The sequence below is a fragment of the Molossus molossus genome, unplaced genomic scaffold, assembly GCF_014108415.1.
Source record: "Molossus molossus isolate mMolMol1 unplaced genomic scaffold, mMolMol1.p scaffold_m16_p_24, whole genome shotgun sequence".
NCBI classification, from domain to species: Eukaryota; Metazoa; Chordata; class Mammalia; order Chiroptera; family Molossidae; genus Molossus; species Molossus molossus.
This window is the reverse complement of record NW_023425360.1, coordinates 3,150,885-3,258,751: the sequence shown is the minus strand read 5'-3', so window position 1 is coordinate 3,258,751 and position 107,867 is coordinate 3,150,885. Positions and strand designations below refer to the sequence as shown.

Here is a 107,867-nt window from a genome sequence, read left to right as displayed (position 1 = left end):
CCTCTGTCCGTCTGCTCAGGCCCATCCAAGATAAAGTTATTAAATCCGGATCTTTTTTAAACCATTTTCTCCTGCCCAGCCGGTGGGGCTTAGTGGGTTGAGCGTCCTCCCAAGGACTGAGAGGTCCCGGTTTGATTTCCGGTCAGGGTACATGCCCAGGTTGCAGACTGGATCCCCAGTAGGGAGGCAGCCGAGGTTTCTCTCCCACATTGATGTTTCTCTCTCACACCCTTCCTCTCTCTCTCTCCAAAAAGCCAATTTAAAAAACCATAGTAAAAAAATAAAAATAAATAAACCATCTCCTGATTTGCATGAACTTGAGACAGCATCCCCAACCTGGTGCAACCTCTTTCTTACTCAGCCTAGACTCCTTTTTCAGGTTCATTCAAAGTCTCCCTGGGCCTCTGCAAACTCCAGCTCCATCTAGGTGTCATCCTCACCTTTTAGAACCAGACTGTCAACCTCAACAGTTCTTTTGCATTTCAGAAGCCACTCAGTATAAATGTTGACGTGCATAAAGATGTCCTGCACGGTTCTGAGTGTGTCTGTGTTTTTAAATCAGGAAATATCAGAGACGTGCAGACAAGTACAGAAAATAATATTAACAACCTAGGCCCTTCACTGTCAAGATGAAACATAGCAAAACATTTTGCTTCACTTACTTGGTATTTAATAAAGAAACTCAAAATTAGAAATAACTAAAGCCCCACCCTTACTCTTTCTCCTTCCAACCTCAAGATAGTCACAGTGTTCAAGTTAGTGCATTTTGTTCAATTCCTCTTCATGTTGTTATACTTTTATTCATTCTGATGTGTGGACCTACCCACTGCATATGGAATGCCAAATTTTGTTTTTAAATCTTACAAAAATGACATGCTGAATAATCTTTTGCAGCTTTTTTCATTTACCATTGATTTTGAGTTTCATTTGTGTTGATTCATTTAACTACTGTGTAGCACTTAATTATGTTTTTCATTTGTCTCATATATAGCATCTAGCTGGATTTAATATGACAATACATCTCTATTAGCTAGAGTTTAGCTTGTTTTATTAATTATAATTGATTTCTTATGTTTCATTTTGTGCTATTTACCATGCTTCTTTTATATGTTATTTTCTGATTGTCTGGGTTCATTTTCAGAGAACAGAATTCATTCTACATAGTTTAAGTACAAAACAGATTACAGGGTATAAAATGGCTTAAGGGTTTGTTTGGGGGGAGTGGCCAGAGAAGCAGACTCGGAGTTGAACATTCAGGAATGACTTTGAGATCCATGCTGCAGAATCAGACCACCAAAAAAGAGCCACTGCCTCTTCTATAATCTGGAAGCCATCTATTGAATTGGAAAGCTGTCACTACACTTGCCATACAGCTGTTGTCATAAGAAAACCACTGCAGAAAATTCAGACAACTCCACAATAGTCCTCATCAACAGAATCAGCACACACAGCACAGGCTGTGCTTCACTTACACCTTAAAAATCAAATCAGAGAGAAAATTTGATTGAGGAGCCAAAATTGCATCCAGAATCCTGCCTACAATCACATCTAGGCAATGTAATTGTAGCCTTTCAGCTTCTGAAACATGGTAAGGCACAGTAGGACACTGGAATGGGCTAAAATTACCCTATTCATCTACCAATTCACCATTGCAGGCATCTATCATATCTACACTGTATTGCATTGAATGACTTTAATTTCCACAGTTCCCCTATTGATTTAGAAGATACTCGTTCCATGTATATTCTTATTATAACTGACCTAATCATTTAATTTTTAAGTCAACTGAATACATGTGAATTATTTTAAAAGTTTCACAAGGCCTATGATAAAAAAAATTCCAAATTTCCACTGTAAAAAAGTTTATTCTGCTCTTTTGTACTTTTTTTTTAAAGTTTTGATATTAACTATTCATTCTCTATTATGTTAAAGTATGTTTTGGCTATTTTGTGTCCCTGTTAAAAATATGATTTTCCCTGCTCCCATTCTTTCAATGTAGTTACATGGTAAGTTTTGGTATATTAAGTGTTTACACAGTGTACTCTAGTTCCATTTTTGCACCATTTTTGTGGAGTTAAAAATTGCCTTCATTTTCTATTTATTTAGATTATTCTCAACCCATTACAAATCCTTTCCCTAACTCTCTGATTGATATTTGTATTTTCAGCCCTGTTTCTCCCCTCTTTTGGTGCCTTCTTTCTGAAATTCTCTGGAAGAACTCAGAAAGACAGCAGAATCTGAATGATGGGTTTGGGGGAAACTTCTCTCCTAGAGCTCTTTTCTTGCTCCCTCCTGGACTGGCTGGCCTGCCCCCCTTGTCATCATCCTGAGGGCACCTTCATCTTCTGTCCCTCCACCCCTGCTTCCTGCATTTTACCTTGTCTTATTGCTTCATGTTCTCCTTCATTTTAGTACATTCTCCAGTAGTTTCCTGGGGGTGGAGGGGGTGAGTACATAAAAATAAAATCCGGGACTGTGTGTGCACATGCTTTTATTTTATCCTCAGACTTTGATTGATAGTTGGGCTGAGAATAGTCGTCATAGGAAATCCTTTTCACTTAGATCTTTGGCTGCATCGCTTCTCCTTTCTCTCACTTCAGGGCTTCTGTTGGAAGGCTGCTCACATTCTGTTTCCCTCTCCTTTGGAGGTGACCTGGTATTTTGAGATATTTATTTTTAATTTTTTTCCCATTCTCTGAAGGCTTCGTGGCCTGATATGTTGTCATGATGTGCCTTGATGTGGGGCTTTTGCTATTCATTGTGCTGAGCAATGTGTATGTGCAGAAACTGGACACTCGTATCCTTTGGTTCTGGAAAATTATCTTTTTCATAATTTTCATTTTTTGCTTTCTTTCCAGAAATTGTTAGTTGATGGGTCTTCTAGATTGCTCTTCTAATTTCGTTATCTTTTCTCTCCTATTTTCTATTGCTTTCTGGGCACAAGATGATCTAGGTTCATCTCATATTTTTCTGCCCAGCCCCAGAATCAGCCAGTTCTCCAAGCATTCTTGTATGTGTGTCTTTTTTTGTTTTTTTAAGTGGAAAGGGGTGTTTGAGCACAGGTTCTTTTTTTATTTATTTTATTTACTGATTTTGAGAGAAACATCAACCTGTTGTTCCACTGATTTATTGATGCATTCATTGGTTGATTCTTGTACATGCCCTGACTGGGGATGGAACCCGCAACCTTGGCGTTATCAGGATGATGCTCTGACCAATTGAGCTACCTTTATTTTTGGAAGCTAGTTCTTTTAGAGTTGGCTTTTTATGAGAGGGGTTATCCTTTCTCATCTCATCATCTTTTCTGTTTCTTTTCAACACCTACCTCCAGGGATTAGGAATGTGTTTCCACAGAGACAAAGGCTAGTAGCTGTAAGTACAATTAAGTTTATCAAGTGTACTCGCCTACATATGCATATCAAAATTATTTCCGACAACTAGAGGCAAAACAGAATAAATATCTGTGGTTTTTCATTTGTTTGTTTTTTCACTTTTGTTTCCTAAATAATATTTATTAGTTATTAAAAGCTTGAAGTCAGGTTCTAGTCTAGCCTCTTTGTCCAGCATTTCAGAGCGTGTTCCATGGAACCTGAGTTTCACAGAAGCTAACAGGAGTTTCCTGAAAAGTAAGAGGGCTGGGATTGCAGGCAAACACATTTGAGGAGAGCTAGGTAACACGAGTTCAGCAGATTTCTCAACTGACAAATAAAGGAATGATACCCCATTTTGCAAAGCCTAATGAAACAGAAAATCTAGGTGGTCATCAGTGGCTGCTGAGTTCCTATCATATATGATGCAAACCTCTTTCATATGAGGATGTGTGTCATGACTTGCAAGAATGATGTAATACAGTACTTCCCAAACTTCCTTGTTCACAGAATCCTTCCAAAGAGCACTTGCTGGACCAGTGACCGTGTTCCACTGTTCCCCCAACACCCAGTAAATCAACTCTACTTCCTAGTAAATATTTCTAGCATTCGCTCCCCCTTTCCATCCTAACAACCACTATCTGATTCAGGCCACCAAACTCACTAATTGAGACCTTAATTGGTCCCCTTGTGAAAGAGTCCCAGCAGGAAACAGATGGCACACTCAAAATGCTAATTTGAGGAAAAGTTAATAATGAGACAGGGCAGGGTATGGGGGATAATGCAGTACCCCTGGGGTTAGATACAGCAGGAATCATTAGCACGCAGGGTCTGGGGGATAGCTTATTGCCACAGAGGAGGGTGGTTGTTTGGAGAGAGCTGCCTGACAGGAGCTCTGGCCTTTGGGAGGAAGAGACAGCCAATTCAGTGACCTGAGGGAGGGAGTAAAGCCTACCTCACCTCCTCCCAGAGCATCATCTCCTTGTCATGCCTGCCACTGACTAAATCCAACCAGAAGCTACTGGGTCACAGTGATGCAGTTCATGTGGCCAGCTTCCTAGGGCACAGAGAAAACTGGAGAGTGGAGTGGACCTGGAGGGACGAATGGAAGCTATCTAGCACAACCTGTCACGAGCATTGCCTCCTCATCCCCGTTCAACCCCTACATTTCTAAAGCCTAAATCTGACCATTTTTCACTCATCTTTTTAAAATCCAACCATTGCTCCCTATTATTCTTGGGGTAACATCAGTAATTCTGTAATAGCTCATGAGAGCTGGTTGTTAGCATTCTTCCCAACTCTCCATTTAGTGACAAGTGACATCAAGCTTGAAATCAGCAATTTACACCATAGAATTGACCAATGCTACTAATCAGGGCATATTTTTTTTCCTCATAGTTACATATATGAAGATAAAGACATTTTATTTAAAGACGTGTTTTCTTATGAACTCAGGAAATGTTCTCTTAAAAAACAAAGTATTTCCATTGACAAAGCTTAGAAACAATAACCAGCCTAGTACCGATGAGCACCCTGGTACCACTGGCACTCAGATCATATTCTCTAAACTCCCTTTTCCACTGAAAGGAACCAGGGCTCCTTGGAGAAATGGTTGATTCCAGGTCTCAGTGAGAAATGTAACAAGATGAGGTTGAAACACCATATACCAGACCGCAAGGAAGCTACCAAATACCACTAGGGCCATGTCCAACGACTCAACAGCCTCTGTGAAGGAGCTTCTACTGCCCCCAAAGAGGACAATTCGAGCATTAAAAAAATCTGTAATAGACTGAAAGACATCAAATATATTAAACATCCAGGAGTCATGTGATTAAAAACAGCAACAAACTCATTGGTCACTTTCCAATATGTTAGGGAACCACCTCATTCTGAAAACTGGAAATTAAGGGAGAGAAGCATGCGTCTTTTCCTGTATGAATACTCTTTAAGGTAGCCAAATAGTTGATGACAGGAAATTCTTTTTAGAAGAATCTAACTGACAGTCCTGGCCAGGCAGTTCAGTTGGTTAGAGCATCGTCTCGATACAAGGTTGCAGGTTCACTGCCTAGTCAGGACACATATAAGAAACAAGCAATGGCCCTGGCCAGTTTGGCTGTGGTTGGAGCATTAGCCCGCGGAGAGAGTCTGGGGTTTGGTTCTCGCTAAGGGCACGTACCTCGGTTGCAGTTTGTCCCCAGCCCCGGTTGGGGTTGTGTGGGTGGCAACCACTTGATGTGTCTCTCTCACATTGATGTTTCTCTCTCTCTCTCTCTCTTTTCTCCCCTCTCTCCCTTCCACTCTATCTGAAGATAAATACAAAAAATATCCTTAGGTGAGGATAAAAAAAAAAGAAACAAGTAATGAATGCATAAATAAGTGGAACAATAAATCAATGTCTTCCTCCAAAATTAATACATTAAGAAAAAAAAAAAAGAATCTGATAAAGGAATGATACCCCCATTTTGCAAACCCTAATAAAACAAGATACCTAGATGGGCATCAGTGGCTGCTGAATTCCTGTCATACGATGAAAAGCTAATGGGAAACTTTATACCAAATGGATCAAGCTGACATTTGAAACCAATGACCCGTCTATTTTACATCATAAAAATACCCTGATGTGATACAACAGGAATTTTGAAATATTCTTGCCAATAGATTGAAACTGAGTCTGATCCCCAAAGATGTAGTAAGAAATCTAGAATGTAGCCCTGGCCGGTTTGGCTCAGCGGTTAGAGCGTCGGCCTGCGGTCCGGAGAGACCCGGGTTCGGTTCCCGCTAAGGGCACGTACCTTGGTTGCAGTTTGTCCACGGCCCTGGTTGGGTCGTGTGGGTGGCAACCACTCGATGTGTCACTTTCACGTCGATGTTTCTCTCTCTCTCTCTCCCACTCACTCTATTTGAACAAAATATCGAAAAATGTCCTCGGGTGAGGATAAAAAAAAAAAAGAAAAGGAAAGAAATCTGGAATGTAGAAATTCTACAGGATCAGTATCAAATAATTTTTTAAAACGTCCTCATCTGAAAGAGTGAGCTTTCTCACCTGGAACTACTGAATTTTAACTGGATAATTCTTTGCTGTGCACTATAAGATGTTCAGCAGCATCCCTGGCCTCTCTACCTCTTAGATGGGACAAAAATAATCTCCAAATATTACCAAGTGTCTCTTGGAGGCACAATTTGCTCCCTATTGAGAAATATGCTTAAGTATTAATGGTTGATTAATACTTATCTGAGATTTGTCAAAATAACCCAAGGTGGGGTGTGTGTGTGGAGGCAGAGACGAAGTTTACCATGTGTTGATACCTGTTGAGACTGGGTGGTGAACACACAGGAGTTCATTATACTATTTCTTGTTTATGTGTTAGAAGTGTTTCATAACAAAATAAAAAGTTTAGCCCTGGCTGGTTTGGCTCAGCAGTTAGAGCGGTGGCCTGTAGACCAAAGAGTTGCGGGTTTGATTCTGGTCAAAGGCATGTACCTCGGTTGCGGTCTGGTTGGAGTCGTGTAGGAGGCAACCGATCGATGTGTCTCTCTCACGTCGATGTTTCTCTCTCTCTCTCTAGCTCCCTCCTTCCCACTCTTATCTGACGATAAATAGAAAACTATCCTCAGGTGAGGATTAAAAAAAAAGAGGTTATTTTTATCTTGAAATTCACAATATGTTGGTAAGTACACACTTTACAATTTAAACATTTAAAAAAAAGTAGATGCCAAAGTTGAAACGGTAGAGGCAGTTTTCCCAAATTCTTTTTGGGCTTACACGGGCACAGATGTGAGCAGCACTGCTGTGGCTGCCCCACCAGGATCAAGGTTTTCCTGGCCATTCACGGTCTTCTCATCACTCCAGGCTCCGTCCTACTTACCGCCTATTTTTCCTTTGTTCTGGTTTCTACACTTAACACTGTGATGCCTCGATAAGCACCTTTCTAACTCTACTGACGTCTTTGCAGGACGATGTAGAGCACAGGTTGTTAAAATACAGGTGATTGCAGGTTTCAGTAATACACCTACCAGATAGCAACACTCCCGTTTCCAAAGGAGAAAACTGAGGCTCAGAGGAGTAACTTCCACAAGGGCCCACTGCCAGGAAAAGCCATGTTCTCACCACCTCGCTCTTCCTCAGAGGAGTGTGGGGTCATTGCCAGCCATTCACACAGACCATCGCCTCCAAGTTTTCACTTACATTTAATTTAGAATTATTCCGTTTCCCATTATTTAATACTGTCACTTAACATTAAATACTGCTGCAATTTTAAACTTTCAGCACTCAGTAATGTTATGTTTGTTCTCCCCACCCACTATTTCTTTTTATGTTGAGGCTACTTTAAGTATATTGTTTTAAAGAGCTACTCACATGTTAAAAATTGCTTTGAGATCATTCAGTGATTTGGTAGCTGACTTGTGTTTGCTCCTTCAAAAGACTATAAAGGGTTGGTTTCAATTATTAAGTCTCACTCTAATCAACACTCTGTTTAGCAGGAACGGCTAACAATGAAACTGAGAAAAATAAACACAAACATGAACAAACAATCTTTTATTTCATACAAAGAGATACAAAGGCAATTGTGTACTGCAAATATCTGTCGGGCAGTCCAAATTCTTGGGAGGAAGTGAATTCATGGTAAATGTCATGATGGCTGGTAGAAGGTCAAAGAGAGACGAAACAAAGAATGCTAGGGCTAATAAATAAAATAAGAGGTGCACGATTTCAATGCCACTTCAGTGTGTCTAGGCCTTTTCAATGCTACTAAAACAATCATTCTATATATAGTTATCATCAAAATTCTCGAGGTGCATTTTGTGCTATTCTGCATTAAAAGTTGTGTCAACGGAACTATACACTTTACGAATAATTGCAAAGCCATGTAATATGACAGGAGTCGTAAACCTGGCTCAGTGTCTGTCACGGATGTGGTCTTTGGGGCCCAACAAGCATTTGGGATGGGAATCCTCTTTGAATGTAAACGGGTTGACACTTTGGTTGGTCCCAGTTTTTGAGGTGATGCTACTTGTAATAGCATCTTCTTTTAATCTAAGGAAAATATTTACTAAAAAATTATCTTGCAAAATACAACAAAAACAAGGTCGGGGTGGTGGAGACTCCTTCCATGGCACTTCCCACCTTACCTCCTCACCTGCCTGAAGGCTGCCTGGAGTGTGCAGACTCATGTGACGTACATTTGCACCAATGACCTGACCAAGTAAACAGGCTATTATGAAAAACATGTCTCCAATACTCACATCTGTAATAGGGATGTATCACATAATTTGTTATTAACAAAACATTTATTGGCTTTAAATATACATTGGTAAATTTTTAAATGCTAGTTTACTTTGTTATGTTTTATGTCATGATAAAAGAATACTGAACCAAAACACAGAGAAAATGGAGGCTCAGTAGCATGATTTAATACATTTTCCTGGATCGATTTTTTTAAAAAAGTATATGACTTTTTATCTAAGAATAAAAACTTCCTAAAAATTCAATGTTCAGAACTGAATTGTTTTTTACTAAACCCAGAAAACAGGAGTTCATGAAAAAAAAGCACAGTGTGGGCAGCAAGAGAAAACAGAGAAAAATGGAAAAAAAGATATTTGAGTATCAAGTGTCTGGTTTTTTAAAATTTTTGTTTCAGTCTATTTAAAACAGGATTATTTCTCTGCAACCCTGCAGATAAATCCTAGTTTTAGCAATAAGAAAGTTTTAAGATTTCAGATATACAGATAAGCCAATTTAAGAAAAACCACCTTTTCTTATAGTATTCTAAAGGCTTTAAAGCATTATATAAATCTTTAACATTCCTATCACCCACATTTTAAGAAATAAATCTACATTTTAATAAGGTACTCTTAACATATAAAACAGTTTTGAAAAAATTACATCCTATGCTATAGGGACGGAGGGAACTGTTGTCCTGAATCTAGTTAATCTCTGCACCAACACAGACAAGCAAGTGTCTCAAACATGAGGGATGCCTCAGACCATTCCAAATTTACCTAAACAGCTGAATTTTATCGATGGGACTCTCCTATCCCCTGACAAGAGAGTTCACTAACAGAATTGTCAAAATTTAATGGTAAAATTTAAAAGCATTATCTCCCTTTTCTAGAAATGCTTCCTTTGAACACAGAACTGTGACTTCTGTTAGCTCCTGCCCATAAAGAGAAACAGAATGGAGGAAGACCAATAACCTCCCATATCCTTCAATTTTACTGATGGGACGAAAATATAAATGAACTTCACTTTTAAGTGACAAACTAATAGGGACAGATAATCTGACCTTTTCATTGTGTATCTTATATATATATGAATGTTATTGGTGCTAATAGCTTCCCCTTTAAATCACAAGAATTCAAATCCCACCATCACTATTGTTGATTAAAACAAACACCAAAGCTTACAATCTAGTAATGCAACCTCTAAGACCACAACAACACAAAGAGATTTTAGTAACATCCCCAGTCTTTCGTAAGTGGCAGAAGAAAACGAAGGAACAAGAAGGATCAGACTAAGCCCAAAATATAACTTCTCTATGAAAAAAGGGTCTAAAATGTCCAGAGTGGGAGTTAAAAAGGTAGCACTGGGAGTACATCAGATTGAGGCACCCCTGTGGGCTGGGTCTTTGCTTCCAATGGGTAAAAAAGGGCCCTAGGAAGGTAGCCGTGAAGGGCTTCTTTCCTTCATCCTTCTGGGTTGGTTGGCAGCAAAGAATCAGTTACTTCCCGTAGAACTTTTTGTTGAGAAGGAAGATCAGAAGGTTGACATTTACTTTAGCTCTGTCAAATAATTTCATGACTGCAACTCCTTCATATTGTAGCTGCAGCAGGTCCTGTTTGGAAAAACATTTTGACAATTAATCAAGTCAGTGGGACAGGAAAAAAAAGGACACAATGTGGAAAGGGATCCAGAAGGAAAGAAGCGATCCTCATGTGCCAGGTGTGAAATGAACTGAGAAAGAGGTTCCCATGGAACATCCCACAGCACAGCCACCTGAGAGCTCGGGCAAAGCACACATTGGTCAACCAAATTTTCTGGTATGTTTAGAGTTAAGAACTCATGTGGCTCAGATCAAAATATACAAAACATGCAAAGAAAAAGCAGCATGTTCGGTTATACAGATATCCACGCTTTTTGTTTCACAATTATGTGTCTCTGGCTTGTCTAAATGATGGGTCAACCTGGAGAAAGTGAAGACATTTCAATCCCTGATGAAATATACTAATCACTGAAAACAGACAAAGCCAGTAATGTTGTCTCTGCAATATCTACTAGAGTCTTAATTTGTTTCACAAGAAAAAGCTTGTTATGTTCTGAAGGCAAGAGAAAAAGAGAGGACTAAATGCTTATCAGGTATCTACCACATGCTCAATATCGTGGAAGCACATCACATACTGTCTCTTTAAGTCTGACAAAATCCTAGGAGGGGTGATTGTCCCAAGTTCAACAGTGAGACTCGGAGATGGCAATGACTTGACCAGCAGCGTGGAGCTGGAGATACTAGAGCTGGGTCTGACCGCAGAGCCCTTGCTTTCCCACCACCCCCACTGTCCAGAACAAACAGGAATCTGAGTGTCTCTCCCTTCCACTTTTGAAGAATGGTGATGAGAAAGCAAGAGTCAGAGGGCTTGAAAGGACCCCAAAAGTTCAACCATTTCATCTTTTAGAAAATTCCTAGCAGCTCCATGAAGACCAGAACCCTGGTGCATCACCTGTGCCTAACATAAAACCTGGCACCTGGCAGCCATTCCATCTTTCATGAATTTGTATCTGAAGGAACGCATGACCTGAGGCAGACTGGTCGGGCTAGAATAATTGAGGGAAACTAAGGGAATAACAGGATCTTTTTGTGTAAGTACTTGAGTTAGCTATGTGCATCACAAAACCGCTCCACATTTGTTTAGCCAACATATTTTGAGGGTCTATGAGTCATTAAGAAGAAAAATCAATATTAGAGTTTCTAAGGTTCTCAGTTTGGAGGGTAAGAGGCAAATAAGGCAATACCTACAGCACCAGAGGCTCCTCTAAAGGCTGTGGAGCAGATGGGAAACCAAATGTGACCTGGCTGACCCAAGGCTGTAGGGGTGGTACCACCATAATCAATGGAAGGAAAAGGAGGGGAGAAGGGATGGCTCCCAATGAAGAAAGAGCAGCCTGTGTAAGAGCCCAGATGCACATTCAGATGCACGTAGCAGTGGGAAGCAGCACAAGGAATGAGATGAACCGACTCGGAAGCATTACATACACAGCGCTGCACATTCCCCAGGAGTCCTCCCAACGCCCTGGCATTTTCTTAATGCATACAATTTAGAGATATTACAGAATAAAAATTAGGAATAATTATGTTATAGAATGATTCACTACATCATTCTTTTTGAATTAAAATGGGATTCAATTTACAAAGACACAATGTATGCACATCTTGTCAGAAATACTCCCTCCTTTAAGCACTTATACCAAATCAAAATTTTAAAAGAAGGATGTCAAGCTACTAAGTAGGCTTATAATATTGTACTGTTAAGACTTATACTTAAGCATTTTGTTCGAGTCCAAGGTATCAGCTCCAGTAAGTGGTAATACTAAGTGGGAGCTTCAGCTAATTGCTTTCTGAAGATTTCCACATCTCAGAGTATTCAGACCAAATCAGACAGAAGCCAGAAACAGCTCCTTTCTCCACAATGTGGGGCCCAGCTCACCACTACACATGGAGAGCTTTCTCCAAATGGGTGTCTATTCTATCTATTTGCCGACCTATACAAGAAAATGAATACCTCAGACACAGAGCTTTCAGTTCTACCTGGTGCAGACTCACCTGATAATGTAACATAAAAGTCTCCATCTGAACTCCCATGAATTTGGCTTTCACTTCAAAGTCTCCAACTTCTTCTGTTGGACTGATTTCAAAGATAACATTTTTAAACCTGTTGAAACATAATAAGGGTGTGATTTTTATGTTCTCGTATAAAAATATCCTGTGAAATGCAAAATGCAGATGAACATGTCTTCAAGAGTGACGAGAGGTACAAGGTCAAGGACAGGGACTTCTGCAGGTGAAGCAGCATGGGAGGACTGCTCTGAGAACCACCTGCTTTGGAGTTTGAGAGAAGGATGGCATTCTCTCTCTGAAGCTCTCACTTTCTACCAACAGAGGAGCCACTGAGGAATGCCACCAATGGCTTCTGAAGGGATGATGTCACTGTAACAATCTTGGCCTTCCATGTGGCCACTCTGAAACCTGGATAAAAGAAGAATCAAGAGCAAATTGGGCTGGAAGGAGAAGATGGTGAGAGTGTGTGTTAGAATGCATGTGCATTTGAAGATTGGAAGAAGTGAGTAAATAAAGAAAAGGAGGTCAGAACAAAAATAACCCAGAGACAGGGTTTTTTGGGAAGTGTGGGTACTACAGTTATAACTGTACTGAGTACCACCAGAGATAAATTGCTATTACTGAACATATTTAAGATAGCATTCATTCTCAACATGTTACATGCCCATAAATTTTTTTTTTTTTTTTATCCTCACCCGAGGATATTTTTTCATTTTTTGTTCAGATAGAGTGGGAGGGAGAGAGAAGGAGAGAGAGAGAGAGAGAGAGAGTGAGAGAGAGAGAGTGAAACATCGACATGAAAGGAACACATCGAGTGGCTGCCACCCGCAAGACCAACCAGGGCCGGGGACAAACTGCAACCGAGGTACATGCCCTTAGCGGGAACCGAACCCGGGTCTCTCCGGACCGCAGGCGGGCGCTCTAACCGCTGAGCCAAACCGGCCAGGGCGTGCCCATAAATTTTATGGCACCAGAAGGTGGGAATACACTGTTCTCCCAGTGATCAAAGTATGTCACCCCAGATTCCCAGAACTCAACCATGGAGCAACTTTACCTATTTTGAACAGAGTTGAGAACATGAAAGATACAAAAAAGGCACTGAGAGGCCACAAAATCCATGCACTAAAATGCATGCATTTCACTCAACAGCAGACTCTCACAGGTTATTCCTTAAAGATATTTATTTCATGTGACAAATCATTTTATTTAATTTATTATTTTTTTTGTTGATCCTTATCTGGGGATATTTTTCCATTCATTTTGAGAGAGAGTGGGAGGGAGGGAGGGAGGGAGGAAGAGAGAGAGACACATTAATTGGTTGCCTCCTGCACCACCCCAACCGGGGCTGGGCATCGAACCTGCAACCCAGGTACTTGCCCTTGACTAGGAATCAAATCCACAACCCTTTGGTCTAAAGGTGACACTCTAACCTCTGAGCCAAACTGACCAGGGCAACAAATAATTTTATTTTAACTGACTTGGTTTGTTATCTGGTTTCTAAACCCATAGTAGCAAATTAAAAAGAAGAGAGGTGCCCTGGCCGGTTTGGCTCAGCGGTTAGAGCGTCGGCCTGCGGTCCTGAGAGACCTGGGTTCGGTTCCCGCTAAGGGCATGTACCTCGGTTGCAGTTTGTCCCCGGCCCTGGTCGGTTGTGCGGGTGGCAGCCACTCGATCTGTTCCTTTCACATCGATGTTTCTCTCTCTCTCTGTTCCTCTCTCTCCTTCCCACTCTACCTGAACAAAAAGAAGAGAGGCAAATACTGGTAAGCACTTGAACAGGCACTTTATTATTATTTTTTATCCTCACCCAAGGACATTTTTCCATTTTTTTGATCAGATAGAGTGAGAGAGAGAGAGAGAGAAAGAAACATTGACGTGAAAGGGACACATCGAGTGGCTGCCACCCACACAACCCAACCAAGACCGGGGACAAACTGCAACTGAATCACATGCCCTTTAGCAGGAACGGAACCCAGGTCTCTCTGGACCACAGGCTGACGCTCTAACCGCTGAGCCAAACCGGCCAGGCTTGAACAGGCACTTTAAACACACACAAACACATCAACCAGAATTTAAACTAATGCAAAATTTTAAAATGAGATACTTTTTTTTAAAACTAATGAACTCAAAAATATAAAAAATTATTTTATTATTCAGTGGTGGAAAGGAAGTACTGAGATAAGTAAGCATTTTCATACAAATTTCAGACACTACTAAAAAAATATTTTGGCAATATACATAGAAGTTTAAAAATTTTTCAACGAATAGGAAAACAGTATGGTAGTTTCTAAAAACATATAACTATAGCCCTGGCCAGTTTGGCTCAGCGGTTAGAGCGTTGGCCTGCGGTCCAGAGAGACCCGGGTTTGGTTCCCGCTAAGGGCGCGTACCTCGGTTGCAGTTTGTCCCCAGCCTTGGATGGGTTGTGCGGGTGGCAACCACTCGATGTGTCCCTTTCACATTGATGTTTCTCTCTCTCTCTCTTCCTCTCCCTCCCTCCCACTCTATCTGTACAAAAAATAGAAAAATGTCCTCGGGTGAGAAAAAAAAATAAAATAAAATAAAAATATATAACTATAGAACTATCTACTGATCCAGCAATCTCACTTCTGGGTATATATTCAAAAGAATTGAAAGCAGGATCTCAAAGAGTTATTTACACTTCCATGTTCATTGTAGCATTATTCACAATAGCAAAGAGGTGTAAGCAACCCAAATGTCCATTGATGGATGAATGAATAAACAAATGTAGTTTATATATACAATGGAGCATTATTCAGCCTTAAAAAGGAAGGAAAATGCCCTGGCCGGTTTGGCTCAGCGTCAGCCTGTGGACCAAAGGGTTGTGGGTTTGATGCCCAGTCAAGGGTACATACCTGGGTTACAGGTTCAATTCCTGGCCCCGGTTGGGGTTGTTTGGGAAGCAACCAATGGGTGTGTCTCTCTCACATGTTTGTTTCTCTCTCTTTCCCTTCCCTCCCTTCCCCACTATCTAGAAATCAATGGAAAAATATCCTCAGGCCCTGGCCAGTTTGGCTCAGCGGTTAGAGTGTCAGCCTGCGAACCAGAGAGGCCCGGGTTTGGTTCCCACTAAGGGCACGTACCTCGGTTGCAGTTTGTCCCCGGCCCTGGTTGGGGTCATGTGGGTGGCAACCAGGCGATGTATCTCTCTCACATCAATGTTCTCTTTCTCTCTTCTTCCCTCTCTCCCTTCCACTCTGTCTGAAGATAGATGCAAAAATGTCCTCGGGTAAGGAAAAAAAAATTTTTTTTTTAAAGAAAAGAAAAATATCCTCAAGTGAGGATTAACAACAACAACAACAAAAGGAATGAAATGTCACATGTTACAACATGGATGACCTGTGAGGACATCAAGCTAAGTAAAATAAACCAATCACAAAAAGACAAATATGACAGAAAAACAGAATGGTGGCTACCAGGGACTGGGAAATGGGAATGAGTTGTTGTTTAATGGGTTCAGAGTTTCATTTTTATAAGACATCTTTGTTTAGAAACAGAAGAGATGGTTTTCTGCTTTAAAGAGGAAAAACTAGCCCTGGCCGGTTTGGCTCAGCGGTTAGAGCGTCGGCCTACGGTCCGGAGAGACCCGGGTTCGGTTCCCGCTAAGGGCACGTACTTCGGTTGCAGTTTGTCCCCGGCCCTGGTTAGTCGTGCGGTGGCAGCCACTCGATGTGTCCCTTTCACATCGATGTTTCTCTCTCTCTATCTCTTCTTCTCTCTCCCTTCCACTCTATTTGTACAAAAAATGGAAAAATGTCCTCGGGTGAGGATAAAAAAATAAATAAATAAATAAAGAGGAAAAACTATAATGGGATCTACATAGCAGGTATGAAAATGTCCTGAAACAAATGTTCCACAAAAAAGGAAAAGAAATACTTCCTGTTGATAAGAGATCATTAACTCTGAGTATTAGGTTTAATTCTGCCCATAAATAATAAATAGAAAAATATGAAAATGATCATTCAGCTTATAGCACTAAAGGCAGTAAAGATAGAGATGTGGTAAATGCAGGAAAAAAAAATCAATGTATAAAACAGTAAAAAAGTAAATACTCACTGATTCACTTGTAGGTCCTCAATTTCCAAAAGAACCCCTTTTTCATGTAGTCTTGCTGCCGTATATTTCAGAGAAATCTTTTTGCTCTTCTTTCCTTTCATTTCCCTAGGCTTCTTGGAGACCCTGTAAAAATATCATGTCACTCTCTATAACTATCCACTTTGATTCTGTTGGTAATTAGAGGATATGAGGTCAGAAAACAAAATTCCCATACACAAGGGTAAGTAACATCAATTCTAAAATGGTAAATAAATGTTAGGATTAGCCTAAGCGATATTGTTGTGAAACAGGCAAGATTACTAAATTGATTCTGTCTTTAATTTAAATTACACTTGAGAACACAACATGAATTTGACAGTGTCTTAATCTACGTCCCTCACAGAACCCAAGCACCTACCAGTAAACGTGAGGACTCCTAATGCCTGCTTGGGGGAACTGCAATGAATCTGAGGGGAGACACTCTACGCTCCTCAGCTATGCAGAAAAAATATATAAACTTCTCAAAATAAGTACTTTTTAAAAGACTTTAAGCCAGCATGACGATTACAGAAGAATGAGAGCAAGGAAAAAGAAACAGATGTTAGGAGCTATTGGGATCATTGCAATAAGAAGTGATAAGGGGGGAAAAAGCAAAGGGAAAATAGAAATAAATGAAAACCAGGCATTTGGGACTCCCAAGGGGGGGAGGGTATCTCAAGAAATGGGGCAAAAAAATGCTGGTAGCAGTATAAAAGGGAATAATTCCTTTGGAAGGCAACTGAAGTATCTATCAAAATGATAACTGTACAAAACTTTGAACCAGCAATTTCACTTCTAGGAATTTATCTTTTAAAATATGCCCACATTGCCCAGCCAGTGTGGCTCAGTGGATTAAGCATCATCCCATGGACTGAGATGTCCTGGTTCAATTCCTGGTGAGGTCACATGCCCAGGTTGTGGGCCGATCCCCAGCAGGGGGCATGCAGGAGGCAGTCGTTTGATGTTCTCTCTCATCGATGTTTCTATCTGTCTCTCCCTCTACCTTCCTCTTTCTCTAAAGTCAATAAAGAAAAATTTTTATTAAATAAATAAAATAAAAATATGCCCAAATTTGCAAAATGTATGTACAAGAGGCAATTTGTTGCAGAATTTTAAAAAATAAATAACTGGAAAGAATGTAAATGCCCATCTATGGAGAATTTATTGAACCAGTTGTTACATCTATCTACACAATGGAATACTATGTAGTCATTCAAAACAAAATGAGAACCTAGCTTTGTCTTAGTGGGCCTAGACACAATGATGACTCCATGGCAATGGAACCAGAAACATCTTGTGTTGTAAGGTCAGGGAGTTCTCAAGAACGATGGGGACGTGTCAAAAAAACACAGGAGCCAGCCCTGCAAACTGAGCGAAATGAACCAGATTTTTGAGAGAAAGAGAGAGAGAAAGTTGATATGGAAAAAGGTGTGTTTATTGTTCTATTCATTCAACTTTTCTGAAGTTTGAAAATTCTTAAAATGAAAAGTTGGGAGCAGAAAATAAACTAACCTACAAGTAGAACCTACACCGATCAGCTCACCTCTCTGGGTTTTGTGGTTTCCTGCCTATAGAACAGGCAGGCTGATAGTTTTCAGCAGGTGCCAGAAAGGCTGCACCAGACTTTCCACAGCAGCCAGGAAAGTCAGGGACTGGCACCCCATCCCCGGGAGCTATATATAGAGTGAGGCTGGGGAACCAAAATGTTTAATATTCCTTAAGTAATTTTGAGGCACAGATGGGTTGTGGGAACACTAAATCATCTCCATCATGATTTAATTTCTAGGACCAGGAAGATATTTTGGAACAAGGAATGCTTAGAAATAAGTATCTGTGAAATCCCCATGCAGTGCTCATTTGCATCACACAATGACAAGTGGGACCAGGAATTTACACAAATGATTAGAAGATTAAAAGCAAAATAAAGAACTAATGCAATAAAGAGGTCCAGTGTGTTTTAAGTAAAAATTCCCCATGTCACTTCAGTTGCTCCTACTTCTTTCCCCCCTGACATGGATTCTTTAAAAGAAACACTCACTTGCCCTTGCTGGCCAGGTTATCCAAGCAGGTTTTAATATAGCTTTTATAGTAATCCACCTGCTCCTCATAGAAAGTGGCCTTTGAGTTCAGAGCAGCATACGTTTGCTGCAGTTTCACCAGTTCAGCCTTCCTCCTCTGTCGGTATCTCCGCTGATTCCGAATATCCTGGGACACAATTATTAAAATGAGGAAAATAGTGACAGATATCATATGCTTCTTGAATCATTAACACTAGAACCCAGTAGTGCTTAACTGTGTCTTGCATGACCACCCATTCTTAATAGGCATTAATTCATGTTCAATAATTAACAAAGAAATTCATATCTCATCTATAACCCCCTATCTGTATTTTCTAGAGGTAGGGAAATGTGTTACTTTTGACTTCCACATTCTTAGAATTTACTTGCAAAGCTGGTTTAAACCTCTTAAATACGTTGTCAGGAGAGGGAGAAAAAGATAAGCACTTGATCCCAGCCAGTGTGGCTCAGTGGACTGAGCGTCATCCCATGGACTGAGAAGTCCCGGTTTGATTCCTGGTCAGGGCACATGCCCAGGTTGTAGGCTCGATCCCCAGTGGGAGTCGTGTAGGAGGCAGCCGATCAATGTTTCTCAAACTGATGTTTCTATCTCTCTCTCCCTTCCTCTCTCTCTCTAAAATATATATTTTAAGATAAGGATTTGATGATCAACTCAATGGGAATTTGTATTTCATAGATATCATTAAAAAGATCTGGAAAATTATAAAAAGGTCAAAGCAAAGTAAGACCTGGGAAGCTCTAGTTCAGTCTTCTTCCTATTAATTTAGGCTCTGAGATAAGTTATCAAAGGGCAGGGCAAGGTCCTCATGTTAGAAGAATCAGAAACAATTCAGATGAAAGGACATTAATTTGCCCATGAACTGAAGGTATGTTGTCATCGAATAGCTACTGTCTCTTTAAAAGCCTCTGAGAGAGCTTTGAATATGGCCAGGCCACCACTGTCCCCAGTCCACTTACCCTGGCAATATCGTTGATCAGTTCCTGGTATCTGTTCTTTGGGTGCACGGTCCCAAGCTCTGTTAGCTTCTTCAAGCCCGACTGGATCTTTTCCTTCTTCTCCTGAAGAGTGAGATTGCTGTCTTCCTTTACAAATTTTGACTTTTTCATCTTGTCAGGAGTTTTGGCATCACGGATAGCGCGTCTCTGCATGGCCCTCTGATGTTCTGCTTCCTACACATAACAAAAAGAAGTTCCTGGTAAAATCAGTGCACCAGTCCAAAATCTGAATGTATGTAGCCTATCTGCACCTGAATTCACACAGCTCTCAAACTGCATTCTGAAAACACAAGGAACACACAGCTGCAGTGGACAGAGAAACTGCATGAAGCAGAGGCAGATGGCTTCATATCATTTTTTTTTTGTTCAGGTAGAGTGGGAGGGAGAGAGAGGAACAGAGAGAGAGAGAGAAACATCGATGTGAAAGGGACACAACAAGTGGCTGCCACCCACACGACCAACCAGGGCCGGGAATAAACTGCAACCGAGGTACATGCCCCTAGCGGGAACTGAACCCGGGTCTCTCCGGACCACAGGCCAATGCTCCAACTGCTGAATCAAACCAACCAGGGCTACATCTTTTTTTTTTAATCCTCACCCAAGGAAATTTTTGCATTTATCTTCAGACAGAGTGGGAGGGAGAGAGAGAAACATCAATATAAGAAAGACATATCGACTGGTTGCCACCCACATGACCCCAACTGGGGCCGGGGACAAATTGCAAACAAGGTACGTGCCCTTAGCTGGAACCAAACCCGGGACTCTCCAGTCTGCAGGTCGACGCTCTAACCGCTGAGCGAAACCTGCCAGGGCTCGCTTTATATCTTTTAATCACCTGGCTTCTTAGGGCTTCTCTCCTGGACTCTCAGGTATAATTAGATTAGGCTCTGCTGGCTTCAAAATCCCTCGTTTTTTCCCTGTTGCATTTTGGGACATGGAAGCCACCTCATTTTATTTGAAACACAGCTCAATAAATGTAATAACTTCACCAGTGCAACACCAGTGTTCAATAAATTCTTGCTAATTCTTTTTGCCACATTGTCCAAGCTGAATCATGCTCAGGTTTTCCCTCTGCTTTTAAACATGCTGCAAATGCCAGTATCTTGAAAATACAAAGACCTTCCCTTGACTCTTCTATCTTTCCCAGTCAACACCAATGTTTGCCCAGTATGTCCCTGCCCACACCTGCAGTTCAATTCATTCAGCACTTGCTTCTTGCAAGCAGGCTTCTGCACCTACTACTCTCATCAGAAATTACCATCCTCCACCCCAAATCCAGTGCCTTTTCTTAGTTGTCACCTTGCTCATCTCTGCATTTTCTTCTTGCACTGAGTATGGGTTTGGTACCTGCAAGTGATCTATGGTCATTTTTCCATAGTTCATTCTCAGTCCTTCAGTGATCACTTCTGTGCCAAATTTTGTCACTTAGGCTCCAGTGCCATATCCTGAGCTGTTTGTTTTGAGATGTCCACTTTTGGAATGGCTTGTAATCCTTCCCAAACTAGAGCATTTCCCTTTCCCATATTGCCTTTTTTCCTAATGTCAAGGCTACTCTGCATCACACAATGCAAAGGGTATAATCTCTGGGGTCAGACAACTGGATCCCTATCTGGTTCTGCCACTTCAAGCAGATGATCTTGGGCAGGTTATTTAACCTCTAAGGGTCTTAGTTTCCTCATCTATAGAATAAGGATAGAAAGATTTACCTTGGGGGAAAGTGCAAGGAGGATTAAATGAAAGGACACAGGAAAGCACCAGTCTAGCACCAGGTTCTCAGTAAAGATGGTTCCCCTCCCTCACTCTAACTTCCTTGTAGATTAAACAAGTTGCAGTTACTGGTTATCTCTTTGCTTCTCACACACATCTATTTATTCAGTAATAAGTCACCGTTTCTAAAAATGGAGAATTCATTTAAAACAGTGGTTTTTACACAGTTCTCTGTGCAGCCCAAAGGGAACCCACAGGTGCCACAGAGTCCCAGAACGCGAGGCTCCAAGGGCCCCATTCCTGCTGCTATCAGAGCAGCTCCAATCTTGCCTACTTTATATTGGGCGTCCATGTAAATTGTCATTTAATGGAAAGGATTCCTATGTTCAAAATCTAAAAACGAATGACTTGACCTACTTTTCTCATTTTATGAGATCGTGAAACAAGATACTTAAAATATGGAGTGACTCAGCCATCCCTTCCCACTGCAGCGCCATCCCCCACCAACCAGGCCTAGGACGTTATCACACACCTAGATGACTCACTACCATCTGCTCTGATGGCACTACCAAATTAATCAGCACTAAACGGTCCCCAGGGTTACACAGGCTCTTTACTGCTTATTTCTCCAGTGCCAAATTCCAGCCCAGGTTTGGGGTTCTACGTAACTTGTTCTCATGTTTTAGCTGTTACTACTCTCCTTCACCCATGTCTTCATTCTAGACATGCAGGCCTGGTCACATCACACTGTCCCTCCTTCATGCCTCTGTTCACACACACTCCCTGCCTGAAATGTCCCTCTTGTCTCACATCCTATCCACTCTATATAAGTGAGGCTCAAGTCCCACTTCTTTCTGATGCTTTTTGCTCCTCACTGGACTTTTCCTGAACTTCCAGCAATTTTACAGCCAGTACTACAGTTAAATTTTTTTTTAATCCTCACCCAAGGATATTCTTATATTTATTTTCAGACAAAGTGGAAGAGAGAGAGAGAGAGAGATCAATGTGAGAAAGACACATCAATTGGCTGTCTTCTGCACTATCCAACCAGGGCAGGGACCAAACTGCAACCAAGGCACATGCCCTTAACCAGAATGGAACCCGAGACTCTTCAGTCCATGGGCCAATGCTCTAACCACTGAGCAAAACTGGCCAGGGCTACAGTTAATTTTTAAAGGTTTCCTAATTGTTTCTGAAATATATTTCACATTTCCCCAACTAGATCATGAATTTGTTGAGGTTAGGAACCACATCCTGTACTTTTATTCTATCTACCAAGGCATTTAACAAAATTCTAACTATATAAAATTGAATCAATTACTGGGCAGATCCACTGATTCTGCCTTGGGTTAAATTAACACACACACATACTACACATAAGTGCCAGTGAGCTTTGTACCCCAAGAACATCTGCCTCCAGATTTAGGAACCAATAACTTTCCCAACAAGCCTTAACCACCACCAGTCTCCAGTCTACCCCCAGGTTACCATCTCTTGTTATCTGTATCCCACCTATCATAGGAGCAGCTCTATACTTTATTATGGTATATGTTAAACCCCTAAATTTTACCTGTTCATTGGTAGCTGGTGTTTCTAGGATTTCAGTCAAGGTCTCTCCTGGCTGAAACCGGATGACATCCACAATTAAACGTTTTGTGCTGAAAGGAAATGGAGGACATATATTTAAATATTAGCAGGTGTTATACTTCCTCTCAATGGACCTAAGCAACAGTGGCACAAACATCACCTCCCAGGGGTTCTACTAGGTAGCTGCTAACATCAGGTACTCAAGGCCCCAGATTTATTCATGCAACATAACAGAGTGGGTACCAAGGCTAGGATTTCTGAGATGTAAACTTCACTTTAGCATCTTATTGGCAAATAAGGCAGATAAGTCCTATGCCAAGTATAATATATGAAGTGACCACAATTATGGCAGGCTTCCGAGGCCAGGTGACCATTTCAGGTATGAATAAGCGAACTCGTTCACTGAGGCCAAGGGATCGTTGGTTTAGACTTATTTCATTCTTCCCACTTTTATTTGTTTTTTTGTTTTTGTTTTTTTATCCTCACCCGAGGACATTTTTCCATTTTTTGTTCCGATAGAGTGGGAGGAAGAGAGAGAAACATCGATGTGAAAGGGACACATCAAGTAGTTGCCACCCACACAACCCAATCAGGGCCGGGGACAAACTGCAACCGAGGAACGTGCCCTTAGTGGAAACCGAACCCGGGTCTCTCTGGACCACAGGCCGACACTCTAACAGCTTAGCCAAACTGGCCAGGGCCATTCTTACCACTTTTAAATACTCACTTCAGTAAGATGGTCCGAGCGTCCATTTCTGCATTCTCATCTCCAGGCACATCAAACTTGTTGGTCAGTGTGAGAGACACTTCTGTCTTAGCCAGCGCCTCCTTATTTGGGTCATTTAAATTGCCAGCGCTTTCTCCTAAAGTTTTGGGAGGGTAGAAATAATCAGTATGAAAAAGACAGGAGATATTGAAGAGGAGATATAAACACAAGTAAAAGATAATGCAAGTCTAAGAAAATATTTAAATAAGCCAACATGTGTACTTTGGCAAGGATACCTCTTACTGATGAGAAATAGAAGAAAATATATGCCAAATGATAATGGTGAAGGATCCATAATAAAATAATTTCATAAATGTTTGACAATCATTTCAACACCATATTCTAATTCTTTGTCTGCTCATTTCCTTTATAGGACTTACAACTTCTAGCTATATGACTATGTGTATACACATTTAAAATGACCTCCTCCACTGGATATCATTCCTCACAGTCAGGGATCACATGTATCTTCTTCCCTAATGTAAATTCAGGGTGCAAACAGCGCAGAAACCGAAGAGGTGCTAATTACAACCCTCCTCTGTCATATTCCCCTCTTATTTCTGTCCAGTAAGTCAGAACTTTACCTATCAGGGACTCGATGGTGGGCACCTCGCCAAGGTCATCCAGCAGCTCATGGATCGGGTCATTATGCTCTGGGGCAATGGCATCCTGGTGATCTAACAGGAGCTGCATTGAACACCAAAGGATCAATTCCACCTACACACTCTGCCCATTAGCCCCATCCCCACCCATACTGCCAAAGAGCACAAAAGGAGTTTAGATGACAAAGCCCCTACATTCAAAGAACTGACAAGCCAATCCTCAGCAAACCTCCCCAAATCAACAAGACATAAAGCATCGTACTTGGAACCTTACAGGTCTACGGGATTTAAAGGTATCCTTTGTAAAAAAGAACAAGGAAGCCCACAGAGTTCAATATCCAAAGTCATCAATGTGCCCTATAGCCAGTTCAAAGAACACCCAGCCATACTTTTCCTGACTGTTTCCAGTAGACGATACCATTAGTTCAGAGAAAAGTACACCCAGTCAATGTTGTCATTACCTTGGAGGCACTCAAGCAAAGCCTTTACAATAATTATCTCAAGTGATATCCTCAGAAATGACAATACCCGAAATTTCATTTACATTTTATATATTTTCTCATTTTCTGTGCTATATGTCACCAAAGGGGAAAGGAATTAATTAAAAATATTTGGGGGAAAAGGGAGCACCCCAGGGGAAAGAACTCTAAGGTGACACAGAGGAAAAAGCTGATATTCTATTCATGTTAGAAAAATAACACACAGTAAAAAGAAGTAACAGAACAACAGTATGTTATCAAGTCCCTAGGTCAGTGCTCCCATGGAAGTTCTGGAACCCACTGTCCTGGTTCAGGAGGCCTGTGGGGGGCAGGCTCAGCAACTTCCTTTTTAACAACTAGCCCAGATGACTCTGCTGCAGGTGTCCTGGGGGTCACTTTGAGAAACGTAGTAGATAGTGTTAAGAATAATAAACAGCAAGGCAGATGTGAGGTCACTAAGAGAGATCAAAAGAAGGTGAGCTATCTCTGGCTTCCAGAGATAGTAGGGAGCAGCCAGGAAAAGTAATTAAGGACAGAGAAATGAAATGAAGTAATTGGAGAAGAAGACTCACCGTGTGGGTGTTGATGATCTCTCCAATGGAGATGTAGATCACTGGTTTGGTGAGAGTCACGAGATCAGAGTATTCATCCACATTAAATTTATCCTGCAGCTCTGGGACATCGCAAGCAGTTTGGAAAAACCGCCTGGAAAGAAACACAAGAGCCAGACCTCAACAAGTGACAGATGCATGAGAAGCTGGTGAAAGCACATCCCACAAACCTCTGGAGCCATGCATTCCAGCAGAAGCCAGTCCAGACAGCTGATTCTAGAAAAAGTGCTGCAAATTCACCGTGCTTGATAGCTTTGGGACACTGGCTCTATGAACTGCCCCCCCCACCATAGTTTTAGCTCTACCTAAAAGAACCCTTTAACCAAACACCTGAGTCATCATGAGAACCAACTCTCTCAACTCACAACTGAATGTTTAATTGACAGATATTAAAAGTACTCTCCAACTCTCTTCTGGTTACAGAGTGACATGTGCCTAATGCAGAACCACTGTTTTTATGTTAAATACTGTCTATTCCATAGGAATACATTTTTTAAAATCCTTACCCAAGGATATTCCTCCATTTATCTTCAGATAGAGTGGGAGAGAGAGAGAAAGAGGGAGAGAGAGAAACATTGACATGAAAGGGACACATCAATTGGTTGCCTCCCACACGACCCAACAAAGGTCGGGGACGAAGTGCAACCAAGGAATGTGCCCGTGACTGGAACTGAACCCGGAACCCATTAGCCCTCTGGCCAACACTCTAACTGCTGAGCCAAACTGGCCAGGGCAGGAATACATTTTTGTTTAAATCCTTACTCGAGGACATTTTTCCATTTTTTGTTCAGATAGAGCGGGAAGGAGAGAGAGAAAGAAAGAAAAAACATCCACGTGAAAGGGACACATCAAGTGGCCGCCACCCACATGACCCAACCAGGGCCGGGGACAAACTGCAACTGAGGCACGTGCCCTAGAGGGAACTGAACCCGCAGGCCGACGCTCTAACCACTGAACAAACCAGCCAGGGCGAGGAATACATTTTTATAGCTTAAAAATCTTCTTCCTCACCTCCTAGAGCTCTAAGTACATCAAACATGTGTCTGTCCTGGTCAGTGAAGCTCAGTGGTTAGAGTGTCAGCCCTCAAACCAAAGGGTCACAGGTCTGATTCTCGGTCAAGGGCACGTACCTGGGTTGTAGGTTCGATCTCAAGCCCTGGTTGGGATTGTGCAGGAGGCAAGCAATTTGTCTCTCTCACATCAATGTTTCTCTCTCCCGCTTTCTCTCTCCTTCTCCCCACTCCCTCTAAAAATCAATGGAAAAAATATCCTTGAGTGAGGATTAAAAAAGTGTGTCCTACATCATGGCAGCCCAGGGAGAGCTAGGTGTGCATTTTAGTCTTGTCTTTACCCTCAGAGATAGAAACACACATGCAGAGTCTTTCAAGTACCTTATCCCTTTCCTCTTACCTGAATTTCTGGTAGGACTGGGAAAGGTACTCGTTAATGATGCTTAAGTGAGCATTATCTCCCAGAAACATCTTGTTGGAAGCTGCATGCTGGAGCATCTTGGCAATGGAGCCAAGATTTCGGCGCTGGTCTGTGGTAAGCTGGCCTCCTGCCGACAGGTCAATGATGTCAAAGGCATCAGGAGCAACAATGGCTGGATTCATATATCGATAGTAAAGCAAGTTACCAATAATCTGGGAAGAGATGAAAAAGAAAGATGTGTATTAAAAGCCACTCCACCAAGGAAGCCACAAAAGATTCTGCTACAAAGAAAACCAGAAAATGCAGTCCTGGGAGGAAAAAATAAACACTACACACAGACACACATGCATGCATGCACACATACTTGCTCTCAAGGCCTGAATCTAAAATGACCCAATGCCCCTTGTTTGGATGCAGAAAAGAAAAGAAAATGAGACAAAACTGAAAATCACTATAATGAAAGAGCAGCTCCAGGCAAAGATGGCAGACTTTACGTCTGTTGTTGAGCACTTCAGGGCACCCTTTGTTCTCATGTCATGGCAGCAAATGAGGCTACCGCCCACGTGGACCTTTCACTTCCATGCGAGTGGGCTTTCATTCTAAGAGGCTAACAAACATGGTTAAAATAAATCCTTAAATGTGACCTAATTAGCACAGGGAAATCTGTCCAACCCTCATCGTTCTCATGCTGCAGACTTCAAAGGTAGACAAGTTCATGCCTCTGAAATTAAAGTCACACAACACACAACTCTTCCAGAGAAGAATTCAAGGATAGTCACAGCATTTTCCCTAGAGTATCATTTTTAAAAAAATAAAATTAATTCACCTGAACAGAAAGTCTAGAATCGAGGCCTCACTGTAGGAAAGCACAGAACTAGGAGAGAGAAGAAAAAAGCGTTCAGATTAAAAAAAAGAAAGAAAGGAGTATAGGTCAGTAAGAGTTACCAGCAACAGCCTTAGCAGCAACAGTGGTGCTTGCTCCCATGCACCTGGCCACCAGCAGAGGGAGCAATTTCCCAGGAAAAAGATAGGACTTAGAAATTTATCTCAAGACAGGAAAAATCCACCTCAACTTGTTTGATGTAGGCCATTCAAACTGTATAGAAACTCAGAGGTGTCATTTACCACTTACAATCACTTTCGAAATCTCACAATCAGTGGCGAGCTACTGCTAGTATCTATGCTTAGGCACTTACTAAAGGTCGAAGGTCAGGCCTAGTTTTATCACTTTTTCCTCAAAGGTCTACTGGAGGGGCCAGACTGTGCCAGCTTTCAGATTCTTACCTTCAGCAGCTCATCCTCACCAGCATCGGGAAACTTCTCATGCAATGAGTCCTTTAGCACCTTGGCAATGAAGCGCATCCCATAGCTGTGAGATGGACAAAACTCGTGAGAAGGGCTGAGGAGCAGAAGGGCACTAACGCTGGCTTTGTCTGGGGTCACAGATGAAGGCACTCACGGGATTTTGTCCACAGAACTGATGATGGCTGAGAGGAACTTGTCTGTCACGGCCCGCATGTTCCTGATGGAGTTGTCCAGCCGTGTCTTGACCTCTTCATGAGCCAGAGCCTGCTCAGGAGTCACATCATAGGGCAGTTTGCTGGGAAAGCAGAGATTACCCCCATCATGTTAGACCAAAAGCTAGGCAGTGAACATGTCTTTCATAAACAGAAACATCCAGAGAGATTAGGCAACTTGCTCATGTTCACTGCGTTGGTATATAGTGAGGCCAAAATTTGAACTCAGGTTTTCAGCTGTGAACTGGGTGTCTTGAATTATGTGCCAGGCACTATTATAGGTGCTTGGGGGTAAAAGGTATATGAGACCTGAGAGCTTCTTGAGTCTCTTACTACCTGGTGGGAGAGACAAACAAACAGACACTTATTTAAAACATATTGTGCTGTAAGTAAGAAGCTCACCCAACATGCTGTGGGGCCACAGTAGGGGCTTCTACTCAGACTGGAGGAATCAAGGGAAGCTTCCCAAAGGAAGGAACTCAGGAAAAAGGAAGAAGGGTCTTCCAGGAAGGAAAATCAAAGGCAAAGAAAAAGAGGAAAAATGAAGGTCATGCAGGGCCCTACGTACAGTGTATGCTAAGAAGTCTGGAATTTCCTAGAAGCCAGGGAGAGCCATGAGTAAGAACTCAATAAATACTTGCTAACTAACTGAAGATATTACCAGCTCAACATTCTAAAACAGAGGTTTATAAGAAAAAACTATTTGAACAATTATTAGTTTGCAAATCAAAGGTCAAATGCTTTAAAAAAAGAGAGAGAGAAAACATAAAACACATGATAGAAAAGGGTGTTATGGTTACCATACCTTGCCTCTCCTGTCTGAGACTCCATCTGATTAACCCACGATTTGTAAATATCCACAGGGTCGGTTTTGATGTTGAGAGATTTGTCATCCATAATCTCCTTCACTACCGGGGCCAAGATCTGTCTCAGGGCATTCTGACCCCGAGCACCACGGTTGAAACTGACAACCATCTTAATAACTGTAGGATTTCCTGTAACGATCTCTTGAATCTGGTCTACTTTTGACCTATAAAACATCAGAAACAAACTCAGTTTAAACTAATCACAGAATCTATGAGCTAAAAGATACTTCCTACTTAACGATCTCATCTCCTGGACACAGAAATAGTGGGGAGGAAAGGGGGTACTTGATCTTTCTCTAGAAATACTTGCCAACACTTGTCTGAACACAGAACACCTTTCTGCTGTTGCAAACTCAATTGTGGGAACATGACTGGGTCCTTTATTAGATAAAAATGTGGAATCTTGGTGTTTGGATCAGCTTCTTAAGAATTATATTTTAATATTAAAATGTTCCTAAAATTAATGTAGCAAATTTATTATTTTATCACCTCCCCAGAAGCAGCAACACTTTATATTAGTAATTTAAAAAGTAGAGGCTTCTTTGGAGTATTTCACACTAATCACAGCAACAGACACCAGCAGCCTGACTGTCCAGCTGCGAGCCTGTGATGGCGGGGCGGGGCGGGGCGGGGCGGGCCCTCGTACTTGATTTCCTCCTGAAGTGCTGTCTTAAAGAGCCGCAGCAGCAGGTACTCCTCTCGCTGGTTGGATGCGTAGTTGTAGAGGGTGAAGATCACGGAGTCCATGAACTTGGTGGACTTGTTTTGGGGCATCTGAAAAATCAGCTTGGCCAGATAGGTAGGATTGGTCTGAAATAAAACCAAGGGATAAGTCATTTCTAGATAATGTAAAGAAGGCTGGCAAAGCATTCAAGGTTTTTTAAACTTCAAGGATAAGAATGTATGTAAGTAAAGAAATAAAGAAAATGTACATAAAAAAAAAAAAAAATAAGACAGCTCTCTGTTCACCCTTCAGTGGAAATCAGAAATAGTTCCACAGAGATCTATGGGTAAGGTTATCTTATGAAAAGTAAATTAGTTAAAATTTTCAATATCACTTCCAGGAGCCACTCACCTGCAATAAATAAAACAGGTGTTGATAAGCTTCCAGTTTCTCTCTCTTCTCCTTGCTCAAAGCCTTGAGACCTCCCTTCTGTTTATTTAGCATCATCATGTCAGACAACTGTTCCTTATTTTTTTTAGTAAGTTTTTTACTGTGGGAAACCACATCCTATAAACAAAAACCAATACATAAATCAAAAAGCTTTCAAAAACAAAGCTGCACATTGTGAAAAAGTCTTTGGCTGTACTGGCAGACCCCATCAAGTACGACACACACTGCATCCTGTTTTCAGTACACCAATCAAATACAGCCCTACTTCCTATTTCCTAACAAGAATCTGATCCATAAAAATGTCCACTGACGCCCGGCCAGTGTGGCTCATTGGTTGAACATCGACCCATGGAACCAAGAGGTTGCCAGTTCGATTCCCGGTCAGGGCACATGCCCAGGTTGTGAGCCAAGTCCGCAGTGGGGGGCATGCAAGAGGCAGCTAACCAATGTTCTCTCTCATCGATGTTTCTATCTCTCTCTCCCTCTCTCCTCCTCTCTCTCTAAAATCAATAAAGAAAAAGAAAAAAATGTCCACTGACTCAGGGAACCAACTCCTAGGAATCTCCCTGAAAAATAAAGGCTTAAATACAATAAAAGCTACATATACATTGAGACATTAACTATAATGTCATTTGTAATAATAAAAACTTGTCAAATAGTTGGGGAAAAAAGAGGTAAATTATAGTATATCTTCTAATGAATTATAATGCTGCCATTAAAAATAATATTTATGACTACTTATATGGAAAACAGTTTATCTTCTAATATTAAGTAAAAATGCACAATATAAAATGATTGTGGGGCGCTGGAATTATGAAATAGTTATCTTTTCTCTATTTTAAATTTTGCTATTAAAAGACAGTATTTCATATACAACTTTTAAAAAATGTATGACATTTGCTGAGAAAGCCAGCCTCTACCCTGCCCAAGAATCAGCGATGGGGAGGCAGAGGACCTAAGAGGATGTCCCCACAGCCCCACCTGGCTCTGGACCATACCTGCAATGTAATTTTATTTTTAACTAGCAGTCCAATTTTGATATCCATAAGATTGAGGTCATTCTCCAGCTGCTGGTTGGAACGAATGAGGGTAATGACCTCTTCCCGCATCTTCATAAGATCCAGTTCCTCCTGAAAATCCTGATCACTTTGGTCGAGCAGGTGGACAAATTTCCGGACCACGATCATCGGAGGATCCTCAGCATTAACTGACAGAGAGAAAGCACGTGTCAGACAAGAACGAAGTAACCAGGAAAAGTTCTAAGTCTCAGAAATGTCAGTATTGTCTCGAAGAAACAGCTCTATTCACAGATATTTATTTTTGAGATGTGCAAAGACAACCACCAGGTGCAGTCTTCTCAGTCATGCTATTGCTATGTTGTGACAAAGGCTAACACGGCAAAGAACAGGACATGTAGCCACAGGTTAGCAAAGGGTAGGTTAAATCACAAGCAGCACCCGACCCCCAAGCCTTGCCTGCAGGAAAGAAAAGAGATCCACGGAGAATACCCAGAACCTGATGGCCTCAACTCCTTCTCTGCTGAGCCACAGTTACTCACTGAGAGTCTTGTAGTCATCACGAGCTTTGTTTGCCCGAATAAAAGCCTGGATTTTGATAATGTCATTTATCTAAGAAACAAAGAAGAAAAATTTCCTTTGGTCATTTGCCCACCAAAAATATAGCAAAACTGATTCTACTGGCTCTTGTCACCCAAGGTTGCTTACATGGTCTCGGAAGTACTGTAGGCGATCTCTATAGCGTTTTCTAGCTTGATGCATCCTCGCCAGGGACTGAATCTGTGGGAAAAGGACGTTAAAAGTTACAAAAGCCCTTCATCTCAACACATCTCTTACTGGCACCCCACACTGAGAGGCCCTGCCCAGGCTGCCGTACCTTTACAACTTCATCTTTATGGGAGCGCAGGTACGCTAAACGATCCTGATAGGCCTTCTTCTGCTTGTATCCTCTCCACTGCGACTGAAACCATCAAATATTATAGCTGACACATTATTTCCCAAGGATGAGAGGAAGTTAAAAAAATCTCCTCGATATATTATCCAAGTGCAACTTATGATGAAGCTTTAAAGGGGACCATGTCCTCCAGTGACGGGAATGTAGGTGGAGGCTGCATAGCCACCAGGAGAGCACACTGGCTAATTCCCACTTCCCTGGTGTCAGCACAGCATTTTCAAAAGTGCCTCCACACAGATTCTTTTATTGGCACCTTGTAATAAATCAGGTGAGGAAGATAAGATAAACATTTCAGATAAGGAAACAAACTTAGAGGTTCACCACTACCTGATAATGGTGGAGCCCTAATTCCCAGTTCAGAATTCTTTCTGTGACATGTGTTACCCTATCAGAAAGACTGCCCCTGGGCGGACAACTCACTACTAAACACAGTATTAAGTACATTCTGATTACAGTGGTAATAAAGAGGAAATACTTATCAGAAGATAAGACCAGGAGGTCAGAAGGAAAAAACACTTAAGATATTGAATCCTAGAGCTGGCTGTGTACTAGGCTCTGAAATACCTGGATGCAGGTGATGGCAGGAATTTGCTTCTTCAGGAAATTCATCCTGGATCGGAATTCCTGTCGAACTAGGTACCCACGGCAGCAAGCTTGCAGCTTGGTGATCAAGCCTTCGTTGGCCAGCCAAAGCTGCTCTCGGTTATACGCAGCAGTCACCCCAGAGATGGAACTCTAAAAAGGCATGTGGTCACATGGGAAGACATACGTAGATGAGAAGGGACACAAATTTTAACACAGTGTCATCCACAGCGCACAAACTAACTCTTACTGCTTTCTCAGTCTGCGCTAGATCTTTGAGCAACAAGAATGAGTTCAGGCCTATTTTTCAGGCCAGGTTGTTCTCACACCCCAAAACGCCATAGACAAAAACTTGTTCTTTCACATCATATGTACCCACTCATCTGCCCAACACTGTGCCAGGAACCATGCCTGGGTCATTGTTGACAAGAAGACAGAGTAACAGGTGCCAACAGAGGTCTGAAGACCCAGTCACAGCAGCATCTAGAACGCCACAGTGAAGGACACCACAGGGAAACAGCCAGACTGCACATGAACGTACAGGTTATACTTTATTGTGGCACAGTGTGGAGTTGGTGGAATAGTCAGGAAAGAGGTTGAAAATGTAAATTGAGAGATATTAACAGTAGTTGCACTTAACTGGGGAGTTAGAGTAACTTTTCATTTTTCTTTTCTGGATCATCCAAGTTTTCTTTAATAGGCACATAATTTACTTGACTTAATTTACAATTCTGATGTTTTCCTAATATAGGCCTTAGTTACTCCACCAACTACTACAAAAATAATTACTCTAAACTAGTTCATTATATAGCCTTAATTTTAGTCTAGGGCTTCTGACTACACGCCTGTTCCTCCTAATGTCAGCTCTAACACACTTTCTCAGTTTCTTCCTACCTGAAGAAATGTGACCTACCTGGATCTCCTCCCGTGAAAGTTGCATAGAGTTTTGCACAAAGCCTGGGGGTTCATCCCATCCTCCTTCCTGAGTCTCCAGATTGTGGTAATAATAATATCCACCTTTCACCCAGTGCTTCACCCACTTGCTGTTGTTATCTCCTGGCACAGTAAAAGAAAGATGTAAGAGATCCAGAGCCACATTCCCCACACTCATATGTCTGACACTGCAGGATGACTCTGATCAGGTTTAACAGTCTAAATGAAGACCATTTTAAAAACCTGTTCCTGCCCTGGCCAGTGTGTCTCAGCGGTTTGAGTGTTGGCCCAAGGATCAAAGAGTTGTGGGTTTGATTCCGGTCAAGGGCACGTACCTCGGTTGCAGTTCGGTACTCGGCCCTGGTGGGGGTCATGTGGGAGGCAACTAATCAATGTGTCTCTCTCACATCGATGTTTCTCCCCCACCGCCCATTCCATATGAAGATAAATAAAAAAATATCCTCAGGTGAGGATTTAAAAAATACATTAATTAATTAAAAAAACAAAACCTATTCCTTGGATCTATGAGAGTAAAGGGGCATCCTAAGTCTCTTTTAAATTATGGCTTTGTGATGTCTCATTTAGCTCACTCGCCTCTACATTATTAAAAAAAAACACCTACGCCCTGGCCAGTTTGGCTCAGCGGTTAGAGCGTCGGCCTGCGGTCCGGAGAGACCCGGGTTCGGTTCCCGCTAAGGGCGCGTACTTCGGTTGCAGTTTGTCCCCGGCCCTGGTTGGTCGTGTGGGTGGCGGCCACTCGATGTGTCCCTTCACGTCGATGTTTCTCTCTCTCTCCCTTCCTCTCTCTCCCTCCCACTCTATCTGTGCAAAAAATGGAAAAATATCCTCAGGTGAGGATAAAAAAAAAAAAACAAAAAACACCTACGAAGTCCAATTGTGGAATGAAATTTAATCAGCTTTGTTCCTTCCAAAACCAATCTCTAAGACTTTATGCATCAGAAAACTACTTTCTGATATAAAATCCACAACCATTCAGCCTCTTTAGTTAATAAAAAAAGGGAGTAAAAAGAGATGTAAATCTTATCTTTATTCCCTCCTTTTGCAGATAAATTACTTTTATCTATCTATAGACTTTGATACTATAGGAACTACTAACACCCTATAAAAGACAAACAGTCAAATATTTGATCCTACATTTACAGAAAATTGACCCTTTATTTATTTATTTAATCCTCACCTGAGGACATTTTTCCATTTTTTGTTCAGACAGAGTGGAAGGGAGAGGAAGAGAGAGAAACATCGATGTGAAAGGGACACATTGAGTGGCCGCCTCCCACACGACCCAACCAGGGCTGGGGACAAACTGCAATCGAGGTACGTGCCCTGAGCGGGAACCAAACCCGGGCCTCTCTCTAGAGCAGGCCAACGCTCTAACCGCTGAACCAAACAGGCCAGGGAGAAAATTGACCTTTTAAAACATAGTTGTCAACAAGGGGGAGAATTTTTTTTAATTATCCTCACCCAAGGACACTTTTTTTTTTTTTTGCATTTATCTTCAGACAGAGCGAGAGGGAGAGAGGGAGGAAGAGAGAGAGAGACACATCGAGCGGTTGCCACCCACATGACCCCAACCAGGGCAGGGACAAACTGCAACCGAGGTATGTGCCCTTAACGGGAACCGAACCCGGGTCTCTCTGGACCGCAGGCCAACTCTCTAACCGCTGAACCAAACTGACCAGGGCAAGAATTTTTTTTTTTTTAAATAGGAATATTATTGTCTCCTTAGGGTATTTAAAATAAGCCTAAATGCTGTACTTCCACACAAAAGTATCTTTGCCCAGCTGGTGTGGCGCAGTGGATTCCTAGTCAGGGCACATGCCTAGATTGCCGGCTTGATCCCCAAGTAGGGGGCATGCAGGAGGCAGCTGATCGAGGTATCTCTCTCACATTGATGTTTCTATCTCTCCCATCCTCTCTCTAAAAAAAAAGTATCTTTCCCTACAGACTGTCTCTTTCCTCTACATCGGTCCTCTCATATACTCAAGTTCTTAGCTTCAGGGCACATATTTATTTCACCATAACTCACCTGCTGCCAGCTTTTTCTTCTTGGATTCAGCAAGGTCGCTCTGGTAAGTTTCACAACACTCAGGAATGACTCCATACAAGCCGACGTCAGGGGAGCGAAGGGCACTCAGTGTTTTGCCAACATCGCCACTTTGCACAGCCTCATTAATGGCAAAGATTCCTAAGGCAACTATTGTGGAAGAGAATTGTTACCAGAACAGTTTAGAAAGTACCTAAATGCATACACTACTTCGCCTGATTATGCCCACTACTGGCAAACTGTGACCCCTACATGTCTTCATCTTGGTCAAGCTGAGATATGAAGTACCTCACCATCCTGCCCTCCACCAATATAGACATAAAACAGCTGATACATACACTTCTGTGCTTCTTGGGTGTCTTTGTTGGACTGCCAGATTCCACCTTGAATTTCATCCAACCATAACACAGCTGACTCATCCTGGGTTTCCTACACACCAGGAAAAGCAAAATAATATTAAGAGCAACGAAGCCCTGGCTGGTGTGGCTCAATTGGTTGGGCACTGTCCCATGCACCAAAAGGTTGCTGGTTCCATTCCTGGTCAGGGCACATGCCCAGGTTTGGGCTCGACCCTCAGTTGACTATTCCATGCATCTCGTGTGTTTAAAATTTCCTCCCTAAGTGAATCTCAGAAGCCCCATTTATCAAATGTGCACTGATTTCATGGTTCCTTTTGTTTTTAAAGATTTTTAATTGGATTTTAGAGAGAAGGGAGAAGGAGAGGGAGAGATAGAAACATCAATGAGAGAGAAACATTGGTCAGCTGCCTCTTGCATTCCCCCCAGTAGGGATCGCCCAGGCATGTGCCATGACTGGGAATTGAACCAGTGCCCTGCTGGTGCATGAGACGATGCTCAATCCACTAAGCCACACCAGCCTGGATTATATCAGCTATTTTAAATATGTTCATGAAACTAAAGGATATAAGAATAAGGTCTCACCAATAAAGAATTATCAACAAAGAGATGGAACTTATTTTTTAAAAAGAAGAATCCAATTAAATTTTAGAGTTGTCAAGTACAATAACTGAAATTTAAAAAATTCCTAGAGGGACTCAGCAGATTTGAGCAAAATGAAGAATCAGCAAACTTGAAGAAAAATCAGCTGAAATGATCCATTCTGAGAAACAGTAAGAAAATAAATGTAGAAAAATGAACAAAGCCTCAGAGACCTAAGGATACCATCAATAATATCAATATATGTATAATGGAATTCCCAGAAGACAGGAAGAAAGAGAAAGAGGCAGAAAGAATACCTGATGAAAATATGAATCAACCTATAACAAATATAGAGATGGAATAATAATCAAAACATATCCTACAAAAAACTAAACCTAAATCGTAGGACCACATGGCTTCACTGGTGAAGTCTACCAAATGTTTAAAGAATTAACACCAATCCCTTACAAACTCTTCTAAAACATAAAAGAGGAGAACACTTCCCAATTCATTCTAAAAGGTTTTTATCACCCTGATACCAAAACCAGACACAAAGACATCACAAGAGAACTACAGACCAAGTTAAATTAAGACCTTTTGCTTGCTAAATTTGGAACTCAGATTATTATTTTCAACACGACTTTCAAAATGGCTCAGAGAAACTTAGAAGCTAAGTTGAGGCCTAAAAAAATGCAATTCCATCTAATGTGTAGTCCACCCAGCCAGGACTGGCAGTGTTAAGCAAATTTCCCTCTAACCATCGCCCCACCCCTCCCTCTGAAAAGTTATTCCACAGCAAAAGGAAATGCTTCAAACTTCAGTCACATCCTCTAACACTTTAACTCCCTTGACCCAATCAAAAGGAACAGTCAGGCTCAGAGCATGAGTGACAGCAGGTTCAAGTTGTATCTTCAATCTAGTTTCCTTTTTGAGACATGTAACCCGACCAACTTTATTCTCCCAAAGCTCACCCTCTGTCAGTCAAACATAAGATTCCTTGTGGACTTATATGGCAGCAAAAACAAACATGACCCCTGGGGCCTACACAGAATTACTGCAGTCAGGCTCCCTTCCCCAGTTAGAGATTCTGAATCAGCAGAAATAGAGCATAAATCTTAGGAATCTATATTGTTAAAATGACTTTTCAAGTGTTCTAGTGATTGGCCACGTTTAAGAACTGATTCAAAATTGATTATGAGAGACAGAGACCTCCATTGATAGCTTCTCCACAGCCAACTGCTTCTCAGCTGAGTCAGTAAAATCAGCTGGTCCCTTTGTCTCAATTTCCTGGCTACAAAACAGGATCTGTGATTCAACCCTCACCACAGGATCAACTGACATTCTGCACATTAATGTGCCTGTTACATGAAGCCTGATACTAGTGACATTTACACGATTAGGACGATGTAATGTCAACTACTCTGATGAAAATGGAATTGAAGGAAATCTATCAACATTATAATATTATCCTCAACTCCTCCACCTCTAATCAATGTCTTCATTTGTATTTCTACCTTTGGACTCCCAGAAAGATTCTGACACCCTAAATTATAAATTTCTTTTAGCCCTGGCTGGTTTGGCACAGCAGTTGAAGTGTCGGCCTAAGAACTGTAGGGTTTCAGGTTTGATTCCTGGTCAAGGGCACATAACTGGGTTGCAGATTCGACCCCCAGCCCCAGTAGGAGTCATGCAGGAAGCAACCAATTGATGTGTCTCTCTCACAGCGATGTTTCTCTCTCTCTCTCTCTCTCTCTCTCTCTCCCCCTCCCGCCCTTCCACTCTATCTAAAACTCAATGGAAAAATATCCTCAGATGAAGATCAACAACAACCACCACAAAGAATTTGTTTCAGCTCTTCCATTTGCTACAAGAACTTAACTGTAGAGATCTTCTAAGTAAAAAAATAAAAAAGTAGTCCCCCCTATCTAACTGCTGTTAGTTAGGAAGAATTTAAAAGGAGATTAATCACAATTAGAGAAACAGAGGTAATTATGCTTTCATCATGCAACTAATATATGAGGGCCAACTACACACAAACTAACTTCTGACTCAGCAACAGCATAAAAAGAGGTATAAATCTTGTCCATTTCATCAACAAACCAGCTGAGAGGTAAGACAAACTTTTTAAAAGATGGGTTTTGTTACAATTACTTTGGAAAACTTTTATGTTCATAACAGCAGTATTTCCAAAAGCCATTAAAATGAAAACAACCCATATGCTCATCAACTAATAAATGGAATAACATTCCACACAACAGAATAGTATTCAACAATAAAAAGAAATGAAGTGCTAACATATGCTGCAACTTGGATAAACCAAGCTAAGTGGAAGAAGCCAGTCATAAAGGACCACATACTGCATTATTCCACTTATATAAAATGTCCAGAGCAAGCTAAGAAAGTAGACTGATGGCTGCCTGGGACTGGAGAGACTGAAGGCAAATGAGGAATGATAACCACAGGCACCAGGTTTCTTTTGAGGGTGATGAAAATGTTATAAAATTGACTGTAGTGATAGTTGCACAATTCTGTGACTAGACTAAAAACCACTAAATTATACACTTTAAAATGGTAAGTTGTGTGGTATGTGAATTATATCTCAATAAACCTGTTATAAAAAAAAACGTTGTGTCCTGGCCAGTTTGGCTTGGCAGTTAGAGCGTCGGCCTGCAGACTGATGAGTCCCAGGTTTGGGTTCCGCTAAGGGCATGTACCTCAGTTGCAGTTTGTCCCCAGCCCCAGTTGGGGTCGTGTGGGTGGCAGCCACTCAATGTGTCTCTCTCACATAGATGTTTCCTCTCTCTATTCCTCCATCTCTCCCTCCCGCTCTGTATAAAGATAAATACAAAAATGTCCTTGGGTGAGAATAAAAACAACAACAAACTTCGTGGCATTAGCTACTAAAGCTTACATGTATTGTGTTATATTACATACACATACACACACACACAAATATATGTATATGTATATGTACACACACACACACACACATTCCTTATGACCCACAAATTCCCCTTCTAAATGTATTTCTACTAGAAATGCATACATATTTACCAAAAGACATGTACTAGACTATTCACAGAAGTACTATTTGCAATAGCCAAAAGTTGGGGAAAACCAAAAATTCACCAATAGAATATATAATCACACAATGGAATAGTACACAACAATGATAATGAAGAAACTATTGCAGCATGCAACCACGTGGGCAAATTTCATTACCATTATGTTAGGCAGAAGTAGCCAGACACAGAAGAGGACATGATGTATGATCTCACGTAAATACAATTCAAAAAGAGGCAGAAATCAACTGTGGTGTCAGAATTAGGATGGTGGTTACCGACAGATGGTGGAGGGGTTTATAAGGATGGTAGGGGACGGGGGGGAGGGGTTCTGTTAATGCTTTTTATCTACATACAAATTACACATGCACACTCACTTTTGAAAATTTATACAACCATATACTTATATGACTTACACATTGTTGGGATTTTATATTTCAATACAGAATTTATGTTGGGACACAGAGTGTCTAAAACAATAACAAAAAAAAAAAACACAAATGTGTAAAATAGCCAAGCTTCCAAAAGGCAGAATCTATGTCCCTTACTCCCTGTGTCCCTCCAGGAATAGTCACTGAGTGAATCCAGGGAGGCATCCCTCCTGTATCTTGGTGCTTGCAAAGATGAAGTTCTCTGAACAGAAATGAACCATTTTGATGCCACTCACCTGGGCTTTCTCTCTCTTGGCTCGGATCAGAGTGTCTTGGTAATGCTGGGCCACCTCTGCCAGGACACCCTCCAGTTTGGCTGCAGGAATCTGCAGGGCCTGCAGGGTCTTTTGGGCATCACCTTCATCCAGGGCTTCATTAATTAAACCGATGGCTAAAATCCCTAAAGATGAAGAGACAAAGGTCATTTTTTTAGGAAATTCTGTAGCCCTGGCCAGTTTGGCTTAGTGGTTAGAGTGTCCACTCGAAAACCGAAGAGTCGTGGGTATGATTCCGGGTCAAGGGCACTTACCTGGGTTGCAGGTTCAATCCCTGGCCCTGGGCGAAGTTGTACAGGACGCAACTAATTGATGTGTCTCTCTCACATCAATGTTTCTCTCTCTCTCCCAACCCCTTTCCTCCCTCCCACTCTATCTAAAAAAAAAATCAACGGAAAAGTATCCTTGGGTAAGGATTTAAAAAATGAATTAAAAAAGAAATTGTATAAACAAATCAAACTTTTTAAAAAAAATTCTCACCTGAGAATATTTTCCCAAATATCTTCAGATAGAGTGGGAGGGGAGGGGAGAGAGAGAGAGAAACACTGACGTGAGAGAAACACATCAATTGGCTGCCTCCTGCACAACCCTGACCAAGGCCAGGGACAAACCGCAACCGAGGTATGTGCCCTTGGCCGGAATCAAACCCGCAACTCTGGTCTACAGGCTGATGCCCCAACCACTGAGCCAAACCAGCCAGGGCAAACAAATCAATCTTTAAACATGCCAAGTAAACATAAAACAACCCAAGCATTACCATGATTCAAACTGTAATTTGTCATCCATAATACTGAGCAGTGTGTGTGTGTGTGTGTGTTTTTAATTTAGTGTTAGTTTCTTTCAAATAAACACACTTATACCCACATTACTATTGAAAGCTCAAGTCCTCACCCTGGCCAGTTTGGCTCAGCAGTTAGAGCGTCAGCCCATGGACCAAAGAGTCACAGGTTCGATTCCAATCAAGGGAACATACCTTGATTGTGGTTTGGTCCACAACCCAATCTGGATTGTGCAGGAGGCTACCAATTGATGTGTCTCTCTCACATCAATGTTTCTCTCTCTCTCTCCCACTCTATCTGAAGATAAAGGAAAAAGTGAGGATTTAAAAATAAAAAGTGAATGGGCGGGATGGGGAGGAGGGAGTCTAGGGGGGCAAAAGGAGAAACATCTGTAACAAAAATAAATTAATAAAAATTGGAGAAAAAAATAAAAATAAAAAGTGAAGATATTTATAAAACTGGCTTCATAGTATAGTTTTCAGGTACATTTCAATGTGTAATCAAAACCATTCTTGATTTACAAAAAGTCAGAGTTCAAGGGATCTTAAAAAGTCACCTAATTCAACATTTTCATAGAAAAAAAAAGATGAGGCTTAGGGATCTCCTCCAAGATCATAAAGTAAACTAGTGGCAGACAGAGGATCCAAGCCCAGGGCACCCTGCTCCATGGCAAGGCTCTTTCCACTAAATCAACTGAACATGTTTCACAGGAAATATAAATTAAACTAGAAACGTTCACTCCCATGGTATCTCAGCCAGCTGTGCTATTTCTGTAAAGATTATTGTATAACAAAAATTTTGGCTGGTATTTGCCCCTAGTTCCTGGGAAAAAGCCTCTAAACCCTTAGAATTTCCCAAGTGATAGGAATAACTGTTATTCATGGTGGGCCCCTAGGTAGTTTCAGGATGGGGGCAGGCCGTGCTGGAAAGACCAACCATGTGATTAGAAGATTGAACCATGTGATATGATATTAGCCCAGTCTCCCTATATCTAGGGTGAGGAGGTGGTCTGGAAATTAAGTTCAATTACATGGCCAGTGATACAATCATTATTTGTATGTAAGGAAACCTTAAAATAAAACTCTGGATACCCAAAGCTCAAGTGAGCTTCCCTGAATGTGATACACATCAATGTGCTGGGAGGGTGGCACAGCCTGAGGACACCCTACCAGACATCGCCCTATAGATCTCTTCCTTTGGTTGGTCCCCATCTGTATCCTATAACAAAACTATAATCATAAGCATAACACTTTCCTGAATTCTGTGAGTCAATGTAGAAAATAACTGAATCCGAATGGGTAGAGGAAACACCCATATTTATAGCAAGTTGTTCAGAAATGTGGTGACCTGAGAACTCCGGAACTTACAGCTGATGTCTGAAATGGCAGGAATCTTTTGGAGGACCATGCCCTCAACCTATGCAACATAACCTAACTCCAGGTAGTGTCAGAACCACTTGCTACAACAGCATTTAAAAATAACAGATCATGTTCAATTCATCTCCTGAAAATTTAGTTCTTATTACCTACATACCTAATTATAGCAATTGCCTGGTATTTTGAAAATAATATCCAACCTTAGCTTTTGAGTTATATATATGTTATATATTTCAATTTTAAAAAACCCTCTCAGGAATAGTGTTTAGAACCAGTGCACAGAATCACACCGTTTTTCCCTGTGACATTCGAGGGGATGGGAGTGGATCACTCACTCTCGTGTTCCTCCTGCACCACCAGGTTCACATGGTCCACACAAGCTTGGATGTCATTCCACGTAATAAACTCGTTCTTCTCTGCATGTGCCTGAGCTTTCAGCTTCATCAGCTCATCGAGATACCTGCCCCAGTCCCCCAACAAAAAAGACGGTGAAGTGCAACATAAGAAAAGAAACCGTCAGGGTCATTGTGGTGACAGGAATGAGAAGACAAAGTATCCAAGAACACAAAGTTAAGGTACTCAACAGTTTGATAACAGTTTGATTTATTCTAGAAGCCAGCTTCAGGACTCAGTTACCTTAAACAAAATGTGAAAATGTAAGGATATCACCTATTCTTTTTTTTTTTAATCCTCACCCAAGGACATTTTTTCCATTTCTGTGTTCAGACAGAGTGGGAGGGAGAGAGAGAGAGAGAGAAACATTGATGTGAAAGGGACACATCAAGTGGTTGCCACCCGCACAACCAACCAGGGCCAGGGACAAACCGCAACCGAGGTACGTGCCCTTAGCAGGAACCGAACCCGGGTCTCTCCAGACCGCAGGCCAATGCTCTAACCGCTGAGCCAAACCGGCCAGGGCAGGATATCACCTATTCTTAAAAGCCTCTAAATTCCAGGTAAGACCAACTCTAGAATCAGAGAGAGGCAGCAGCTTAAGAACTTCCTCCAAAGACAAGAAAACAAGGCCATACACCAGCTGGGAAATGTAGACAGAATAACAGATCAACAAACCATCATTCAGCAGCTCTTCTGAAAGTATCGACTTAGGTAAGAGTTATCAACTGGGGTTAAACATGTTAAGTCAACGGTCAACGGACATTTTGATGGTGCAAAATGTGCAAAAAGAGATTATGGTCTGGTGAGAGATAAGCACAGATATCTGTTGGAGGGAAAAGCTGTCCCCTAATCCAAGGATCAATCTTAGTATTGTTAATGACAGGACAGTGAGTCTTGATATGACAAAATGAAATACACATCACCAAAACAGTCCAATTGAATCTTTTTTTTTTATCCTCACCCGAGGACACTTTTCTATTTTTTGTTCAGATAGAGTGGGAGGAAGAGAGAGAGAAAGAGAAACCTCGACGTGAAAGGGACACATGAAGTGGTTGCCACCCACATGACCCAACCAGGGCCGGGGACAAACTGCAACTGAGGTATATGCCCTTAGCGGGAATCAAACCCAGGTCTCTCTGGACCGCAGGTCGACGCTCTAGCCGCTGAGCCAAACCGGCCAGGGCTGAATCTTGATAAACCTTTATACATAATTTCCAATGTACAGGAATAAGATAAAATATTAAGAAACAACCAAAACCAGAAGATGGGACATTTTATAGGACAACTGGTTCTATCTCATTAAAGAATCAAGTATCATTAAGAAAGGGAAAATTCTGGATTAAAAGATACATAAAGGGACACAACAAACAGATGTAATACATGGGCCTGGACCGGATCCTAGTTTGAACAAATCAGCTGAAAAGAGTTGGAACAAATGAGAAGTTTGAAGATGGACTGAAGTTAGAGAATCTTACAGAAGTATTACTGTTTTTGTCAGGGAATAAGATAGTATTATTTTGGCTATATAACACATCCTGACTGTTTTAGATAAGCATACATTTAGGAGTAGAATGTCACGATATCTGTTAATTTACTATAAATCCTTCAGGATAAAAATGCATAAAATGGCCCAGCTGGTGTGGCTCAGTGGACTGAGCATCATCTCATGCACCAAGAGGTCATTGGTTCAATTCCCAGTCAGGGCACATCAGGGCACATGCCTGGGTTGTAGGCTTGGTCCCCAGTAGGGGGTGTGCAGGAGGCAGCCGATCAATTCCTCTCATCAGTGTTTCTATCTCTCTCCCTCTTCCTTCCACTCTATATAAAAATCAATGAAAATATATTTTTAAAAAATGTATAAGATGAATCAAAATAGGAGAAAAAAAAAGATGATCACATGAACATCACAGTGCATGTGAAGAAAACAGGACAGCTGACAGGTGACACACAAAGGAGGTGATAGCCATCAAAGGATTCAATCCACCACTTGGGCACTCACCTCTGACAGTTTTCCTCTTCAATGTTGGTCAGGCCTGTAACTGAACTGCTCAGCTGTTTCCACACCGTATTCATGTCTCCTGACTCCAGTGCCCTATTGATGAGGGCCACTGACGACAACATCTCCACTGCAACAGACAGCTCGGGATGGGTGAGGCTATGCTGGACAGAGAGGGGTGGAGAGAGTGAGGAGAGACATTCAGGAATACCAAGGAGTCTGCTTCTGGTCTAAAAACACAGTGTGCCCACGATGTGAGCATTAAACTCCCCCCCAGCGCATTTTGCTCACAAACAGGACAGGTGCTGTTTACTTACTTCCGGACTCTGTTGCTGCAGGGTAGCCAGCTCCTTCTGATAAAGATCGGCAGCGAATGGATACACCTGGGGCAGCTGGGCTTCAGGATTCATTAGTTCCAGCACAGTCTTCTCAGCAACACCCTTCTGGATGGCGGCATTGATGGCAGCCACTGCTGCCAGCCCTGGCAGAAAACAGTCAGAAACACAGTTGGCTGAGAAAGCCCTGAGGGGAAGGAGACGCCAACTGTCACAGAACAAAGTTGCATTCTGTGGATAAACTGTTAGCCGTGGCACCTAGAGTGGAACTTTCATCATAGAAAGCAGTCTCCTTTGTACAAGGATGAAGTGTACGGTATGCGAACTGTATCACGATAAAGCTATTTAGAAAAAGCAGCCTCCTTGTCTCCTTACCCAGACTCTCCTTCTGCTCCAAACCATCCGCAGCCACCACTACTCTACCTACCTAAACACCTCTTCCTTCCCTGCAGCCGCCAGTAAAGCACTGGCTTCTTCAGCTGCCACTCAAAGCTCTCACCATCTTTCTGAGCCTTTACCTTACACAACCCAGCGCAAAACATCTACAAAAACTTGATTCTAAGCACTGTCCTTCAATATACCTTTCACCTTCAGCCCCTTTCCCTGTTACCGTACATTAGGAACAGCCTTCTTTCCCCTCTTTCACCATCCAAATCTCACTCATTAATCCCTGATGCAGATGTTTCCCTAACCAGCACGGCGCTTACTAGATGAAGGGAGCCACCCTGATGGGGGGAACCCCACTGCCAAAGGCCCTGGTGGTGGATTACAGGGAGGAGGCAGTGGTGGCGTGAGGGGTGGCAGACTCCAGCCTCAGACTCCTGAAGACATGAAGTCACTTCCCTCCCCACCTCAGCATTTCAGGAGCCCAGCTGGGGACTCGTACTTCTCTGATACTGCTGGGCAGCACTGTTGGCGGCATCCACCGCAGCCTGTAGCTCCTCCTTCTGCAGGGGATCCGCCTGACCACCCTGAGAAAAGCAAAAAACATTGAGGTTAAGATTCCTCCCGCCTCTGCCTCCAGACCGTAAGTTCTCCTGCCTCCAGAGCAGTCACTAGGGACAGAGGGCCACGGGGATAAGTGACAGCTTCAGGCTACATGCAGCCAAAGTGGCAGCCCTGGCCACATTTGGGGTGCAGTGACTTTCTGGATACCAGGACATTTAAAGAAATATTTTGTGAGAAACATCAAAATGTCCTGAGATAAAATGTTTACAGAACCACTAGCACATTGATGCTACTGATTCCGGCCAATATACACTAGGAATTGTAAAGTGTATACTTGCCCTTACCAGTGGTTCTCAACCTTCCTAATGCCGTGACCCTTTAATACAGCTCCTCATGTTGTGGTGACCCCCAATCATAAAATTATTTTCGTTGCTACTTCATAACTGTAATTTTGCTACTGTTATGTCTTAGGTGACCCCTGTGAAAGGGTCGTTCGACCGCCAAAGGGGTCATGACCCACCGGTTGAGAACCGCTGATTTAGACAAAAAGAAGGTCCCTCATATTTGTTCTGGAAAAAAAAACCCAAGGACAATTGCACAGAGTCTCCTGCACAGTGAGTTCTCTCCAGTATTGGCCAGAGGACAAAGCAAGGTGTGGTGTTTTTTTTTAAGTAGAAATTCCTGAAGTGAGAATGTAAAAACTCAGATTTTGGTGGGGGATTAAGGAGAAGGCTTCAGGTGAAGGGGTGGTTAGATTGTAAGCATAAGTATTATTTATTTTTTAAAAAGATTTACGACTCCAAAACCAGAGTTCAAGACAATGTGTACTTTATCTGAGAACATTGTAAAAACCTAATTTATATGCAGGAGGAAACGTACTATAGTACTAGAAAAAGAGGCCTTTAAAGAAGTATCTTTAAAACGACAGCATGGGATTCAGATAGATGTGCACAAATCCTGCAGGCTGAACCCAGGGTCTTCTCACCTGTCTCTTCTGCTGCCTGTCACTCAGGAGCTGCTTCAGGTACCACTCGCTGTTCTGCTGCTGCAGCCCTCGGAGGCCCAGTGCTGGCGACTGCAGAACCCTGAACAGGGCCAGGGCGGCTCCCTGATCCAAAGCCAGGTCTATGTTTGCTAATGCAGAAAACGCTGAGGAGGAAAAAGGCAAGCACTTAACAAAATGCTGTTAACATTATAGCCTAGGACATTTTTCCTTCCTCCAAAGCAACCTCAGTTCAGATTAGGAAACAGAATTCAGGTTGCCTTTATTCTGAACTATCACAGAAGCATAAGATTTGGGGATTGGAAAAGAACCATAAAGCCACCAGCCTCCCAGGGGCTCCTGCCAGGCTCTTTATTAGATTCCTGGACCTCACCCCAGGCCTACTTAAAAGCTTCCAGATGTAGACAGCCTGGCACCAATATAGGAGCAAAGTAAAAGGCCAATCTAGACCAATGCGTGCCTAAATTCCCTCTGAAATGCCAAGTTGTTGTCAAGATGAAACTACTAAATAGGAGAATTTATCTCCCACAGAAATTTACCACATCTTTGGACAATTTTGTTTCAAAAGTATTGTTAGGAAGAATGAAGAGGATAGAGGAGCACCAAGTATATGGTGACGGAAGGAGATGAGACTTCGGGTGGTGAGCACACAATGGAGTATACAGACGTCATGTGATCAAGTTGTACCCTGAAACTTATATAATGTTATTAACCAATTGCTACCCCCAACACATTTCATTATAAAATTTAAAAATTGTAAAAGAGTGTTAAAGTTCTCACCCTAGAGCTGACACTCGATTATATCCAGTCCCCCTTCCCCTGTGACAGTCTACTCCATGCTAACGAGCCTTAGTGCCTTCGACCACTTCGACCACAGCAGCATTCTGAATCCCTTCACTATCCCGGCAGGTCCTGAACACACCCACCAGCGCAGGCAGTGCCAACACCAAGGATGGTCTGACCTTGGAACAGAAGGAACTGTCTGCACCCTCTAGACTGTGCCTGCTTCTCGCCCAGAACCTGAGGTCACACAGGTCTTTAATATATCTGACAGTGAAAACCCAGGTGTTCCTTCAGCTGAAAAGATAATGAAGATACCTTCCTTATAGTGTTAAGATTAGACGAAATCATATGCATGAAAACACTTTGTAAATTGTAAAATAATAAATAAGGTATTAGGTTGAAAGTTAGAATGAGGTATTTTCTGATATCAGAAATAATAACTACTGTATTATTTTCAATCTCCCTACTTTTAGAAGAGAAAATGGAGTTCTCCCTCCAATGTCCCACCCAGGGATGAACATCTGATTTATCACCAAAGTAGGAAAAAAAAAAAAAACCAATAAAACTAAAAGTCCAAATACTTGGGGCATAGCACTACTTCTCAATTTTAAATGTTTTCATTAGTAAAGAAGAAAATTAATATAAGGTGTTAGAAGGAAAATAAAACAGTCTAATGGAAAATAAAATCTCAAATACACCAGAGAGGTAGTGAGGACAAGTAGAACTAATAAATAAAACCAAGAGGTAACAGGATAAAAAGGTGAAAAATTTCTATGGATTTGTGGTCTCACTGTAGACTCCTAAGACTGTTTACTTCTTCCCAAGGATTATACCTACAATTCAGCTAACTGATCACAGCACCACGGTGGCAGCTCCTTGAGTCATGGCTGCAGGTCTATGTGGCAGTTAGCCAACTAGCCATCCATTCCTTTAACTCTTGCTGAGCACCTACTATATGCTGAAAATGTAGCTTTGGACAAAACAGACCAATATCTCCATCCTCATGGAGGTTTTGTAGTAGTGAGGGACAAAAAATAAACAAAATCAACATAGGTAACAACTAGGTATGCAATGCAGAACCTTGGGGTATCTATCTACAAAAGCATCTAGTCAGTTATACTTTTACTAGAAACAAACTTTTTAAACAATTTCTCCCACTAAACTTTAATTATCTAACTCAAATTTTCCTTATTCTACTTAACAAAACATAAAATCTGTTTCTTATTTTTAACTATTTCGCTGCAGCTTTCTTCTGGGGCAGGATTAACAGCTTCATTGCTGGTTCTCAGCCCCAGAGAAAGGATCTTATCTATAATTATGTTAAGATAATTCCTGGAACCTAACATCTATCTTTTTTAGCACACAACTTCCCCTGGCCTGAGAATTTCTTTATAATTAGGAAAAGAATGCCCCTCTATGGGGTATTCTCTGCCTCATCCTTGCCTTCTTATCCATCAGAAGAATGCGGTGACGGTTAATACAAATCTCCCAGGAGAAGTCAGCACTCCTTTCTTTATTCTAAGACTGCACCTCATACACCTTTGATACCTTGTTCTAACCAAGTTGTCCTGAAATTCCTCACTGCACTGAAATCTATTCGAGGAAATGTTATTATTTTGTTCCTCTGACCAACACAAGAAGAATATGATTGGAACACTTTTAAAACATAAACATATGGTTTCCTCACATGTTTATAATGGACTCTCATATAATTAGCCAGGTAAAGCTATAAGGGTTATAAAATCCCAAACAACATACTAGGAAAAATCCCTGCATAAAAGTATTTTATGCACTACATTAGCAGAAAATGTATTGGACTCTCTTCTCACACAGACAACTACGTATAAAAAGACACTCCGGCTTATACTGCTGACTTGAGTATTCACACAGACACAGCACCACAGATCACCCATTCCTGAATGAAACTATTACTCTGTGCAGAAAGCCATTTTCCTAAGTGAAGCCGACTGGAACATAGGCTCCTGGTAGGAGTTAGAATTCCTTATTATGTAGAGTAAGTAAAATTTTATACGTTCTCTCCAGTTACTCTGAATGTCAATTCAAATGAGAAATTAGGACCTCAAAATGAACAGAGAAGACAGTGATTACTATTACTGTGCTATTATTACTATCTTGAGCAAAACAAGACCAAGAATGAAATCAAATAAGCTTTTTTTGTATATGAGTCTAATCCTACACTAAAAATTATGAGAGTTTCAAAAGAAGCAGAACTCAGAAGTAATCTCTCATTTGAGTTTATAAAAATGTCAGAAATAAAGAGCAAGCAATGTAAGACAATATATAATTAAGTATAAAACTGTGTGGTTTAGTCTATCAGTGGTGTGGGAGATTTAAAAGGCAAATATATTGTGAGCTGGATAGCCACTGAGTCCTAATTGAGCTGGATCTTTAATGATGGGTACAATTTAGATTAGAAAAGAGATGAGGTAATTGGACATTAAGCAGGGAGATTATGTGCTTTTTTAAAGACACAATAATAATACTAATATTTATTAAGTATTTACTAAAAACTACGCAACTTACATACATTATCTCATCATATGCATAATAATTCTATGCCACGGGTGTCCGAGGTCCCACAGCTATTAACAACAGGGAAAGAGACCAAATCTCAGGTCTGTCCCACTCCACAGCCAGACTCTTTTTTTTAATACTTTTGTTGATTTTTTAGAGAGAGAGGAAGGGAGAGATAGAAACATCGACGTGAGAGAGAAACATCTATTGGCTGCCTCCTGCATGCACTCTACTGGGGATCGAGCCCGAAACCCGGGCATGTGCCCTGACCAGGAATTGAACTGGGACCTCTCAGTCCATGAGACGATGCTCAATCCACTGAGCCACACTGGCCAGGCCAGAGCCAGACTCATTTGAGTCATGAAATGAACAGAATGAATATAGGCGATGATTAGGTAAATGAGCTTCAATAGAGTTGTATGCATAAAATACCGCATAAAGGACTCCACTGGGCTAGGGTTCTGCATTTGGTCTGGCAAGTCATAAAAAACCAATGTAGGCTCTTTAGCAGAACAGGGACAGAATGAAAATGATACTTCCAAGAAATTAATTTCTCAAAAGTGTGTTATACATATATACAAAAATCAATATGAGTAGTACAATCTCATTTTTGTTTAAATATATGCTTTGAAAGGGATATGCATAAAAAATCAATAGTGGTTATTTCTAGGTGATAGGGGTCTGATTTTTTGCTTATTGTTTACCTCTGGATAATTTGTACTAGTCTTTAAGAGAAAAACAAAGCTGTTATATTATTTTAAAAACAGAAAATATAAAATTCCTATTCAGATTTTTTAATAAGTGTGTATCATAGGATGAAAGAGTGAAACAAGCCAAAAGGATCAATCCAGAAGCTACCGCAGTGGAGTGTGGGCCTGCCTGAAGACAGCAGCAGCTAACAGAAGACATGAATACAAAACAGCCACAAGCAATAGTCCCCAAACAAATTCTCTAATGTCTACAATAAATAAACTATGTTATCAGTCCAAGAACAGATCAACACTCACATTATTCTGTCATCCCCTTAGGTGCCTGGCTCAGGCACATACTTACTGTTGACTTTGTTTATATTGCCTTGAATTTCAGCTTGAGTGAGCAGCTCCTCATAAACGTCCCTCTCTCTCTCAGAGTTTTCTGTCTGAAGATGAGTAAAAAGTATTAGATTAGCTCAGGTCTCTATGACCACAGAAATATACTTGAGCTCCTCCCCTACCATAACAGAACCAAGAGCAGGTAAGGGTGTGGCTTAAAGTTATTAGTAAAGAACAAAATGGAATGCTACACAGCTATAACTAAAACATAAAAAGCAGCCCTGGCCAATTTGGCTTAGCAGTTAGAGCATCTGCCTGGTGAACCGAAGGGCTGCAGGTTCGATTCCCAGCCCCTGTCGGGGTCCTCCAGGAGACAACCAATCAATGTGTCTGTCTTACATCCATGTTTCTCGCTCTCTCTCTCTCTCCCTCCCTTTCTTCTACTCTCTCTAAAAATCAGTGGAGAGCCCTGGCCGGTTTGGCTCAGCGGTTAGAGCATCGGCCTGCGGTCCTGAGAGACCCGGGTTCGGTTCCCACTAAGGGCACGTACCTCGGTTGCAGTTTGTCCCCGGCCCTGGTTGGGTCATGTGGGTGGCAGCCACTCGACGTGTCCCTTTCACGTCGATGTCTCTCTCTCTCTCTCTCTCTCTCTCTCTCTCTCTCTCTCTCTCTCTCCCTCCCTCCCTCCCTCCCTCCCTCCCTCCCACACTATCTGAACAAAAAATAGAAAAAATGTCCTTGGGTGAGGATAAAAAAATTTTAAAAAATCAGTGGAGAAATATCTGTAGGTGAGGATTAAAAAAACAAAACATAGCCCAGCTGGTGTGGCTCAGTGGCTTGAGCATCATCCCATGGACTGAGAGGACCCAGTTGGATTCCTGGTCAGAGCACATGCTAGGGTTGCAGGCGTGATCCTGAGTAGGGGGCATGCAGGAGGCAGCCGATCAATGTTTCTCTCTCACATCTATGTTTCTATCTCTTTCTCCCTTCCTCTCTTGCTAAAAAAATCAATAAAAACATATTTTAACAAACCAAAAAAGCAGGTGCGCTTGTTAAGGACAAGCTCAGGGTTCTCCCAGAGCTGGGCAAGAGAAGGAAGCACTGGTGAACCTGTCCTGCTCACTCGTGAGCACTCGCCCTGCCTCAGACTGAGCAGGACGGGCACATCCAGGGAGCAGCTCGCACAGCCTCTCACTGGTTTGCACAACATTCAAGAAGAAAGTAGAAGTCAAAGTGGAATCTAAGACCAAAAGACTACATCCTGTATAATTCCATTTCATTTATATGAATTTCTCGAAAAAGAACACTACAGTGATAAAAGAAGACTGGTAGTTGACTGGGGTCAGGGGTAAGGAGTTGGGGACAAATTGACTGCCAATGGGGGCCTGGAAACTTTTTGGGTGATGGTTACTTAACCACATACATTTGTCAACACTCATCAAACCAGACACTTAAAATGGGTGAATTTTACTGTACGTACATTATTCCTCAATAAAACTGATTTTTAAAATGGGACGTCAAATGAAAAGAGAAAAGAACATAGATCAATTAGAAAGAAGAGATGTTCCATTTTTACCCTGTTTTTAGCATTTGTCATTTTGTCCTGCTTGGCCTGGTAGAGTATATCCTGGTAAGTGGAAGCCAAGGGCTCTTCAAGATTGACAAGCATGGCATTGGGGTTTTTCAAAGCTGCAAATGTGTCAGCTGGAATTCTACGGTCTATAGCTTCGTTAATAGCGATAACAGCAGCATGTACTAAAAATAAATTCAAAACATAGAACACTGAGTTATACAGAGTACAGGATACAAGTTACACATACAAAACCACACTGCAACACCCTATTACAGAGGGCCTTATTTTCATAGTGAAATAATGATTAGGACTGGAGGAGTGGCTCCCTGGGTCCTGTAAGTCCCTTCCTTAGGATGCACAAAGCCACAGCTCTGACCCACATTTGGGATGCTAAATTTGGAAACACAGGGAAATATTAACAAGAGAGCCTTGCAAGGAGCATTTGTTATAGAAATGCTCACCCTTAATCATCATGTAAATACCACTATAAAATAAGCAACTCAAAGAGGCAATGAAATATAGACCTCACTGTCTAAGTAAGTGTTCGTATTATCAAAATCAATCACTTCTTTCCAAATAACAAGAGCATAAAAGATGATAGCAATGTTTAAAACTAAATCTATTGCCCTGGCCGGTTTGGCTCAGCAGTTAAAGTGTCAGCCTGCAGACTGAAGGGTCCTGGGTTTGATTCCTAGTCAAGAGCATGTGCCTGAGTTGCAGGTTCAGTCCCCGGCCATGGCTGGGGTTGTGGGGGAGGCAACCAAGTGATGCATCTCTCTCATATAGATGTTTCTCTCTCTCTCTCTCCCTCCCTGTCCCTTCCCTTCCACTCTATCTATAAATAAATAAATACAAACACCAATGTAAAATAAAAATTAAAAAACCTACACTTGCTAGCATAATTCCTAATGTCCAAGATCATCATTATAGCTTTAATCACTGAAAGTGGAAGCAACAATCCCATTTGAACCACACAATTTCTCTCTTACGTGCAGCTTCATCCACCGAGAGCTCATTGGCCAGGATGCCCCCGATCTTGCTGAAGGCAGGCATCTGGATCCCGTACTTCTCTAGCTCGATTTTCATGTTGTTGATTTCTTCTTCTACAGGAGAGAAGTGAGACCAAGTTAAACACCATTCCAAAACTCAGAGGAGGCAACAGATTCCTCAGCTACAAAAATGGGATAAAATGGCATCTACCCCTTGGGGTTGTTAAAAGGATTAATGAAACAGTATACAGAAAGCCCTTAACACAGTACCTGGTACATAACATATGCTCAGTAGGCGTTAACTATTATTACTATTATCAAGAACATCAAAAATAACTATAGCATGAGAGTGTCCATGTAGAAATAGTTTTCCCAAACTGCTACTTATGGCATTTCCCACAATGAACCCATGAATGGAGCAGCAGCAAAGGAAGCTCCACCAGTTGCCTATCTCAAATCATTACAATACAAATCACTAGCTACTATTAACAATTTAATTTCTAAAGCAGGAAGCCAAATGATAAAGAAAACATGTCAGGCCCAGCCAGTGTGGCTCAGTGGATTGAGCACTGCCCCTGCACCAAGACGTCACTGGTTTAATTCCTAGTCAGGACACATGCCCAGGTTTTGGGCTCGATGCTCAGTAAGGGACATACAGGAGGCAGCCAATTGATGTTTCTCTCTCATCAATGTTTGTATCTCTCTCTCACTTCCTTTCTCTCTAAAAAATCAATATAAACATATTTAAAAATAAAATAAAACATGTCAGGTCAGGCCCCTGTACCAGGTCTGGTGAACAACTTCTCTGGAAAGAAAACTATCACAGATAAAAGTTTTACCACCATTTTTTAAATTCCCAGGTCTATAAAATTTCACCAGTTTGAAAGATTTGAACCTATCCTACCCTTACCAATATTGCCACTGTTCTTTTTCTCCCTAAGCCCCCATTTCTTCAATCACCTGCCTACAGCAAATATAATAAGCTAAATAAACAAAATTTTAAAAATATATAAATAAGCTAAAATTTAAAAATTGTCACCTTCACCTCATCTCACTCCATCCCCCCAACCCTTGCTTTGCAAGGGTAGGTAATTTGGAAGGGAGAGAGAAAGACTATCATAGTGGTTTATTTTTTTTTATCCTTACTCGAGGACATTTTTCCATTTTTTGTTTAGATAGAGTGGGAGGGAGAGAGAGGAAGAGAGAGAGAGAGAGAAACATCGACATGGAAGGGACACATCGAGTGGCTGCCACCCACACGACCCAACCAGGGCCGGGGACAAACTGCAACCGAGGTACATGCCCTTAGCGGGAACCGAATCCGGGTCTCTCTGGACCGCTGGCCGATGCTCTAACCGCTGAGCCAAACTGGCCAGGGCTATCATGGTGGTTTTTTAATAGTACATGAACATGCAGTGTTACATTTTAATATCATGTATTTAGTTATATACATTGCATTAATATTAATATTATTCCTAATTTTGATATAAGAAAACTGAGACTCACTAATCATACCCATGTCATAACTGAGAGAATAGAGCCTGAAATGCCAAGTTTAGTGTTCTTTCTACCACACCAGAGAAGCAAGTTATTTATATTTCTTTCATCTCTATTGCCAGAGTATTTTTAAAGTCCTACAACATTAAGATTGGTTTTGTTGACTCTCTAGGCTATTTCCACATAAATCTAGCATTCCTTGCCGGGTTTGTAATTTCTTACCAGTGAAGTCAACCTTTCCATACAGGTCTTGAATCTGAGGAGCCAGGCCTAGTTTGAACAGGTATAAACTAGAAAACACAAATATGCAAAGATTTACACCTCCCAGCCATACCTAACTTCTGCTGCGCTCAAAGGGGAAAATAAGCATAAACAATAGAAACATTCTGAACACAGAGACTCCCAGTACACTACAATATTCCTCTTTGCAGTTACAATACTTTACCTCAGCGCCTTTTTTTAGTTTGACATAATAACATTGTCCTAAAAAAATCACATAATGTAATGCAAAAAGCACTGGTTTGGGAATCAGTAGATACAAGTTCAAATCCAAGTTCCAGTAGAAATCCAGTGTGTGATTCAATGCTAATAAAAATGTTAATATAATTAATATAAGTGAAGAATCTTCATTTTTGTTTACCTTTCTGTGATCAATGTTTGAAGTAACAAGACATTTTAGAAAAGTCTCATGAAAATGATTCAGACAGAAAATCTTATTTAAACTGAATTCATTTTACTGACGGAAAAGTTTCAGGTAATTTAAGTTTTAAATAGAGTATATATTATATACTTTCCTCTTTAAATTAAAATCTACTACTAGACTCTAAGCTTCATGAAGGCAGGGACAATAAATAAAAGTCCTGTTCACCAATGTCTACTTAGAGCCTAGCATATATTAATAAATATTAATCAATACCTCAAAGATGGATGGATGGATGGATGAATAAATATATGTCTATAAGCCTGAGTTAAGTTAATTGGATTCTAAGACCCTGGCAGATGAAAATCAATAATTTAGAAGACATTGGAAGGGCACTTTATATGGATGGGCATAAGCAAGACATTGACGGCCCAGTGATAAGGGAAGATATAAAAAGCATCTAACAAACTAACTCAGCAAGTGGTCTACATTTTTTGTTTGTTTGCTTTTTAATCCTCACCTGAGGATATTTTTTTCCCATTTATCTTCAGATAGAGTAGGAGGAGGGAGGGAGAGAAAAAATAGCATTGATGTGAGAGAGACAACGTAGATTGGTTGCCTCCCGCATGATACCGACCAGGGCCAGGGACCAAACCGCAAACGAGGCACATGCCCTTGACCAGAATCGAACCCTCAACTCTGGTCTGTGGGCCGATGCTCAAACCACTGAGCCAAACTGGCCAGGGCAAAGTCTACAGTTTTTGCAAATAATCTATAAACTTCAGTATTATCAAAACCCAAATATGTATGGCACATATTACATTCATAGAAATGATCAGAACTTAAATTGTATAAAAAATGTATGATCTAAAAAAAACAAATGTTCTAAACACACATTCGAATTTATACATGCACAGTAGCTAATAATTTTCTTAGATAAGTACAAGTGTAAATCATGTTATGATTAAGTGCTTTTCTTTAGAGTAAAATGCTCTAGATGGAACTATATAAGGGATTCTCTCTCAGAAGATTTTAAACCTATTCAATAAATTTTCCAAAACAGAAAAGCTACTAAATTCCTGTACATGTAAAATGATCCCTAAATTCTAAATTCCATCTAAATTCTAAATTATTTTTCTCCAGGAATTTCTTCCTGTTTTATTCCTACTTTAAAACAGGAGAGTGAATATCACTTTCACAGCCTTAGGAAGAGTGAGTTAGCTTTTAACATCTTTCAGTGGTAAATCAAAGGTGTTACAACTTCACTAGCTGTTGCAACAAGAAGAGAAGGTAAGACCCGGGCACCATCTTTCCTTTATCTCATTTTAAATATTAGGAATATGTTAAGGAGATGCTGAAGCTATGAATGTAATCACAATGGCCACTTAGATCCTCTTGCCCCAAATCAAAAATACTTAACCTCAAAGCTGGAACTTAAAAATCCTAACAGTTGCCCTGGCCAGTGTTGCTCAGTAGTTAGAGTGTCAGCCTGCGCACCGAAAGGTCATGGGTCCGATTCCTGGTCAAGGGCACATACCTGGGTTGCAGGTTTGATTCTTAACCCTGGCCAGAGGCAATCAATCAATCGATGTCTCTCTCTTACATCAATGTTTCTTTCTCTCTCTCTTCCCCCTCCCCCTCTCCCTCCCTTCCACTCTCTCTAAAAATCAATTTAAAAATATACTCGGATGAGGATTAACAAAAACAAACAGCAACAAAATATCCTAAAGGTCAACATCACTTTCTAGTCTTTGTCCCTGTTCTCCTGTGCCTACTATTACAAATAAGCTATTAGGTACCCATGCTGGTCAGCCCACAATGGAGCTCAGATTTCTTTTCCTTTTCTTTTTTCATATTTAAGTGATACTTTACAGCAATGGGGAGAAAGAAGCTGTGTGAGTCTATCTGTATTCCAATTATCTTTGCTGGTGGCAGAGTAACCTATAAGTCACTATGCTAATCTCAAAGATTATTAATAAAGGCTCTGAAACACAAACATAGCAGCTGATTAGGAAACTGAATCCAGCACAGGCCAATAATCCCATATCTAAAATCTTTGGGCCAGATATGAGTTTAGGATTTCTCAGATGTTAGGTTTCACAGTGTATACAGTATTATAAAACACCCCCAGTAAGCCTTGAGGCAGCTCCCATAAACAAATACATTACTTTTCTCAGAGAAAGATACATATAATCGTACCAAATAGATAAAAATACTATTCTAAATAACCTCAATTAATTCTGATCAGATTTTGCCAACAAATGAGTTTGAACTAGACTTAAACTTAATTTTCATCGCTTTTAGATTTCTTATGAATTTAGGATAAAGATTTGTGGGTCTATTTAATCCCAAAATCAGTTCTTAGAAAGATAATACAACCCAGCTGGAGTGGCTCAGTGGTTGAGCTGAGACCCATGGACCAAAAGGTCGCCAGTACAATTCCCAGTCAGGTCACATGCTCAGGTTGTGGGCCCGATCACCAGTGGGGAGCATGCAAGAGGCAGCCAATCAATGTTCTCTCTCATCAATGTTTCTATCTCTCTCTCCCTCTCCCTTCCTCTCTCTCTAAAATCAATAAAGGGAAAAAAAGTTTTTTTAAAGAAAAGAAAGGTAGCCCTGGCCAGTTTGGCTCAGCGGTTAGAGCGTCGGCCTGCGGTCCAGAGAGACCCGGGTTCGGTTCCCGCTAAGGGCGCGTACTTCGGTTGCAGTTTGTCCCCGGCCCTGGTCGGTCGTGCGGGTGGCGGCCACTCGATGTGTCCCTTCACATCGATGTTTCTCTCTCTCTCTCTCCCTTCCTCTCTCTCCCTCCCACTCTATCTGTGCAAAAAATGGAAAAATATCCTCGGGTGAGGATAAAAAAAAAAAAAAGAAAAGAAAGGTAATACATCAGGGGACACTGAAATAAAGTATACACATGAACTTGGAATAACAGAAAACTGGGGTCTTATCTGAGAGTAGAATATAATCTACAAGAGTAATTTGTTTAGCATGACTAAAGTACAGTGACTATCACTGGAATAATGCCAGTCAAGACTTAAAGGGGAGGCAGAAAGGGAGAAAACAGGGAGACGATGCTTCTCTGTTACTATTGATACAAAAGTGAGCCAGCCGGTGCCTTGTCCAGTCGAGTGAACTGAGGAACCTACCTTGAACAAAGTTGTTTTATGGTAAAGCAGGTATACACATTTCCTACATATTATCAAATGTTGCCAACCCACCCTTCAGGAAAAACACTATTAAGGCAGGAAAGAAATCAGAATTCACCAAGCAGAACACACTGCTGTGTATATACTTGCTAAACACGAACTGCATATTGAAGAGAAATGGAAAACAATAGCAGACTTCCTCCCTTTCTCATTCTGACTCCGTCATTAGAAAGGCACAGTTAACTCTTCATCTCCATTTCAGAGAATTTGAAGACCTGGGACCCAGACTACACTGCAGGGACTAGTGGCTACAGAACTCACAAGAGGAATTCTGCCAGCTTGGCCTCTGCACCTGCCAAGTTCAGATACCCATTGTAGGTACAGCCCCCACAAGGTTATTGACACAGACAGGCCTCTCGTAACACAAATTTGATCAGAATTCATCTGATTTTGGCTCAGACACATACATTTCAAATTGCTACAATCTGAAAATTCCCCTAGATATCACATATTCCTAAACATTTGTAAAGAATGCTCATGTTACTATTGTTTGTCCAACATTGTGCTATGTGCTCTGGAAGCGAAAAAATGTAAGACATGACATGTGTCCCTAAAGTGCTAATAATGTAACAGGCAGAAAAGATTAAACATATGGAAGAAACAATATATAATTAAAAAAACAAAACTAATAAAACAAACAGGAAACAAACCACAAGAGTTTAGACAAAGGTACGAGCCAGAGTCATTGGAGATCACAAAACTTCACCAAAACAGTGGAAATGGAGCTAAGACTTGACTGGCTAAGCCAAGACAAACATAAAGTCGTCTGATAAAGGAAAGTACCATTTCCCTTCTACATTTATTTATAGGGCAGAAAATATCCCCTTGAGATAGAGGAGAAGCAGGAATATTTGTTATAATGTATAATTTGGACACATTTATTGTTTACCTACTATAAGCTAGGTATCTAAGTGCTAGAGACACAAAGATAACAAAAAAAGGAAACAGTTCTTGTTCCCAAGGAGTCCACAAAAAGCAAGTTATATACAAGAACAAATAATCAGAGTACAATGTAACAAGCACTATACTTGAAGTAAGAGGTTTCTACAAAGTAACCCTAGAGGAGTACAATGACTGGAAGTAGCTAATTCTGCCTGAAAGATAAAAAGTTTAAAAAATGTATCTGAGGTGGCCCGTGGGAGAAAGGGCATTCAGGCAAAGGAAACAGCATGGCCAAAGGCCAAAAGCAACTACATGGCATGTGTGGCATGATTACTAGAGCAGGGCTACACAGGAGGGAATGGCTACGGGGGAGACTGGGAGGGAGCCATCAAAATACCTTATGGGGGTCTGATATGAGCAGGGCTGTTTTGGAAAGAAAGCTCTGGTGAGAGCATGGCAGACAGACCAGAAGGAAGAGCCTACAGGAAGGGCCTACAGAGGAAAACTTCTAGAAGGGAAGTTAATGCTTCAGTCCACAGAAGAGAGTCTCTAGTCCTGAGTTGTATTATTTATTTTGTGGGTTTCACATTGGTTCCAGTGATACCAAGGATCTGGGACATATTTGATCACACTGAAGACAGTAGGCTTCTTGTGGGTCAATATTATACACACACTCATATAATATAATTAATATTAAATATACACACAGGATGCTATAATAAGATGGGCAGTTCAAACAAGAAACCTCACACTACTGTCCAACCCCCTTCTCCTTTACCACTCTGAAATACTAATTAGCACCCATTCCCATTCCATTCTAAACCCCCTCCATATCACCTCTCCCTTCCAATTTTGTACTTTGTTGATTCTAAGTCAGGAACCTAAAATAAAGTCATCTTCCAAATTTACTATAAAATTGTGAAGAAAAAAAAAAAAACCTTCTTTGTTTCAGTTCCTATTGGTTTGTGTTGGCATAAAAATTATTTAATGAACAAATGGCTTGGTAAGGACCTAAATAACTAAATAAATTATAAATCAACCATTTGATATCTTCTGGTATTATTTGAAGATGTTGACAAAATATCATTGTACTGCTAAAGAGTATCAAGACATAGTCTATTTTACAATTCAGCTTATCAGCTTGAAACAAAATGGGAAACAGTAAGTTTTCAAATGTATATACTTTTTATAATTTCTAAGAGATTTTAATGAAAAAGAAAGAAACTACATCCCAAGTAAAATGCACAGTTCACAGAAACACTAGATCAATAATGAAAGATTATAACATGTTTTCACAGTAGAATTATTTTCTATTATGGGAATAAATAAACCCTTTCTTCCTAGCCCCTAGAAAAACACAGCTGTTTCTCATCATTTTGTTAAGATAATAGTATCCTATTCTATTTGAAAATTCTGAAACTGATGCAAAATCTTTTTCATTATACCATGGACAAAAAGCTACAGTCAATTCAGATGTTATTCCTAAACTGTTTTTTTAAATTGAGATATAATTGATATACAACACTATTAGTTTCAGCTGTATAACATAATGATTTCATATATATAATACTGAAATGACAGCTAACATCTATCATCAAAAATAGTTATAAATTTTTTACCTTGTGATGAGAACTTTTAAGATCTATTTTCTTAGCAACTTTCAAATATACAAACAGTAATAAGTATAGTCACTACACCAGCCTTATTTATTTTATAACTGTAAGTTTGTACCTTTTGACTACTTTACCCATTTCACCCACCCCTCAACCCCTGCCTCTGGTAACCACCAATCTGTTCTCTGCATCTATATGCACTGCTTATTTTACCAAGAAAATCTGATTACCTGAGTGCATGGATACAATAGATACATCTCGGCATGTTCTTTCGGTCATAGATATCTGTAGTTTCTGGGTAAAAAATCTAAAGAGAAATAAAAGAAGTAGAGTAAGGTATCCATTTACTGGGTCTCCTTTGATCATTCACCAATCATCAATAATACTAATAAAACCCTGGACAATTAGAAAACATTGTTGGCACTCAGCAAATAACTTCATTAGGGTGAAAACACATTTAATCATAAGTAATGCAAGGAATAAAATGGTACAATACAGAATGAAAAATACTACTTGAAAAAGCCTTATTTGGTCAGCCCGCTGAATTTCCCTGGGTAGATGAAATCAAACCCAAGTTCCAGTCCAGTTTAAAGCATTGGCTTTGAAGGACTGAGTCTTCCTGGTGACTATCTACCATGCCTAGACGGAGCAGTAATTCAACAATGAACATTTACTAATAAGTGCTTCAGTCTGTGAAAACCACTACATTTAGACACTGAAAAATCTACAAAATATTAAAATGTGTTATACTGCTTGGGGGAAGTGGACAGACACACAGATGAAGCAGCTAGAATACAGGATGTGTATGTATGGGACTGTGGCAGAAGGGAAGTTTTCCTTGGTAGCACTTAGCACAATTCATCAACTACTTGTGTTATCATCTGTTTGACTCCTCCAACAGACAACAAGCCACATGAAGGCAGGGACTAGGTCTGGGTTGTTCACTGCTATATCTTCATTGCCAAGCCCAGAGCCAAGGTCATGGAAGGAGCTCTATATTTGATGGATTTATGAACGAGGTCAAATAGGAACAGAGTAGCTTTAGACTGTGATTAGCCTTGAATTTCGAAACCTATTCTCAATGTAATGAGGCACTATTACAATTCAATCTGTATTTTAGGTGGGGAAAGGAATAACAGTGGATTGAAGAAGTGAAAGATTGAATTATGAGGTGATTAGAAGAATTCTGACATGGCAGTAGGAGACACTACAGAACTTGGTATCTATTACAGCATTAACACATCATGTTCAATTCTTTGTTTTTATGTTCTCCCTACAATAATCAAGGCTCTCCACGAGAAAGAACTGCCCCCACCCCTTGAGAAATGGGATGTATCAAAATCGTATTTTTTTGATAATTTTTCCAACTCTACATGCTCGCTTCCCAAGATTGAGATGTCCTCTCCTGAAAGGTGAAAATCACAGTCACAGTGCACCAACCTTCCCCAAAACAGTACAGAATACATTTTAGAAACAGAAAATGTTTCTAAACATAAGGTTTTGAGGACCTTGAAAGCCCGATAAGTTTGAACGTGATATGCAGGCCACAGAGAACCTAACTTTAGAGCTCAAGAATTAAAAACAGAACCTCAGAGTCTCAGGAAGATATGACTTGAGACAAGACATAGGATATATTGAATAGTGGGGAGATGGAAGCTAAGAAGGCAGTCTGGCAGGCTGTTTCAACAGATAAAAAAGGCACTTCAAATAAATGAGGAAGGCTTGGGGAAGGCCAAGGTAACTCCAAGGTTTTCAGACTGGATAACTGGGAAAAAGATAACAAGGTTCCATTTATTATAGAGGAGAGGAAGTTCATATGATGAAAAAGGTAGGTTTAGTTTGAGATATGAGAAATTTTAGGTGCTAGAAAGCTATCCAAGGAGAATGTCCAATTGAAGATACTGTGTTTATCTTACAGCAAAGAATCTTCAAAATAACTGAAGCTGTGAAAATGAGAGAATGTAGCTAAAATAAGGGCTGCATCTTAAGGAATGCTCACCGCTAAGATATGGAAGACAATAGCTGAAGAGAACAGAGGAGTAGTTGGGCAGATTAAAACCAATTTAAAAAATCAAACTCAAAATATTTCATGGAGGAGGTGGCCAATAGTGCCAAATATAATAAATAGTCCAAAAGGTTAAAAACTAAAAAACTATCACAGTAAGTTTCTATAATTAACCTGAACATACCATATAAAGTAATTAGGGAAGATATCCAAATAAATATTATGTATGTATTGTTGATTATATATCATACATTATATTATGGCCAACAATATATTTTTAGGCTAAATGTCTTTAGTTTACATTACTCAAGTCTTCTGGACCTAAATCACATAGGGTGGACATTTCAAAACTGACATCCATGAAAATCCTGTTGTCCCTGAAAGCCTTTGGGAATTCTGTTTGTTGCAACTATGGTCCAGAAAATGCACTACTGTTAGTAATCAAAAATGGTAATAAAAGTCGATCATTAAAAAAAGCATTTTATAATAACAATACTACTACTAGCAATAGAAAATATTAACAAAGCTCTTAGTACCATTCAAAAGAGGTTAAATCATCATTGCCCAATGGGCATATCATGTAAAAAACAGGAACAGGAAGTTACAGGTGCACAGAAAGGCCAAGTAGCCATCAGATCTTGACGTATTGCATTTCCTGGCATTTGTGGGGCCTAATTCTCAAACATACCAGTGCAAGGAAGAAAACTTCAGCACTCTGCTCTGAAAGAAAGAGGACAAAAGTTTGTCTTCTGCAAAGACTCAGCTCTGGATTTAACTCAGTTCAACAGATACATGAACTCAACACTGTGCTAAACACCAAATATTCATTTACAAGTGGTTGTATCCACTTCCTAACGTCACTTTTTTTTTCTTAATCTTATTTTTGGTTAAAAAAATTTAGAATCTATAGGAAAGTATAAAGAAAATACACTCTCTAGTTCCATCACACAGAAATGAAAACTGTGTCTCCTAACAGATTTTCCCCAAAAACACTCATTTATTTTTACACCCTGGCCAGTTTGGCTCAGCAGTTAGAGCATCAGCCCATGGACCAAAGGGTCTTGGGTTCAATTCCCAGTCAAGGGCATGTACCTGTGTTGCAGGTTCAATCCCTGGCCACAGTCAGGGTCATGCAGGAGACAGCCAATAGATGTGTCTCTCTCACATCGATATTTCTCTCTCTCCCTCCCTCCCTTCCACTCTATCTAAAAAAATCAATGGAAAAATATCCTCTGGTGAGGATTAACCAAATATATATATATATGAGTGATGAGTGATCTCATCTTAGCCAGAACACAAACTCATAACCTTAGCCTATTAAGCTTTTTTTCCCACTTAGCACATCCCAGACAACTTCCTTTGTCAATACAGAGTGATGTCATCCTTCTTAATGGCTGCACTAGTATCTGAATGGCTGCAACACAATTAATACCTGTAGTGAAGAGACATGTGGTTTGCTATCAATTATTTCTACCACAAGGAAAGCTGAAAAATCCTTACATATACATCTTTTTGTACTTGTCTGACTTTGGTGGAGGGATAAATTCCTAAAAGTGGAATTATTAGGTCAAAGATATGGGATAGGGTGGTGGGAAAAGATGTTCATGCCCATAAGAACGATAATACAGCCTGGGAGGTGTGGCTCAGTGGAATGAGCGTCATCCCATGGACTGAGAAGTCTGGGTTCGATTCTTGGTCAGGACACATGCCCAGGTTGCAGGCTCAATTCCCAGCAGGGGGCATGCAGGAGGCAGCCAATTGATGTTCTCACATCAGTGTTTCTCTCTCTCTTTTCCTCTCTCTCTCAAAAATCAATTTAAAAAAATATTTAAAAAAATAGAGTGATAATACATCATAGCCTTTATGGGTTCAGGTAGGACTGGGTAGCGTGAGATGGCAATTTCACTAACAGCAGCACTAAATAAACTCCTGAGCAAAACACTCAAGGATGTACACTTCCATTATAAACACTGCAGCCATCGTTCCAAAGTCATCGAACTGTATACATTAAATATGTATAGTCGTTTGTATATCAATTACACCTCAATAAAGCTGTTTAAAAAAAAAAACTACAGCCATCACCAAAACTAAATATCTAAGAGTAAATGTCATTATATTGCCGCCATTGAAATATAAAATGACCCTTCATATACCCTAAAAATTTGGTTAATCTGAAGCTGGAAGATGAGACTTCTAAAATATTTCCTAAAGTCAAATTTTGATGTAATAACACTGTGAATAATTTAAAAACCACTGAATTGTAATGTGTGTGTGTGTGTGTGTGTGTGTGTGTGTGTATTTATTGATTTTTTAGAGAGAGAGATAGAAACATTGATGTGAGAAACACCGATCAGCTGCCTCCTGCACGCCCCCTACTGGGGATCGAGCTCATAACCCGGGCATGTGCCCTGACCAGGAATTGAACCAGGACCTCACTGAACCACACCGGCCAGGCTGAATTGTATACTTTAAAATAGTGAGTTTCATGGTTGTAAATTTTTTTAAATATGTTTTTATTGATTTGAGAGAGAAAGGGAGAGGGAGAAAGGAACATCCTTTGACTGCCTCCTACATGCCTCCTGCTGGGGATTGAGCCCAAAACCTGGCATGTGCCCTGACCAGGAATCAAACTGGTGATCTTTTGGTACATGGGACAATGCTCAATCAACAGAGCCACAATGGTCAGGGCTCATGGGTGTGAATTTTAATGTAACTCTACAATTTGATATAGTAAAAGTGAATGATATCACAGAATTTCTCTAGGGTGAGGTGAAGCAGGGATGAGAAATATAAAAGAAAAAGAACAAAACTATTTTCTGAGAAATAGAAGAAAGAGATCTTAAGTGCTTTTTTAAAAAAATCACCAAGGATTCAATTGAAAATAAAGAATACTTTCATAGGTAGAATGAGAACTCATGTCAAAACAGACCTAAGCCAGAACTATGACTATCATGTGAATTACCTTAGGCAAGCCAATCTCGTCCATGGCATTCAACCACTGAATCACATTATCAGTGTGTCGAAAGTGGAGGCCAGTCGCCTAGAACAAATAAAAGACCATTAGGCACTGTTGGCAATAGTGACACAAATACTAAATACAAGTTTTGTTGTGAGATTTTACAAGGTCCCCTTAGATTCAAGGTCTGTTTATAGTGTTATGTTCACATTCCAATCCCCAAAAGCCAAATCCACATCTTTGCTCCTCTCACTTAAGAACTATCCAGAGAGTCTTCCTGTGTCTAGTGTGCTCAACAGAACATGGTCTTTAGAATTCAATTATCTTGGATTCAGTTTCTTGCTTCGCCATCTACTAGTGACACTGGACAAGTCACTTCACCCTTTTGAGTCTGGATTTCCCATGTAGAACAACACCTACTTTACATGTTTGTTGTGAAGGTTAAATGAGTGTCTGGCAGAAAATACAAAGTGACAGATATTATTAAATATATTTAAATATCAGGGTTTTCATGCTACACATAAAATTTTCCCCTCTAAACCTCTATGTCTGTTATTTTTTAGAAAGATTTACTCTCGCCCTGGCCGGTTTGGCTCAGCGGTTAGAGCGTCGGCCTGCGGTCTGGAGAGACCCGGGTTCTGTTCCCACTAAGGGCATGTACCTCGGTTGCAGTTTGTCCCCGGCCCTGGTTGGTCGTGCGGGTGGCAGCCACTCGATGTGTCCCTTTCACATCGATGTTTCTCTCTCTCTCTCTCCCTCCTGCTCTATCTGAACAAAGAATGAAAAAGTGTCCTCGGGTGAGGATAAAAAAAAAAAAAAAAAGAAAGATTTACTCTCAAGAGGGCTACAGGCATAGGACTATTGTTTTCATTGCTGTTGCAGTCTCCACTCTTCCCTAACGTCTAGCTATTCTGTCCACATTTTACAGACTTGTAACAGAACAGGTCTAAAGCTGTCTTCACAGTAACTGCTTATTTAAAACTCAATATGTAAGAATTTGCTTTTTGATTAAGAAAAGTTTCTATTTGAAATTTTAATTTGGCTTAGGGTCTATATCTTCCTTGTTTTCCTTTAACTTTAAACATAAAATATAAAAATCTCTTTAGATTATATTCATCTCTAGCTCATTCTGAGTTCTGGCCAAATTCTTACGGTCAACCCCTCTTACATTTGCTCTTGGTTTTGCAATTTTCCACTGTCTTTTACACGCATCCTTTTGTCAAATAAGAGCTCACAGGAAAGCTTCCCACAGAAGCTTCTATAAACAACAGATTTTGGTCCTTGTTAACTAAGCAGTCTTCTTTTTTTTTAATCCTCACCCAGGGATTTTTTTTTTTTTTATTATTATTTTGTTCAGATAGAGTGGGAGGAAGAGAGAGAGAGAGAGAAACATCGACATGAAAGGGACACATCGAGTAGTTGCCACCCACATTACCCAACCAGGGCCGGGGACAAACCGTAACCAAGGTATGTGCCCTTAGAGGGAACTGAACCCGGGTCTCTCCAGACTGCAGGCCAACGCTCTAACCGCTGAGCCAAACCTGCCAGGGTTAAGCAGTCTTCTTTTTCAGGGCCTTAGACCACAAGAATCAAACCCTTTCACTTATCTCAATTTTCTGAAACTGGATTGCTTTCCCATTTTACCTTCAACTCTAATATCACAGGGTGATCTTTTTTTGCTAAAGTTGCTATTGCTTTCAATTTGCCAACAAATCTCAGTGCTTGGTTTAAATTAGATTTAAAGTAGTTCCCCTTCCCTGGCCGGTTTGGCTCAGCGGTTAGAGCGTCGGCCTGCGGTCCAGAGAGACCCAGGTTCGGTTCCCGCTAAGGGCACGTACCTCGGTTGCAGTTTGTCCCTGGCCCTGGTTGGGTCATGCGGGTGGCAACCACTCAATGTGTCCCTTTCACGTCGATGTTTCTCTCTCTCTCGCTCTCCCTCCCTCCCACTCTTTCTGAACAAAGAAACAAAAAAATGTCCTCGGGTGAGGATAAAAAAATAAGAATAAAGTAGTTCCCCTAGTTACTTCCTCTACCTTCTAATAAATAAAAAATTCATCAAGGACCTTGATGATATCCACCATCTTAAGAAATGCACCAGAAATACAGACAGCTGTATTGTTTTACTACCATACCTTGACTTTGCACTGTTTTCTCCACTCTGTCAGGTGTTTTGTTTTGTTGGAACAAACACACTTAAGCACATTTCTCAATAACTCTAAAACAGAATAAAGCATTTTAATCTCTCTCAAGTTTAAAACATTTAAGCATCAAGCCAGGAGGGCTCACCTTGTATCTGGTCTGCTCTCGGTCATAGATTTTCTTCAAGGATACCACTTTGGGAGAGAAGAAGTTTCCTAGTTTGGCAAGGTAGACGCCATTCCGAAGCCCCTCCTCCAGTTCTGTGGTAGGAGGCAGATCTTCCCCGAGACATGCTTCCATCCACCTGCACAAAGGGAGAGAAGACTTCAGAAAAGGCAGGAAGGTCTGAGGCATTCCTTAGAAAATCCAAGTTTAATTTCCATTCTCCTTGGAGACACTTAAGATGAAAATAAGCAACACTCCTTTAAGATCCAATTTCACACCCCTCCTTGTCCTGACCCAGTCAGATTTCAGAGGCAGAGAACTTAGGAAAATTCCTGAGAATAAATGCCACCTTTTCTACCCGACTTTCCTGCTGTAACAGGGCCAGCTGGCTCCCCAGGCCTGACTGCCCCATGAGCCTCGGATCCTTTCCCTCAGTCCTTAAATTACTCCTTAAGAATTCCTAAGAATAACTACTTGTAACTGAAGCCACCATCTCAACTGCTTCATTGCTGAAGTTCTCTTCTGGTTTTAGCATTCAGAACCCACAGTGAATTTCTAGGTTCAAGGTTTTATGGTTGTTTGGGGTTGCCAAAATAGTCAATTATCTCAGCTAAAACACTGAGGGTAACTCTAATGGAAGCAATAAAAATGAATGCTTAAGTGTGTTTCAGAGGAGAAGAGGTTGTAAAGGGGAAAGAAAAATTATATTTTCCCCCTCAAACACCTCTCACAAGATTTCAGGGAAGCCCAAGATAATAAATCAGAGTTTACTTGCATATGTTTTCTTTTTTTTTAATCCTCACCCGAGGATATTTTTCCATTTTTTGTACAGATAGAGTGGGAGGGAGAGAGAGGAAGGGAAAGAGAGAGAGAAACATCGACGTGAAGGGACACATCGAGTGGCTGCCACCCGCACGACCAACCAGGGCCGGGGACAAACTGCAACCGAAGTACGTGCCCTTAGCAGGAACCGAACCCGGGTCTCTCCAGACCGCAGGCCAACGCTCTAACCGCTGAGCCAAACTGGCCAGGGCTACTTGCATATGTTTTCTACAAACAGAAAGGTATGTAACTAAGACTTATACTACTACTTTTTGAGTTACAGAATCCTTTGAACAGCTAAGAAATACTATAGATCCTCCCCCAGAAAAAAAGGGTATATACATAAATATGTATTTCAGAGATTTCATTCACCCCACATTAAAACCTCTAATTTAAAATTATTACAAACCTGATGTTATCCCCACAATCTTTACCAATGGGGTAGGGGAATATCCCCAAATACTAGATGTTGCCTGGTCTGTTTCACTAGTGAAAATCTTGAAAAGCCAATGGAAAAAAAAATTCAAAGATACAGTAGACTAAAGTAAAAACTCGATTTGCTGCCAGGTAGAACATAAAAATGAAACATTTATAATGTTCACTGATACATAGAATTTTAAGTTAAAAGGCAAAATTGGAAGAAATATTTAAATATGCCATATTTTATATGGACAGACACACTTATCCATGAAAAATTATATAAAAACACTAACATGCCAAGAGAAAAACAGGCCAAACAGCATGCAAATGCATTTATAATCCATTTATGTATGTTTTATATAATTCTTTATATTAATAAAGTTGCTTGAAAAAAATAACAAAGTTGCTTAAAAGATATAAAATAGAGCTTGAATGTATCATTCTTTTATAATTGTTACTTTTATAATTAAGAATGACATTTCTTGTATTCTCTTTTCAAACTAAGATTACTACTCAGAATCTTTAAAACACAATAAGGAAAAGCAACAACTTACCTGTTTTTCTCAAGATCTATAGAACAATCACTGAACCTCATTTTCAAATCTATCCTACTTCTAAAATCTTAAATATTGGGCGGGGGGTGGGGAGCCACAGGGGAACAAATGAGTTTTCCAGAAGGGATACCATAGTAACTAAATTAGACAGCAACTTGTAACAGTTACAAAATCCAAACTATACTTGTGGAAGAGCCTAAAGACCAGAGGACAATGTGGGAAAGAATGTAGGTCATTGGTATGGAAATCAGTTGTAGTCTCAGGACAAACCTCATATAGTCATCCCCTCCAATATTTTACTGCTAAAGGATACAGCAAACAGCTCCTAGCAACCCAGTTCCCAGGGGACAGTCTAAGTTGTGATCTCATTAACAGGGACAAACTTAGAACAATTCTAGTGTAAGTCAGCAACAGCTCTTTGCCAGGTAACAATATGAAGAAGACATTACTTTTCTTCTCAAAATAAGATGAACACATAAGGAAGATGATGAATAAACAGCACAGTAAGTGCTTTTGCCTTGAATCAGAACCAGGTACCAAAGTTGTTCAGGCTTTCCTCTCCTCTGGGATTACTAGATCAATATCATAGTAAAAGGAGGGACCATGAGCCATCCCCCACAACCCTCTATCTGTGCCATCATTGGTCTAACTGCTACAAAACAGTCCTGATCAACAGCTTCATTAGGAAGTTTTCTATAGTGATGCAGAATGCCTTACACATCATCCAAGTGTCAGTCCAGAAGAAAAGCCAACTGTGATTTGGTGAAAATGGATAAGCAGAGTAAGAGAGCTAGAATAAACAGGCAGGCTATCATCAAAAAGACAAGAAATAACAAGAGTTGGGGAGGATGAGGAAAAAAGAGAACTATTGTACATTACTGGTGGAACTGCAAATTGGTGTAGCCACTGTGAAGGCAATATGGAAGTTCTTCAAAAAATTAAAAATAGGCCCAGCCAGTGTGGCTCAATGGATTGAGCATTGTCCCATGAACCAGGAGGTCCTGGTTCCATTCCGGGTCAGGGTACATGCCCGGGTTTCGGGCTCAATCCCCAGCAGGAGGTGAGCAGGAGGCAGCTGATCAATGTTTCTCTCTCACATCAATGTTTCTATCTCTCTCTCTCTCTCTCTCTCTCTCCCTCTCTCCTAAAAGAGCAATAAAAACATATTTTTTAAAAAACAGAACTGTTGCCCTGGCTGGTTTGGCTCAGCGGTTGGAGCGTCAGCCTGCGGTACAGAGAGACCCGGGTTCAGTTCCCGCTAAGGGCATGTTCCCGCTAAGGGTTGCAGTTTGTCCCCGGCCCTGGTTGGTCGTGCGGGTGGCAGCCACTCGATGTGTCCCTTCACATCGATGTTTCTCTCTCTCTCTCTTCCTCTCTCCCTCCCGCTCTATCTGAACAAAAAAAAAAAAAAAAAAAAATGGAAAAATGTCCTAGGGTGAGGATTAAAAAATAAATAAATAAATAAAATAAAATAAAAAACAGAACTGTCATATTACCCAGCCAGTCCTCTTCTGGGTATATAGTCAAAGGAAAGGAAAGGAAATCTATGTATCAAAGACAAGTCTGAACTCCCCTGTTCATTGCAGCATTATTCCCAATAGCCAAGATATGAAAACAATCTGACTGCCCATCGACAAATGAATAAATAAAGATGTGGGGGTGGTGTGTGTGTAAAATGAAATGTTATTCAGCCATGAGAAAGAAGAAAACCCTGCCATTTGTGACAACATAGATGGAACTTCAGGGCATTATGCTAAGTGAAATATGCTAAGAGAAAAGACAAATATTGCATGGCATTACTTACTAACTATATGGTCCTTTCACAATGTATACGTATAAAAAAACCCACAACGATGTACACTAAAAATATCTTACCATTTTGTATGTTAATTATACCTCAATAAAGCTGAAATAAAAAATAAAATAATTGCCCTGGCCAGTGTGGCGGGCTTATTTGGTTGAACATCATCCTGTACACCAAAAGGTGTTGGGTTTGATTCCTGGTCAGAGCACATGCCCAGGTTGCAGGTTTGATCCTCAGTTGGGGTGGAGAGTGTGTGGGAAGCAACTGATCAATGTTTATGGTTTTGACCCTCCCCCTCCTTCCCTTCCTCTCTCTGGAATCAATTTTATTTTTTAATTAAAAAAATAAAAACCCGGGCTGGTTTGGCTCAGCGGTTAGAGTGTCAGCCTGCGGTCCAGAGAGACCTGGGTTCAGTTCCCACTAAGGGCATGTACCTGGCCCTGGTTGGGTCGTGCGAATGGCAGCCACTCGATGTGTCCCTTTCACGTCGATGTTTCTCTCTCTCTCTTTCCTCTCTCTCCCTCCCGCTCTATCTGAACAAAAAATGAAAAAATGTCCTCGGGTGAGGATAAAATAATAATAATAATAATAATAATCCATGCACAAAATAAAAATCATTGGCCAACCCAATTTCTTACCAATTTTCATGCTTCACACCGCCTTAACAATATTCATAGACTCTCACAGTTAGAAAGCTCATTAAAGATCTAGTCTATACCAACTCCTCCACTCCCCTTTCACCTCCACTCCCTCTCTTACTTTCATGCCCTAATGCTCCCAAAACATCTCAGTCAAATCATGGTGCAGGCACAGCACTGCCACGGCTGGAGTGCAAGGGAAACACTGGGAGGTAAAGATGGAAAGTGAGCGGGCTGGATGGTACAAGGCTCCTCTGTCAGGCTATGAAGCCTTTCTTTCATGGCCGTGAGGGACCCTGCAGGGTTTTAAAGGGGGATGGCCTGAGCAGGTCTGTTTTCAGAAAATCACTCTAACAATGTGGGAGTTCACATTTTTCTTCAAGCACAAGTACAAATGTTTTAACAAGTCACTTAAACACAAAGTTCTGAGCAAGTCTTAACAAGTGGTAATGTGACATCAGCACACCCTACCTGTGATCAGGACTCTCAGCCATGGCCACAACAAAAGTCCTGTATTTCTTTCAGTATTTCCCATAAGAGTGAAGAAAATAGCCCTGGCCAGTTTGGCTCAGCGGTTGAGCGTCGGCCTGCGGACCAGAGAGTCCTGGGTTTGGTTCCCGCTACGGGCACGTACCACAAAAAAAAAAAAAAAAAGAGTTGAAGAAAATGGAGGAAAGAGTTCTTAGTCCTTCCTCTTATAGCATGGGACAGAAACTTTCAACATTTTATCCTCCTCAATGGTTCATTTTCTATATAAGTAACACTAAAAAAATAATCTCTGTCCTGACTTTGCATGAAATATCTCACTTGACACTTGCAAAAATCAATAACGTAAACAGATTATTGATCTTATTTTACCGATAAGGAAATCACGGGCTCCTAAAAGTAAAGTAATCTGTCCAAGACTACCCAGCTTGTAAGTGGCTAAATTCACTCTTGAACCCTAGTTGGTGTGATTCTAAAGCCCAAACTCCATTGCTACAATATATTGCCTCCTTCAAAAATGACAGCTACTACCTACTGAACACTCACTAACAAAGGTACAAGTTCTGAAGCTGGACTTCCTGAAGCAACCCACACCACAGTACACGACCTCATTCACGATCCTACTCTATCAAGAACCAAGAGATGGGCATACTAAATATTAAACACTGGTGAGGTAGACACAATTAGGGTGAAAAATGAGTGCATATATAAAAGTCTGTCTTTCGTATCATTACATAATTCTCGTAAATAATTTCTTAAAATTTTTATTTATTCATTTGAGAGAGAGAGAGAGAGAGAGAGAAACACTGCTTTGTTGTTCCACTTACTGATGCATTCATTCACTGGTTGATTCTTGTATGCACCCTGACTGAAGATCAAACCTGCAACCTTGCCCTGGCCAGTTTGACTTAGTGGCTATAGCATCAGTCTGTGGACCAAAGAGTTGTGGGTTTGATTCCAGTCAAGGGCATGTACCTTGGCTGTGGTTCAATCCCCGGCCCTGGCCCTGGCCATGGTCAGGGTGGTGCGGGAAGTGGACAGTCAATGTGTCTCTTTCTCTCTCTTTCTCTCCTTCCCACTCTGTCTGAAGATAAATAGAAAAATATCCTCGGATGAGGATTAAAAACAACAACAACAAACCCCAACCCTTGACTTATCTGGACAATGCTCTAACCAACTGAGCTACCCAGCCAGGGCTCTCATAAATAATTCTTATATACCTTTCATATTTAGACTATTGGGGGGTAATCCTCACCCAAGGATACTTTTCCATTGATTTTTTTTTTAGATAGAGTGGAAGAGAGGGAGGGAGGAAGGGAGAGATCAATCTGAGAGAGACACACAGATTGGCTGCCTCCTACACAACCCCAACTGAGGCCGGGGATGGAACCTGCAACGTAGGTATGTGCCCTTGACCAGAATAAAAACCCACAACCGTTCAGTCTATGGGTCAATGCTCTAACCACTGAGCAGAACCGGCCATGGCATATTTAGACTACTTTTATAAAGCTTTGTTTTATGCATATTTTTAATCAATTTTCAAAAAAAATCTACTCATGTCCATTCAGGAAACATTTTTAATGTACCACTCCGTGCAACACTTATAAAATGTGCTGAATAGCCCTGGCCATTTTGGCTCAGCAGTTAGAGCTTTGGCCAGCAGACCAGAGAGACCCGGGTTCAGTTCCCACTAAGGGCACATACCTCGGTTGCAGTTTGTCCCCAGCCCTGGTTGGGGTCATGTGGGTGGCAATCAATCGATGTGTCTCTCTTACATTGATGTTTCTCTCTCTCTTACCCCCTCTCTCCCTCCAGCTCTATCTGAAGATGAATGAAAAAAAAAAAAAAAATGTCCTCTGGTGAGGATTAAGAAAAAAAAAAGTGCTGAATACCTGTCCCCACCATTAAAGAGACCACCCTCTTGGAACAGAGATGCTTAACCAAAGCTACAATAGGTAATGATATCTGAAGTAGGCTTTGTAAGATGAATTGTCTTTAGAGGTGAACAATGGGAAAAGGAAACATTTAAGATAAAGGGAACAAGATGGACAAAGAGCCAAAAGGCATGAAAACAAATGGCATATTTAGAGAATGACAAATCATTGTGCTGGAGGACTAGGTGGAGATGTGTCTGGAACATAGTATTTAATCTGCAGGCAATTGGAACCAGGAACGTTTTCAAATAGAAGAACGACTGACAACTATACTTTAATTAAAATTTTTTAATTGAATAATAAAAAATGTTTAAAGAGTGGCTTGGTAGATCTGAGATGTAGAACAGTAACTAGGACAACAGCATGGAAGACAGATTCAAGAGAGAAATATTAGGCAACTATTTCAGGAATCCAGGTGAGAGATAATAAGGTCTTTAACTAGGGCAATGTTGGAAACAGAAAGAAAAATGACAACGAATTACAACAACCGGAAGAATGGAGCCTCTGTGAAGATCTGTTAGATGGGGGAAGGGGGTTAGGAGGGCATAGGGGAAGATGAAGTCTTTACAGATAACTGGGAAAGAAAAAAAGCATAGTTAGCTCCTGACCTCACATTTTGCCACTGACACTAAACATCAAATGGATTAGAGATTTTAAAAATAAAAGGAGGGGGAAAAATATAGATAGATGAATGATTCTACAATTCTGAAATGGGAAAGGCCTTTCTAAACAAGACTATGGAGGCAGAAATCATAAAGGAAGAAGGGAAAAAATGGCTAAACAAAAAGCACTTAAACTTCTATTAAGTTCATTTTTAAAAATTAAATGGAAAGATAAACTGGAGGGAAATTTTATAACCTATAACAAGGAACTAATAATCTCCTATAGTCTTTATATTATATATACATTTTAAATGCTTGAAATAAATAAAATAAATACTTCCCTAGAAAAAAATGGGTTATAAACACAAAAGGGCAATTCACAAAAGATTATAAATGGCCAGTAATTACAAGAAAAAATTCTTAAACTCACTACTAATCAAAGAAATGCAAATTAATGTAACAATAACACCATTTTCAGCTATCACACTGGCAAAGATAAAAAAGCATGACAGCAACTTACTGCTGTTGGGTATGTGGGAAAACCCCACATTCTCACACTGTTCCAGAAAAAATCTGGCAACATGTACCTTCTATAGTAAACTTGCAGAAACTTCTATAAAAGGGAAAAGCTTGTTTTATTTTTAAACAATGATTTGGTGACTTGTGGCATGGATGACTAAATAAAAGATGATGCCATTAAAAAAGGCTGGGGACAAACTCAGGAGAGACCAGGCTGGAAACCTAGGTTTGAAAAATGGCACCACGAGAGTGGATGAGCTCGCCAGAGAAACAGATGGTACAGAAATAAAAACGGCTAACAATGACATTACAGAGAAAGAACAGCCACAATAATAAAATAAGAATCATGAGAGAATCACATGATGGCCATCAAGGAAGGACAATTTTTCAGGAAGCCAGAAGAGGTCACCAATTTCAATGCTGCAGAGACAGGTGGCAGAGAGAAAAGGACATGACAAATGGGGAAGAAATGTCATCTGTGACCCCAAATAAGGGTAGTCTCAGTAGACTGAGGCAGGAAGAGTGAGATTACTATAACCAGAAAAGTAACTATAGTTGGGGAACTAGAGAGAGCAGATATAGACTTCTTGATTTCAGAAGGTTGAAGGAGGGAAAAAAAAAAAGGGTTAGTCTGAGGAGGTGGCATGTCCAAGGAAGGAGTGTCTGACTTAGGGTGTGTCTCTCTGTCTATGTCTGTCTTTCTGTCTCTCTCTCTCTCTCTCATGACTGAAGAAGTACTAATTTGCAGCCAGCAAGAAAAAAAAAACAAGTGAAAGAGGGACTAAAAACACAAGAAATAAAGAACAAGCCCTGGCCGGTGTGGCTCAGTTGGTTGAACATCATCCCATGTACCCAACAGGTGGCAGGTTCCATTCCCAGTCTGGCCTGGGTTTCAGGCTCCGAACCCCAGGAGGGGGCGTGCAGGGGGCCAATCGCTGTTTCTCTCTTTCCCCCTCTCCCTTCCTTTCTTTCTAAAATCGATAAAAACATATTTTTTAAAAAAGAAATAAAGAACAAAAGAAAGCGAGCTTCTGCAGCTAGCTATGGTAAGGAACATGCCCACTTCTTCCTTAAGAGGGAAGGAAATGAGACTTATCCAACTAACCTCTCTGAGCTTCAGTTTTCTGTCTGTAACACAGGATTAGGAATGGCACCTATTCTCATAAAATTGCTGTAAAGATTAACTGAGCTAATGTACACATGCACCAGCAGGCTCTAAATAATAACAGCTATGTATCTGTGTGTGTATATGTGAGTATGTGTGTGAGATAGCTAGATCCCATAAATAAAACCTACCTCTGTAGTTAACACCCAGTAACTTGCATAATAATACCTGTCTACCTTGTCCCACTGATAACATTTGTCAAAGGGAGTACATACTTGGCCCTACCCATTCCACCACTCAGTAAGACAAAGAAATGACTATTGGAGAACTCCACTGTGGTAAGCCTAAAACAAGCCCAGACCAAGAACATATGGAGAAAAGAATCAGAATGTGAATTCGGGGTTGGAAAGAGGAAACCAGTTGAACAAGTTCTGCAGAGCACATGACTTCAGTGGTTTCCCAGCTCTGTGCAATACAGAAGGGGAACCTACCAATGCCGGAACTGACTACTACAAACCACTGAAATTCAGTTCCTCCAGGAACAGCCACTCTGCTACCACACCCAGTTTGTAGAGCAAATGCCCCCAAAGCCCAGGGTTACTCCCTATTAACCCTGTCCCCCAAGTTGGGCCATCTTTCCTTGAAATTAGGATTCTAATCTGAACACCATCTAGGCACTGGGAACAGCCTAGCAATTTCAATAGTTTGGGGTAAGAACAAGTCTCGAGAGAAAGGAATGTAGAGTATTCAATTAAGCATTCCTTGCCATATGAAGAAGAAAGGGAATTAGGGCAGGTTTCCCAGAGAAAAGGACACCGAGGACTGTGTGTATGTGTGTGTGTAATGGAGGAGAACACATCTGGCAAAGGCAGGAGCATGTGCAGATCCTTTGAAGGATTAGAAGCAGGAATGAAATGATCGAATCTGACTTAAACGATAAGTATGGGTTAGGAGGAGGAACCAGTAAGAGCTGAGGAAGTACTAACTGCAGTGATCTAGGCAAGAAATGATACAGGCTTGTTTTCCAAGTCATGTAAGCAAAATGAGATATCTTGATAGTATCTGTTTGAAAAGAAACTTCTGAGTATAAATTAAACCAATCTTAACAGCTATAGGAATAAGTGAGAAACAGAAAGGAAACTTTTTTCTTCTTAAGTAACTTATTTAAGCTCTGTGTTTCTTTTTTTTCTTTTTTTTTTTTAATATTTTCTATTGATTTTTTAGAGAGAGGGGACGGGAGAAAGAGACAGAAACACTGATCAGTTGCTTACTGCATACCCCCTACTGGGGATCGAGCCTGCAACCCAGGCATGTGCCCTGACCAGGAATCAAACCAGGACCTCTCAGTCCATGGGATGACACTCAATCCACTGAAGCTCTGTGTTTCTTGATATCTAATGTAGATCCATCCCCAAGCAAATCACTTCACTCTTTGAGTATGATAAGGTATGTCAAGTCTATTTGCCAAAATTAAACATCTAATTGTTATCATATTTTAAGAGTCCACTGGGGTGATGAAAACTGGACTATAATGACAGTCGCACCACTCAGTAAATTTACCAAAAATCATTAAGGTGTATATTAAAAACAGAAGAATTGCCCTGCCTGGTTTGGCTCAGTGATTAGAGTGTCAGCCTGCGGACCAAAGAGTCACAGGTTTGATTCCAGTCAAGGGCACTTGCAGTTTGGTCCCCGGCCCTGGTCGGGGTCGTTTAGGAGGCAACCAATCGATGTGTCTCTCTCACATCAATGTTTCTTTCTCTCTCCCCTCCAGCTCCACACTCTATCTGAATATTAATGGAAAAATATCTTCAGGTGAGGATTTAAAAAAAGAAAAAGAAAAGAAAAATGAAAGAATTTTATGCCATGTAAATTATACTTCAGTGAAGCTTTTTACAAGTTCCCTGGGCTAAGAGGGTTAACTATTTACTCCCACACTAAGCCTTCAGATGCAGAGCCTAGTGAAACATCACCGTTTTTGGGCTATCTATCCATTCGCCTCTACTTTGAGACATATCAAGAAGCAGGAAAGACCTTTTAACCTTAAAGGACAAAAAGAAAATCTTCAGACTGAGTTAAACCTTGATGATAGCTAAGTCTCAGTAGCTGCAGCCTAACCACTGCTGGTTGTGAGCAGCATTCAAGAAACAGATGCATCACCCTGGCCCACTTTGCCCAGTGGTTAGAGCACTGGCCCTCAGACCAAGGGGTCTTTGGTTTGATTCCTGGTCAAAGGCACGTCCTAGGCTGCAGGTTCAATTCCCAGCCCAGCTTGGGGTCAGATGGGAGGCAATCAATTAATGTGTCTCTCTCACATCTCTGTCTCTCTTTCCCTTCCCTCCTCCCACTTTATCTAAAAATTAACAGAAAAATATCCTCAGGTGAGAATTTTAAAAAAAGAAAGGCCCTGGCCAGTTTGGTTCAGCAGTTAGAGCAACAGCCTGCGGTCCACAGAGACTCAGGTTCGGTTCCCACTAAGGGCATATACCTCGGTTGCAGTTTGTCCCCAGCCCCAGGTGGGGTTGTGCGGGAGGCAGCCACTAGATGTGTACCTTTCACATCGATGTTTCTCTCTCTCTCTCTCCCTCTCCTTCCCATTCTATCTGAACAAAAATGGAAAAATGTCCTCGGGTGAGGAAGGAAGGAAGGAAGGAAGGAAGGAAGGGAGGGAGGGAGGGAGGGAGGGAGGGAGGGAGGGAGGGAGGGAGGGAGGGAGGAAGGAAGGAAGGAAGGAAAGAAAGAAAGAAAGAAAGAAAGAAAGAAAGAAAGAAAGAAAGAAAGAAAGAAAGAAAGAAAGAAAGAAAGAAGTCCTCTGCAAGGCAAAAGACAGGTACATATTTCTTTGCAAAAGCAATTCTCTGAGTCACTCCCTCCTGGCAGCTACGAAAGCCCGGGGGAACAAGGAGAGCCTGTAGAGCAAGTGTTATGTCAAAAATTTAATTTTCAAATCTACTAATTAGTAAGAACATGCCAGGAGGAGGGGTTAACTATGATACTTATTAAAGACATGGTCCTTGCCCTCTTAGGCTCACAGTATATTAAGGAAAAGTATAAGGCACTTACATTGGGATAAAAGCTATTATAAAGGTACATAGGGGTGCTACAGAAGCAAGAGGGGAGCATCCAACTCTAGGTCAGTTTCCTGGAGGAGGTGCTACCTAAATTATTTTCTTAGATAGGTAATATATTTACACAGGTCAAAATTCAAATAGTATAAAAAGCTACCCAGTTAAAAGGAAGAAAACTTCATGAAGTGAACATGTAAGAGTGTCATATGCTGCCGATATTAAGAAAGAAGGTCCTGAAAACTTTCCAATGGTTATAAGCAATTAGGTCAAGGGTGAGCTCAGCAAGAGAAATTTCACTGGGGAAAAGGAGGGCACATGAGTCACACCCACATAAGTTAAGGTAAAGAAGTGATGGTACAGGGAGTAAAGACACGTTTTCCTCGAAGGAAAAAAAGGGACAACAGCTACAGTAAGATCTGGTATTAAGGGAGTATATCTTGAATGAATGAGCATGTTTGTGTACTAAGGAGAAAACATTAGAAGAAAAAAGGCAAATTATAGTTAAGAAACTAATACTGGAGTAGGGACCCTAGGAGATAAGAAAAGAGAGGATCCAGACTACAGATAGAACTGAGTCTTTGGAAGAAAGAGAATTCTCCCATTGCTATAGGGAAAGAGCTCAAGTTGGCGTGTTAAATGAGACAATGGGATAAATTTGTTAGGGACAGAAAAATTGAGAGAGTTTGTAGAGAAAATAGAGGTCATCAAGCTGTAATATGGGAAGCTAGGGATAGAGATGACTACTGAGAATCAAGATTTGGCTAAAAGGTTGGATCAGCCTCATTCATCTCTGACAACTCAAATGTTACTTTCAAAAGTCACATCTTCCATGATCTACCATTGGAAATAATCTCTTCTTCCTCAGACTTCTTCTAACCTTTCCTATGGCACTTTGTTATCTCTTTAACTCTTTTTTTTTAAAGTCCATCCGTGGTGGTATTTATTTATTTATTTATTTATTTATTTAATCCTCACCCGAGGACATTTTTCCTCTTTTTGTTCAGATAGAGTGTGAGGGAGAGAGAGGAAGAGAGAGAGAGAGAGAAACATCGACGTGAAAGGGACACATCGAGTGGTTGCCACCCGCACTACCCATCCAGGGCTGGGGGACAAACCGCAGCCAAGGTACGTGCCCTTAGCAGGTCTCTCTGGACCGCAGGCTGACGCTCTAACCTCTGAGCCAAACTGGCCAGGGCTGTATCTCTTTAACTCTTAATATAGTTATTTAAATATATAAGGGTAGAATCTTTTTCTGACTTACCTTTGAAGCATGGTGCTCTACAAATAAGTGCTGAATGGCACAAACTGTTCCTGGTCTCCATGATGACCAAATAATAAAAAGAAATTCACCTAAGCTCTCAGCACCACAATACTGAAACTCTCTTCATCACCATAACCCCCACATTCCCTTCCCACACTCTGCAGCACCAATTCAACTGAACAATAATCCTAAGCATCTACTTTGTGGGAAAGCACTGTGGAAGGAGGTGTGGATACCAAGAAGTAGGAAAAAACAGTCTGAACCCTAAGAAATGCAAAAAAAATAAGACAAGTATCTGTGTGCTTAGGCTTCCTACTCACCCACACCATTCCGGCTTATGATGCCAAACTCAGCCATCAAATATTTCCTCATCTAAACTCCCACATTTCCTTGGCAACCATATATTGCCTTATGACATTAGTTAGACTTTTCATCCTTTGATGTTGAGTAACTTTAAATGGTTACACCCTGTCTGCCCAATCAATCTGTAAGCCCCCTAAGGGCAGGACTGGTTACACTTTCACATCTCCAGTTCCACCAGAAGGTCCTGAACAATGAAGGAGCTCAAAACTGGTTTTTACCAGTTTTATTTCATTGAAAGTATTTTCTCCAATTTTTTTGGCCCATATCAGAAAAAGAGAGAGAAAGAGCAATTCAAAGCCATTCAAAATAAAAATACTGCCCTGGCCAGTTTGGCTCAGCGGTTAGAGCATCGGCCTGCAGTCCAGAAAGACCCGGGTTCGATTCCCGCTAAGGGCATGTACCGGGGTTGCAGTTTGTCACCGGCCCTGGTTGGGTCGTGTGGGTGGCAACCACTCAATGTGTCCCTTTCACGTCGATGTTTCTCTCTCTCTCTCCCTCCCTCCCTCCCACTCTATCTGAACAAAATACGGAAACATGTCCTTGGGTGAGGATTAAAAATATATATATTTTTTAAAAATGCAAAATAAAAATATTTTTTAAGGATTACACAGGAAATGAAAATAAAAATTGTTTTAAGTAACATGAGAAAGCATTTAGGTTAGAACATAATCTCCCATTAACTGTTATACAGTCTATGTTTGAAAATCTGCAACATGGGTTTTTCCAAATCAGGTTTTTGGGAATTCATTTTTAAAAAATTCTTATTGTTATAAAGTTCTCATATTAAGCAGATTTCCATTGCCCAATTCTGTTCCTCTGATACTACACATGAAAAATTGAATCCCTCTTCTATTTTTCAGGAATTTTTTTAATAATGTAGACATAGTGTTAACAGTTGAATTAATTCTTGTGCAGGATGACAGGATGAACTAAGATTCTGTTTCTATATTCCCTCTAAATCTTGTTTCCTTATTACATAATCTCAGCCTTTTCAATCATTCTTCATCCATCAGAATGTATAGACCCTATATTATCCTGGTCATGCTCATCTAACATGCCCTAGTCCTGGAGCAATAACCAACTCAACTAGTGGACCAACACCCACTGGCAGGTTCTATGTTGAAAAGGATTCTAGCCTATCAGCAGTACCTGCTGTGGGTGTGAAAGAATACCACCTCATCTCTGTCATCCCTGCTCTAAATTATCAAGGTCCCTCTTAAAGCATAGCCTCCTGCCCTGGCCGGTTTGGCTCAGTGGTTAGAGCGTTGACCTGTGGTCCAGAGAGACCCGGGTTCGGTTCCCGCTAAGGGAACATACCTTGGTTGCAGTTTGTCCCCAGCCCTGATTGGGTCGTGCGGGTGGCAACCACTTGATGTGTCCCTTTCACATCCATGTTTCTCTCTCTCTCTCTCTCTCCCACTCAATCTGAACAAAAAATGGAATAATGTCCTCAGGTGAGGATAAAAAAAAAAGCATGGCCTCCAACTGAAGACAACTTCAGGTAGCCTCTGATTAGCACAGAGGACCACAGAACCATCTCTTCCTTTGCTGCATTCTCCACATTTCTGATAATGAGTTAATAAACATCTCACATTTGTTTCATTTTCTTTTATGTTCTCACTAATGCTATTTCTCTCTTTATTATGTACTTAGACACTCTATTTTTTGAACCCTAATGTAGAGCATCACATTTATCAGTACTAGATTCAAGGTATTTGAAAGCAAAACTTGTCGCACAGTGTATCAACCATCCCTTGAGCAACAAGTCAAACTCAAGTGTGATCAGTACATCATTGATGCATTCTTTTTTTTTTTTATTTTTCTCCTTTATTGATTTTAGAGAGAGAGGAAGTGAGAGAGAGAAAGAGAGAAAAACATCGACTGGCCTCCTCCAGCATGCCCCCCACTGGGGATCGAGCCCACAACCTGGGCATGTGTCCTGACCAGGAATCGAACTGGTGATCTCCTGGTGCATGACCTCCTGGTGCATGGGTCGACACTCAACTGCTAAGCCACATTGGCTGGACCACTAATGCACACTTAAATCCCACTAAAAATGTTTTATATAGAACATGCCCTAAAGAACTTTCTTTGAATTAAAAACTTAGCAGCACCTTTTTCTATTGAGATAAAATACACATAACATTTTTAACCATTTTAAAGTATGAAATTCAGTGGTTTTTAGTATATTCACAATGTTGTGCAACCATCATGACTATCTAATTTCAGAAAATTTTTGCTACCCAAAAAGAAACCCCACACCCATTCAGTAGCCACTCCCATCTAGCAGCTCTTTTTGAATATGGTTTATTTACCTAGAAACAAATCTTAATTACATTACAATCTAGTCCACATTTATCCAACCTGTCTGGAAAAAGTATCACAAGACAGGCCTTACTGAAATCTAAACATTATAGTGTTTCTCTGAGTCACCAATCTGGTGACCTTGTCCAAAAGGAAATGATGTTAATATGACAAGGCCTTTACAGGGAGTCCTAGATGACTCCTAAGCATCACTTCTTTTCTCATTAAGTGCCCATAAGCCATCCATTTGATAGTATGCTATGAAATGTTGGCAGAGACTAGTTCACTAGATTACGATCTGTGATTATCTTCTTTCCTTTTTAAATAATTACTACATTTGCACTCCCCCACTTTTAAAAAACATACTCCTGTTCTTCACAATGCCTTTAAGATCCTGCAACAGTTCAGCAATTATATCTATCCAATTAGTATAATAATGGCTTTAAGTTCTAAAAGCCAAGAACATGAGAACTCAATGGAGAACAGAAGGAAACTACAGATAAAACATAAAACAGTTGAGAATTGACCATGAACATGTCCCAAATTCTTACTTGCAATAGTCCTTCAAATCCATTATTCTTACAGAGAACAATATTTCCCAAACCAGTGTACCCTGGAACACCAGTCTTGATTTCCATGAAAAATGAGTCTGACAGGAAATGAAGTTTGAGGAATATTGCTTCCACTCTCCTCTTCCTTGGAGACAGAATTACAGCCTATCATAAAGAATCTAAATAATCTACCAGGTCAACAATCTATTTAATGTGATTTACTAGAGTATTTCTAAAACTTATTTAACCACTGAATCCTTTCATCCTTAATGCTGAGCACTCATTAATAGAATACACCTCACCCTGGCAGGTTTGGCTTAGCGGTTAGAGCATTGGCCTGAGGACCAAAGGGTCTTTGGTTCCATTCCAGTCAAGGGCATGTGCCTGGGTTGCAAGTTTCCCTGGCTTCAACCAGGGCTGTTCAGGAGGCAACCGATCATTGTGTCTCTCTCACATTGATGTTTCTCTCTCTCCCTCCCTCCCTTCCTTCTACTCTCTCTTTACAAATAAATAAACTAGACCTCAAAAATAATGATGTAGAAAGTCAGCCATACAGTTTTCAAATCCCAAACTGTACCCTCCTCTAACACAAAAAATAAATTGTTAGTTTGGCCAATATGTTCATCTCTTCACAGTACATATGTCAAAGCAGTTAATCTACAACCTGTTCTTTCCCTGGCCGCATGGCTCGGTTGGTTAGAGCATCGTCCCAATATGCCAAAATTGCAGATTTCATCCCTAGTCAGAGCACATACAGGAAGCAACCAATAAACGCATAAATGGGTAGAACAACAAAATCAGTGTTTCTCTCTCTCTCTTGCTGTCTCTCCCTTCCCCACCTCTCTCAAATCAATCAATATAAATAAATAAATAAATTCTTAAAACTTGTTCTCTCAATGCCAACTTCATTATATACTATTAATCTTTGTAACATCACAATACATCTTGCTTAAAAGCACTCTGGAAAATTCTAACCAAATTCTCTAAAAGAAAATTTAAGCCATATGTTTCAAAAATCTCTACAGTTGAAGCTGCCTTGTTCTGAAAAAAAATTGTCTCAATTCATAAACTAGAGAGTATGGCAAACTCCAGAGCACATTCATAAGAAGATAAAAAATTTTAAAATTAATTAAAAAAAAAGAAAAGAAAACTATCTTCAGCTGAGGATTAACCCCCCCCAAAAAAATGTTTTACTTCTTTATGTTACTAATTAATGATCCCTAGCAAAAGACTGATACTTTCTACTTTATGAATAAATACCTATCATAATAATAGTATTTCCTTCTACTATAAAGTCTCACAGTTTTTCTGAAAACCAGAGTTCTCTCAGTCCCCAAACATCTGTCCTAATAGAAGCCAAGCCCTGGGCTGGCAGCTGCCTCTCCAATGCTCCCTTCTGCTTTTCGTTATGATTTCCAATGAGTCAACAGGAAAGTATTCTGAGTAAAGAAGAAATAGAGGCCTTTCCTCCACCCACACCACCAAAAAATACAGTTCTCGCCAAATGATCCAAGGCAATTTCCAATCCAATTTGCCACTCCTGTCTGCATGAGATCATTATTTAAACACACACACACACACACACACACACACACACACACACACATACACACATACACACAGCACACAAGCAATTGGGAAAAAGGAAACTGAATCAAAAGCAGATATCAGGTTATGAAGAAGAAAATGAATCGGGAACTCTCTAGCCTCCCCAGAGTCACTGTATATAACTACATAACCTCTACTGCATCCACTTCCACTTCTGGGGAGACCGAATCAGTGAGCAAGATTTAGGTCAAAAAAAGTCAAATATACACATTTATCACAGGCCAATTATCATGTTTCTAAACACCTGTAAAAAAAATCACTTAACTCAGATTTTACATTTACTGTATTTCTTATAAGCATGAATGGACAAATCTTTCACCAATCAACAAACATTGAACAGCTGTTCAGGTAAGTCTATCACTGACTTCAGCTCTGCACCCAACTTAAAAAATATAAGACAGCCCAGCTGGTGTGGCTCAGTGGTTGAGCGTCAACCCATGCACCAAGAGGTCGCCAGTTTAATTCCCAGTCAGGGCACATGCCCAGGTTGTGGGCCAAATCCACAGTGGGGGTCATGCAACAGGCAGCCAATTGACGTTCTCTCTCATCGGTGTTTCTATCTCTCGCTCCCTCTCCCTTCCTCCCTCTCTAAATATCAACAAAGAAAGAGAAATTAAAAAAAAAAAATACATAAGAAATCAGAGACTTGCTCTCACAGTCACAGTGACAGGTGACTCTCAGTGCCTGTAGAAGGTGACAGCACTAGGCACTGGTGTCACACAGACCTGGGCTTGAATTCCACAGATAGTTACATGACCTTGAGACAAGTGATACTAACTTATTTATGTCCTCTTTTTTTTTAATCCTCACCTGAGGATATTTTTCTATTTATCTTCAGACAGAGTGGAAGGGAGAGAGAAAAAAAACATCGATATGAGAGGGACATATTGACAGGTTGCCTCCTGCATGACCTCAACCAGGGCCAGGGACAAACTGCAACCGAGGTACATGCCCTTGACTGGAATCAAACCCGTGACTCTTTGGTCCGCGGGCCGACGCTCTATGCTGAGCCAAACCAGCCAGGGCACATTTTTTCCCTCTTTAAAATAAAAATAATGTCTATCTCACAGTAATGTTATATATAAATTACTATATCATCATTCTGCTTAATCACTGGTGGTTACTACTGCTGTCATTATTTATAGAAGCAGAAGTACTGCAGAGGGCTTTGGAGTCCTTGCCAAACCTGAAATCTGGATCAACCACTTACTAGGTGGGCAAGTCAACCTCTTTGAGCTTTGCTTTCTTTTCTGTTTTAGATAAGAATAAGCACCTCCTGAAACTTCAAGAATAGCTAATTAGACAATGCATACAAAGTGCTTAGCATGCCTAGCACATAAGTGCTTAATAAATGATACCGATGATGACAATGATGAAGACGAGTAAAAGGAAGAGAATAGTGACATTGGGGCAAATGGCAGAACCGGGTTTTGCGATTGGGGGGGGGGGGGCTTTATTTTTGGCTTCCTTGTAACTGTTGTAAAGGTACTTGAAGTATTAAGGTTTCTAAAACAAAATGCCTTATTGAAAAATAAATTAATTTTTCTCAACCTACAATTAAAAGCAAAATTTTTTTTAAAACAACATTTAAGCTTAAGCAAGTAAACTCTCTTTAAAATAAACCATTAACCAGATCTTTCATTTATATGTTTAAAATTCTTTGATTCACATGCTACAAAAGCAGAGGTATTGATCAGATTACCAGGAGCTCTGCCAGAAGAAACATCAAGAAGCAGAGTCCTGATTTGGTCAGGTAGGCAATGGAACCTCTGCATAAGTGGCACTTCACTCACTTTGCTCAATGATAGTCTCTAGGCAACCAAGTCACAAATTAAATAAACAGCCTCAGTAATATGAATCACTTCCGGATAGTCTTGCTTTGCCTACCATCACTTTATTACACAAATACTTCCTGTGAAAGGTTTTATTTAGTAACCACAATTGGAAACAACCAGAAGTCCATCAAATACCACATGGCTTAAAATGTTCAAAACAGTTCCTGCTACCAACAGGTATCCCCAAATTGCTTAACTAAAATTTCTGCAGAAATCAGAGATAGGTCACTATGCAAAGCCAGAAAATTAAGTTCCTAGACCATGGCAATTTAGGTCCTAAAATATATTTTTTACTATATTTTCTTTTACACAGTTGTTGCTCTGACCGCTAAGAACAGGAGAAATAGTCCAAATTAGGTCAAATCAATGATCCACTTAGCCTAATCAAACTTTCCCAACTTGATTAGTAGACAATTTATACACTCAAGCCGACCAGTTAACACTGGTTTCCTCTGGTCACATCAACTCCAAGGGGAGCCTGGCCGGTGTGGCTCAGTGATTGAGCATTGACCCATGCACCAAGAGGTCACTGGTTGAATTCCTGGTCAGGGCACATGCCCAGGTTGTAGGCCAAATCCCCAATTGGATGCATGCAAGGAGGCATCCAATCGATGTTCTCTCTCATCAATGTTTCTATCTCTCTCTCCCTCTCCCTTCCTCGCTCTTTAAAAACAATAAAGAAAAAAAATTTTTTTTAATAAATAAGAGGAATTAGTACAGTATTAAATCCAATTCTCTTGGCTACCATTTCCTTTTTTCTACCTGAAAAGGATCCTATATGTGTCACCTTATTCTTCATGAACTAATCAGACACCATTTAATTTATTGTCAAGAGTAGAGCGGAAAAAAGAGTTAATAGTCCAAAATGAAATTGCAGTAGGTCAAAGCAACCAGCATTAACAGAACCAATAGAAAAAATTCAAGATGGCAGAAATCAAATCAGTGAAGCAGAAGATATCTGTGAGACATCTAAAATGCTGATTTAACTAAGATAAACAAAATGAAGAGCAGCCATAAAACAGACTGTGCAGCTCTGGGCAGATTTGTTACACGGTTAGAATATCGGGCCTGAGGATTAAAGTATCGGTTTGATTTCTGGTGAAAGGCACATACCTGGGTTGCAGGTTCAATCCCCAGCCCATTGGCCCATTAATATTTCTCTCTCTCTCTCCCTCTCCCTCCTTTCCTCCCTTCCATTCTATCTAATAACAAATGGAAAAATATCCTCAGGTGAGGATTAACAACAACAACAAAAAACAGAAATGCCTTTTTTTAATCCTCACCCGAGGATATTTGTCTATTTATCTTCAGATAGAGTGGGAGGGAGAGAGAAAGAGAGAAACTGACTATCCCAAGCACCAAGGGGTCACCGATATGATTCTCAGTCAGAACACATGCCCAGGTTGCGGGTTCAGTCCCCACTGGGGTTCATGTAGGAAGCAACCAATTGGTATTTCTCTCTTACATCAATGTTTCTCTCCCTCTCTCTCAAAAATCAATAAAAACATACTTAAAAATAAATAAGTAAATAATAAATAAAATCAAGCTAGCTTCAGATGTTATTTCTCAATAATAAATATAAGAAAATGAAGTCATGCCTTGGCCGGTTTTGCTCAGTGGTTAGAGCGTCGGTCTGCAGTCCAGAGAGACCCAGGTTCGGTTCCCACTGAGGGCGTGTACCTCAGTTGCAGTTTGTCCCTGGCCCTGGTTGGTCGTGTGGGTGGCAACCACTAGATATGTCCCTTTCACGATGATGTTTCTCTCTCTCTCTCTCTTCCCCTCTCTCCCTCCCACTCTATCGGAACAAAAAATTGAAAAATGTCCTCGGGTGAGGATAAAATAAAAAAAAGAAAAAGAAAATGAAGTCATATACATTTTCTCAAGAGAAATGAAATATAGTTCACCATAGCAGAATACAAATTCTAGAAGTTATAACTATATGTAATCTAACATCTGAGAAAGCAGACATCAACTGCTAATAGGTAGTAATAAGATTGTTTGTTTGTTTTTATCCTCACCCGAGGCTATTTTTCCATTTTTTATACAGATAGAGTGGGAGGGAGAGAGAGGAAGGGAGAGAGAGAGAGAAACATCGATGTGAAGGGACACATCGAGTGGCTGCCACCCACACGACCAACCAGGGCCGGGGACAAACTGCAACCGAGGTACGTGCCCTTAGCGGGAACCGAACCCGGGTCTCTCTGTACCGCAGGCCGACACTCTAACCGCTGAGCCAAACCGGCCAGGGCATAAGATTGTTTTTAAATGATATCAGAATAATTTGAAAACATTATGAGAGTTAAAGACTTAGATTCTTTAAAAATATTAAATAACTAAATCAGGGAAAAGGTAACAGAATATAAAACTTCAAATTTTAGCAAGGCTTTACAAAAATTAAACAATCTATATTTTGAATTAATAGAAGATATAAACAGAAAGATTAACATCTAAGCACCATAAAATTTAAAACTGTACAGTGAAAAAACAAATGAAATAAAAAATTAAGGGAAATATTTGTAGCAAATATGACAAAAGGTTGACATTCATATTCTTTTTTTAAATTGAGGCATGATTGACATATAACATTAGTTTCAGGGGTACAACATAATAATTATATATTTGTATATATTATATAATGATCACCACTGTAAGTCAATATCCATCCCTGTACATGGTTACAAAGAAAATTTTTTTTTCTTGTGATGTGTAGATAGATCTACTATCTTAGCAACTTTCAAATATGCAATACAGTATTATTAACTGTAGGACATCCATATTATAAGAGCGCTCACAAAAGTTAACTTCATGACTCTAGAAGATGGACAACCTAAAATAAAATTGGTGAACAAATAAGTGGGGAAATATTTAACCTTTCAAGCAATCAAAGCAATATAACATTAAACTGAAATAAATTATGAACATTATGTATCCACTGAAAATAATAAAGATGACACTACAGCAATTTTAAAAATCTGAATTTGTGATTACAACAATCTAAAAATTATGTTAGACAGTTTTCCCTTGTCTTAATTTCTTTTTCCTTTATTATAAAATTCATGATAATTGTAAAAAGCAATTTAAATATACAGAAGGGCACTAAATAAAAAGGAACAGTCCTCTCACACTGTCAACCCCCATTCCACTCCCTAGAGGTAGCCTCTGTTTCTGGTGTTTCCTTTTTAAGACAAAAGCTTAAGTCTGAAGTGAAAACACTAGGGCTACCAAACTTTAGGACCTTGAAAGTGCCCAGAAAATTCCCCAGAAAAGTTTATCAATACCTCATCATCTTTATAGTAAATCAGCTTTGCCTCCAAGGACCAAGCTAAAGAATACATTTATTCAATGCCTACTGTATTTTAGACACTGTGCCAGGCACTTATCGCTCACAGCAACTCCTAAGATGCATGGTATATATCCATTCTGCAAAGGACAAATTTCAGCTCACTCCCTGAGGTTAAAGCAACTTGCAAAACAGACTCAGAACTCACACCTGCCAAAACTGAAAGTACTCATCCTTTTCACTTCACATATCATTTAAGTCAAGATTTTCAAAGACCTTTTAATCAGACTTTTTCAAGTTCTGTTTTACTTAATTATTAATGTTATGAGATTATAGTCATGACTTTTCTTAGTAATAACGATTGCTACTAACTAGCTGACTGCCTAATATTTACCAGATTACTCTTTATATTTCTTAATTATAAATTTTGTTAACTTTTGTCTCAGCTATACAGTTAGGTAAAAAGCTTTGGTGGCCACACTAGGAACTAACCTCCTCCCATTTATAACATTGTTACTATGTCAAAAGTGCTCCCAGTTTGAATCACTTTATAACAAATATACTTTTAAATGTAATCCACTTCTTATCATGGAGTCTGTCCAAGGCAGTTGCACTAAGTTTCAGAAAAGAGAATAGAGGTTTTCATTTATGTTACCATTTTAACAGTTAAGAATAAATCCCACCCCATACTTCCTCCCTTGACAATTATGAATACATGAATGCATCCAGCTGGTTGTCCCAATGTGCCACTAGACAGCCATGTGCTATGTAGCCCCTTAATCACACTGGGTCTCCTGAGGCGATTAAACTAATTTTCTCAACTGTAAAATAAGAGCTTGAGTCACCTCCTAAAAATGACCCCTTAAAATCTTTAAGTAATATTCCTCCACTGGAAAATTCTGGTAGGCAAGCTGTTCTTCCTAGTTACCTCACCTATCTATTTTATTTTCTTGCCTCTTCAATGTCTTTAACTTCTGTTTTCAGGATCACAGTGGGCCAGCCTGGATCTATCCAGATGTTACTAGAATTCTGATCCCACTTAGAGGAGAAGAGACCTGAAGACCCCATCCCAGCAAATGTTCGATGCCAACAACAAAAACACACGCACAAAAGAGAATCTGTTCTCAAGACCTGATTTCTTTCCAAGATATTTTTTCAACTCCCCTAAATTACAGAAGGTAAAGTGCCTCTATTTAGTGCTAAGAGCTTGTTAACACCATGGAGTTTCTGAAAGTCTCTAACCAGCTACAGCCCTTACTTTCCCTTTTATATGGGGGAGTGTGCCTTGCCCTTTGAGCTGGGGTATGGAGACTGAGCAGGAAGAAGGTGGCTCATGACAGGCTTGATATGGCATACCAGCAAGCCTCTCAAAGAAGGAATCCTAAATCTAACTGAGCGTGTGCTGGAATTAACCTTTCTTCCTGTGACCTTGACCCTACCTAACTGAATTTAATCCCGTTTTCAGTACTACTCATGTAGTCTACTTACCTTCAGATTGCCCTACCTCATATATTCTCTTCCTTGGTGTTTTTTCATTTTTTTGTTTTGTTTACCTGATCTATTTTTCCTGATCTACTACTTCTTTCTGTGCAAGACCTGAACATCTACCATACCTCACATATTTAAATCTCATCTCTTTCACTTCAGTAAAAATGCTATTCATCTCTACTGCTCTTTACAAATGTAAAGCCCAATTAGAAAAGACAAAAGGATAAAAATAAACCCACATTTAAGCATAAACATATAATTTAAAATGTCCCCCTTTATAAAATCCTTGATCTGTTATGTAGCCCTTAGCAAAAAGATATTTCATTAGAAAATAACTTAATTTCTACATTGAAGTTATTCTCCAAACAATAAAGAAAAACAGAAACTCTGTATTTCCTACTTCCCAACCACTCCCAGTGCACACGTTTATGGAATCACTCCTAAATTTCCCCAGTTAACTTTTTGGGGAAACACAAACCACAACACACTCTCGTTTCTCTATACACCCTCTTACTAAAATGTACTGTCTCCACACATTCATATTCACACTCTGCACACTCTTCTCTCTTCCCACTAAGGAGCTCTGTTACAGGTACATGAGAAAACCGAGTGCCCTAGGATACACAATGGGGCCACTGTACTACAAGGTGGAGCTTTTAGTGGGAGGAGTAGCAGTCTTATAAATAGAACTAAAGAGGGGAACCTTTTCTCCCTTGGATCTCTCTGATCTTTCTTCCTGGCCTTGGAACCGGTGTAAATTCCAAATCTTGGGGCTCCTCCAATTGGGAGGGGTAGAGATTACAAAGGAAACGGGATGGGGCCAATCCAAAAGGCAAATTGGGCTTGTGCTAGAGGGGAAAGGGGCCCCAGCAGCAGAGGCACAGCCCAGTTCTGCAGGTTAGGAGACACAACTGGAGCTGAAGTCCCAAGCTCATAAGGAAGAGCATGTGATCTGTCTGCGGTACACCTCAAACACTTTGGCGGGGGGGGGGGGGGTGGGGGGCAGCAGCTACAGTAGGTGTTTTTCTCAGCATGACATTCCCGGGCTTCTTTTCCTAACCCTGACTAGTTGTCAAATCTAAACTGGTGCTTCCAAAGTTGATTTTCTAATCAAAGCTTTAAACAAAAAAAATCACCATATCCAGATTTTATAAGATTGCCTCCATAAAATAAACCAAACACATTTCCACAATGCCAAGCCAGCAGGCACAGTATACCAGGGCAAATATGCCACTATTATGTCTTCCCTTAGAACCAAAGCATAAAAAATAAAGTCTAGCACAAATGTCTCACTGCCTTAGTCACCTCCTAAGTATGTAAAATCACCCAACTAACAATGCCCCAGGGGATCATGGCCCCCTGGATGGGTTTTAAAGGAAATAGGCTACCTTCCTATACTGGAAAAAACACCTGACAAATGAAATAAATGCCTTGCCAGGGCAGCAACTGAAAAAGGAAATGTGATTATAAAAGCATCATTCTATTCAGGCTATAATATCCCAGCACAGGCAAACTTCAAAAATGTTTTAAATCTTGTTTTACAACCAGAAGGGACCATCAGAACCACTAGAAGCATTTATAATATACAGGTGTCTGGACCTTCCAGCCCAGATCTACTGAACCAGAAACTCTATGGTAAGGCCTGGATTTCTGTTTTTGTGTGTGTTTTTTTTTAAGTTTCTCAAGTGATTCTACTACAAACGCCTAGTTAAGAACCACTCTATAAAATGATGACAATTATTCTTCAATCTAGAAAACTACCAGTATCCTGGCCAGTGTGACTCAGCGGTTGAGTGTGGACCATGCACCAAGAGGTTACCAGTCTGATTCGTAGTCAGGGCACATACCCGGGTTGTGGGCCCAATCCCCAATGGGGGGGCGTGCAAGAAGCAGGCAAGATATTCTCTCTCATCGATGTTTCTATCTCTCTCTCCCTCTCCCTTCCTCTCTCTCTAAAATAAGTATATATATATAGTTGTTTTTAAAAAAACTGCAAGTAGACCATGAAACTAGCTTCAGTTTCCTCACTGAAATGAGATGATTGAAATAGATTAGCGGCTGCAAGAGGGTGTCAGCCAAGACACCCTCTGTAACAAGGAAATTTTATTGTAGAAACCCAATATTAAAACAAAAGCAGAGCCCTGGCCAGTTTGCTCAGTGGTTAGAGCGTCAGCCTGTGGTTCAGAGAGACCCGGGTTCAGTTCCCGCTAAGGGCATGTACCTCGGTTGCAGTTTGTCCCCGGCCCCGATTGGGTTGTGCAGGTGGCAGCCACTTGATGTGTCCTTTTTACGTTAATATTCCTCTCTCTCTCTCTCCCTCCCACTCTATCTGAACAAAAAATGGAAAAATGTCCTCAGGTGAGGATAAAAAAAAAAGCAGAACCTATCTGAAAAAATAATGACAGAAAACTTCCCTTACCTGGTGAAAGAAATGAACATACAAGTCCAGGAAGCCCAGAGTCCCAAACAAGATGAATACAAAGAGGCCCACACCAAGACACATCATAATCAAAATGCCAAAGGTTAAAGACAGAGAGACTCTTATTTAGTTAGTTATTTATTTTATCCTCACCTAAGGACATTTTTGCATTTATCTTCAAATAGAACAGGAGGGAGAGAGGGAGGAAGAGAGAGAAACATCAATGTGAGAGAGACACATGAGTGGTTGCCACCCACACAACCGCAACCGGGGCCGGGGACAAACTGTAACCGAGGTATGTGCCCTTAGCAGGAACCAAACCTGGGACTCTGTGGTCCTCAGGCCAATGCTCTAACCGCTGAGCCAAACCAGCCAGGGCCAAAGAGAGACTCTTAAAAGCAGCAAGAGAGCCCAGCTGGTGTGGCTCAGTGGATTGAGCGTTGTCCCATGGACTGACAGGTCCCAGGTCAATTTCCAGTTAGAGAACATGTCCGGGTTGCGAGCTCAATCCCCAGTACTGGGAGTGCAAGAGGCAGCCAACTCTCTCTCCCTTCCTCTCTCTCTAAAAAAAAAATCAATAAAAACATATTTAAATAAATAAATAAAAGTAGTAAGAGAAAAGCAGTTAGTTACCTACTTTGCAGGCTAGAAAGGAATGGCAAGAAATAGTCAAAGTGATGAAAAGTAAACACCTACAACCAAGATTACTCTACCCAGCAAAGCTATCATTTAGAATTGAAGGTTAAAGAGCTTCCCAGACAAGCCCTGGCCAGTTTGGCTCAGCGGTTAGAGCGTCGGCCTGCGGTCCAGAGAGACCCGGGTTCGGTTTCTGCTAAGGGCGTGTACCTCGGTTGTCCCCGGCCCTGGTTGGGTTGTGCGGTGGCAGCCACTCGATGTGTTCCTTTCACGTTGATGTTTCTCTCTCTCTCTCTCCCTCCCTCCCACTCTATCTGAACAAAAAATGGAAAAATGTCCTCAGGTGAGGATAAAAAAAAAGAGCTTCCCAGACAAGAAAAAGCTAAGTTCATCACCACCAAACCAGCATTACATGAAATGTTAAAGGACAATAAAACTACAATAAATACATATAAATTAAAAAAAAACAAAAAAAAAAAACCAGAGCCCTGACTGGGTAAATCAGTGGTTAGAGGGTTAGAGCGTTGTCTCAGTCCACCGAGATTGAAGGTTCAATCCCCCATCAGAGCACATATAAGAATCAACCAATGGATGTATAAATTAGTAGAATCAATCAATCTCTCTCTCTCTTTCTCTCTCCCTTCCTCTCTCTCTAAAAATCAATAAATTAAAAAAAAGAAAGAAAGAAAAGTAGAACTGCTTTGGATGCAGGAAGGAAGGTAAGTTGGGTCATCTCAACAGAGTCACCAAGGTTTCAGAGTACAAACTGGCCAGCTGCAGATTCCAAATTCTTTGACCTTCCAAAACTAGATCTAGTCTACAAAGGAGAAGCAGAGGACTTCATATTCTTGTTCAAGGAATCCTTACAAACTCTGCATAAGAATTAACCCCTTTTGTAATAACATATTCATCTGGTGTCTAACCTTCCATTTAAAAAAACAATTCTCCCCACCTAAATCATCGCTAATCCCACTCCATCCCTCCCACAGTCTCCTGGAAGGGCTTCAAGTTTAGAAAAGAAGATTAGATTCAAGAGGACACACCAAATGCATGTTAGGTAGCCCCAGGGACAGGAAGAAAGAGAATGGGACCAGAAAAGAGCACAAAGGGGACTCCACTGTGTCTTTATATATATATATATATATTTTATCGATTTCTTTCTTTTTTTTAATCCTCACCCGAGGATATTTTTCCATTTTTTGTACAGATAGAGTGAAAAGGAGAGAGAGGAAGGGAGAGAGAGAGAGAAAATCGACGTGAAGGGACACATCGAGTGGCTGCCACCCGCACGACCAACCAGTGCCGGGGACAAACTGCAACCGAAGTACGTGCAACTGAAGTACGTGCCCTTAGCGGGAACCGAACCCGGGTCTCTCCAGACCGCAGGCCGACGCTCTAACAGCTGAGCCAAACCGGCCAGGGCTATTTTATCGATTTCTTAGAGACAGAGATAAAAACTTCGATGTCAGCCCTGGCCGGTTTGGCTCAGCGGTTTCAGCATCGGCCTGCGGTCCAGAGAGATCCGGGTTTGGTTCCCGCTAAGGGCATGTACCTTGGTTGCGGTGTGTCCCCGGCCCTGGTTGGTCGTGCGGGTGGCAGCCACTCGATGTGTCCCTTTCACGTCGATGTTTCTCTCCCTCTCTCTCTCCCAGTCTATCTGAACAAAAAATGGAAAAATGTCCTCAGGTGAGGATAAAAAAAACAAAAAATTTCTATGTACTTTGATGTCAGAGAGGAACATCGATTGGCTGCCTCTTGCACACCCCCTACTGGGGATCGAACCCACAACCAGGGCACATACCCTGACCAGAAATGAAACCAGGACCTCTCAGTCCATGCAACTGGGACCTCTGAGTCCATGGAATGATGCTCAATCCACTGAGCCACACCGCCAGGCTCCACTATATCTTTTTTTTTTTTCTTTTCTTATCCTCACCAGAAAGCATTTTTCCACTTTTTGTTCAGATAGAGTGGAAGGGAGAGAGAGAGAAACATCGACATGAAAGGGACACATCAAGTGGTTGCTACCTGCACGACCGAACCTGGGCCGGGGACAAACCGCAACCAAGGTACATGCCCTTAGCGAGAACCAAACCTGGGTCTCTCTGGACCGCAGGCCGACGCTCTATTTGCTGAGACAAACTGGCCAGGGCTCCACTATGTCTTTTTGAGAGGAAAGGGAAAGATCTGAAGGGCTAACATTTGTTCCTTCTGAAATACATAGATGTTTGCTGTACTGTTCTCGGACTTTCCTGTAGCATTTTAATATTTTCAGAATTAAAACACACACACAAAAAAAACTTGTTTATTGGTAACATTTAAAACCTCCATGACCTTCATTAGACTATGAATCAGAACGACTTTCATTATCTCTTGCTGGCCTTTTTCACCAAAGCTCACTTATAGGATACCTGATCTGTAATTACATCTTTCTACCCTGAGACATTCAAAGGAATACAGCACCAGAACAAAAGAAATACACAACAGATAGCAAACCAACACTAAGAATAAGACCACAAGGTCTTGAAACATCTGAAAAAGAAAAAGAACAGCTGTACATTCACCTCACAAAGAATGCAGAGGATGCTGCCTTTGGTAAGCTGTCTTTGAATACTGCCAAATGGATAGACCTATACTCATAGCACTACCAAGGTGTAAAGGAACTCAATTCATCTATAAATCAAAAACAGTGAAGAACCAGTGAAACATTAAAGCCAAGAAGTTCAAATTCTAAAAATGCTACTTCTCCCCCACAGCTGGTAGTGCCCCAAACATGCACCATAAACATAAAACAGAACAACATAAATCTGAACATTGTTCAGTATACAAAAATGCCCATCAGTGTTTCATGAATAAAATACCATCAAGGTTACTTGCTCCCATGAATAATACCCTACCTATACTCACTCCTTCAAACCACCAGCCTCCCTCAGGCACATCTACAACATACTCAGAGAGATCTTTATCTGTATTCCCAATCTTCTTTCCAGTCAACCAATCTTTACCTCTTTGCTTCTTCCAAATGACAAAGGTATTCGTAAGCCACATTCTGACGTCTCCTTTCATCCATTTCCTCTGCAGTGAGTCTCTCATTATCCAGGACAGCTGAAACATGAAAGAATATGAACAGAATCTGTAACCTTTCTGAGCGATAACAGAATACCACATCATCAAATTCCTGCTTGTCACTTAGAGTCAGGGCAACCTGTAGACGGGTGGATAGCCAGGGGCACTGCAATGGAACTATGGGATTTCAACTATCCCCATCTTATCCTTTTTTTTTTTTAAGTATGATACTATGAACATGTGCTATATTTTAGCATAACTTGAAAAATAATAACTTGACCTATTGGGCCAAAGCTGCCCTAGTCCATCTGCCAGACTCTTTCTAAATACGGAACTGATCATGTAGTTTCCCTCTTTTATGAATAACTAAAGCCAGCAGCAGTCCAGTCATTGAGAACAAAGTGCAGTGACTGTGCTAAGCGTGGTATATGCATTCTCTCAATGAAGCCCCACAACAATCCCGTGATTATCACTCCCATTTTACAGATGAGAAGATTGAGGCCGGGTGGTCTCAGCCCCCCGGTAGACAGTGGTGGGGCCTGGAGTCAAACCTAGGCAATCCATCTCGAAAGCCTGCGTGAGCACTGAACCTGGAAGCAGTCTACAGTACCTCCTGCACGGGCACTCAGGGTGTCCAGAATAAATTCCTTACTCCTCGGCATGGCATTCAAGGCCTTTCCCAGTGTAGCTCCAACTGCTTTCGGAAACTCTCCTCCCTCTCCCTGCCCTTCCTCCCACCACGGTGCCCTCCACACCACACCTTCCAGTGCCTTTTACGTTCAATACCTGAATGTATGCTCTTCCCTCTTCAAGTCCTATCTACTGCCCCATGAGACCTGACAGCATACTTCAAGGCTCAGCTCAAATGTCACCACCTGTGGGACCCCTCCCTTCCCCAAGCTGGTCCTCACCCACGCTGTGTATGCCGAGCTTTTTTCACGCATCTTTTATCTTTATTATATCTTATTATCGCCGGGTTGTCCACCTGCCTGTCTCCCCGGACTGAAACGTTCTTTGAAGGCTGGGCCTGGTCTTACTCACCTTTAATTTCACCAACGGGACACAATGCCTCACAGATAACTGTTGATGAGGGAAATTAGCCTAAATACAGATTACTCCCAGGGTCTAACATAAAACCGAAAACCTCAAGACTCCAGAGGACTTTGATCGGTGGTAACTGTCCCGCCTGCAGGTCAATGACGTCCCAGGGGCAGCTACGGAAAATGAGGAAGTCAGGGGGCTTTTTTTTGTTGTTTTGGTTTTTTTTTTTTTTCTTCACTTTTGAAATCCTGACGAGGGAACTGAGTCGAGAAAGCTGAAGTGACTTGCCCAGGGCCGCACCTCGGCTCGCCCGGGGCCGGGCAGGTCTGGACCCGGGGTCTCCCCCGCCGGCAGCACCAGGGCAGCAGCTCCCCAGGAAGGAGCAGCAGAGCCCCGTCTCCAGCCCTCGAGACACGCCCTGCACGGTCCTCCTGCCACCTCACCCCAGGCCGGCCCCTCAATCTCGGCCGAGCTGGGCAGCGGGCGGCGCTGGGTGAGGCCCTCCAGCCGCAACGCGCCAGCTGAAGCGTGGACGCCGCCTGGGTGCCCCCCCGCCGCCTCGGAGCCCGAGGGGCGCGGGCCGGGAGCCACGAGCCCGCCACCACCCCCACCCACCGCCCCGGCTCTTCCGGGTCCGCGCGGCCCAAGCCGCCCTGCCCCACCCGCCCGGCCGAGCCCCCAGGGAAACGGCGCCAAGGAGGCAGGGAGCCCGGCCCCGAAACCCCCGCTCCACGGAGCCCCGCACTCACAGCCATAGTGCGGCCGGGACACGCCCAGTCCGTCAGCCTCGTCGGTGGCGGACATGGCGGCTGAGCGCAGGTCTCTGCTGAGGAAGCGCTGAGACCTTGGAGGCGCGGGCGGCGGCGGCTGCAGCTCCTGCCGAGTGCGCGGGCTGCCCTGGTCCCCGAGGCCCCGCCCCGCAGCCCCGCCCCGGCGGCCCCACCCTGCCAAGCCGATGGGAACGGGCGGGAGGAGGCGGGGCCCGAGAGACCTGCTCCGCCCCTTGCTCCGCCCACATCCCGCCCCGCGCCCCTAGGAGCGGCCGAGAGGCGGAAGAAAGGAGGCGGAGCCCGACACCGCCCTGGTGCCTTAACCTCTCTGGCCGCCACCTCCTCCGCACCTCCGACAAAAAAGCTGCCATTGTCGGTGTTTTGAAATAAGAAACGTGGCCGCCTTCCCTTCCCCTGCCTGCCGAGCTGATCTCTGCACCAAAGGGCTCAAAGAGGGGGTCCTTTGAAGTGGCCCAGGTTGTTCTTATTGGACACAAGCAGGACCCAACTGCCGCAAGGGACTGCAGAGTCTGGCAGTCTGACCTCAGTTCTCTCTTAGATTCGCCAGCAGACTCCAGATTTTAACTGCGCTGCCCTCCTAGTAGTTGAGAAATGAATGCTAAAGCAGGAGAGCTAGCCCTGGCCCGTGTGGCTCAGCTGGCTGAGCGTTGTCCCATGCACGAGGTCGCGGGTTCCATTCCCAGTCAGGGCACATGCCTGGGATTGCAAGCTCCATCCCCACCCAGGAAGGGGCCTGCAGGAGGCAGCTGATCATGTTTCCTCTCTTTCTCTCTAAAATCAGTGAAACACATAGTTTTAAAAATAATAAATAAATAAGTAAATAAATAAAGCAAGCAAGCAGGAGAACTGTGTTCCTTTCCTTACATTCTTTTAGGGGACTCTGCCCCTTTTAGAGCTCTTCCCCTTGCACCTTGTGTGCTACCCTTACAATGATTGATATTAAACAGAATTCTGTCCTCAGCCCTCTTCCTTTTATTGTCTACACTTTCTGAGTAACTATCCACGCTTACCTTAAACTGCTGAACTGTTGAAGAGCCCTCTCTCTCTCTCTCTACATACACACACACACACACACACACACACACACACACACACACAAATTATGAACTAATATATTGTGATACTATTTTTGCTCTAAAGGTATATACATATAGATGTGCATATGAATAGGGAGAAAACCTTGTAGCATATACACCAATATATTCACTATGGTTTCTCAAGAGGGTAAACTAAAAAGTGTATTTGTGTGGGATTTGTTCACTTATTTGCTTCTTTGTATTTACTAAGTTTTCTACAATGAGCTACTTGAAATACTACTTGTCAGTAAGTATAAAGTTAGTAAATATGAAATGAATAAATAAAATTGCAATAATGAGCTAAATTGTCATTTTGGGAGTTAGAATTTGTTCATGACCTCAAGAATTTACAAGACTCATGGAATGGAGCAATATGAACAGGATAGCTTCAGATAAGAAGCATAACAGAGGTTTCTCTGAGCCTGGAATACCTTTTAGCCTCTTATCGGCCTGGGAAACTCCTACTCAACTTGCCAGACTCAACTCAAATGTCACCTCTACCCCGCGGCTAAATTAATCACTTCCTTGTTTATTTCCCAGGAGCTCTTTTTAAAAAAAAATAAATTATATAAATAAATATATATTATATATATATACACACACATATATATGTGTGTATTTTGTTTTGTTTTTTAGAGAGGAGACATCAATTTGTTGTTCCACTTATCTACATACTCATTGGTTGATTCTTTTACATGCCCTGACTGATTGAACCTGCAACTTTTGAGTATTGGGTCGATGCTCTAACCATCTGAGCTACCCAGCCAAGGCCCCAGGAGCACTTTAAAAACCATATGTCTTCAGCCCTGGCCGGTTTGGCTCAGCGGTTAGAGCGTTGGCCTGCGGTCCAGAGAGACCCGGGTTTGGTTCCCGCTAAGGGTATGTGCCTTGGTTGCAGTTTGTCCCTGGCCCTGGTTGGGTTGTGCGGGTGGCAACACTCGATGTGTCCCTTTCACGTCCATGTTTCTCTCTCTCTCTCTCTCCCTCCCACTCTATCTGAACAAAATATGGAAAAAATGTCCTCGAGTGAGGATTAAAAAAAAAATTAAAAAAATAAAAACCATATGTCTTCAAAAATAAGTCCCAAATTTTTTCACATTATAATACTTTAGAAATCAGGATAGGTCTTACAATCAGTATTTTTTTTTCCCCCTTTATTGATTTTAGAGAGAGAGGAAGTGAGAGGGGGAGAGAGATAGAAACATCGATGAGAGAGAACATCGATTAGCTGCCTCCTGCATGCCCCCCACTGGGGTTCAGGCCCACAGCCTGGGCATGTGCCTTGACCAGGAGTCAAACCGGCAACCTTTAGGTGCATGGGTCGACGCTCAACCACTGAGCCACACCAGCCGGGCTACAATCAGTATTAAAAGAAACTAGACAGATGCCAGGTAGACAGAGAAGTCAGTGGAAAAGTAACATAACTGTCATTGCTTGCAGATGTGTACTTTTAACTAAATTCTCGGTAAAGGTCAAAAAACTTTCGGAACTAGAATTGATGACAGCTTCACATTTTAGGAGTGGCTGCATGGATCCAAATAGAGTTAGACTCTTCACGAAAATCATGGCTCATTGATTTAAAAAAGAGGCTAGTAATTCCAGTGATAAGTTTCTACTGTTGTCTATCAAGTTTTTAAAAACATATACATTTGACCCAGTAGGTGTGGCTTAGTGGATTGAGCATCTTCCCATGGACTAAGAGGTCCCAGTTTAATTCTCAGTCAGGGCACATGCCAGGGTTGTGGCTAGATCCCCAGTAGGGGGCATGCCGGAGGCAGCAGATCAATGTTTCTCACATCGATGTTTCTCTCTCTCTCCCTCCCTCTCTCTAAAAATCAATAAAAACATATTTTAAAATATACACATACATTTGATAAGATATTCTTAATGTCTCAAAAGGTTGTTGGAACTTGATGGTGCATTCCACAATCAAAGGTATCTTGCCCTGGCCGGTTTGGCTCAGCAGTTGAAGTGTTGGCCTGCGGACAAGAGAGTCCCGGGTTCGGTTCCCACTAGGGGCACGTGCCAAAAAAAAAAAAAAAGGTATCTTCAATTCCAGGAAGTGTGTGACCTTATACAGCTGTATTATAGCACTTAGCTCACTGAATTACAGTTATTTACCTGTCCATCTTTCCAGACAGATCATTAACACCTCAAAGAGAGAAAAGTGGGTAAATACACTCAGTGTGAAGTTAACAAATGTAACATCCTTCCTGTTGGATGGGCCATTGCCTGTTGTAAAGATGGAGGAGGCCACATGGAAAAGATCCTGAGAAGCCAAGAGTGACCCCTGGCTAACAGCAAGGCAACAGGGACCTTGATCTACAACAGAAAGGAACTTGTTTCTATTGATGACCTGAATGATCTCAGAAGCAAATTTTTCCTCCGATCCTCACAGTAAGAGCTCAGCCCAGTAGACATTTTGAGTTCCACCTTGTAAGACTTGAGCAAAGAATCCAGCCAAGCTTGCCCAGACTTCAGTAGAAAACTAATACATATACCCAAGGACATTTGGGTATATGGTGGGGATGGGGGCACGATGAGGTGGTTCACAGGTAGTGTTGTCAAATACGCTGATGATAAAATTTTGCAAAAAAAGGGTCTATAATTACCTGGGCACCCAGCTCCTCTCAGATAGGACTGACTCTGCACATTCATGAGTCCTTTGAGCAGATGTAGCCAATAATAAAGTGAGTGCTCCATCTGATCTATGAAATCCCTGATTTCATTTCTGTCTTCCTTGATTAAACTCAGGCTAGAGTTAGAACAAAGAGGACAACATAACAGCAAATTACAAAATACCATCCGCTGTGCCTCAGTTAAGACCCAGTTTTCATCTTTAGTAAACTTTAAGTGTTACCTATCACTATTTAACTGTCCTTTACTTCTTCATTTGAAGAAAACTTAATTTGTTTTATACTTCAACTATTCAGATATTCTGGATCTTGTGTCTGAGCATAGTTCCTGCCAGGTATTTTGACTTGAGACACATTTTCAACCTCATGGTTTTTCAGAAGGCAGCAAAAGTTTTAAACTACCTGTTTATAATTGCAGACATATACCAACTGCTCACCATGTTCCAGAACGTGCTAAATGCTCTCTATATATTGCCTTATTTATTCCTCACAATGACCCCATGAAGAAAATAGATTTATCTCCATGTTATAAAAAATAAAATAAAATAAAATAAAATAAAATAAAAAAACAGGCACAAAGAGGTTTGGTATTTTGCTCAAGTCATAAGATTGAGAGTTAGGAATCAGGCCTAGGTCTTCCTGATTCTAAAATCTCTGGCATATCATTATTTAACATCACATGCCAGTTTATAGATGGACTATCACTGAGAAGGCATTTATTCACTTCCTGCACATGCCAAATTGCCTCTAAAAACCCTTCAACAAACATTTATGAACACTCCACAGACAACTGACAACAGAGACCTGGAAGTTGTGGGAGGAAGCCAAGAAGTCAGCCCGGAATGGAGTTGGGTCTTTGGTTTCCAGGCTGGGGTTAGAATGGGCCACAAGACACTGCTACAGACTCAAGGCTAAAGACAAAAGATAAATATAAGGACCCATCAAGAGACACAATTAGGAACCATAAGCCACGTCAAAGTATGTAGAAAAGAGAGGCAGATGGGGAAAAGACTTCACAAGACTAGGTCCTGAGATGAGCCTGCATGCGCAGGGTTTCCTCATGGTATGCATTTAAACATCTACAGAATGACAATGGGTTACTAGCATCAATAGCTACACTGTATTTAGTACACAAATGACAGATTCAAAGCAAAAGCCATGCTTAATAATAAAAGCAAGCTTCTGGCTTCAGGATCCCTAGAATACCTCTTAAAGAATCTGATGGGGCCCTGGCCAGTTTGGCTCAGCGGTTAGAGTGTTGGCCTGTGGTCCAGAGAGACCCAGGTTCGGTTACCACTAAGGGCACGTACCTTGTACCTCAGCTGCTGTTTGTCCCCAGCTCTGGTTGGGTCATGCAGGAGGCAGCCATTCGATTTGTAGCTTTCACGTTGATGTTTCTCTCTCTCTCTCTCTCTCTGCCTCTCTCTCCTTCCCATTCTATCTGAACAAAAAATGGAAAAATGTCCTTGGGTGAGGATAAAAAAAAAAGAATCTGATAGGCAGCTAAAACAGGTGGGATTGACCTGCCATCCTGGCTTCGGGGAGAAAAGCCAAACACTTGCATCCTGGGACCTCATTGTGAACAAAGAATCTAGTATCTAGGGCAGAAGACAGGGTCACACCAGGAGAAAAAGCAGGAAAGGAAAGTTGATGCCAGAGCCCATGTAAGGGTCTTAAATTCTACATTAAGGAGATTCAATTCTCTTCAGTAGACAATAGGAAAGTAAAGTTTTTATTTTTTTGAAGTCTTTTTTTTTTTTTATCCTTACCCGAGGACACTTTTCCATTTTTTGTTGTTGTTGTTGTTCAGATAGAGTGGGAGAGAGTGAGAGGAAGAGAGAGAGAAAAATCAACGTGAAAGGGACACATCGAGTGGCTGTCACTCGCACGACCCAACTAGGGCCAGGGACAAACTGCAACCAAGATACATGCCCTTAGTGGGAATCGAACCCAGGTCTCTTTGGACCGCAGGCTGATGCTCTAACCGCTGAGCCAAACCCGCCGGGGCGGAAAGTAAAGTTTTGAATAGCTGGGGAGGGGTATAAACAAAAACAAAAATTTACGAAATGTTTGCTTTGCACTAAGTACTAACAAGGGCATGAAGTTGAATTAAACATAGTCCCTGCCTTTAAACAAGTACACAAATGACTTTACAAGGTGAAATTAAAAGATGTAGAAAGGGTTACAGCGATCCAAAGGAGATCCCTTCTGCCTGATGGTGCAGATCTGGAAAAACTTCATGGAGAGGAAGGGTTTTAAAGGGGCCTTGAAGAATGAGTACTTTAGAATGCCCTAAAGAAGCTACATGAACCACCTATAAACTTGTAAAAAGTTGTTCAACTTCCCTGCTAATCAGAGAGATGCACATTAAAACCACAGTGCGATGTTAATCATACCCCTCAGATTGGAAA

General features: G+C 41.2%; 1 protein-coding gene across 3 annotated transcripts; it reads right to left on the bottom strand.

Annotated features, from left to right (window-relative positions):
- Positions 1-7,890: 7,890 nt before the first annotated feature.
- IQGAP1 (IQ motif containing GTPase activating protein 1) lies at positions 7,891-101,866 on the bottom strand. Of its 3 annotated transcripts, none has more exons than XM_036277943.1 (38): positions 100,954-101,180; positions 99,852-99,951; positions 69,132-69,288; positions 66,852-66,929; positions 62,115-62,191; positions 55,766-55,833; positions 54,047-54,160; positions 53,061-53,239; positions 51,507-51,591; positions 47,118-47,281; positions 46,071-46,155; positions 45,167-45,330; positions 44,853-45,013; positions 42,793-42,917; positions 40,264-40,427; positions 35,935-36,025; positions 35,579-35,746; positions 33,512-33,654; positions 32,581-32,751; positions 31,939-32,022; positions 31,770-31,841; positions 31,604-31,673; positions 31,044-31,252; positions 30,007-30,162; positions 29,578-29,741; positions 28,871-29,095; positions 28,008-28,148; positions 27,833-27,917; positions 26,528-26,760; positions 25,079-25,211; positions 24,010-24,112; positions 23,387-23,522; positions 22,643-22,730; positions 19,327-19,539; positions 18,330-18,496; positions 16,274-16,396; positions 12,182-12,290; positions 7,891-10,201 (listed from the first exon to the last, which is right to left on the bottom strand). In XM_036277943.1, the coding sequence occupies exons 2-38, from the start codon at positions 99,914-99,916 to the stop codon at positions 10,088-10,090; spliced, it is 4,884 nt and encodes a 1,627-aa protein (XP_036133836.1). In that variant the 5' UTR covers positions 99,917-99,951; positions 100,954-101,180; the 3' UTR covers positions 7,891-10,087. The 3 variants fall into 3 exon arrangements, with proteins under 3 accessions (XP_036133836.1, XP_036133837.1, XP_036133835.1); XM_036277942.1 differs by lacking the exon at positions 100,954-101,180 and adding an exon at positions 101,703-101,866 and having other exon boundaries at positions 8,811-10,201; XM_036277944.1 differs by lacking the exons at positions 66,852-66,929; positions 69,132-69,288; positions 99,852-99,951; positions 100,954-101,180 and adding an exon at positions 64,426-64,699.
- Between the last annotated feature and the right edge of the window lie 6,001 nt (positions 101,867-107,867).

Excerpts from the sequence above, each read along its gene's own strand:
- IQGAP1 (XM_036277942.1), bottom strand. The coding sequence starts at position 101,757 with ATGTCCGCCACCGACGAGGCTGACGGACTGGGCGTGTCCCGGCCGCAC. Across the intron at positions 30,163-31,043 it reads AAAATAAAATTACATTGCAG|GATGTGGTTTCCCACAGTAA; the intron begins GTATGGTCCAGA and ends TTTTGTTTATAG. Across the intron at positions 16,397-18,329 it reads AACCTGGCCAGCAAGGGCAA|GGTCTCCAAGAAGCCTAGGG; the intron begins GTGAGTGTTTCT and ends ATATTTTTACAG.